The sequence below is a fragment of the Oryctolagus cuniculus genome, chromosome 13 (genome assembly GCF_051225735.1).
Source record: "Oryctolagus cuniculus isolate XC-2025 breed Fujian yellow rabbit chromosome 13, ASM5122573v1, whole genome shotgun sequence".
Lineage (NCBI taxonomy): Eukaryota > Metazoa > Chordata > Mammalia > Lagomorpha > Leporidae > Oryctolagus > Oryctolagus cuniculus.
In genome coordinates, this window is record NC_142879.1 from 76078481 (window position 1) to 76200831 (window position 122351).

At 43.6% G+C, this 122351-nt stretch overlaps 1 protein-coding gene and 1 non-coding gene across 2 annotated transcripts; both read left to right on the forward strand.

Moving 5' to 3' along the window:
• Window positions 1-1350: 1350 nt before the first annotated feature.
• On the forward strand, window positions 1351-113377 carry ITIH5 (inter-alpha-trypsin inhibitor heavy chain 5). Its single transcript, XM_002717611.6, has 14 exons — window positions 1351-1567; window positions 12821-12865; window positions 25869-26032; window positions 27572-27673; window positions 32597-32847; window positions 58882-59051; window positions 59745-59861; window positions 88795-88963; window positions 92207-92516; window positions 95754-96313; window positions 98248-98301; window positions 101087-101203; window positions 103049-103426; window positions 104756-113377. The coding sequence occupies exons 1-14, from the start codon at window positions 1478-1480 to the stop codon at window positions 105049-105051; spliced, it is 2823 nt and encodes a 940-aa protein (XP_002717657.1). The 5' UTR covers window positions 1351-1477; the 3' UTR covers window positions 105052-113377.
• On the forward strand, window positions 55506-55668 carry LOC127483637 (U1 spliceosomal RNA). Its single transcript, XR_007910075.1, has one exon. It is a non-coding gene; the product is annotated as a U1 spliceosomal RNA (small nuclear RNA).
• Window positions 113378-122351: the final 8974 nt, after the last annotated feature.

The following is a 122351-nucleotide window of genomic DNA, read 5'->3' on the forward strand; positions in this document are numbered from 1 at the left end:
CTCCCACGCGGGTGCAGGGGCCCAAGGACTTAGGCCATCTTGTACTGCTTTCCCAGGCCACAGCAGAGGCCTGGATCAGAAGTGGAGCAGCTGGAACTTGAACCGGTATCCATATGGGATGTCAGCACTGCAGGCGGCGGCTTTACCTGCTACACCACAGCGCCGGCCCCTGTGTTTTTATCTAAATACAATTGTACTGTGTGGCTGTGGCTTTGAGATCCATTTTTCTCCTTTGGAGTACACAGTCAACATTTCCGTATTGCTATAATTCATCATATCTCAGAGGCTAGCTCAGCCATTATCTGGGTTCCTCATTTCCCTGTTCTTGGCCTTTGAGGTCTATTACTCACCTCATCTATTTAGGTGGAATTGTCATGGAGACATCAAATCGTCCCCGTGGCAACTGCGTTCTGGAAGATGAAATGAGCAAGCAGCTCCAGGTATCTTATGTATCCACCAGACAAAAAGATGTCACTGGGACTGGTTGGTAGATGCTTGTACCTACGGCAGGATGAAAATGTCACCAACAGTTTGTAACTAATAAATAGCATTTGGGGCTGGCGCTGTGGCGCAGTGGGTTAACGCCCTGGCCTGAAGCGCCAACATCCCATATGGGTGCCGGTTCAAGACGCGGCTGCTCCACTTCCGATCCAGCTCCCTGCTATGACCTGGGAAGGCAGTAGAGATGGCCCAAGTGGGAGACCCGAAAGAAGCTCCTGGCTCCTGGCTTCAGATAGGCGCAGCTTCGGCCGTTGCGGTCAATTGGGGAGTGAACCAACAGATGGAAGACCTCTCTCTCTCTCTCTCTCTCTCTCTGTGCCTCTTCTCTGTGGAACTCTGACTTTCAAATAAATAATCTTTAAAAAAAAAATAGCATAAAAATTAAGGGTACTACCACACCTTGTGCTTATGCCAGCACAGGATCAAGGGGACAATATTGCTGGTACTCTTTGCACCAGAGGTGGTTGTCCTCTGGCCAGAAGGAACAGGGTCTCCTGTTGGCTTCAGGTTATTAGGGGAGGGAGGGCAGACTGTACACGGAAGGCCAGCCTGGCCTTTCCCGCTTTCTCCGGCGACAGAAATCAACCAAGTCCACCTTGCCGGAAAGGTAGAAAGGATTGAGGGAAAGAGGGTGGCAGGTGGAAACGGAGCAGGAGGCTCCACAGAGGAGGAGTCTGGTTCCTTATCAGGATGGGAGGGCAGGGAAGAGGTCCCGCGGGGCCAGCCGAGGTGGCCCCAGCTGTGCGCGCGCTACACGGGCGGCCTGGCTCGGACTCTCGTTCGCGGAGGCGAGGGCGGGGCCTCAGGGGTTGGGGCTCAGGGAGGCCGGGTCCAGGGTGAGCGGGCGATGCCTGAGGAGGCGGGGCCTCGGGGAGGCGGGGCTGCAGCAAGTCCTGCAGCTGCCAGAGCGCTCTGAGCGTTGTGCCCTGCGCCTCCCGTCCGGCTCCCAGTGCGGTCGCCGCGCTCTCGCCCAGCCATGCTCCTGCTGCTGGGGCTGTGCCTGGGGATGCCCCTCTGCGCGGGGTTGCAGGAAGAGGCGCGGAGATGGGGTGACACTTCGGAGCAAGTAAGTGGGAGAGCCCGAGGGAGCCAGGGAGCCCGGGCGCAGCTGGGATCCCTTCCCTCCTCATCCCCAGGCCCCGTGGCTTGTGGACAGCGTCCCCCTGACGGGTCCTGGATGTGAAGGAAGGAGGCATCACCTTCCCTCTCCTTCCCCCTAGTCGCTGGCCCCTGCTTCTGCCCGGGAGTGTCTCCACCGATTGAGTCACTTGCGGATCCCTTCTGCACCCTCTGCTCGGGTCTTCTGCAGAATTGTGCCTGGGACCTCCAAGTTCTGCAGACTAAGTGTTCTTCGTGGCTCTTGTTATCTGTGCGCATTGCTGCCGGTCGTTTTGTGAACTCCCCGAGTTCCTTACAAGTTTTCTTCTCCACCACGTGTGTGTGTGTGTGTGTGTGTGTGTGTGTGCGGGGGAGGGGGGTAGTCTGTTGTGACTGTTGCTCCTAGCTCATGCGGGAGAAAGGCCAATCTGGGAAAAGTTCCAAACTCCCGGAAGGCTCCGCTTTTCCCATCTGAAAACTAGAGAAAACGAATTTTTCCATTCGGTTCTTATCAACGATTCGTCAGTTAAACGTGGCTACCGGGTCGCGCCAGCACCTAGAATCAAAGCGGATGGCAGTTCTGCTGGTTGAAATTGGGTACATCTGCCAGGACTTGCGTTTTAAAGGGCTTTGTCCACAGGTGAACAGATCCTGTGCACGTGCAATCTCTAGGAAAGCTCTTTGAAAACCGCAGATCAAACTCATACAAAAATGATTGCAAAGATCTTGCGTGAGAAATGGCTATCGCCATTACACAGTGCGGTCCACACACACCGTCATGTAAATGATATTTAAATTGTTTAGCCTAAAGCATGTTTTCGCCTGATGGGGCAGAGAGGTTAGTAGGCATGCCACTTTGCTGCTTTTCAGCCCCATGTTTCCAAGGGCAGATCTGGAAGATGGAACCTGCCTGCTTGTCAAATGGTTATTTTCATGCTACCTCTTTTAACTTGCTTATCTGTAAAATGGAAGTCAGTGCAGTTCTCCTTCAGAGTTATCAGAAGGAAAATCTGCTAAAAGTTCCAGGAGGCTTCATGGCAGTGTAGGGAAAGTGCAGCCTTGGGATTCAGAGAGACAGGCTGGATTCCTCTGTCTCTTCCAGTTCTAGCCACAGCACGGAGGACAGCTCCTGTTGGCAACACTTGTAAGGATTCAGCGAGTTTGTGTGAAGGCACAGGTATACAGTGGGCACTCAGTAAATGGTAGATGTTTTAGTAAGTGGAGAAGGGCATTGGCGTTGGCTTTGATGCCAGGTTCCTTGGAGATGAGTCCTGATTCGGTCACTCACCAGCTCCTTGGGTACCTCAATGTCCTCTTCTGCAGATTATGGAAAAGCAATGGGGCTGTGAGGATGGAAGGAGTTAATATACCTAGTGTGCCTAGCGCAGGCTCAGCCCCTCTGTTAGCTGTGGCTGGTAGGCTTCTGCAGCAGGAGCACTGAGGAAAGGAATGTGGGGTAAAGATATGGAGACTTTGTTGAGGGGTGGAGGGAGGAGAGTGTGGGAAGAACTGGAAACAAAGATTCTGTTTATGAACTAGGAGGACAGATGAAAGCTCTAAGGTCCCCAAGTCCAAGGAGGTTTAACCCTCTCAGCTTCTCTCCTTGGAAAAACACAAATTTGGTCCATGCTGTCATCAATCCACAGCAGTATTTATTTATCTGGGGTGGCAGTGGGGAGAGTAAGGTTCAATGAAAATTTGCATTCATACCTTTTAGCCCTAGGTTTTTAATTTTTTATTTTAAAATTTTCTTTTTAAAGCTTATTTTAAAAGTTTTCTTTTTGGCATAGATCTTAAGAGCACAGGCTCCAGAACCAGACTTTGTGGGTTCAAATCCTGGCTCAGCACTTACTGGGAGTTACTTAATGTCTGTAAGCCTCTATCTCTGAACAAGGGTGATGAGATTAAAGGATTTAATTAAAGCCTTTTAACTAAAAGAATTTTGGAGAGTGAAAGAACTAACATACTTAAATCTTGGAACAGAACTTGGGAATGTAGTTAATGTTCTATTCTCCATAATTATGGTCTTCAAAGTTCTATGTAAACTTAATTTTAAAATTGAGCACAAGTTTCTTAAGTAATTAAGTAAGGAAGGGGAGGAGGCATTTAGCATAGTTGTTAAGACACCACTTGGGATGCTTGTATCCCATATTAGAACCCTGGGATTGAGTCCTAGCTCTGCTTCAGACTTTAGCTTCCAGCTAATGTGTACCCTGGGAGGCAGCAGGGTGATGGCAGCAGGTACTTGGGTTCCTGCCACTCAAGTGGGCAACCTCAAATGAGTTCCTGGCACTTGGCTTCAGTGTGACACAGCCCTGGTGTTTGCAGGCATTTGAGGAGTAAACCAGTGGATAGAAGATCACTTTCATTTTTTTTTTAACAGGTAGAGTTAGACAGTGAGAGAGAGAGAGAGAGAGACAGAGAGAAAGGTCTTCCTTCCGTTGGTTCACCCCCCAAATGGCTGCTACAGCTGGCGTGCTGTGCTCATCCGCAGCCAGGAGCCAGGTGCTTCCTCCTGGTCTCCCATGCGGGTGCAGGGGCCCAAGCACTTGGGCCATCCTCTACTGCCCTCCAGGGCCACAGCAGAGAGCTGGACTGGAAGAGGAGCAACCAGGACTAGAACCCGGCACCCATATTGGATGCTGGTGCCGCAGGCAGAGGATTAACCAAGTGAGTCACGGTGCTGGCCCCGAAGATCACTCCCTATCCTTGTCTCTCCTTGCCTCTCTGCCTTCCAAATACATAAATGTAAACAAACCGATAAATTTAAATATAACAAGATATTATATTTGAAGGTAGCTGAATATGTCTATTATGTTGCAGTATAATTTACTTTTGTCATTTACCTTTCATTGGAAATATACCAATAATACCTTAGATTCAGTTCCTCCCTCCAACCCTTACTGTCAGCCTGCCAGTAAATATTATTATTCACAGTGGAGTGATTATGAAGAGTAGTGGTTTTGCAATCTTCAGTGTGCAAAAGTCATTCAGAGAGTTCACAGATTCCCAGGGTCCACTCCAGTCTACGTAGATCCATTGGGCTTGGGGTGGGCATCTTGATGATTCTAATGTAGGTGATGCACAAACTACACTTTGGATAGCATCATTTTCAGGATTTCAGTCTTTCAGGAGACTAGTGTTGTAGAGGAAATCTCCTTGGATAAAGTCAGTCTGCTGCTTTGTGTGCTTTGTAAGTTTCCAGTTTATGATTCCTTCAAATAAGCTTAGCTGTATTCATGTTATTCCAAAAGCAATTTGAAGTTTACAAAATAGTAATAGCCACTGGTTACTGAGTGTCCCTTATGTCCCACAGAGCTTGCTAAGGGCTTTATGTAAAGGTAATAAGAAGAAGTAAAGTGTTATGGCTCATAGCACTCAAGTCGACCCAGACTGCCTGGGTTCAAATGCGGGCTCCAGCACTTACTGGCTGCATGTACTTGGGCATGTACTACTTACCCAGGTCTCAGTCTTCACATCTGTGAGATAGAGTGGTTTGTAACTCCTACCTCAGGCAGGGATGCCTCTGGGTTTCAGGAAGGGAGTAAAGTTTCTACAATGTGCAGGGCCCTACTCAAGAACACGAATATCAAATTGTGACTACCATATTAGATACTAAAGTGAGCATCTATTTAGAATGAGAAACAATGCATTAAAAATTATATCTTTGGATAATCTGACAAATCCTACAAATATCGTCCATTTTTCGGGGCCTGTGACAAGTCATAGATTCTGAAACTTATATTTTCTTAGCTTTTAAGTGATAATAATAGGACATTCAATAAAAATAGTTAACCCTGTTATATGCTATTATGGTTGCATGAAGATTAAATGAGTAAACTGAGGCACAGCATTCGCAGGTATTAAGCACTAAGGTTGTATTAGCTCTTTTCAATATTTCTGTGCATCGTAGCTAAAGCTGTGACCACACTCAGTCTCAGTGTGCTTTATAAAAGATAGGGAGGCCCACCCAGGGGAAGTGACACACCAAAGTTACTCTGTACACAGCCTGGATTGGTGCCCAGCTCTACTGACTGCCAAAGCTGGAGCTCTCCATGAATTCTCCAGATAACAGACCACATACAGATTTATAATTTAGTTTAATTTGTCTAAATACAATTTTTATTTGCAGCTCCAGCCACATAGATAGCGTAGCTCCTGGTCCGTAGACCAATACCTACTTGTCATCATTCAAATACCTCTTGTGACAAAACTAATTTCCTGAAAGAGAAATTCGGGATTTTTAATTTCTTGTAAATTCCCTCTCAGAAATCTTTGCATTTGGATGAAAAAAAATGGAGACTTAAGACAACTATTTTTTTTAGCTCTTTTAAAAAGAAAACCAGATCCCTCAGTAATGTCTCCCTTATGTGCACAGATATGATTGTTCAAATGGAATTGGAGAGTTGAATGGGGAAGGAGGATGTTGTGGGAGAAATTCCAGGGATTTTCTCACTCCTCAAACAGCCATAGCTTGTTTCCTGGGGGCGGAGAAGGGTGGGGGAGTCCTGGCAACTGGGTGATGAGTTGTATGCAGCTTCGTGTTCCTAACTAGCTCCCTCCCTGAAGTTTTGCGTGCTAAGATTTAAGAAAGTTTTGTTTAATGTGTTGTCAGAATGTGGTCAGTCCTGCCCGCAATGCTTCAGTATCTGAGGAAGAGCAAGGCTGATTCAGGAGGATGTGCACACTGGATGACGACCTGGATTTTTTTGGGGGGGGCAAAGGGAAGTGGCGTCCTGAACCACTACATTATTTTCTCCAAGCAAAGTCTATTTCTCTTATTTTTCGATAAAAGCAACAGGGCAGCCTAAGGCCAATTTATTTTTAACTTTAATCTCCTGATTGGTGTTTGTTTGGAATTTTAGTTCAAATTTGAAATTTCTTCTTCCATCCCTGAGGTGATAGGCACCCCGTATTGCAAATGGTTAACAGCTGAATAACTTGCAGAAACATTATTCCAAAGGAAGAAAAGTTTTGTGTGGGTGGTATAGAATTACCTAATTGGGACTATTCCCACACTACTTTCCACGCAGATGATGAATGGCATCTCAAGTGACTTTCCAGCATCTAGCCTTGGTTTTGTTCCAGGTCATTAAGGTGGCTTTCTAAGGTAACAGACTCTTTTGGTGCTGGGTCTTGGGTTCAGAATGTTAGAATGTCCTCAGAAGAATGGGGACCAATTGGCAGATTGAGTTCCCACGGGGAACTCAACAGGAGCTCAGAACTTTAGTCCATTGGAGAAGTTCTGTTGAGGCTGGCCTAACTGTAGCATCTCTTGGCCTGTAATGGGACCTAGAGCCATGGACCCAGTAATAGAGCTCAAAAAAATAGAGATACACTCTGCCTTTACCTGTCTTTCTATCAACCTGAGTCACTAAAGCATCCAACCCAGAGGGACTAAGTGTCCCTCCAGGCACATTCTTTCTCCTTGATGGACTCTGGGAATATTTTAAGGGCATTCATTTTTCTCCCTTTGACACTGTGATAGATCCTAGAGGAAAAGAGAACCTCTATTGCTCAAATGCAAACATTGAAGCAGCACTTGCAAAACTTTGAAATCTATAGTTGTACTGATCGACAGTGGGATGGACAGGGGGATTTGAAACTCCACAGGCCTGGTGTCACAGATGTGCAAAGGAAACCTTATTTTCTGGTTCCAAATGCTGCTTGGTCCGTGGGAGGTAAAGAGGCAGTGGCAGATGCATGAGCTGAGTATTTCTGAGCATAGTTCCTGTCCGCAGCTGATTCTCTTTAACCCTCTTTATCCCTTTCATCCCACCCCAGCAAACATCCACACAGTCAGTTCTAGACGTATCTCCATCATAAAGACTTTTTGGTCACTCAAGAATACAGTGAAGTCCCTTTTTTCCCATTTTCTTTCTAATGTAAAATTTACCTGGGCCAGCGTTGTAGCCTAGTGGGTAAAATCACTGCCTGCAGTACTGACATCCCATATGGGCACCGGTTCAAGTCCCGGCTGCTCCACTTCCAATCCAGCTCTCTGCTATGGTCTGGGAAAGCAGTATAAGATGGCCCAAGTGCTTGGGTCCCTGCACCCATGTGGGAGACTGGGAAGAAGCTCCTGGATCCTGGCTTTGGATCAGCACAGCTCTAGCCATTGCAGTCAGTTGGGGAATGAATCAGCAGATGGAAGACTGACCTCTCTCCACCTCTCCTCGCTCTGTGTAACTCTGACTTTTAAATAAATAAATAAATAAATCTTTAAAAAAAAGAAAAAAATTACCTTGTCTATTATGTTATCTTGAATATATACAAACACATATACATACAAATGCTTATGTATGTTGAAGTTAAGTGATATGGTCCTTGATATTGAATATTGTGGCTTATTTATTTATTTTAAAGGCAGAGTTATAGAGATAGAGGGAGAGACAGAGAGAGATCTTTCATCCTCTGGTTCACTCCTCAAATGGCGCCAAGAGCTGTGGTTGGGCCAAGCTGAAGCTGGGAGCCTGGAATTCCATCTAGATCTCCCACAGGGTGGTGGGATCCAAGCACTTGGGCCATCTTCCACTCCTTTCCCAGGCACACTAGCAGGAAGCTGGATAAGAAGTGGAGCAGCTGGGACTCAAACCAGCACTCTAATGGGAGGCCAGCTTAACCTGCTGCAACATTGTGGCATGTATTTCTTAACAAATATTGTGGTTTGATGCTGGATAAAGAAGTTCAGCTTGCTGGAACCAAAGAATCCTATTTGAGCCATCTCTTAAGTCTAGGATTTTAGGCCCAAGCGAGTGGGTAGAAGCTCTACGATGAATATACCAGGAGGGCTGGAAGTCTGCTATTTCTCTGTCCCCAAGCCCTGCCCCCAGTTTCTTATAAAGCAACGGGGAAGCACCCAAACAATTAAAAAAGGAACAGGAATTCCTAACTAAAAAAAGGATGATGGCATTGGTGCCATTTCTACTTCCAGTTCTAACTGGCACCAGGAAATCTGTGTGCACCAGGATGTTTTGCACGTGGGTCAGCCTGAGTTTAAACTTGGACTGAAGTGTAGCCATCAGAATCCCCAGAGATGTCAGATAGTCATCTCAAAAATGAAAAACCAACTTCTCTCTTTCTGCTCAAAGCTTGCTCACTTTCTTGGAAAATCTACTTTACAAGGGAGGAAGCTTCAAAGAAAATCCTTTAGCTCAACCCCAGAACTTAATACCACAGAGGGGCTGGGCTTGCCCTCTGATGGTGGTTGTTACAGGTGGTCCCCAACCTACTCCACAAGTTTAAGGAGGGGAAAGGCGCCAAATGAACCTGCAGAGCTGGTGAGGAATTTTCCCAGCATCTTTCCCCTGGCTCTCCTATGTGGGCTTCCCATACAGCTCACCTCATTTTAGAAATCAGAAAACAGCCTCCTCCTGAGTATTGTTTGACTCTCCTTTGGAGACAGGGTTGGTTGTCAAGCTAAACCCTGTACTATTTCACTCTCTTTTCATTCTATCAAGTAGAAAACCCTAGGATGGCTCAGGATTATAATATCTGCAGGTCAATAGTGTGCATTTTTCTTTTCCCCAGGGGAGAGAAGCGAAAGAATGGGGTTAAAAGATTTTCTATTATAGTGTCAATTTTCAGAATGGAAGTATCTTTATCATTGTTTTCTGCTACGGAAGTAATATATGCTAACTTATCAAAAGCAGAGGTAATACACATTCTGCAACTAAAAACATGTATACTCGGGGCTGGTGCTGTGGCGCAGTGGGTTAATGCCCCGGCCTGAAGTGCTGGCATCCCAAATGGGTGCCGGTTCGAGTCCTGGCTGCTCCACTTCCCATCCAGCTCTCTGCTATGGCCTGGGAAAGCAGTAGAAGATGGTCCAAGTGCTTGTGCCCCTTCATCCACGTGGGAGATCCAGCTCCTGGCTTCAGATTGGCACAGCTCTGGCCATTGCGGCGAATTGGGGAGTGAACCATCGGATGGAAGACCTCTCTTTCTCTGCCTCTCTTTCTCTCTGTGTAATGCTGACTTTCAAATAAATAAATCTAAAAAAACAAAAACAAAAAAAATGTATACCCACAAAAATGGGATCATGTTGAATATAGCGTCTTGTTATCTGCTTCCGTACTTTTCAATGTGTTGTGAATATATCTGTCAGGGTAGGCTAGGATGTGCTGGTGTGACAAACCAATCTCAATTTCTTAAATAGCAAGCTTCTATTTCTTGCCCATACAGCTTGTCTGTTTTGGGTTGGCACGGGAGCAAATATGCACACTGCAGTCACTCGTGAATTTGGGCTTGTTGGAGCAGCTCCCACTTAAATATTGCTAATTACTGTGCCAGAGGGAGAAGAGTTGAGGAGAATCCAACATCTGCAATTTGATACTTGGCCCAGAAGTGATGGATGCTACTTAACATTCATCACTTACTGACCAGACCGAGTTACACGGCCCCACCTACCCACAAGAGGGTAAATGCTCCTGACAGAGAGCTAGAAAAATATTTGGTGCGTAACATTGAAGCCCAGGAAAATGAACATCTGTTGATATCATAAATATAGATATACGTCAGTATTTTTCTTTTTTTAAAAGATTTATTTTTGTTTATTTGAAAGGCAGAGTTACAAAGAGGAGGAGGAGGTGGAGGAGAGAGATATCTTCCATCTGTTGGTTTACTCCCCAAATGGCCTCAATGGCTGGGGCTGGGCCAGGTTGAAGCCAGGAGCCCAGAGCTTTCTTCAGGTCTCCCCTGTGGGTGCAAGGGCCAAAGCACTTGGGCCATCTCTCGATGCTTTCCCAGGTGCATTAGCAGGGAGCTGGATCGGGAGTGGAGCAACCAGGTCTTGAACCGGTGTACATGTGGAATGCCAGTGTCCCAGGCAGAGGCTTAACCTGCTATACCACAATGCCGGCCCCTGCACCATGATTTTCAACAGCTGTGTTGAAATTAATCAATGTATCATGATGTATTTAACTGAACTTTTTTCTTTAAAGATTTATGTATTCATTTGAAAGTAAGAGTTACAGAGAGAGAGGGAGAGACAGACAGATGTGCTGGTGTGACAAACTAACCTCAATTTCTTAAGTAGCAAGTTGCAGAGAGAGAGAGAGAGAGAGAGAGAGAGAGAGAGAGAATCTTCTATCCACTGGTTCACTTCCCAGATGGCTGCAGTGGCCAGTGCTGGGCCAAGCTGAAGCCAGGAGCCTGGAGCTTCATCTGGGTCTCCCACGTGAATGACAGGGTCCCAGACTCTTGGGTCATCCTCTGCTACTTTCCCAGGCCAGTAGCAAGGAGCTAGATAGGAAGTGGAGCAACTGGCACATGATCTCATGCCCACAGGCAGCAGTTTTACCCACTATGCCACAACACCAGCCTTTAACAAAACTACTTTTAAAGGATGTTCTAGGCTGTTTCCAATTATGAGCAATTGTTTGAAAACTTACAAAGAATGTTCTTGTTCATTAAATTTTTTCTACTGGTTTCCCCCACATATTTTTTTTTTGTAAGCAGAATTTATAAATTAAAAAAATATGCTTACTAGTGAGAATATAAAATGTTAATTTATTTGAAAAATAGTTTGGCAGTTTCTTAAAAAGTTCCATTTACCATATGTCATAGGAATCTCACTTCTAGGAAAACAGAAAACATATTTCCAACACAAAGGATTGCTTGTGAGAATTCATTCAGTGTTCGTTCAGGTTCTATATTATTCATTATAAACAAAAGGTGGAAGTAGCCCAAATGTCCATCAACTGTGAGTAGATAAAATATAGTACTGTATGTCCAGACAATGAAATATTATTCAGACATAGAAAGGAATGAATCACTTATACATGCTGCAACATGGACGAATCCTGAAAACATTACACTAAATGAAAAAGGCCACATGATATGAAATACTCAGAAATGGGCAAAGCCATGAGACAGAGCAGATTAGCGGTTGCCCAAGACTGCGGTCATGGGGAGACTGGGAGACGGTAGCTAAACAGTTTCAGGATTACTTCTTGGGGTAATGAAAATATTCTAAATTGATGCGGTAATGATTACACAACTCTGGATATATAGTAAACAACATTTGTGTATTTTCAATGAATGAATTTTATTGTGTGTAAATTATAGCTCATAAAACAGTTTTGAAAATATGCATAGTGTCTAAGCATAGTTTTCAAGTTTTGATCTACATTGTCAAATTGCCCTCCAAAATATAAAATGTAGTACTTGTAGCATTAACATTTTACATTTCTGTTATTTAAACAGAGATTTGTCAAGAGTAATGTTCAACAACCATTAAGACATTTGCTTTTTAATTAAAACATGTTCCTTGCCCTTTAAAGATTTTTACTAATTTGAAAGAGGGAGGGGGGGTAGAGGGGAGAGGGAAGGAAGGAGGGAGGGAGGGAGAGAAAGACAGAAAGAGAGAGAGATCTTCCATGCACCCATGCACTGGTTTACTCTCTCCAAATGCCCACAACAACCAGGGCTGGGCCAGGCTGAAGCCAGGAGCCTAGACCTCAGCCTGAGTCTCTCATATGAGTGCCATGAACTCTAGAACTAACTTGAACCCAACGTCATTACCTCCCAGGGTGCGCATTAGCAGGAAGCTGCAATTGTAAGTGGAGCTGGAACTTAAACTCAGGGACTGCAACATAGGATGCAGGCATCCCAAGAGATATCTTAGCCACTGTACCAAACACTAACCCCACTGAGAGTTTTCAAGTAATCTGGAGGGGACTGATTAATTATTAACGTGATTTTTTAAGATAAAAAGATGATTTGAGTACCTTCCCATATCCCTTTTCTGCAATAAAATAAAACAAACAATCCAGAAAAAGACACAATAAGAAAAATCAAGGTAAGTCCAATTTTGCTTGCAGAATTTTTCCTGGCATTTTTGAGTTGAATAGTGAGCCTATCAGATTAAAGCTGGATGGTTTTCCTCTTTGCAAAAGACACAATAGCAAAGGGCTTAATTTCAAGATGAAAAAGAAACTGAAATCAAATGCACATATTCCAATTATCTTTTTGTTCTTGTCATTTCATGCATTCCCCTCTAACAGACTTAAGAATTATTAGCCAAGGAGGTGATGTGGGTTCATGCATTAAGAGTCAACCAGGTCTCACTGAGATGAATTCTAACTGTGGCTGGGAACAAACTGATAGAAAGTCAGAATGACTTTTTAGGATGGGTGAATTTGAATTTATTCGTACCTCCTTATATAGCCATTTAAGGATGACTTCCCAATCATATTTCATGTCTCTTCTCTTCTCATAGGTTGGACTCAGGATCCCCAGGCAAGTGAGGCTGTTGCAAAGGCTGGTACGTATCCTCAGGGTGCAACGCAAAATTCAATTTGCTCATTCTTCTTTATTTTGAACCCAGTACCAACATTGCTTAAGGTCCTCTGAAGCTTTTCACGTTGCTTATAGAAGAATCCTATTCTGAAACTGCATGGATGATTTTTTTTAAAATAAGGATTTGTTAAGTAGTTTTTTTTATTTCTGGAAAGAGACCTGATTATTTTAGCAGGACTATAAGGACAAAACATGGAGTTTTGCAGATTAAAAAAAAAAACTTTCTAAATATAGCCTTTAAAAATGACACCATTACTCAGGAAATCAAGGTTTCACTGTGAGCTATAAACTAAAGCAAAGCACTCAGAATCCACATTTATAGATTAAAGCTTCAGATGATGGAAGTTGCAGAGGTGCTCAGTGCATGTGGAGGCTAATAGATTGGAACTTGGACAAATGTGCAGAGACTCTAAGGCTTATCTGAAACCATTTATGACAGTGTATGCTGTGAAGGAGCCGAACGTGGTGACAAGCCTTTAGGTTCTGGCGAGGCAGTTACCCAAGCCTTCCCTACCTCTGGCTGGTGTTTGAATCAATTCCAATTTCTCACCACTACTGATGTCACCATCATTACCATGTTGTTTGGACTGGGGCCCTATATTCTTTTTGTATTTTGCTTGGTTTCCTCTTCCTTCCCGTACCTCAAATCTGTTAGCCAAGCATTCATTCTTTCATGTTTTTCTCCATGTTCACACAATAGTAAACATATATGTACATACACATGTCGAGAATTGTGATGCATCTGAGATTTTTACCTTGATTTCCAGCTAGTAAGACAGTTTGTTCCCATTTCATGGATGCTGGCAGAAAGTGGGAGATTCCTGGATCAAAGACAAAGGATGACTTTTATTCACAGTAATAGCAGCAGTCAGAGTCTTGGTAGACAGAGCCATTGGTGCCATTCCCATATGGTGATGAAGAGAGGGCCAGGTGACACCTCCACATGCAATTGGTTACATTATATTAGAACAACCTGCCTGATCTTTGCCCTGGAGGGAGATATTTTCTTTATTATTTGGGATAACTTGCCCTCTGCTCCAGAGAGAGACATAACTTGACTGCAAAGGCTGTTCACAATACCAACATTCTGAAAGAGTTCAGAACAAAAGCAGCTAGAGTCTCTCCTCATAAAATGTGTAGAAATATCCGACTTATAGAGAACAGCCTCCCAAGAATGCATCTACACCTAGCAATGCTTAGGTTAATAACTGACTGCATATATGACTGTGGTCTCCAAGTTCCATCACCTAGTGACACGGTAACTATCTTAGTCATCTGCGCACATTCTGTGATGTCACACAATGATGGAATTGCCAAGAGATTGTTTTCTCTGAACGTTATTCCTACAGTTCAATAATGAAAGATTGTAAATAGGAGGATTTACAAAGTTCACGGAAGCATCGAGTGAAAGATAACAGGCATTTTCCCATGAGCTTTCTGAAGCTCTTTCATACATATCTACTCATTCATTTAGTCATTCATTCAACAATATTTTTTGACTGCCTGCTGCCTGTTCAGTCTTGTTTTAGGTATTGGAGATACAGCAATGACAAAACATATAAAAGACTTTTATCTTCCATGGAGGTTGAATTCTAAAAGGGGCAGAGACAGACATCAGAGACAGATTCTTTTTCTTTTTTTCCCCAAAGAAACCTTTTATTTAAGGAATGCAGACTTCATGCATCTCATAAGTACAACTTTAGGAATATAGTGATTCTTTCCACTATGCCCACCCTCCCACCCCTCCTCCCGCCTCCCCTCCTCCTCCCTCTTCCCTTGCTAGTCCCATCAGAGACAAACTCTTAATTGAGGAGATGACCAGTGCCACAGAGAAAAATAGAACAGCAGTGAAACATAGGGAGGGGCATCTCAGACACATTTGTGTATCTGTGATTTCTGATCATTGCTTTAAAACAGGGTGGGTATAGAAGGACAGCAAAGATTTACTGAGTGTGTGCTATGTGCCGGCCATTGTTACAAGTACTTTGTGTGTCATAACTCAGTTACTCTTATGGCAATTTTTGAGGCATTTTACAGATGATAAAACCAAGGTTAGAGAGCTTGAGTAACTCTCCCAAGATTACACAGTTGGTGACAGGTGGCAGAGTCGGGACTGAGTCCCAACAGTGCAGCTTTGCAGGCCATCCTCATCACTAATACCCCAAACAGCCACTTCTGTTATACAAATGTTTCTATTCCTTACTATTTTCTTTTTTAAAAAATATTTATTTTATTTGGAAGGCAGAGGACAGAGAGAGAGAGAGAGCGAGAAAGAGAGATTTTCCATCTGCTGGTTCACTCTCCAGATGGCCACAATGGCCAGGGCTGGACAAGGCCAAAGCCAGGAGCTTCATCCAGATATCCCACGTGGGTTCAAGGGCCTAAGCACTTGGGCCATCTTCTGCTGCTTTTCCCAGGCCGTTAGCAGGAAGCTGGATCAAAAGTGGAGCAGCCGGGACACGAACCGGCACCTGTATGTGAAGCCGACATCACAGGCTGGGACTTTACCTGCTGTGCCACAATACCGGCCCCCTTATTCCTTATTATTTTCTCCAACAATACCTTACCTGGCTCTATGCATTTAAAAAATGGTCAATAATATTTCATGTTGTGACATACCATAGTTTATTGAGTTTTCTACTATAAATGTGCTCTCATTTTGTTTCCAGTCTTATCCCTCTTTTGCAATGCTGCCAAAAACTTCAAAAAATTCTAACCTGTGGATGCTTTTCGCTCTATGACTTAGTATATAGGTGCATTTTAAATTTTGATAGATGCTGTCAGATTATTTTTTAACTACTCCTAATGCTATCTATATTACTTCAATTTCTATCAGTAATGATGAAAATGCATTTTGCTGTGATGCTATGTGCCATTAGTGTAATTACTCTTTTTGATTTGTTGTTAAATACAAAGTGATATCTCATTTCTTTAATTTGCAATTCCCTGATGACTTACAGATTTGGACATTTTAAAATATATTTGTTAGATGTGCAGAGTAGTTCTTCTATGTTCTTTTCTTAGATCCTTTGACCATCTTTCTGTTGTGCTATTTATCCCCCAATTGTCGATTTGTCAGAGATTTTTCTATGTTATAGCTACCCTCTGTCTTCTGGATTATAAAATTTTCCCACTAAAATATTTGTCTATTAACTTTATTTGCCATGTAAAAACTTCTTTTCTTTAGTTTTCATTTTTTTTAATTTGAAATGTGGAGGGAACAAAAGAGATTGAAATACATAGACAAAGATCTTTTATCTGCTTGTTCACTCACCAAATTCTCACAATAATTGGAGCTGGGCCAGGTGGGAGCCAGGAACCAGGGCCTCAATCTAGGTGTTCATGTAGTTGGTACGGACCAAAGGACTTGAGCCATCACCTGCTGCCTTCCAGGGTGCATACTGGCAGGAAGGTAGAATCAGGAGCAGAGACAGGGATCAATCAAACCTAGGCGCTGTGATATGGGATGTGGGCTTCCCAAGCCCCTGATAATCCACGGCATCAAACGCCCACTCCTGCCATATTTTAAGTTCCTAAGTCACAAAGATTTTCTTGATTCCCTGGCTTAGACTTCCTCAGAAATCTCTTTTAATTTAAAATCTCACATTTACATTTTAGCATGAACTTTATTGACAGAATGATCTTTCCAGCAGTGTACCTGGCACACCACCACTCTCTTGTGTGAATGTCTTAAGTGAGGCCCCGTCGCCTGTAGGGTAAACCCCAAGAACATGTAAGGTCCTGAGTCGTCTGGCTTCTGCTTTCCCTGGGCCTCCATTTACTCTATGAAGTCTCCTTCTGATCTGTGCTCTCGCCATTCCCCACTACTTGGAGTTCTCCAAATGTTCCATACTTCCGTGAATGAATAAAATGTGTGTGGCAACAGCTGGTCCTCTCTCTCCTTTGCCAGGATCATAGGGATTTGCTTGATTTTATTCTTAATTGATTACATACCCCTTTCATGAAGTTCCCTGGCTCACACACACACACACACAGTATTTATAGATTGAAAAGCAGGGTTATCTTTGTGTCTGAGTTTCCATGGTGCTTAACAGATACTGGCCTGGTTTTCCTGAAAGGATTCTTGGCCACTGTTTAACCTCCTGATAGCAGGCTTTTTTGGTGATAGCTTCTTCAGAGCGGATTTTTAAAATTTGTGTCCCGGATTTGTTTTAATCAGGTATGGTAAGAATCACAGGCACAGTGGTTGTCATGAAGGAAATTTATACTCACATATCTCTAGAAACAGGAGCTGCGCCATACGATGCAGGGCCACCAGGGGAAGCAGCAGGGGACAGTCAGGAGGCAGAAGGGGGCAGATGGCAAGTGTGGCTTTTCACACTTTCATTAGGGTTTTCATGGGCAGGATTGGGCAAGGAAGCGTAGGAATACTGAGTAAGCTTAAGTTTGGATAGTTTGAGTCATATTGGCAGGCTCTGGACTGTAGGAGTTGTCCTCATTGTCCAGTTTCTGGCCCTGGGATGATTTAGAGGGAGAGAGAGTTTGATAAGAGGAGGTGGCTGGCGGTGTAGTTTGTAAGATGAGATGGCTGGGGTATGGGCTTTTGAGTGTTTAGTTTGTACTTAAAGGCATGCTCACTGGGGAGTTGTCTGCCACTTCTAGGAGTGAACTAGCTCTACAACAGGCAGTCCTTCCTGGGTCAAAGCACCAAATACCAGAGCATCAAGAACATGAGAAACATGGTCAGTACAGTGGACAGCATGACCCTGGGCTTTGTCACCTGTCAGAGTGCTAGTTGCATATGTATCTAACTCCCTAGACCCAATTCTAACCACCATGGTGTGTCCTTTTCAGATGTGTAGAGTGGATTTGTTTCTACATAAAGATGATAATCGCATTTTATATTTCTTTTCCTCAAAATATCATGAAATATTCCTAAGGAGAAGGTATTGTCATAAAAAGTTGATTGAGAGTTTTTTCCATCTTCTGTCTATAGAGCAGTGAAATGATTTTCCTGAAGTGGTAAGTACAGTTCTCAGGGAAGTGTCCTTGTCTTTTGCTTTATGTAATAACGTTGATTCTGCATGTTGGTTTTCTCAAGAAGTGGCATTAAGGTTACTAAAGATCTTTAGACCCTGAGTCAGCAAAATGCCACACTCTGGTCTTTTCTTGTATAAATGAGGGAGAATAGAGTTAGATGACGTCTAAGGTTCTCTTCTGCCTCCAGCATGCTTTCTTCTAGTGATCACGAAAGAATTGTTAGACCAAAACAAAACTGCAAAAGGTTAACTTTCGAGGAAGAGACCCTGAGGGCCACTCATTCCCCAGCTACATTTCCAGAAGGCATCTTGGGTGATTCAGGACATCCTCTGGGTGGCTTGATTTTAAATGACTCAACATGAGTCATACAAAAAACCTTTGGTCCAGTAAGCAGCTAATTAAGTCTCTCCCTGCCTCAAACTACTTTCCCATCTGTTTTGCCTTTGTAGGAAAAATTAATGAAGAAATCCTATTATGTCATAGGAAGATATTTTTTGCTCCCTATTTTCCAGTTGACATCCCAAACAACATTTTTTACTTAGATATAAATACAGGAAGCATGTTGCATTTTTAATAACTATGCATTGGGAAAATTGAGGCAACTGTTTCATATCCTTCCTCTGATGACAAATTTTGATGAACCTCTGCCATCCAAAGTTCTGTGCTTGTGTTCCTGACTGCTTTACCTACGTGTCCAATGTACTCCTCACAATGTGCTCTCCTTTCTAACTAAACTGGTCTATCCACTGTCTCATCTCAGGCACGTGCTCTGGTTCATTCCCACTTCCCTCGTTTTCGTGTTCTTAGAACATTCTTTTTGTTCTCTTTCATCAAATAGAAATTCGACATCTAGTTTAAAGTCTTTTATTGCTTTTACAGGCTCCACTGATTTATCTTGCTTCAAGATTTTAGAAGGTCTTGCAGTCAAAGTCTTATTGTCTCTCTGTATGTGTGTGTAAGAGTGAAAGCTTTATATATATATATATTATATATACACAGATATATATATATATATATCTGTGCATTTTCCTACCTATCTCTTCCTATGTTGTTTTGTATATTTTGCATTTTTCTCCCTAATGTGATTATAAGTGCCTTGAGATAAGGAGCTATCTGTAATATTTCTCCCCAAACCTCCATAAACTTTAGTCTATAGTGGTGCTTAAAAAGTGCTAGTTTATTACTTTTCTGTGTGTGTTGGGGGATAAATGTTTTTCTTTAATTGTCTAAGAGAAAGTTCAGGTTTGTAAATGTTTTTAAAAGTTGTTCTTTATGCTAAGAGCTGTGGGTAAGATGAAAAAAAGTCACGGCTTCCTGTTCTCTGGTTGTTTCCGATATAGACAGAGTAGGGGTAGAGAATCTGTAGCCAGGGCTCTTAAAGATTTTTACATAACTGATTCTGGCACTCTGGATTAAGAGCACTGCACCAGAAGGGCAAGGCTATGGTAATAGCAAGGACTCCTGGGAAAACAGTAACTGGGCAGAAGCAGTAAAACTAAAATAGTTTCTTGAAACATTCCTCGGTCTGTCTCTTGGGCCCATAAATTATACTTCACATTCTCCCTGATGGAACATTGTAGAAAATTTTACTTGTTCCATAAGCTTAAGGTAAGACATAAGGTTACTATAATAAACTGAATATTTTTGTAGGTATCTTTTAATTGTCGCATTGTAAATTCGAGGAATTATTGCATATCTTATGAATAAGAACAAAGCAACATGACATCAACAATAGTTCCTGTGTGCCAAAGGAATAAGATTTTCAATTATTTTTAAAATAGACCTGGACAAAGACTACACTGAAGGAACTAAATTTTACTTGGAATGCTCTATAGCTAGAACCATCAACTTCTGTTCAACTAACATGAAACTTCGCAAGGGTTCCCCTCAGAAGTACTCTACTTTTGTGTCAAAGAGTTAAATAGCACGTCAGAGTATGACAACCATTTAGAATACATTCAGTTTAGTGACCTATGGCTTCAATGTTTAGAATTTAATGGAAGATAAAGGAGGCTCATAAGAAACTTCTGACTCAAAAAAAAGACTATATTTGGTTTACTTTTGGAGCTTTACATCTTACTGGTTATCTAGGACTTATCACCTTTATAACATTCAGAGGTTTTGCCTGGGGTTTTAGATTCACTGCCTCTGATCTTATGACCTGGGGAAATCACACAGTAAGTAGCTTTGGCTATATTGGTGAAGTGAAGGGATTGGACTTGAATGTCTCTTTTTCTTTTTATTTTATGTTTCTTCTTTATATTGTAACTTCTTCCAAAAGGATTTCAATGACATTTTTGATGTGCAGAAGTCTAGTTTACAAAGCGTAAAAATGATCAGAAACAATGTAGAACTTGAAATAATTAATAAAATGCCTCAATTCCACGCAAGGGCAAGCCACACTAAGGTAGGGTTGTAAATGCAAATGTTTACAAAGATGACGTTCATGTTCCAAGCTTCTTTTGATGTATAAAAATCACCTGCAAAACTGAACAGGTGAAAGAAGCAGCTTTTTACCGTATCATTTTTGTGGAGCAGGAATTTGGGCATAGCTCAGCTGGGTGGTTCTTCTGGTTGATAATGTTGATGGAGGTTACTCAGTGGTATTCAGTAGGCAGATGGCTGATCTAGAGGGGTCGGTGCAGCTTCACTCACAGCTGGGATGACTGAAGGTGGGCTCAGCAGTTGCTGTAACTACATGGCCCCACCAGTGTGGCAATCTCAGAGTGGCTGGATGTCTTACATGGTAATACAAGATTTTCATTGTTCGGAAAGACACAGACAGAAGCTGTGCGGCTTCTTGGACCAGGATTTAGAATCCTGGGAGATCACTTCTAGTACGTTCTATAAGTGAAGCAAATCACTAAGGTTCAAAATCAAGAAGAAATTAATTAAACTCCACATTTCAATGGGAACAGAAGTAAACAATTTGTGACTTTAAACAAGTATTGTTTTTCTTTTAATGTTTTAATATGGTAAAATACATATAACTACCATCTTAGCCATTTTTGAGAGTGAAGTTCAGTGGCAATAATACATTAATATCATTGGGCAACCATTGCCACCATCCATTTCCAGAACTCTTTCATCTTGCAATATTGAAATTGTATACCTATTACAATCCTACTTTCTCTCCCCACCTCAAGTTCCTGGAAACCAGCATTCTACTTTTTTCTCCATAATTTTGACTACTTGAGGTACCTCATGTAAGTGGAATTATCCAGTATTTATCTTTTTGTTTCTGGCTAATTTTTTTTAAAAAGATTTACTTTTATTTATTTTTTTAAAAAGACTTATTTTATTTATTTGAAAGGCAAAGTTACAGAGAGGCAGAGGCAGAGAGAGAGAGGTCAGTCTTCCATCTGCTGGTTCACTCCCCAGATGGCTGCAATGGTCAGAGCTGCACTGGTCCGAAGTCAGAAGCCAGGAGCTTCTTCCAGGTCTTCCACATGTGCAGGGGTCCAAGGACTTGAGCCATCTTCTGTTGCTTTCCCAGGCCTAGCAGAGAGCTGGATTGGAAGTGGAGCAGCCAGGACTCGAACCAGCGACCATGTGAGATGCAAATCAGGACAGTTTCTCTTTATGGAAGGATATAGCAAACACCATGAAATAGTACCTCTGGGGAACGGGATTGTGAATCCAGCGTGCTAGGGAGACTGACTTTTCATTTTATATTCAGTGTAATTTGGAGTTTTTATTGTGCATATATTGTTTAGTAATTTTATAAAAGCTAGTTAAATGACATTCCCTTCCTCCCTCCCTCCCCTCTCCCTCTCATTGCATTTTAGAATTGCATCTATGAACTATATTAAATCTATTCTTTTGTGTTAATATCACATTAGCATGAAAATAATTAAGAGAATGGAAACAACAACAGCAACAAGAAACTGACAAACAAAAATAAAAATATAAAGAAATAAAATAGGGGAGTGAACCAATGGTAGAAAATCTCTGTCTTTATCTCTCTGTCATTGTGAATTTTAGGAAAATAAATCTTAAAAAAAGAAATGAGATATACTTTTCTTTAAAAAATAAATAACTAGTTTAATTTTAAAAAAAATAAATTATTTATTTATTTGAAAGGTAGAGTTAAAGAGAGAGGGAGTGACAGAGCTAGATCTTCCACCCACTGACTGATTCACTCCCCAAATGGCTAAAATGGGGGGTCGAGAGGCTGGGCCAGACCAAAACCAGGAGCCTGGAGCTTATTGTGGGTCTCCACGTAGGTGGTAGGGGCTCAAGCACATGGGCCATCTTCTGCTGCTTTTCCAGGCCATTAGCAGGAGTTGGATCAAAAGTGGAGCAACCAGGACACAAACTGTAACCCATACAGGATGCCAGCATTATAGGCAGCTGCTTAACCCACTATGCCACAACACTGGCCCACATAGTTTAAATTTCAAACAAAGTGGAAAGTGATAAAACTAGAATTTTCTGAGTACATTGGATTTCTCTTTTAGCCATTACTCTTATTCACTTTTCAATGTATCTATTGAAATCAAAGTGAATGCAGATTTGGAGCTAAAAGTCATATTTAGGGGCACTGTGGTGCAGTGGGTTAAGCCAGCTCCTGGGACACTACATCCCATATGAGCATCAGTGCATCCTAGCTGCTCTACTTCTGATCTAGCTACCTACTAATGTGCCTGAGAAACCATCAGAAGATCCATGTTACCCACAGGGGGGACCTGGATGAAATACCTGGCTCCTGGCTTTGGCCTTCCTAGTCCTAGTCATTGTGGCCATTTGGGGAGTGAACTCATGGATGAAAGATCTCTGTCTGTCTCTCTCTGAGTCTCTTCCTCTCTCTCTGTAACTCTGCCTTTCAAATAAATAAATAAACCTTTAAGATATATTTAGCCAGCACCACGGCTCACTAGGCTAATCCTCCGCCTTGAGGCGCCAGCACACCGGGTTCTAGTCCCGGTCGGGATGCCAGATTCTGTCCTGGTTGCCCCTCTTCCAGGCCAGCTCTCTGCTGTGGCCCGGGAGTGCAGTGGAGGATGGCCCAAGTGCTTGGGCCCTGCACCCCATGGGAGACCAGGAGAAGCACCTGGCCTTTGGATCAGCGCGGTGCGCCGGCCGCAGCGCGCCGGCCGCAGCGCACCGGCTGCGATGGCCATTGGAGGGTGAACCAACGGCAAAGGAAGACCTTTCTCTCTCTCTCTCTCACTGTCCACTCTGCCTGTCAAAAAAAAAAAAAAAGATATATTTAATCATGCATGAATTTGAAACAGGATGAATTCTGTTTCAAGGAAGGGCACAGATAAAGTAAACATTTCATCTCAATTCATGGTTTTAATCACCTTAGGATTCTTTTTGTGAAAGAAAGTTTAATCTTTATTGTCTTTACTGAAATGCATTAAGTGTTTTTAATGAGATCATTTAACAGAAACATTTGGTTAAACTCCATCTGGAACTTCTTTTTAATCCAAATCATTTCCAGGGAGACAGATTTTCTCCTAAGGAGACTAGATTTTCATAAAAGAATATTGTACAATCCAATTATTTCTGAATTCAGGAATAATTTCTTAAGCCCTAAGATTTTAATTCTTACTTTTGGCTCTGCCTTGGGTCTATGGATCTCATAAGTGGATGTCATTGTGGTGATTTATTTAAGCCCTCAGTTGGCAGATGAAAAATGTATGAAGAGGTCCATCTTATTAACTGATTTGAGAATCAGTTCTGAAACTTGTGCACACATCACAGCCACTTGCTGTTCAAGCACTGATGGTTGGGCCCCTCCTCTAGGTTTTTGATTCTCTGGATTTTGGACAGAGTCCAAGAATCTGCATCTTTTACAAGTTTCTGGGTGATATGGTTGCTGCTGGTCTGGGGACCCCACCTTTGAGAACCACTGCTTTGAAAAATGTCCTTCTCAGACCAAACTGCAGAGTATCGATTCCTCTTTTGGGCAAAAATTTTTCAAATATTAATATGCTCAGATTTATTTAAAAAATTGGATCATTATTTAACTGAACTGCATGCTTTTATCTCTTCCAGCTCTGTGGTAGAGACATATATCCTTATTTTGTCTGGCTTTTTTTTTGAATTACTAGTAGTCCTGACACTTTGTATTGATCAACTCTGATATTCTCACAGGTTTGGCCCTGATTCTTGCAGCTCATGCTCTTGTGAATATTTGAATATATTCTCAGATCTGCTTGATATTTAGATTCACTTCTCTAATATCCCCTGCAAAATATCTCCTAAGCTTTTTGTGGTTTTCTGGGCAGAGTGTGATTTGAGTCCAATGTTTTGAGTAAATATTTTTTGGTGGAATAAGCTTCTTTGGTCATTCTTTTGAAGCAGGGTTTTTGATCACCTTTTACTTCAGGAAGCAATGTGCCTTGCTATCAGCAGGTCATAGTCTTGCATCTATTTTGAAAATGAGCCTAAGGCCAAAAGGAAATTAATAAAGTAGAGGAGTATTGAAATAAACATTGCCCCTGGTAGACCACAGACCAAACAGGAGAGTGTAGAATCCTGTCAGAGTAAATCAGCTCTATTTATTGTTTGTTGAGGGTCTACTGTATGCCAAAGACCAGGCTGGGATTTGAGCCTGCAAAGATGAGTAGAGTCTGTCCCCAAGGGGCAGCCAGGTGGTCTTGCATAATGTGATGAGAGTGAATTTTGGAGCAAGAGGGATTGAATTCAGCTCTCATTTCCATTACTTGCTGGCCAAAACCAATAGATACCCTCACTGAGCTTGAATTCCTTCCATCTATAAAGTCAGAATAAAATGTCTACTTCATGTATCTATCCCAAGACTGTAATGGGCTAGTGCTTTGTCTTAGTCTGCTTCAGCTTCCATAACAAATTACCATAGACCTGAATGCCTAAACAATAGAAATTTAATTTTCTTACCATTCTGGAGGCTGCAAAGTCCAAGATCAAGGTTTGGCAGGGTTTGGTTTCTGGTGGAAACGTGTTTCCTGGCTTGTGGATGGTCATTTTCTTGCTGTGTACTCCCATGACCTTTGCTTGGTGTGAGTACATAGAGAGACTCAGCTGTCTATCTAGTACCTCCCTATTATGATGGCGCTGCTCTCATGATCTTTTGTAACTCTAATTACCTCTATAGGTTCCCACTTCTAAATATTATCACATTAGGAATTGGGACTTCAACATATGAAGTAGGGGGCGGGGCATAGTCAACCCATAACATGCCTGTCAATTGCTTAGCCAGTTCCTGGAATCAGAGCATTGCTTGGTTAGTAGTGGCTTTCTTCACGAATGTTTCTTTCTTTCTTGAGGTTTATGCTGTCGTCAGATGTAGCACTATTGTATAGGCTGGGAAAATAATACTGAATAATTTTATTGGATTCTCAAATTTTGTACCATCAAGTACTATTCATATAAAAGATTTTGGGATGAATTTAATTAGCGCACTCTTGGGTTTTCTTTTTCCTAGAATCTATCTCTTCAAATACACTCTTGAGTTCAGTATTGATTCCTGTTTCAGATGAATCTGTAGTTCAGATGGGGAAGCCCTAGTGTATAGTCTATCTAAGTGGGTACTGAAGTGAAGTTGAGCATAAGAGAATTTGTTTAGCATATTCTGATATTTCAATTAGTTCAGTGATCCTGTAAATGTGATCTAAAAGTTGATAACAACACGTATTGTGCATGCCACATACTTTGCTTCTAAATTCATATAACTTATTGAATATTTAAGCAATGTGTATTTTCTATTAAATTGAAAATCTTCATTGTGTTCATTCATTAAAGTTAGGTTAAATATTTGCTCCTATGTCATGAATTGGTTGTTCACTCAAAGTTGATTTTACAAGTCAAAGGAATGAAAAATTGGGAAATCAGGACAAGGCAAAGAAGAGACAGGAATCAGGTGCCAAAGGCTTTCTTCGTGAACAAAAGACCTGCACTTACCCACCTCCCCAACCCAAAATTGTCTGAACCATGCTTTCATGCCTCACAGAGAATATTGTGTGCTTTAATTCCAACAGAAAACCAAGCCCTTGATGACAGAATTCTCGGTGAAGTCTACCATTATTTCTCGGTATGCCTTCACTACGGTTTCCTGCAAAATGCTGAACAGAGCTTCTGAGGATCACGAAACGGAGTTTCAGATGCAGATTCCAGCTGCGGCTTTCATCACTAACTTCACCATGTAGGTGACATGCTGGGAGATGCTTTCTGTGTGGGGTAGTCAGGGTAAAACTGAGGGGATGTGAGGTCCACAGTCTTTTGAGTGTTTGTTTCTCCATGGATGGTGTATGCATCAGAAGGTTGACTCACTCCTTCCTTCCTTGCTCCCTCCTCTCTTTCCCCTTTTCCTTCTTTTGTTTCTGCTTTCAATGATCTCTTCTTTCCTTCCTATGTCTTTTCCTCCTCCTTTAAAAAATCTATTTGTATTTATCTATTTACGAGAGGGAGAGAGAGAGAGAAAGGAATGTTCCCATCTGTTGATTCACTCCCCAAATGCCTGGCGCAGCCGAAGTTGGGAGCCAGGAACACAGTCTGGTCCTCCCATATGGGTGACAAGGATCCAGGTACTTGAGCCATCACCTGCTGCCTCCCAGGGTTCTGCATCAGCAGGAAGGTGGAATCAGAAGCCAGAGCCAGGCGTTGGATTCAAGCACTTGAAATGCAATGTGGATGTCTTAGCCAGTGCCTTCACTGCTAGGCAAAATGCCTGCCCTCTTTCCTCCCTCTTTTCCTTCCTTCTCTCCAACAAATGAGTGTCCACAATGGGCCCTTTACAAGAGGATTGAGGTACTTCTATGGAAAGGGCAATATTACTCTGCTCCAGAAATTCCAGTGGGGAGACATGGTCAATAAGTAAGTAAACTAATAAATGAGATCATCTCAGACAGTGAATGTAATGGAGATAGCAAGTAGGATGGAGAGGCTTCTTTGGGTCGAGAAATCATGGAGGCAGCTCAGAGGAGGCCATGGCTGAGACTGAAGAATGAGGCAGCATGAAAGCTTTGATGCTTTTTCTCTTCCCTCCTCACCTTTCTCCTCTTCCTCTTCTTTATTTGAGAGAGAGCGAGAGCGAGAGCGAGAGAGAGAGAGAGAGAGAGAGAGCTTCCATTTGCTGGTTTGTTCCCTAAATGACCACAATGGTCAGCTTGAAGAATGGAGATAAGAACTCAATTCAGGTCTACTATGTGGGTAGCAGAGACCCAACTATGTGAGCCATCATTACCTGCTGCCTCCTGTTATTGATATCAGCAGGAAGCTGAAATAAGGAGTGGAGTCAGGACTGGAATTCAGGTACTCCAATATGAAATGCAGGGGTCTTAACCAGTATCCTAACCACTAGACCAGATACCCTCCCCTATTTCCTCTTTTTCTAAGAGGTAAAGATGCAGAACAGGATAAATATTTGGGTTTAATTTTTGGTCTGGGCAAGAACTAAGCTGTGAAACTATGGTGTTTTAGTAGATTTGCAATTTTCTCATGGAAAATCACAGGCACTGTGGGTTGGGGTGTCCCCTTTGGACCTGTTGAATATTGCCCTAGATTGAAGCGAGTGATTCAAGGGTAGTGCCCTGGTGTGGAATGTGTTCTTTTTGCACATCCAAGATGCATAGAAAAATATTTTCTAGGGTTGTCATGGCTATGAGAGCCATGTTTGAATTTGTCTTGGAACTGCAAATAGGTAACACAGCTGTCTCTTGTGTTTTTTTTTTTTTTTTTTCAGGCTTATTGGAGACAAGGTATATCAGGGTGAAATTGCTGAGAGAGAAAAGAAGAATGGTGACAGGGTAAAAGAGAAAAGGAATAAAACCACGGAAGATAGTGGGTAAGTACTGTTTAGTTAAGGAATTAAAGCTCCATTCCGGCTAAGAGCTGAACTCTCTACCCCTTTGCCTACTCATCTGGCTCTTTTCCCCTCCCCCAAGCATTTTCTTCTTTGTATTTTTTCTAAGTGATATAACCATTGACAGTATTAATAGATCAACATTCACAGTGAAAAGAAGAACTTTACCCTGTGTATCCCTCAGTTCTGACTCCCTAGACTCATCCACTTTTAATGGTTCTCAATTTCTTTTTCTTCATGGTTATCTCCCTAACTCTAAATACTATGATAGGCCTTCATTCCTTCTCTTGAATTTTTGATAAAAATAAAGCATCTGTGGACTCTGTTGTGTAGAGGATTTAGCAAATTTACAGAATTACAATATTCTTATTTTTCCTCTGCATTCCAAATTTTTATATTGCTTTTTATTTCTTCTTCCAACAATTAAACAGTGTTTAGAGTATCCTTAGTATCTTATTCCTTGCTTGTACTCATCCTTGGTTACCTGAACATTTATTTTTGAATTGTCAGAGTTATTAATATCTAAATTCTGATCTGTAACAATACTTACATTTTAAAAATTTTCTCTATAAACTGAATCTCAACACTTAAAGTCAATAAATGGTACTGTTTTTTAGTGACTGCTTGATCAATATTATCTACAGAGCCACCTAGTACACTAATACCATGTTTTATGCATGAAGAACTCTGTTGTCTGCAGAAAAGTGATCTTACTACCTGGATAAAATGCTGTGAACCTGTAACACTGTTTTTATTCACGAATAAAAGTAAACAGATTGAGAAAGCTGGTTCCCTAAAATCATAGACCGTCAGCAACTCTGCTGTGGGAAATCCTGCTAGTGAGACCAGAACTTCTCATTCTTGCCCGGTAGACCTGAGCCGTGGTTCACTTTGACAGAAAAAAAGTAATGAGAATCAGAGCTTCCCGTAAGTGATTTTCACACACAGAATCCCACGTTTATTTTAATGCTGTCATTCCCAAGGACACAGAACCCTGATTCTAGTTCTCAGCTCAGCCTGACAAGAATGGTTTTACACATGGCCCTGCTTTGCTCTGAGCCTGGCCAAACATGTACACTCAGCTCCTGCCCCGATCCCATAATAACCCTCTCTGTGTTGTGTGAGATGCCCCATGGTCCCTCTGGTATGTGGTCTCCCTTGCTGCACCATGTTATTAAAGTCTGTCTTTGTTGAACTATAAGTGTGTCCCAAGTAGTCTATCCCAGTTGTTCAGAATCATGTGGTAATTTAGTTTCGTTGGGTTGTAGCATGTAAGTTTCTATTTTTCCTGGAGTTTCTCTCTCTCTCTCTCTTTAACATTTTATTTCAGAATAGTTTTGAATTTATAAAACAAAAACTGTGAGGTAGCAATATAATCAGCATTTTGTGTTAAGATTGAGTTTTTTTTTTTTTTTTTTTTTTTACAGGCAGAGTGGAGAGTGAGAGAGAGAGACAGAGAGAAAGGTCTTCCTTTGCTGTTGGTTCACCCTCCAATGGCCGCCGCAGTTGGCGCGCTGTGGCCGGCGCACTGCGCTAAGATTGAGTTTTTTTTTTTAATATAAAGGAAAAACAGATGGTTTATCTTTTTGTGTATTTCACCCAACACAATGTCCTCTAGTTCCATCAAGTTTGCTGCAACTGATAGGGTTTCATCCCTTCTCTGGGGCTGAATAGCATACCATTGTGTACATATACCACATTTTCTTTTTTTTTTTTTTAACTTGCCTATATTCTGTTTGAATAGACATATAACGTGCTTGGATAATGCACCAAAAGTCAAAGTTTTTTTTTTTTAAGATTGATTTATTTATTTGAAAGAGTTACACAGAGAAAGAGAGGCAGGGAGGGGGAAGGGAAGGGGAGAGAGAGAGAGAGAGAGAGAGAGAGAGAGTCTTCCATCTGATGGTTCACTCCCCAATTGGCCACAATGGCCAGAGCTGCAATGATCTGAAGCCAGAAGCCAGGAGCTTCTTCCAGATCTCCCACACTGGTGCAGGGGCCCAAGCATGTGGGCCATCTTCCACTGCTTTCCCAGGCCATAGCTGAGAGCTGGATGGGAAGTGGTGCAGCTGGGGCTCGAACTGGCGTCATATGGGATGTTGGCACTGCAGATGGCGGCTTTACCCGCTAAGCCACAGTGCCAGCCCCCACATTTTCTTTTTACGTTCCTCTGATGATGCATATCTTGGTTTAATCCATATTTTGGCTATTGTGAACAGTACTGCAGTAAATATGGTAGAAAAGTTATCTCTTTGATACAATGGGTTTATGTCTTCTCAGTATATGCATAGTAGTGGGATTGCTGGATCATATAACAGTCCTGTTCCAGTTTTTGAAGAAATCACAGTGTTTTCCATAATGACTGCACTGATTTGCATTTCCACCAGCTGTTTATAAGAGTTCTCCTTTCTCAATTTCCTTGCCAGAATTTGTTATTCCTTGTCTTTTTGATAATATCCATCCTGATAGGGGTGTTTCCTAGTTACTAATAGCTTTTCCTTTTTTTTTGTGAGATAAAATTAAATTTTGTCACAATTAGCATCTAGTAAGACATACACATCATTTGGAATGATGACAAAACAAACACCTATGATCAAATTTTGATAAATGATGCCATCCATGTCACCCCAATACCTGGCCAATAGCAACTGAAAGACATGACAAATTGGGAGACATTCTGATTTCAGAGATGTAAAAACCTGCATGTCTCCAGATCCACGAAGTAGCTGTCATTGTTTTGCAGACTTGTTACAGAACTTTAAGCCTGGGATTTCTTTTCATTTTTTTCTGGGTTCATTTTATTATTTCCTATATTCTGTATTTTCTTCTTTCTTTGTCTTCACCTTTACTTTGCTGAAGTATATTATGAAGTAACTTTTGCAGAATAAATGTGTGAGAGGTAATTTTTAGATCTTTATTAGTAGTTTTCTGGATTTGGAATTTAAGGTCAAAATTTTCCTTTTGAATTTTGAGACATTGTTTCAGTGTCTTATAACATCTAGCATTATTAATGATGTATTTAATGTGATCTAATAGCATTCCTTTGACATGTTTCCTCTATCTTATATTCTCAAGTTTTATAATGATGGGGTTTGGTGTCAATCTTTTTTCATTCATTCTGATCAGCGCTCAGTGAAACTTTTCCATCTCAATACTCATGTCTCTTTTTAGTTCTGAGAAAGAGGATTATAGGAAGCCTTAATCATCTTAATCAGCTTAGTCATTCATGCATCTTTGACCTTGGAATAATCCCCCTATGCTTGCTCTTGGTTCTCCTGCTTGCTCCCATCTTGTGGTGCCCACTGATTTCAGAGCCTGTGGCATCTGCCAGATAGTTTGATGCTCTCCTTTGCTGCAACCCCTTCCTGCATGTTCTGAATGCAGAGTTCTTGCTCTACTGGTCCCCCAAAGTCTTCTAGAAACTTTGTGAAAATGTGTTGCCCACATAGAGTTGCCCCTCCTACATGTCTCCCTTGCATTTAATCCTTTGGTGATCAGTTTAGCCTCTTAAATTAGAGCACTCTCAGTCCAAGTATGGACAGTATTCAGAATGGCTTGTGTTTCTATAAGTTTCACAACCCTTCATTTTATTTCTCCCTAAATACATCTACCAATCCTTACCAAGGTGTAAAAGCCCAATATATTAACTATTTTAGAACTATGTAAACTATAGCATTCATTTGGCCATACCTGTAGAGAAAAATAGTTCACAGCTTACAACTTGACTCCAAAGCTCTCTCTTCCAGCAGATTACCCACTTAAATGTCCCTTTTCCCTGTTGCATGGAACAAATATGGTTATGGTCTTTGGGGCTGTCACAAGCAGAGGTGGATGAAATCAGTAGTCTGCATCCTCTCCTATTTATTATCCTTTGATTCTTGGTAACTGTGGGGAGCAACTCGGACTAGACTAAGTTACTGGAATTAAGACTTATTCTATGCATCTGCTCTCCCACAATATGGCGCTGAGAAGGGAGAAACAGCTTCTACACAGCTGCCTCCAGTTCAACCAATAAACTGTAGGACCTGCTCCTGATTGGAGGAGAGCAGCATACTCGGCGTGTGGGTAGCAGAGTTGGGATTGGTGGAAGAGGACTATAAAGGAGGAGAGAGACAACATGCACCAGGAACATCTAAAGGGAACATCTATCTGAAGGAACACCTGTGCAGCCCCCAAGAGAGCCAGCCGGCGGTGTGCCGCTCCCCCGCGGAAGTGGGGAAAGTGGCAGGGGGAACCGCCCTTCCACGGAGGTGGAAGGGTCGGTAGCCAACCCGGGAAGAACCAGCAGCAAACCCGGGAAGGGCCGAGCAGACAAAAGAACAGCACAGGGTCCTGTGTCGTTCCTCCACGAAGACGGGGAGCGACAGTAACCATCTAGTAGATACCTTTACTTCTCCTTCCAATACTAATTTTTATTTTTATTTTATTTTTTTAAAAAGATTTATTTATGAAGGGCAGATTTACAGAGAGGCAGAGGCAGAGAGAGAGAGATCTTCCATTTACTGGTTCACTCCCCAGATGGCTACAATGGCCGGAACTGTGCCGATTTGAAGCCAGGAGCCAGGAGCTTCTTTCGGGTCTCCCACATGGGTGCAGGGGCCCAAGGACCTGGGCCTTTTTCTACTGCTTTCCCAGGCCATAGCAGAGAGCTGGATGGGAAGTAGAGCAGCCGGGACTTGAACTGGAACTCATATGGGATGCCGGCACTGCATGCCAGGGCGTTAACCCACTGCGCCACAGCGCTTTTCCCTAATTTTTATTTTTGCTTCCTAAGGACTCACACTGCTGCCCAGTTGACTCATTGCTAAGCTGGTAAGGAGTGTGGCCACTGGCCCAGGGGACTGAGGGAGCCTGACTTCATCCTGCTCCAAACCCTACTCGTGGTCCCTTTTCAATTTCCCACAGGGAGGAGGGGACAGAAACATTCCGAGCTGCTCTAGTGATTCCCAGCAAGGACAAAGCCGCCTTCTTCCTGAGTTATGAGGAACTGCTGCAGAGACGGCTGGGGAAGTACGAACACGTCATCAGCGTGCGCCCCCAGCAGCTGGTGGGGAGGCTGACCGTGGACGTGACTCTGCTGGAGCGGTCGGGCATCGCGTCGCTGGAGGTGCTGCCACTTCGCAACAGCCGGCAGAAGGGCAGTGGGCGTGCGGAAGGTGAGTGCACCTGCTGGGCGGGCTCACATCTGCTGCCGTGACTCGGGTGATTCTGGGTTTCAGCACCCCTTCCACTAAGTCTCGCTCTCTCCTTCTGTCTCTGTCTCTCTGTCTCTGTCTCTCTCTGTCGCTCTGGCTCTCTCTCTGTGTCTCTGTTTCTGTCCCTCTCTCTCTCTCTGTATCTCTCTCTCTGTCGCTCTGTCTCTGTCTCTCTCTGTCTCTATCTCTGTCCCTCTCTCTCTGTCTCTCTCTCTGTCTCTGTCTCTCTCTGTCTGTCTCTCTCTGTCTTGCTCTCTCTCTCCCTCTCTCCGTCTCCCCCTCCCTCCTTTTCTAACACAAAGAGTCATATTCCATCAGAAGATTTTCAAATGTTTAACTTGGTTGACGCAGTATTATGAGTGTTATATGCACAAAGCTTTTTACTGATATTTGTAGTAGCAAAAACATTGTATGAACTTAAATTTTCAATGACATAGAAGTGATTAGTAAAATATAAAAACAGTTCTGCATGTCACAGGGAAATAAAGGGCAGAATGCACTGTACATATATATGTATACACACATTATACACATACTATACATATACTATAATGCTGTGTTAAATTTAAAGCTGATGGAAGACTAGAAAGTTAGTCATTTTATATTGGGAATATAGGTTTATAGGATCATTTTAAAAATCTGATTTTAAGCACTCAACAATACATCATATACATACTATAATTAAATAATGAAAAACATATATTGTAGATTTAAGATTGAACGTTTTTGCTTATCACCAAAGCCATTCAGTTTAGATTTTTCAAATTGTTATTTTTTGACAAATGTGCACTTTTATCTGTTTTTTAAAAAATTTTTAAATTTTGCTTTTTATTAGTTTTTTTTAACAGATTCAGTGTACTTTTTGTAGATATAATCCTTTTTTTTTGGACAGGTGGAGTTATAGACAGAGAGAGAGAGACAGAGAGAGGTCTTCCTTCCATTGGTTCACTCCCCAAATGGCTGCTATGGCCGACCCTGTGCCGATCCGAAGCCGGGAGCCAGGTGCTTCTTCCTGGTCTCCCATGCGGGTGCAAGGACCCAAGCACTTGGGCCATCCTCCACTGCCTTCCCGAGCCACAGCAGGGAGCTGGACTGGAAGAGGAGCAACCAGGACTAGAACCTGGTGCCCATATGGGATGCTGGTGCCGCAGGCGGAGGATTAACCAAGTGTGCCACCGCGCCGGCCCCCTAAGAACATAATAATATTCCCTTCCTCCCTCACTCCCTCCCTCCTAGCCTCCTTTTTTTCAGTTTTGAGATAATGTATTTTAAATTTACATTACAATAAAAAGGCAAGACCATTCAGTTTAGAATTTTCTCAAATTTCTCAAATTTTTAAAATGTCCTTTCTTTTTTTTTTTATTTTTTTTGACAGGCAGAGTGGACAGTGAGAGAGAGAGACAGAGAGAAAGGTCTTCCTTTGCCGTTGGTTCACCCTCCAATGGCCGCCGCGGCCGGCGCGCTGCGGCCGGCGCACCGCGCTGATCCGATGGCAGGAGCCAGGAGCCAGGTGCTTTTCCTGGTCTCCCATGGGGTGCAGGGCCCAAGCACCTGGGCCATCCTCCACTGCACTCCCTGGCCACAGCAGAGGGCTGGCCTGGAAGAGGGGCAACCGGGACAGAATCCGGCGCCCCGACCGGGACTAGAACCCGGTGTGCCGGCGCCGCAAGGCGGAGGATTAGCCTAGTGAGCTGCGGCGCCGGCCCAAAATGTCCTTTCATTTGTTGAAATGATTCTGAAAAATTTAATAGTCTAATTTTAATTACTATATTAATTTTAACTAATAGTTTATATTAATTATTCATTTGTGTTGGGCTCTGTACTTAATATATCAGTAAGGCATAATGTCATGTTGGATGAGACAGATATTTTCAAAAAATTGTAACAGGATTGGAATGACAAAATTTCATATAATTGTGACATGTTGAGTGGGGAAATGCTAAGTAAGTGAATGGTCCAATTCAAAGTTCAGTGCCGGTGGCTACAAGGAGAGTCTAGAGTGGCCAAGAAGTTTTCGTGGACACAGGAATTTAGGAATGAGCTTGGAAGAGAGGAGAGAAATAACTCGATAGTGGAATAAGACAATGTTGGTATTTGGCACAATGCAAAAATTGGCAAGTTCCTGGAGCTGGTCTCTGGAAGAGCAAACAGTGTGGGAAATTTGCCGATGACTTTAATTAGATAATGACTTTGCACATGGGAAACCATTCAACCAAGACTGGAGTGTGCCCTGGCTTTGTGGTAGACTCGGGTCTTTTGTTACATGTGGACTTTAACCCTGAGCTGTACATCCTCAATACACAGCAAATGGAAAAGGCAAAAATAGCTTCAATGTACCTGATGTTCAGATATGGATGGAGATAAAATAGACCATTCTTACATCATGTAAGTGGCAATCATAGGGCTAATGGATTTGAGGACAATTCCTGACTATAACCTTAGAAGACTCAGCTTGGGCCGGGCCGCGGCTCACTAGGCTAATCCTCCGCCTTGCGGCGCCGGCACACCGGGTTCTAGTCCCGGTCGGGGCGCCGGATTCTGTCCCGGTTGCCCCTCTTCCAGGCCAGCTCTCTGCTGTGGCCAGGGAGTGCAGTGGAGGATGGCCCAAGTCCTTGGGCCCTGCACCCCATGGGAGACCAGGAGAAGCACCTGGCTCCTGCCTTCGGATCAGCGCGGTGCGCTGGCTGCAGCGCAGTGGCCGTTGTAGGGTGAACCAACGGCAAAGGAAAACCTTTCTCTCTGTCTCTCTCTCTCTCACTGTCCACTCTGCCTGTCAAAAAAAAAAAAAAAAAAAAAAAAAAAGACTCAGCTTGTACATCTGCCAAAGAGGCATAATAGCTAAATGATTGGGTCATGTGAAATATTAGGATGTAAAGGCACTGTTCCAGAGTAAGAGATTCATAATGGTTAAGTATAATGTTTATTGTCTTATACTGACTTTTCTACATGCAAATCTATCTTCCCAGTAAGATCCTAAATGCCTTTGAAGACATGAGTTTGTCTGATTAAACTTTGCCTCCCTGCATTGCCTTTTCAACAGTAGATAGCTAATAGAGAATTTTAACATAAATTAGACAATACAAACACAGACACAGTGAATATTTTAGAATTTCACTTCTAAATCTAGAGAGAAATTTTCCTATATCCAGTGGCATGAAAGAAGCATTTTTTTTTTTCAGAGCTGGTAGGATTGCATAGAGAGGGCAGAACATCTGTGAAATGTGCCAGGGATGGATACACACTGTGACTCCTATGAGAAATATGTGTCTTGTACAGTGTGTGTGTGTGTGTGTGTGTGTGGTATTTGTAGGGGTATGGATTTCAACTGTTAGCTGAAAAATTGCTCGCTGTTTATATTCAGGGCTTGTTAGTCTCACAGAGGAATTTTTCCAGACCATTGATCTCCTGGGATCTGTTTATTTGCAAGAAAATTGTTTTCCTGGTTCTTTGCACCAGAGCAGATACTTTGCCTTCCAGAACACACAGAGTTCACAAGTGTTTTCCAAAGCCAGGTGCAGTGGACTGAGTCCCTTTTTTGCTGTTTCCCATTCCTGTCTTTTAGAGTTCAGCTGTTGTTATTATTTAAGCAAAATGGTAGCCTCAGCAGTGTGAAGCACAGGATGTTGTGATTCTTGTCTGGACACTGTTGTGTGTTGCCAAGATATTCAGGGTAGAGATCAAACTAGAATTGGGCTTGTACCAGAACATGAGCTGTTAACTATATGAATGTCGCCCAAGCCAGTACATTCTTCTGATAGAGCTGGCTGTCATTAAGAAATCAGACTTCTGGAATTTGTCTAAGCAAATCTCTGACCACTGGACCCATTTCATGGTTAGAGATACAACCCTGGAAAAGGATTACTATGGGCTAGGTACTAGACTGAGTATTTTGCACGTGGTATTATTCATTCTTTTTATAAGAATGCTCTTAGGTTTTTAACATCTAATTTTCTTTATGAAGAAGCCAAGTGGTTCAGCAATATGGACAAGGTCTTACATTTAATTACTTATAGAAACAATTTCAACATCCATCTAAGTCTTAGGTCATGTTCTAACCATTGTACTGTACTGTCTTCTTGTTAAACAGAAGATTTCAAACTACTGGAGAGTGTGAGTTCAAATTATAGGTTTGTCTCTAGTTAGGTATAAAAACAAAAAGAAAAGCTAAAAGGAATATAATATATCTTTGCTTTGGTTGACTTGTTGAGGGGATCCAAACTGGACCCAAACCTATTGTACACTAATGGACTTTCTTCCCATTGTGCCAGTTCTATGAGATGTAATTTGGAAGACATGGTATTATAATTTCAGGATTATCGAAGCAGTTAACACGTGAACATCGTTCACATCTGAGGGAATACAAATTGGTATACAATTAAAGACAAAACTTCTCTTTCTGCTGTCTTCTCCCCCAGTTGCTCTACCTTAAAGTACTCTGATGCTTCATGAGCTCCATAGAACAGAGTTTTAAAAACATTTATTTAATTGGGCTGGCACTGTGGCACAGTGGGTTAAGGCGCCAGCATCTCATACAGGCCCTAGTTCGTTTCCTGGCTGCTCCACTTCCAATCCAGCTCCCTGTTAATGCACCTGGGCAAGCAACAGCCAGGTATTTGGGTCCCTGCCTCAACATGGGAGACCTGGATGAAGCTCCTGGCTTCGGCCTGGCACAGCCCTGGGCGTTATAGCCATTTGGGGAGTGAACCAGAAGATGATTCTCTCTCTCTCTCTCTGCCTTTGCTTCTCCCTCTCTGTAACTCTGCTTTTCAAATAAGTAAATAAATCTTGAAAAAAGTATTTATATAATCTATTTGAAAGACAGAGAGATAGAAAAAATAAAACAGACACAGTTCCCATCTAGTGTAACAGCCAGGGCAGGGTCAAGTTGAAACCAGGAGTCAGGAACTCAATCCAGCTCTACCACACAGGAGACAAGGATCCAAATACTTGAACCATCACCTGCTGCCTCCCACAGTGCATATCAGCAGAAAGCTGGAGTGGAATCACAGCTGGGACTTGAACCTCAGCATTCCAGATGGGTTGCAGGGGTCCCAAACAGCATCTTAACTGCTGTACCAAGTGCCTCCCTGGAACAGAGTATTTGAAATGAAGCCTTTCCTAGGATGTCACTGGGATGTGTGATCTTCTGAAGGGTACTGTGCCCTAATTTAGGGTTGGCTATTGCGCCCTACATTAAAATCTCAATTTCCTTTTGTCCTACCCAATGCACCTAAATTACAAATTTCCTATTTATTCTTTGGCAACAATTTTTTTTTGGGGGGGGACAGGCAGAGTTAGACAGTGAGAGAGAGAGAGAGAGAGAAAGAGAGAGAAAGGTCTTCCTTTTTCCATTGGTTCACCCCCCAAATGGCTGCTACGGCCGGCGTGCTGCGCCGATCCGAAGCCAGGAGCCAGGTGCTTCCTCCTGGTCTCCCATGAGGGTGCAGGGCCCAAGCACTTGGGCCATCCCCACTGCCTTCTTGGGCCACAGCAGAGAGCTGGACTGGAAGAGGAGCAACCGGGACAGAATCCGGCGCCCAGACCGGGACTAGAACCCGGGGTGCCAGCGCCACAGGTGGAGGACTAGCCAAGTGAGCCATGGCGCCGACCAACAAAAATTTATTTATAAGAAAATCCTTTCTATGAATTTACATGAAAAACTTTAAAACGTATTAGTATTTTAAAATTTTTTTGGTGTTGTCAAGTTAAAGAATAATGTTCAATATTTTTTCTGCCACTAAATAGGTATGGTTCTATGGCTTTCATAGCTTGTCTTTTATATTCCTTGCTTTTTTCAAAGACAGTTTTAAGGAGACTTGGTTTATAAACCATAAAATCTGCCTGTTGTAAGTGTACAGTTCAATGATTTTATTACATTCTCAAAGTGGTTCAACCATTATAATTCAAATATAAAAATATTTGTTATCATCCCCCATGATCCTTGCACTCATTTGTAGTCATTCGTGGTTCCCACCCTGGCCCAAGGCAAGCACTTATTCATGGGCTGTGGCTACAGATTTCAGACAGCTGTGTTTGTAAAAGCACCCCCCCCCCCCCAGGTGATTCTAATGCTCGGTAAAGATTGGGAACCATTAGGGCATTAACTGTGCCGGGAATGTGACTTAGAGAAGCAGCTTTCAAATTGAACAAGATTGTTCCCTTAATTTCATGAGGTCCTCAGAATACTCTCTAGGTATTTATTTATTTTAAAGATTTTATTTATGTATTTGAGAGACAGAGCTACAAAGAGAGGGAGAAACAGAGAGAAAGGTCTTCCATCTGCTGGTTCACTCCCCACATGGCTGCAATGGCTGGAGCCGGGCTGTCCAAAGCCAGGAGCCAGGATTTTCTTCCAGGTCTCCCATGTGGGTACAGGGGCTGAAGCACTTAGGTCATCTTCCATTGCTTTCCCAGGCCATAGGTAGAGAGCTGGATTGGAAGAGGACCAGCTGGGACCCAAACCAGAGCCCATATAGGGTGCCGGCGCCACAGATGGAGGCTTAGTCTACTATGCCATAGTGCCGGCCCCTGGGTCTTTATTAATATGTGCATCTTTCTTGTTTTGCACCAACACCTGTTTGCTGTTGGACACAGGCCACCATGGTTACTCACACAGTTGGTGGAAATAACCTCTTCCCATGTCCAGCTTGTGCTCATCAACACTGAAACTTGAGATGGGCAAGTACCAACTGGCAATCCCAGTGTGGCTGGTGCAGACTTTGTAGTGTAATCTGAAGTTCATAACATGGGCTATTCTGTCCTCTCTTGGAAAGGATGAACATGGTCATTCAGGACAGTTTCGGTGTCAAAGAAGAGCTTCTCTGAGTCATTGGATTCCCACCATGGCTTCCTGGGCTTGTGGGGGTTGTTCTTCCTTCAGTCCTCCCTACTCTAATCCCACCTCCTTTCAGTCTGCCTCAGTGTCACACCCTCCATCCTTGCTGTTTGGCATAGCACCATTGCTAATCTCAGTCCTCCCCCAACCTTGCTGCACATTAGAATTATCCAGGGAGCTATTATAAATCCTTTGCTCAGGACTCACCATGCCAATTAAATCAGAATAGCTGTGTATAGAAACCAGGTATAGGGGCCGACGCTGTGGTGTAGCAGGTGAAGCTGCTGCCTACCATGCTGGCATCCCATATGGGTGCTCATTCGAGTCCCAGCTGCTCCACTTCTGATTCTGATTCCTGCTAATGTGCCTGGGAAAGCAGTGGAAGATGGCCCAGGTGCTTGGGCCCCTGCACACATGTGGGAGACCCAGAAGAAGCTCCTGGCTCCTGGCTTCAGATTGGCCCAGCTCCAGCTGTTGTGGCCATTTGGGGAGTTAACCAGTGGATGGAGGACCTCTCTCTCTGTCTCTCCTTCTCTCTGTCTGTAACTCTGCCTCTCAAATAAATAAACAAATCCCTCCCAAAAAGAAGCCATATATATATTTTTTAACATTGATTTTATTTATTTGAAAGACAGAGTTAATAGAGAGTAAGGCAGAGATCTTCCATCTGCTGATTCATTCCTCAGATGACTGCAATGGCTGGAGCTGGGCCGGTCTGAAGTCAAGAGATAGGAGCTTCAGCTGGGTCTCCCCTGTGCGTTCAGGGGCTCAGGGACTTAGGCCATCTTCTACTGCTTTCCCAGGTGCATGAACAGGGAATTGGATTGGAAGGAGAACAGCTGGGACTCAAACCTGCAACCGTATGGGATGCCAGAATTGCAGGTGGCGGCTTAACCTGTTGTGCCACAAGCCTACCAGCCCCACAAAGAATTCTTTATTACAACTCAACCCTAAAAAGACAAGAAATCCAGTCAAAATATGGATAGATGACTGGAATAGACCTCCTTTTGAGTAAGATACACAAAGAAGAAATTGGCTCTATCATAATGAGAATGTCACAAAGTGTAGCTGCTGTTAAAAAACTTTGGGAATGCCGGCGCCGCGGCTCAATAGGCTAATCCTCCGCCTTGCGGCGCCGGCACACCGGGTTCTAGTCCCGGTCGGGGCGCCAGATTCTGTCCCGGTTGCCCCTCTTCCAGGCCAGCTCTCTGCTGTGGCCAGGGAGTGCAGTGGAGGATGGCCCAGGTGCTTGGGCCCTGCACCCCATGGGAGACCAGGAAAAGCACCTGGCTCCTGGCTCCTGCCATCGGATCAGCGCGGTGCGCCGGCCGCAGCGCGCCGGCCGCGGCGGCCATTGGAGGGTGAACCAACGGCAAAAGGAAGACCTTTCTCTCTGTCTCTCTCTCTCACTGTCCACTCTGCCTGTCAAAAAAAAAAAAAAAAAAACAAAAACAAAAAAAAAACTTTGGGATTTCCTCAAAAAGTTAAACTGTATGATGCAGCAATTCCTCTAGATATTTATCAAAATAATTGTTATTCAGTCCTTGTACAGAAATGGCCACTGTAGCAGTATTTGCAGTAGTCATAAGGTGGACCCAACTCAGATGCTCATTCACAGATGATTAGGTGAACAGAATATGCTATATGCCTACAATGGAACCTTTACTTAAGTACCAAATCAAAGAAAGCATTGGTGCACTATAACATGGATGGACCTTAAAAATCACTTGCTAAATGATGGACTCCAGACTCAGCAGGTCACATACTGCATCATTCCATTAAATTGAGAAATTTTTTTTAAAAAGATTTATTTATTTGTTCGAGAGGCAGAGTTATGGAGACAGAGAGAGAGGGAGAGACACAGAGAGGGGTATTCTATCCTCTGGTTCATTCCCCAAATGGCTGCAATGGCTGGAGCTGGGCCGATCTGAAGCCAGAAGCCAGGAGCTTCTTCCAGGTCTCACTTGGGTTCAGGGGCCCAAGTGCTTGGGCCATTCTTCTACTGCTTTCCCAGGCCATTAGCAGGGAGCTGGACCGGAAGTGCACTAGCAGGGACTCAAACTGGTGCCTATATGGGATGCCGGAACTGTAGGTAGAGGCTTAACCTACTGCACCACAGTGCTGGCCCTGGTCTCATTTATTTGAAATTCCCAGAGGTGGCAAATCTATCACAGAGACAGAAAACAGACTAGTGATTGCCAGGGGCTGGGACTAGGAAGGAAGGGGGAATGACTGCTTCATGCCTGTAAGAATTTCTTTGGGTGTGAAGAAAATGTTTTGGAACCTAGTAGAGACTGTGGTCACAAAACTCTGTGAATGCACTCAATGCCATTGAATTGTACACTTGAAAAGAACTGATCTTGGTTTTTGTAAGTTTCACCTTACTTTTAAGAAAGTGAGACTGTGGTCGCAAAACTCTGTGAATGCACTCAATACCATTGAATTGTACACTTGAAAAGAACTGATCTTGGTTTTTGTGAGTTTCACCTTACTTTAAAAAAATAATATATATATGGCTTCTTTTTGGGAGGGATTTGTTTATTTACTTGAGAGGCAGAGTTACAGACAGAGAGAGAGGTCCTCCATCCACTGGTTCACTCCCCAAATGGCCACAACAGCTGGAGCTGGGCCAATCTGGCACTGTGGCGTAGTGGGTACAGCTGCTGCCTGTGGTGCTGGCATCCCATATGGGCACCGGTTCGAGTCCTGGCTGCTCCACTTCTGATCCAGCTCTCTGCTATGGCCTGGGAAAGCGGTAGAAGATGGCCCAAGTCCTTGGGCTTCTGCACTCATGTAGGAGACCTGGAAGAAGCTCCTGGCTTCTGCCTTCTGGCTTCAGATCGGCTCAACTCCAGCCATTGTGGCCATTTAGGGAATGAACCAGTGGATGGAAGATCTGTCTCTCTCTGCCTCTGCCTCTCTGTAACTCTGCATTTCAAATAAATAAATAAATAAATATTTAAATAAAAGAAAATAAAAACATTACATTCTGGGTTGTTAGAAACCTACTCCCTCCATACGCCCTCAGTGTAAATGTGCTATGTCTCCAGCAGTTGGCTATGAGTCCTTTACATGCCTGGGGAAGCAAGTGATAAGACAATAGGTAGAACCCAGGTTCTGGCTTGCTTTTAGGTGTATCACCCCTGTGTACATTTCCTATAAAATTTCAACTTCCAAATAATTCCAAGAACCAAGGAAGCCTAATTGGAAAGAAGGGAACTACTCAAAATACAGCTCTTTAACCTTTCGTATCAGAAGATGAGGGTAACATTGCAGTTTTTTTTTTTTAGATTTATTTATTTATTTGAAAGGTAGAGTTACAGAGAGGCAGAGAGAGAGAGAGAGAGAGAGAGAGAGAGAGAGGTCTTCTATTTGCTGATTCACTCCCCAGATGGTTGCAATGGCCGGAGCTGCAGCCATCTGAAGCCAGGAGCCAGGAGCTTCTTCCAGGTCTTCCACACGTGCAGGGGCCCAAGCACTTGAGCCATCTTCTATTGCTTTCCCAGACCACAGCAGAGAGCTGGATCAGAAATGGAGCAGCCAGGATTCGAAATGGCACCCACATGGGATGCTGGCACTGCAGGTAGCCACTTTACCTGCTACGCCACAGTGCCAGCCCTTGTAGTTGTCTTTGAAAATGTGACCAGCCACACATCCTGCATCATCAAGTCACCTTGGAAATGAGACTAGCACAGTGCCTTGTATTTCAGTAGATACCCGATAAAGAGCTGTATTGAATCTGTTTTAATATCTTACTTAGGCTGGTGCCGCAGCTCACTAGGCTAATCCTCCACCTGCAGCGCCGGCACACTGGGTTCTAGTCCCAGTCCGGGCACCGGATTCTGTCCTGGTTGCCCCTCTTCCAGGCCAGCTCTCTGCTGTGGCCCGGGAGTGCAGTGGAGGATGGTCCAAGTGCTTGGGCCCTGCACCCACATGGGAGACCAGGAAGAAGCACCTGGCTCCTGGCTTCGGATCAGCATGGTGTGCTGGCCACAGCGCACTGGCCACAGCGACCATTGGGGGGTGAACCAACGGCAAAGGAAGATCTTTCTCTCTGTCTCTCTCACTGTCCACTCTGCCTGTCAAAAAAAAATCTTATTTATGTTTTTCTTTGATCTGTTGACATTATGACTCTGCCTTTGGCTGTGAAAGCCCTCCTAGGGTTGTATTCTTAGGCCCCTTGTTGGGTGCTTGGCATAGAATGGGCGTTCAATAATCATTTGTTCAGGGACCAGCATTGTGGCACAAAGGGTTAAGCCACTGCGTATGAAGGCAACATCCCATATCAGAGCTCTGGTTCAAGTCCTGGCTGCTCTGCTTCTGATCCAGCTCCCTGAAAATGTGCCAGGGAAGGAAGCAGAAGATGGCTCAAGTGCTTGGGCCCCTGCCACACACGTAGGAGACTCTGATGGAGTTCCTGCCTTCAACTTGGTCCAGCTCCAGCTATTGTAGCCATTTGGAGAGTGAACCAGGTATCTCTCTCTGAACTGCCTTGCAAATAAACAAATAAATCTTTTGAAATATAATGATTTGTTCACTGAACTAAGAAGTAAATAAAGTGCTATTAGAGTTTCAATACTTTCCTGGCTTACTTCGGTTAATTTTGCCAGATCTCAGATCTAGCTCTTATTTTATTATATAGGTGGGGTTAGGGGGCAGAGTAAAAAATTCGCCTTTGGTGCCAGGAAATTTTGGTTACAAAAATCTAGTTAAATTCCACTTTGCTAATGGGGCAGGATCAAATACAGGACGCCTAGTTACATTTGAATTTCAGATTAAAAAAATAATTTCTGTGCAGTATTTGGTACATACTGAAAAACTGTTCATTATTTATCAGAAATTCATGTGTAACTCCGCATTCTGTACTTTGATTTGCTACACTTGGCAACTCTATCCTATTAAAGGGCTACATTGTGACACTTTTAAGTCCCCAGATCCATGTTTCCCCCTAGTCCGGTCTCCACTCAGCAGCTGGAAGGGACCGTGTTTGGCCTTGGTGAGATCTTTGTACATTTGCCAGGAAACAATCTGGTTGTTATGTGAGGATTTCCAGCATTGTTCAGGGCAGAAATTATTCAAGTATGAATCATTTTGGCCCTGCAGTTGGTTTTGTTTTGTTTTTAATGACAGTAGGAAAATCCATATTATCTTGTTTGTCCTGACAGGGGCTGAAGTTTTGGGTTAAGGCCATCTCTGAGCAGGACAGTCAGAGGGACCTGGAAGAGTGGCACAGACGTTTCACCCTTCTGTCTGTCGCCTGCTGTTGAGGAGCAGCCTACTCTTCCCTGTGGGGCCTCTCTCTGTTTCCTTTTCCCCTCGTGTCTTGGTTTGGTACATGCAGTACACGTTGCAGTGTATATAACATAGTCCACACAGCTGTGTCTGAAACCAGAGGGTGTGACACAGGTTACTGAGAGTACTTGCCACACCCACCCAGACACTTGTTACATGGAACATTTCAGTTCCCTTGATTAGCTTCTCCATCCATTGGCCCAACTATGTGATGATAGGATTAGTTCTCTTTATATTGAATATTCAACATCAACAAGCTTGTCCTAGCTCTTGTCATGTGCCTGGCTCTGTGTTTCATGCCTGCAAACTAACAGTGTTTATGACATTGTTACTGTTATTAAATCACACCAGCAATTAAAACAGTTTTAGGGTCATTGTGGTACAGCAGTGACAGTTTGAATGCTGACTCCTCCGTTTCTGATGCAGCTTCCTGTTAATGCACATGGGAAAGCAGTGGAATCCGGCTGAAGTACTTGGTTGCTGCTACTAATGTGGGAGACTCAAATGGAGTTCCAGACTCCTGGCTTCAGCCTGGTCCAGTTGTGGCTGCTGTGGACACTTGGGGTGTGAACCAGGAGATGGAAGATTGCTCTCTCTCTCTTGGTGGTCCTACCTCTGTCTGGCACTCTGCCTTTCTTTTTTTTTTTTTAAACTTTTATTTAATGCATATGAATTTCCAAAGTACGACTTATGGATTACAATGTCTTCCCCCCCATACCGTCCCTCCCACCCACAACCCTCCCCTTTCCCACTCCCTCTCCCCTTCCATTCACATCAAGATTCATTTTCGATTATCTTAATATACAGAAGATCAGCTTAGTATACATTAAGTATGGATTTCAACAGTTTCAAATAATAATTAAATTATTTTTTTTTAAAAATCATCTAGGTTATATCCTAATATATGTGTGTAAAGAAAAAAATGTAGGCTAAAATAACAATTTTTAAAATCTTAAGTGGGGAAGAAGGCAAAATTTATTATTTTAACCATTTCTAGCTGTACAATTTAATAGTGTTAAGTGTATTCACATTGTTGTGCAATGAATCTCCTGAACTTTTTCATCTTCCCAAACTGAAACTCTGTACCCATTGAACACCTTTCTGTTTCTCTCCTTCTGGCAACCACCATTCTATTTTGTCTCCATGAAATTGATTAGAGCCCTCTTTGGCTCATAATCAGAAACATACAGTTTTTGTCTCAGCATGTCCTCAAGGTTCACCCATGTTGGAGGATATGTCAAAATGTCCTTTTCAAGGTTGAATTGTATTCCGCTGTTGGTTTACACCACATTTTGTTTATCTATTTATCCATCGAGGGACACTGGGCTGCTCCCACATCTTTGATCTTTTGAATAATGCTGCTATGAATGTTTAAGTGTGCAGATATGTTTTTGAGATCCTGTTTTCAGTTCTTTTGGGTAAATAATGAGAAGTAGAATTACGAGATCACTTGGGAGTTTTATTTTTAATTTCTTGAGAAGCCACCATTCTGTTTTCCGTAGTGGCTATACCATTTTACATTCCCTCTAACAGTGCACAAGAGTTCTAATTTCTCTACATCCTTGCCAGCACTTGTTATTTTCTGTTTTTGTTTTGTAGTAATATTCCTAATCCATATGTAGAGTTGGCAGGTTTGAATAGTAAAATTCCCTATAAGGTTCAATTCATAAAATGTCACCCACTATTTCTCAATTATTAGACTGTGTTCTGCCTGCATGCCAGAGGCCAATGTAAAGGAATTTAACAGAAGTCCCTCCTCCTCATATTCTCTTGCTGCTCTAGCACTGTTTTTAGTGAATTCCACTTGGTTTCATTTCAGATACTTAGAGCAGCAAGTATTTGAGATCTTCAATGGACACAAAATGTATCAGGAAAGGATAATGTGTATTTTTAGGGGTTAGCTGCTTTCAGAACATGTACCTGTTGGTGAGGTAGTTGTACTGTTCCCATGTACTCTTGGTAAGTCATTCAAATATGGAAACTTGGGACTTCATAATGTATTATTCTATGGAAATAGTTCTTTAAGTAGTGAAGACAGCTAGTTAGCTAGGGGCAAACATCTAACTCTGAAATGGTAGAGTTGATTTTGAATCCCTTCAGTTGTAAATTTGCCTTAACATTCTCTGCTGTATGTTGTAATCCTACCTACAGGATGCTGTCTTCTAAAAGGACTTAAATAGTGAACATCAATAGCAGCATATCATAGGAAAACTATTTATAATGAACGAGTTATGAAAATATTTGAACAAAACCCTTCTCATCTTCATTGCTTTGGCTTTACCTGTTTTTCTTTCAACCTTTCTCATGCTGATTGGCTTGAATTTTGTCATTACTGCTTTCACCAAAGGTCAGTTGCCCAATTCTTCACAGTATTTTTGATTGCCCTAAATTTGAGAGATTATCTCATAGGCTCCCAGGTGAGCAGGTTACATAAACAAACATAGACAATTTAGCATCTTTCCAAGAGGAAGTGAGCAGGCAGTGTTTGTCTGGAAATCCTTTTGTAAGGTGCCAGGTGTTGGCTGTTTCTCTCTTCCAACAGTAGCCAGCCCCCAGGCCCAAAGGAAACACAGGCCAGGAAATCCCTCTGTCCATTGTAGCTTCCAGCTGAGGTTTTTTTTTTTTGACAGGCAGAGTGGACAGTGAGAGAGAGAGACAGAGAGAAAGGTCTTCCTTTTGCCGTTGGTTCACCCTCCAATGGCGGCTGAGGCCAGTGCGCTGTGGCCGGCACACCGCGCTGATCCGAAGCCAGGAGCCAGGTCTTCTCCTGGTCTCCCATGTGGGTGCGGGGCCCAAGCACTTGGGCCATCCTCCACTGCACTCCCTGGCCACAGCAGAGAGCTGGCCTGGAAGAGGGGCAACTGGGACAGAATCTGGCGCCGCGACCAGAACTAGAACCCAGTGTGCCGGCGCCACAAGGCGGAGGATTAGCCTACTGAGCCGCGGCGCCGGCCCAGCTGAGGTTCTTGAACATGGTTCTTTGTTCCTAAGTCTTTCCACCTTTAGATGTTTTACAGAGCAACTGGCTTCCTCTTTTCCCTCTGTGGTTGGCTAGGAGGAAGGCATCTGCTCCAGGGGCAATGGAGGACGTATGTTTTCTTTCTTCCAATCTTCATGTACGATATTTAAAATGCTTTGTCATGTCAGGTAGAGGGATCCTTACATGTGTGGTTCTTTTTTTTTTAAGATTTATTTATTTATTTGAAAGTCAGAGGTACAAACAGAGAGAAGGAGAGGCAGAGAGAGAGAGAGGTCTTCCATCCACTATTTCACTCCCCAGATGGCCGCAACGGCTGGAGCTGCACCGATCTGAAGCCATGAACCAGGAGCTTCTTCCAGGTCTCCTACATGGGTGCAGGGTCCAAGGACTTGGGCCATCCTCTACTGCTTTCCCAGGCCATAGCAAAGAGCTGGATGGGAAGTGGAGCAGCAGGGTCTCGAACCAATGCCCATATGGGATGCTGGCACTGCAGAGGGGAGCTTTACCCACTATGCCACAATGCTGGTCTCAGTGTGTGGTTCTTAATTTTCTTTAGACTCCTTGGAAAATGTTGCAAAATCTATGGACCCCATCTTCATAAAAAATGTATATATGATCTTACATGCAAAATTCTGCTTGTAATTTTAGGGGACTCTAGGATAGCTACTGATTCCACTGTACTTTATAAAAATTGTTATTTATATTAATAGATTTATATGAAATATATAGTGAATTACCTATGCTAAATGCTCATTTTGCTATATCTGGCTTTTGCAAATAATAGCTGATTTTATTTGCACTCAGTGCTGTAAACTATATATCACAGGGGATTTTTCCCCTCATAACTTATGTTTTGCAATAGATAAAGAGTAAAGAAGCTACTGCCTTATTTTACTCAGCATGATGTTTTCCAGTATGTTCTCCCTGATCGGTGACAACAAACTGAGCACCTAAAAAGAAATCTGTTGAAGTGAAATGGACACTCTGCGAAACAATATCTTGATCAGCCTTTGTCCTGACTGTCGAGGAACAACTTACTATTTTATTCTTCTGAGTATTTTTTTTTTGTTCTACTTAATACCATTGGTTGAACTCTTTAATTAACACACAATTATTCTTAGGCATTTAAAATTAATTGAAAAGGGATCCCTGTTAAATATAAGAATGGGAATAAGAAAGAGAAGAGATGTACAGTTTGGCACATGCTAACTCGGACTTACTCCTAATGGTAGAATTAGAAACGTGCCAGGGAATTCCAATTCAATCCCATCAAGATTTCATGTACCAATGCCATCTTACTTGCTAAAGTGATCAGTTTAAGTTCATAATTGATCAAAAATATGGGATTAAGTGTCAAAGGGATTACATAAATAAGACCAGTGTCTTGCAAATAAAAATTGATAGAATTAAAAAGGAGAAAATGGTCCTACATGGGAAGCAGAATACACAGCAGACTCATAGAATGGCACATGCCCTAAACAGCACTCTGGCCTCAGAATCAGCCCTTCAGGCATTTGGATCTGGCTAAAAAAGCCCATGAGAGTTTTGCAGGCATGGAAAGCCAAGACACTGTGGCAAAAAATGACCTAAATGAAAGATCTCTGTGAGTGAGATCCCAGCGGAAAGAATGGGCCATCAAAGAAGGAGGTACCTTTCTCTGAAGGGAGGAGAGAACTTCCACTTTGAATATGGCCTTGTCTAAATAAGATCAGAGTTGGTGAACTCAAGACGCTTCCATAGCCTTGGCAGCTCATGACAAGAGCCTCGGGTGATTATTGGCACCATAAACAAGAGTGTCAATTGTTAAATCAACAACAGGAGTCACTGTGCACCTGCTCCCCATGTAGGACCTCTGTCCTTAATGTATTGTACTATGCGAATTAACGGTAAAACTACTACTCAAACAGTACTCTATGCTTTGTGTGTCTGTGTGGGTGCAGTCTGTTGAAATCTTTACTTAGTACATACTAAGTTGATCTTCTGTATATAAAGATAATTAAAAATGAATCTTGATGAAGATTGGGATGGGAGAGGGAGTGGGAGATGGGATGGTTGTGAGTGGGAGGGAGGTTATGGGGGAAAATCTCTATAATTCAAAAGTTATACTTTGGAAATTTATATTTATTAAATAAAAGTTGAAAAACAAACAGACAAACAAACAAAAAAAGCTACTGCCGAGGGAGAAGAGGATGAGAACTAATAAGTATTGTGTGTACCTACTATGTGCCAGGCACATTATGTATGTGATCTCAGCTAATCCTAATACTGGTTTTATGACTGTGGACTTGAGTCTCAGAAATACCAAGCTAGTTGTTTTGAGTCTGTCAGAATCCACAGTCCACTTTCATTGGTTGTCTTTGGCTTCAAGAGATACCACATCACTTCTTGCTCAAAAAGCCTGTGCTTTAGACAGGAAGAGAGCCTTGTGGGGACCCCGGTGGCCTGAGAAGCAGGGAGGAATCAGTAGTGGAGAAGCAGTGGTTGGTCATTTTTTCCCCGTGGGCAGCCAGAGGCCCCTGTGTTTACTTAGAATATGTTGCTTGAGAGGAGCCCACTGATGTCTCAATGAAAACAGGAGCTGGCAGTAGAAGACTCAGCCTCTCCCAGATCAGAGCAGGTACCACAGTTCACTCCTATCCTCTGACTAAGTGGGCAAGAAGGAAAGAAAACAAAGAGGAGAAAAAGATGCGTGGGTCCTCATTAGAAAAATAGGTCAGATTCTGCCTCTCTCTGGTCAGCTCCCAAACTCTTCATTATCTTGGGAACACGTGCCATGACTCTGGGGACTCTGCTGATACAATCCACTGTGCTTCTGAAATATTGTGTGGCGCTTAGCAGAACGAGCCCCAGTAACAGTAAGGAAAAACCAAACACCCCTCTTCTGCTTGGGGATTTTAATCAACAACTGTGGAACAGCCTATACTAACCTATTGAAGCTACTTTATTCTAATAAAGAGAAGATTTTATTTTCAAGACATGTTACTCTGGAATTGTTCTGCAGCAAACTTTTTTTTTGTAAAGAATAGGTAGTGGAAAATTCATGGGATCATATTTAGTTTCAGTATTTGGAGGGTAGAAGTCAGCATCATACTCTAGGTTCCTTGGTGAGTAACAAAATTGAGAATCCACCCAGTCTTCGGGTCTGTGAAATAAGGCCATTTAGAGGAATCTCATGAATTTTCATCATGAACCAGCAAACACCAGAGGTCAATAGGAAACCAAAATAATAATGCACTATCCTTTCTCATGGTCTATATCAAAGAGGCTAGTCAAATGCATTATGAAAAAGGAAATTATACTTTTTAATCACCCCGGCTTTCACTCAGCCATGAATGGTATTAATTCAGGGTACTTGTAAAAAGCATTTTCATGAGAGAGATATAAAGCAAGACAAAGTAGGTACACGCTGGTAGTATAAAGAGAGGCAAATCTAATTATTGTGTTATCTTAGAATCTCAAGGTTGCCTTGAGATTTTATTACCAATTTTCTATATGTAAGGCACATAGACTATATGTAAGACACACACCGACTTCCTGTGAGCAGAGACCAGACTCACCAGGGGGGCTTGTTAAAATACACACCACTGTGTCCCGTCCCTGGGGTGCCTGATTCAGGGTTTCTGTGTTGAGCTTGAGAATTGGCATTTCTAGCTGGTTTCCAGGCAATGCCTATGTTGCTGGCCCAAGACCATACTGTGAGAGCTGTTCTACATCTTCCTTCTCTGTAAGTTGTTATTGAAGGTTTGATCTGATCTGAACACTTCCAGTAAGATGATTTGTGAAAGTTGCCCACACCAATAGAACATCCTTAATCTTAGAGTTTACCAATACTGCCCTGACAAGTGCTTCCTGGTAACTCTATCCCTGGTCCTAATTCTGCCAGTTGGAATTGCTTGGGATACACCTAATCCCCATATAAATGCCTACAGAAACATATTCAACCCAAGAAAAGAACAGATAGGGGTCTGTGATGCCAATATTATTGTGGCAAACAATTGGGAGCACATAGAATAAAGTACTCGGCGGGCACCGCGGCTCACTAGGCTAATCCTCCACCTAGCAGCGCCGGCACACCGGGTTCTAGTCCCGGTCGGGGCGCCAGATTCTGTCCCGGTTGCCCCTCTTCCAGGCCAGCTCTCTGCTGTGGCCAGGGAGTGCAGTGGAGGATGGCCCAAGTGCTTGGGCCCTACACCCCATGGGAGACCAGGAGAAGCACCTGGCTCCTGCCTTCAGATCAGCGCGGTGTGCCGGCCGCAGTGCGCCAGCCGTGGTGGCCATTGGAGGGTGAACCAACGGCAAAAAGAAGACCTTTCTCTCTGTCTCTCTCTCTCACTATCCACTCTGCCTGTCAAAAAAAAAAAAAAAAAAGAATACTCTATTCAATGTATATAGCATGATGAAATTTTATATACAGTACAACAATGAAACTATCTTACATGTCAAGCATAGAATATTTTCACCACTGCAAAAGATTCCCTGGTGCTTTTTCCCAGTCAGCATTCACCCCCCTAGAGGTAACCACTGTCCTACCCTGATCACCATGGTTATGTTGTGCTTGCTCTTCAACTTTACGTAAATGGAATCCTAGAGAACACACTCTTGTATCTGATGTTTTCACCTAATGTGACTATGAGACTCAACCATGTTGAAAGTAGCAATAGTAGTTCTTTCACTTTGATTGCTATATACTATCCCAAGTCTTACATGCTTTATTGGCTTATATTTAATTCCTTCTATTTTGTATACATTTAAGGTTGATAATAGTGGCTAGCACGACTGCTTACCATGAATTAGAATGGGGCTAAGGACATTAACATCATTTAATCTTTTCAGTAGTATGAAATAGTTGCTATAGGTTGAGCCATCCTTGAACAAAAACCAATAATGCTCCAAAATTCAAAACTTTATGAGTGCAGACATGACACCACAAGTATAAAATTCTATGGTTGACCTCATGTGATAGGTCACAGTCAAAATGCAGGTGCAGGGGCTGGTGCTGTGGTGTAACGGGTAAAGCCACCGCCTGTGGTGCCGGCATCACATATGGGTGCCGGTTGGAGTCTGGCTGCTCCACTTCCTATCCAGCTCCCTGCTTTAGCCTGGGAAAGCAGTAGAAGATGGCCCAAGTCCTTGGGTCTCTGCACCTACATGGGAGACCCGGAAGAAACTCCTGGCTCCTGCCTTAGGATCGGCGCAGCTCCGGCTGTTGCGGCCATCTGGGAAGTGAATTTCAGCGCATGGAAGACCTCTCTCTCTCTCTCTTTCTCTCTCTGCTCTCCTTCTCTCTCAATGTAATGCTGACTTTCAAATAATTAAATAAATCTTTTAAAAAAATGCAGATGCATTAAAAAATCGGTACAAAATTAACTTTAGTCTATGTGTGTAAAGTATATATGAAACATAAGCAAATTCTGTGTTTTAGACTTGGGTCCCATCCCCAAGATATGTAATTATGTATATGCACCTATTCTAAAATCTGAAAAAATCTAAACTCTGAAACACTTCTGGTTCCAGTCATTTCAGATAAGCACCCTGTACTACCATCAGTCTGTTTTATTTTTTTTATTTTATTTTTTTTATTTTTTTTATTTTTGATAGGCAGAGTGGACAGTGAGAGAGAGAGACAGAGAGAGAAAGGTCTTCCTTTGCCGTTGGTTCACCCTCCAATGGCCGCCGCTGCAGCCGGCGCACCGCGCTGATCCGATGGCAGGAGCCAGGATCCAGGTGCTTTTCCTGGTCTCCCATGGGGTGCAGGGCCCAAGCACCTGGGCCATCCTCCACTGCACTCCCGGGCCACAGCAGAGAGCTGGCCTGGAAGAGGGGCAACCAGGACAGAATCCGGCGCCCCGACCGGGACTAGAACCCGGTGTGCCGGCGCCGCAAGGTGGAGGATTAGCCTATTGAGCCACGGCGCCGGCTCCATCAGTCTGTTTTAGAGATGCGATAACCTAGATTTGGAAACTTGTCCATGGTCTCATAGCTAAGAAGTGGGACCAACATTTGAATGCAGAGCCTTCTGACTCATGATCCCAAGTCTTAGCTGCTGTGTTACCCCTCTCATTCTTGATGCTTGGCCAATGTCTACCAAGGAGAGACAGACCCTAGAGAGCACTTAGTTTCCTTTGCTTTCAAGGACTTTTCCATTTTCAGCCCCCTTTTCTTCCTCCCTGTAATGGTAAACCTAAGGCATCTTCAGCCATGCTAGTGAACCTGACAGCGACCCTTGTCAACCTGAGTGCCACCTTGATTGTCCTGACTCCTTCAAATGAGCAGAACTATTGGAAGCCTGCTGTCTTTTACATAACTCTAAAAAAGTAGGGGCTGGTACTCTGGCATAGTGGGTAAAGCCACCGCCTGCAGTGCTGGCATCCCATATGGGTGCCAGTTTGAGTCCTGGCTGCTGCACTTCCTATCCAGCTCTCTGCTATGGCCTGGGAAAGCAGTAGAAGATGGCCCAAGCCCTTGGGCCCCTGCACCCACCTGGGAGACCTGGAAGAAGCTCCTGTCTCCTGCCTTCAGATCGGTACAGCTCTGGCCATCCCGGCCAATTGGGGAGTGAACCAGCGGATGGAAGACCTCTCTCTCTCTGACTCTCCTTCTCTCTCTGTGTAACTCTGACTTTCAAGTAAAATAAATAAATCTTAAAAAAATTAAAAAGTAATCTTAAATTTTCTAGCTCTCTGATCACGTCCAAAATTCCTGCCCTTGATATGTGCAAATAATAGAAGAATTAGTTCTGCCTTGTGGTTCCTGTTAATGTTACAACTAAATTGTCTCTGAAAAGTAATTGTTCTGTTGAAGAAAATATTCAAACTTCCTTTGACTTTGGTGTCTAGTAAACTGTTAGCAGAAGAAAAGTTTATTCTTTTTTTTTTTTTTCTGACAGGCAGAGTGGACAGTGAGAGAGAGAGAGACAGAGAGAAAGGTCTTCCTTTTGCCATTGGTTCACCCTCCAATGGCCGCCGTGGCCGGCACGCTGCGGCTGGTGCATCGCATCGCGCTGATCCGATGGCAGGAGCCGGGTGCTTCTCCTGGTTTCCCATGGGGTGCAGGGCCCAAGCACTTGGGCCATCCTCCACTGCACTCCCGGGCCACAGCAGAGAGCTGGCCTGGAAGAGGGGCAACTGGCAAAGAATCCGGCACCCCAACTGGGACTAGAACCCAGTGTGCCGGCGCCGCAAGGTGGAGGATTAGCCTAGTGAGCCGCGGCGCCAGCAGAGAAAGTTTATTCTTAAATACAAATTGCTGTGGCCATTTATGTCTCATTTCCTTTTAAATTCTGCTAATTAGAGATCAGAAATTGCTGGTCAGCCTATTCCATGGTTTCAACTTGAGTAGCTATAAAAGGATAATCAGCTACTTCACAGCAGCTTTAAGTCTGGCTTTGATTGTGTGCCTGTGTGGAAAAAAAACTCAACCTATGTTTAAGAATTCTGATTTTATTGTCACATTTTAAAGTAGTTTTATTTGAGAAAGGAGGAGAGGGATAGATGGAGACTGAAATAGAGAGCTTTACTTACCTGCAGGGGAGATACCATGATCGTGAAGGTGGTTTTCCCAGGGTGAGGCTCATCCATTGCACTCTGGATGTGCTGACCCCTGCGATTTCCCCAAATGTGGGAAACTCGACTGCATACTTTGTGGTAGTGGGGGACTGTGTTCCCACTCTCACCTGAGGTGTGTGGGGGGGAAGCGAGAGCTGCCATCTGCTGGCTCACTCCCCAAGTACCCTCAAAGATCTGAGGGTGAAGACAACACCAGGGTAGCAGAGACCCAATAAGCTGAATTATCACTGTTGCCTCCCAGGGTCTGCAACATCAGGAAACTGGAGACAGCAGCCTTAGTCTGGACTCAGACCCAGGCACTCTAATATGGGATGTAGGCATCCTAACCAGTGTCTTAACCACTAGCCCGAATGCCTGCCCTATTTTCATATTCTTCATGGTGTATGCAGATGTTAAACTTCAGATTTTTAGTGCCAAGTGAATAGATAGGGTGGATTTATAAAGATGAGTATTCTGCTACGTAATTCTCTATGTTCTAACCAGAGAAGACGTTCAGGAGTGAGAAATGAGATGCTCTTGTTTAATCTTCATCACATTAGATTTTCATAAATCACATAAAATTCATTTTTCTGTTTATCTTTCTATTATTATATATATATGTGTGTGTATATACATATATATATCCTAAGATTCATGCTTGGAAAAGCTTGGTAAATGGTGTTTTCTTTAAAAGTCATAAAGTTTCTATTTTTTAAAAAGACATTTATTTATTTGAGAGGTAGAGTTACAGAGAGAGAGAAGGAAAGACAAAGAGAAAGGTCTTCCATCCACTGGTTCACTCCTCAAATGGCCACAAGGGCTGGAGCTAGGCTGATCTGAAGCAAGGAGCCAGAGGCTTTTTCTGGGTCTCTTACATGGGTGCAGGGGCCTAGGCACTCAGGCCATCTTCCACTGCTTTTCCAGGACATATGCAGAGAGCTAGATGAGAAGAGGGGCAGTGGGGGCATATGGGATGCTGGCGCCACAGGCTGAGGCTTAGCCCACTATGCCACAGCGCCGACCCAAAAGTCATAAAGTTTTTAAACAAATAGTATGTTAAGACAACCAAATGATTTATGGAGTAATTCCATATGGAAGGAATAATAGAATTAAAAATAAACATTTTGCAACTCTCATGAAGTAATGCATATAATGTCATCTGTGAGTGATAAAACTTTAAGCAAAATATTGTGGGAAATATATTATGGGCGGGGGAGGGGGTGTCAGACTGACAACACCTACAGCCACTGTCAGTCTTACTACCACTAGAGGTAGATCTTGAGGTATTCTGTACCTTCTTTTTTAAAAAATGTTCATTTCTTTATCTGTGTAAAGAGGAGAGAGAGAGAGAGAGAGAGGGAATGAACTTCCATCTGGTGGTTAACTCACTAAATGGCTGCATGGCTGGGGTTGGGCCAGGCTGAAGTCAGGAGCCTGGAGTTCCATCCGGTGTCCCATGTGAGTGACAGGCGCCCAGTAGTTGAACCATTATCTGCTGCTTTATCAGGTGCATTAACAGGGAGCTGGATGGGAAGCAGAGCAGCCAGGCTTTGATTGGGCATTCCCAGGTAGGATGCCTGGAATGGTAAACAGTGGCTTCACTCGTTGCACCACAACGCTAGCCTCTCTGTATATTGTAATATGACAAAGTAGATAAGTACTCAGCCTCGCCTGTGAGATATTCTACAGATGCTTCTCCTTTGACATGTTCATCACCTATGACGTAGCTGAACAGCATTAAACCTGCATCTAACCATGCTTTTAGCTCCATCTACCAGAATGCCAGAAAACACAGAGGGTTGAGCCGTTGGGGCTCAACCTTGACTGCATATTATTAGCATCATATGGGCAAATTTTATAACATTGATGCTCAGGTTGTGTCCCATTGAAATGAGCATCTCTGGGTCTGAACGTCAATAATTTTTTTAAAGCTCCCCCAGATGTTATGAAATAAACCAAGTTTGGAAACCAGGGAAAGAGAGGAGCAAGTTAAAGGATTTGGCATGAAATGCAGATTGTGAGAAATTACATAGGACAAGCAGCCGCTGGTTTACAACACGTATGTAGTGTTAGAAAGCAAATGCATGTGTGGGTTGTGTGTGGGAGCAGCAATAGGCAGTCAATATCAGAGAAACTGGGTTCACTTCCCCACTCTGTCTCCTAACTCCAGCTTCCTGCTAATTCAGACCCTGGGAGGCAGCAGGGATGGCAAGTAATTGGGTTCCTGCCAGGGAGACCCAGATGGAGTTCCTGGCTTCTCCTGGCTTTGACCCTAGCCCAGCCACAGCCATTGTGGACATCTGGGGTGTGAACCAGCAGAGGAGAGCTCTCTCTGCCTGTCAAATGAATAGATTAATTGATGATTTTAAAAAAAAGAGAAGAGCCAGGGGTGGGGGAGGCCATTTGTAGATTAAAAGAGACTTCAGAAACTTTGTTTTGATCTTGATTCAAAGACAACAGCCATACTATAACACGTTTTCAAGAATCAGAGAAATTTAAACACAGGCTGGATATTACAACAATAATAAGGCATCTAGCATTAATTTTGTTACTTGTGTTAATGATTTTGTGGTTGTCTTAGAAAAAAGTTCTTAGAGACACATACTGATGTTGTTAAGGATAAAATATGATGTCTGGGGTTTGCTTTAAAATATGTTTTAAAATGGTGAGACAAGAGGCTGGCGCTATGGCACAGTGGGCTAAAGCCATGGCCTGTAGTGCCGGCATCCCATATGGATGCTGGTTTGAGTTCTGGCTCTCCATTTCTGATCCAGCTCCCTGCTAATGCACCTGGGAAAGCAGCAGGAAGATGGTTCTAGTTCTTGGGCCCCTGCGCCCAAGTGGGAGACTCAGAAGAACCTCCTGATCCTGGCTTCAGACCTGTCCAATCTGGTCATTGTGGCCATTTGGGGAGTGAACCAGCAAATGGAAGATCTCTCTCTGACTTACCTCCTCTCTCTCTCTGTCTCTAACTCTGCCTTTCAAGTGAATAAATAAATCTTTTAAAAAATGATAAGATAAAAACATATAGAAAAGGTTGGTAAAAAGTTGAATACTGTTGAAGTTGGGTGATGTTTGCATGGGAGTTCATTTTAGTATCCTCTCTACTTTTGTGTGTTTTAAAAATTTTCGTAAGAGTAGGCTAAATAGGAGGCATACATGTAAAATATATGACATATCTTTTGCACTGTGACATGTTATCAACAAAAGTCTCAGAATTTCACATGAAATACAAACATGGAATAAAGGGATGCCTAGCCCACTGTGTCCATGCAAAACAGTTCTTTTTTTTTAGGAAAATATTATAAACTCAGTTATTCATTATGTTTATATCTTGTTTGCAGAGGATTCTGGGCCTCCTCCTTCCACTATTATCAACCAAAATGAAACGTTTGCTAAAGTTGTTTTTAAGCCTAGTGTGGTGCAGCAAGCCAGGATTGCCCAGAATGGAATTTTGGGAGATTTCATCATTCGATACGATGTCAACAGGGAACAGAGCATTGGGGAAATCCAGGTAAGGGCTTTGCTGCTGCTATTTCCTACTGGTTACTGGACTCTTGTAGTCAGATTAGAACTCTACTTACTTTAAGGAGAAAGAACTTTTTGGTTCTTAATAAAAACTTTCTTGAATCGAAACTATGTTTCCAAGAGACTGTTGGTGTTCCCTAGCTGGAAGCTGAGGGCACCTATTTCCTGCTCCAGTAATCCAGAGAGCAAATGAAATCTGTCCTGTAATTTTCCCTATGGTGTGTTAGATGAGGTTAGAATTTTGGTTCATCTTCAATTTTAATTAAAAGAGATGACTCTGCGGCTCATTTCCCTCTAGGTTTATTACTCTGGAGACAGGGTGGGAATGTTAAAATGTATTAATATGCACCTGGAATGTAGACAGCCTTGATGTCTCAACTTGTGACGGGCTTGCTAAAAAAACAGATAGCGAAGATCAGAATGGGGTAGATAATCAAAATTAAATTTATAGTCCTGGTTACATTTCAAAGTGTGAATCTTTCCTTGTACAGATTAAATTGGCATTTAATTCTCTTGGAGGGATTAAGATCATAGATAATTTTACTTTGGGTGTGGAATGTGACCCCAGACTCCATTTCATTCTGTCTTTGACCTTAGAAGTTCCATACACTACCCATTTTCGGTATTTATCCTCCCTAATTTGGATATTGCCATTTTTGCTTTCTTTTGCCTCTACTAGGTTCTAAATGGATATTTTGTGCATTACTTTGCTCCTAAAGACCTTCCTCCGTTGCCCAAGAATGTGGTGTTTGTGCTCGACAGCAGTGCCTCTATGGTCGGAGCCAAACTCCGGCAGGTGAGTGAGGGCCAGCTGCCCGTTTTTTCTTGTCTCACTTTTGCCTGGGACAATGATCTGCCTTGTGAGTGAAACTGAGTTCACGACAAATATCCACTTTATCATCCAGCTAGTCCTGCCTACAGAGAACATTCCTGAAGCCATTCAGTTAAGCCATTGATATAAACTTTTATTTTAGAGTTATGGTTTTAAGAGAACGGAGAGACAGACTATAGAAACACCTGGGAGTAACAGGGCAGTGACAGGTGGGTAGAGTGAGGTCAGAATGCACTGAGTGGGTGACTCAGCACTGATGTGGGCAGAATGATTCTGCTCAGTGATGATGTCCTCTGAGAACAATGGAGGAGAATCCTTGGCAGCCTTCTTGGTCTATCCTTAGAACAGGAACCTGGGGCTCACTAATTCAGAACAGTTATCCTCAGAGAATTTAGGATGAATTTTCTAAAAACAATTTTATTTATTTATTTGAGAGGTAGAGTTACAGGCAAAAAGAGGGAGAGACAGAGAGAAAGATCTTCCATCCACTGATTCATTCCCCAAATGCCTGCAATGGCCAGAGCTGGGCTGATCTGAAGCCAGGAGCCAGGGGATTCCTCTGGATCTCCTATGTGGGTACAGGAGCCCACTCACTTGGGCCATCCTCTACTGCTTTCCCAGGCCATAAGCAGAGAGCTGGAACAAAAGAGGAGCAGCCAAGACATAAACTGGTACTCTTGTGGGATGCTGGTGCTGCAGGCAGAGGCTTAGCCTCCTACACTACAATGCCAGCCCCTAGGATGAATTTTGAAATTCTAGGGCTGAAAGGAACACCAAAAGGACATGTAGTCTATGCTAAAAAATTAAATTATTCCCAAAATATTATTTACATTTTCCCTTACAAACCACTAGAAAAGATTATTATGTATCTTATTCTGGAATCCGAAATACATGTTGGAAAGTGAGAGTTTTGGCTGCCAGATTAATAATATTTCTGCATTCATCAAAAACTGAGATCTTTGAGCTTACCTTTTAAAATCCATTATCTATTTTTATCAATAATACATATGTGTTTTAGTGGGTAAAATAGTATCTCAAAGCTCTTAAGGGCCCTTTATCCCACCTGTTTCCACCTGTAGATCCCACCACACATGTGGCTGAACCTGGTTCTAACGGATAAACTGTTGCAAATATTCTTTATCAGTCTACCACTTTATAAATGGTTTCTTGGCCCATTTACATTATAAGAATAATATAGTAAAACTCATATATATCTTTTATTTATGATATCTTGTTTTCCTCTACCCCAAAATAGAAAGAAAATATATTCTAAAATGTGATGTGAGGATAGAGTTTAACTATATTCTTTCAGAATACAGCCAAACGTAATTTCTAATTCATATAGCAGGAAGATAACTTCAGCTTGTAAAGGTAGCTCTCCAAAATCATGTTCCTGTACAAGTTCAGCTTGCCAGCTCCTCCATTTGAATTGCTTCTTTCTTGCCTGAATTTCTTACTTCCTGTCTAGAGTTACTTTTCTTTAGCTTGAAGATCATCCTTATGAATGCCTTGTGATTATAAATGTATTTTAGAAATTCTCCTAGTTCTGGTTCTCTTGAAAAATTATTTACCTTACCTCATTCTCCAGGGATATTTTTACTATATATAGAATTCTAGCTTGCAGTTATTTTCTTCAGTATGGTGAAGATAGATTCCATTGCTTCTTAGCTTCCATTGTTGCTGTTAAAAAGTCAGTAAAATTTATAACTATTGTTTGGTTAAAGTGAATCTTTGATTGTTGGCTACTTTTAAGATCGTTTTTTCTCTTTGACTTTAAGTTTCTGCAGTTTTAAATTGATGGTTCTGAGTGTGTATTTATTCTTATTTCTTCTTGCTAAGGCTCCTATATCTTCATGAATGTGTGGATTCACAAGAAAATCCTCAGCTATTATCTCTGAAATTGCTTCAATCTTCTTTTTATATCTCTTGGTCTCTTCAATATATGCCAACTTCTGATTTTTCACACTTTATTCCAAATCTATCTTCCAGTTCACAAATAGTCTAAGATATTTCAAATCTACTGTGAAACTCATACATAAATTATTTCAGTTATTATCTTTTTAGCTCCAAAATTTTATTTTCTTCTTTTCCAAATTTGCCACTTTTTAGAATTTTCGGACATTTAAAAAGTGTTTAATAATTTTTTAATTTTCTCAAGCATAATAAGCAGTTATTTTAAAGTCCGTCTTGATAAACCAAATTTTAGAGCTCTGTAGGGGATGTTTTTATTGAATTCATTTCTTTTGTGATGTGTTATCTTCAATTGCAAGAGGACCACTATATTTTAAAATTTCTTTGTAGAAATAGTTTGAGGCCTGTTCCTCTAGAGAATATTTTGGTTAGTTTCTGTCAGGTGCCTGGGAGAATTAAAGTCTGGACTCATTTTAAGGGCTTGGGATTTTTCTAGATATCCCAGATGGTCGAAGTCCTTTCAAGAGCTGATATATTTCTGTTTTGCACAAAATGAAGAGTGTTCCACAGTCCTTAGAAGACTCTGGATGTTGACTTTTGGCCCCCTAAGCTACAAAGTGATGTTCAGACTCTCAGATATCTCTGTGGCCTTGGTAAACATTCCTTAGCAAACATTCCCAAATGCTGACCTCCTTAAATTTTCATCTTTTACTAGATCTCTTTTTGGTTAATTCTCTGTACTTCCAAGATTTTTCTAAAAATACATTTTGTTTTTCTTTTTTAATTGATCTCTGTAGGAAGATTGTGTCCAAATTATTTTCAGATTTCCAAGTTTTCCCTCAAAGTTTTATTTTTTATCTTAATTAAAAAAATTTTTTTTACAAAATCCACCAAAGTTTTAATCACACCAAAGTGAAGCATTCTTTCACAACAGCTGATTATTTATTTATATATTTTTATTTTTAAAAAGGAATTCTTTTATTTATTTATTTTTAAAGATTTATTTATTTCTTTGAAAGGTAGAATTACAGAGAGGCAGAGGCATAGAGACAGAGATTCCACTGGTTCATTCCCCAGATGGCCACAACAGCTGGAGTTAGGCTGATCTGAAGCCAGGAGCCAGGAGCTTCTTCTGAGTCTCCCACATGGGTGCAGGGGCCCAATGACTTGGGCCTTTTCTACTGCTTTCCGAGGCCAAAGCAGAGAGCTGAATCAGAAGTGGAGCAGCCGAGATTATAACTGGGACACAAACTGGTGCCTATATGAAAAGCCAGCACTGCAGGCTACGGCTTTACCCGCTATGCCACAGCACCAACCCCTGTTTTATTTATTTAAAAGACACAGTTACAGAGAGAGGCAGAGACAGAGAGAAAGGGATAGAGATCTTCCATCCACGGGTTCCCTCCCCAAATGGCTCCAATGGCTGGAGCCAGGAGCTTCTTCGTGTCTTCCACATGGGTGCAAGGGCCCAAGGACTTGAGCCATCTTCTGCTACTTTCCCAGGCACATTAGCAGGGAGCTGGATCAGAAGTGGAGCAGCCGGGACTCAAACTGATGCCCATATGGGATGCTGGTGCTGCAGGCTGGAGCTTTAACCTACTGTGCCACCGTGCCAGCTCTGGCTGATTCTTTATTGATGTTTGGGAAGTCTCATGGACTTTCCATTTTACTAAATACTCTGAATTTTTTTTTCACCTTATGCACTATAGATTCTTAAGTATTGTTTGTTGAGAAAATTGTTTTTGTGACTTCTGTGGCTGGATAATAGATGTTGATGGATAATTATAGCTTTTGTATTTTTTTATTTCAATTATCTTTATATACAAAAGATCAATTTAGTATATATTAAGTAATAGCTTTTGTATTTTTTAAATCACTGCTGACCCTGGAATATGTGCTAATTAGGTCTTTCATTTGATGTAGTGTGACAATTCCCATTTGAATTTTGAATGAACACTTACTAAGTAGGTACCATGCTGCTAGACTTTTTCAATGTATCTCATTAAATTCCTATGTGCCTATGAATCTTTACATATTCTTTCTTTATTCTCTGTCTCTATCTCTCTGTCTCTGTCTCTCTCACTTTAAATAACAAGCTTCAAGAGGACAGCGTTTGTGTTTCTTCTGAATAAACATAACTTGATGAAAATATTGATTAGCAGGGAGCTTAATTGGAGTGTAGCAGCTAGGACACAAACTATTGGCCATGTAGGATTCCAGTGTGACAGGAGGCGGCTTACTCATTATACCACAATGCTGGCCCCCTTAAATATTCTTTAAAAATTAGATTTTAATAGTCATAGAGCAATGCTTTCAATAGAAACTTAAATGAGAAGAGCCATGTTTTGTACCTATGCTAATCTAGAAGCCATTAGTCACATGCTGTAACTATTGATCACTGAAAATGTGGCTAATTCAACTGGGGAGCTGAGTTTTAGATTTGAGTTTATTTAAATAAATGTGCATGTATGTAGATAACTTCATGTGATTAACGATTTCCATATGGGACAGTGTAGCTGCAGGTCATTTACTCGTCACGCCTCCTGGAGAGACTGGATCATGACCATTTTCCTCTGTTTTTCTTCCTTTCTCTGTTAAAAACACCATTTGGGTGACCGTCTTTATGTAAAAATCATTGATTGCACACCCATTTTCTTGTCAGAGTCTTGGAAGTAGAAATACTGGGGCAAAGGATACTGACTCAGTTGTGGTTTTTGATACATGTCAAAGCAATATTTTTCTAAAAAGCCTATACCAATTTATGACATTTAAAATGGTTACCAGAGTAACAATTCCAAATGAATTAAAGGATTACAGGTAATAACCCTGGAACCACACCCCCAAATATGTAAGAAAATAGAGGTACATAATTAACTAGTTTTGAAGTGTGGGGAAACTTTCTAATCCTAAAAACAATATCCCAGCAACTTGGGCTACATAAAAATTTTAAACTTGTACTGAAAATAAAAAAATAACACACGTTAGCTCTAAGATGTGACAAGTGGAAATTTACAAAAAATCAATCTGAACTTAGATTATTAGAATCTGGGAAGGGTAGAAGTGGGAGCATATAGGGAGATTGGATCAAAGTTGAAAAGAAACAGTAGGTTCTAGTGTTGCACAGCATAGTGGGGGACTGGAGTTCATGATCACATACTACATGCTGTATAAAGAACCAGAGGAGTGGAGCTGGTAGGCTCCACACGTGGCCGGGGAGAGATGCTGATTACCTGACCTGTTTATTTTATGTTGGACCCAGGTGTTGAAATATCATACTGAGCCCTGTAAATATGTACAAATAGTCCAAGTTGGAGCCGTTGCTGTGGCATAGTGGGTAAAGCCGCCGCCTGCAGTGCTGGCATCTCATATAGGCGCCGGTTTGTGTCCCAGCTGCTCCACTTCCGATTCAGCTCTTTGCTATGGCCTGGGAAAGCAGTAGAAGATGGCCCAAGTGGTTGGGCCCCTGCACCCCTGTGGAAAGACCCAGAGGAAGCTCCTGTCTCCTGACTTCAGATCGGCTCAGCCCTGGCCGTTGCGGCCAATTAGGGAGTGAACCAGCGGATGGGAGACCTCTCTATTTCTGCCTCTCCTTCTCTCTCTGTGTAACTCTTTAAAATAAATAAATGAAATCTTAAAAAAAAAGTAATCCAGGTTAATAAAAACATGAAAGGTCAAAAAAGCCAATTAAACACTGGAAAATTGTATGCAAGAGAAAGGAGTTTATCAGTAATATATAAAGAACCATTCCAGATCAATTAAAATTAATCCTGTATAAGAAAATGAGCAAGAGAAAATGAGCAATCTACAAAACAAGGATTCTCTAAGATTATGAAAATAGGGTAAATGATTTAGTAATTAAAATGCAAATGAAAGGAAATAAAATATTTATTTTATGTTTTCAAGCTTTAAGTAGTGTAAATTGCTTATAGTGATAATTTAAATAGTGTATACTTGTAGAATATGACAAAATTATAATATTTAAATTACTTTTCAGTAATTTTTTTTACAAAGATCTATTTATTTGAAAGCCAGAGTTACAGAGATAGAGAGAGGGAGAGACACACAGAGAGAAGTCTTCCAACCACTGGTTTACTCCTTTGATGGTTACAATGGCCAGCACTGGGCCAGGCTGACGCCGGGAGCCAGGAGCTTCATCCGGGTCTCCGATGTGGGTGGCAGGACCCCAAACACTTGGGTCATCCTCTGCTGCTTTCCCTGTGCGATTAGCAAGAAGCTGGATCAGAAATGGAGCAGCCGGGACATGAACCAGCACCCATAGGGGTTGCTGGCATCACAGTTGGTGGCTTTACCAGTTATACTACAATGCCGGCCCCTATTTCCCAATAATTATTAAGCAACACCAAAATGGGAAAATGTCTGGTCAGTTACTGCATATTTATTGAAAGGTTCCTAGTAGCTCAAATGCTACCACAGCTTGAGGGCCTCACATGTTCAGGTGCCTGCATCATTTTAGGATTTAACCCAAACCTAGTCCATTCCAGTGCACAGGGGTCTTCTTCTACCTGGACAGGAGAATGATCCAGGAGATTCTTGCCAAGTAACTTTCAGAAAGCTAAACCCTGCCCCAGATTACAGAGAAAACCCATGAACTAAGTCATGGTCTTCTAAGTTTGCCTTTAATCTTAAAATAATTTGGGCACTTAAAAAGTATAACAGAGCATTTTCAACATGGTAGGTGGTATGGTAAGGGCAGTACATGAATTATTGAGCATGAGGATGTTTTGTCTTTGTAACAATTTGGTTGTGATTCCCACTTTCCTGATAGAAAAACTGAGGCTTCCCAAAGGCAGATAACTTGGCTAGTAAATGCCAGGGCCAGGCTTGCATCTCAGGTCTGATTCTAAAGCTCAAAAACTAGCTTGGCTGCTATGGTTTCTCTGCTCAAGGCGGTGTGTGAGAAGGCAGCACTGTCCTGTGCTGCAGAGAGCAGTGTGGATGGATGGATTCAGGGTCCGTGCGGTTTTGCATTTCAAGACCCATTTGCCAGTGCCGTGTTGCAGAGGACAAGGATCCCCTTGCATTATGCAAGAGCAATACAATGACAGATGTCAGGCCATTTGTTACTCTCCCGCCTTCCTTCATTCCTGGATATTAAAATCCCGTTCCTTGGTAGTCACTGATAGTCTGGCATCCACTCTGCTGGCTTCTGAGCTACAGCGTGGCCTCTTTCCAGGAGAACCAACCTAGACCAGCCAAACACATGTCTGAGCAATGTCTAAAGCCCCTTACTGCCTTGGGTGGTTTTGAAAACTGCTGGCTCTTAAAGCAATTCTCAGCTTCTTGCAGGCTGAGGCACTCAGAAATGCTTGATTGGCCCCTCATAGCCCTTGTTTACGATGCTTAAGTCTGCTGGTGAAAAGGACAATCACCCCAAGCACAAGACTTTCCTAGGGTGTCCACAGGCTTGGCAACAGGAGACACTTGCCCCAGGCCCGCTTGGATTGTGTTATGAATCATCCACTGTTTTTCTGGGTGTCCTTGGCTCGCCTTGTCTGTGACAGGCGTCTCGGAGGTGTTTAGTAATTACTTGAGCAATTGATTTATAAAGAGCTGTAAAGATCATTTATCCTTAAACATTACCCCCACCCCGGTCCCCAGTAGACTCAGCAGGGGGTATGCCAGCACCTGGGAGCCCCTGAAGCTGTGTGCATCTGGCATTTTCTGGTTCTCATCCTAATCCCAGTTAGAATGTGAGCCTGGAAGCCAGGACTTCCCCAGCTTGGGAACAGCGACACAGCTTCCTGCGGTTGCTGGCACATGGCCTGGGTGTTTCTCTCCCATGTGCTTCTTCAGCCGAGTATGTTGAGAGTTACTTCTGGGGCTGGGTCAGGCGAGACTTCTGCATCCCAACTTGAGCTTGCAAAAATGACTCAGAACAGGAGCCGAGAAGAACATCAAAAAGGAACCTTGAGGATTCTATCTTGTCTATTAAATACATTTTTCTTTGTCTGAAGCATACTTTCTTCTCTCTCTCTCTCTCTTTTTTGTTTGACAGGTAGAGTTATAGACAGTGAGAGAGAGAGAGAGAGAGAGAGAGAGAGAGAGAAAGGTCTTCCTTTCATTGGTTCACTCCCCAAATGGCCGCTACAGCCGGCTCTGCGCTGATATGAAGCCAGGAGCCAGGTGCTTCCTCCTGGTCTCCCATGCAGGTGCAGGGCCCAAGCACTTGGGCCATCCTTCACTGCCTTCCCGGGCCACAGCAGAGAGCTGGACTGGAAGAGGAGCAACCGGGACAAGATCCCAATGCCCATATGGGATGCTAGTGCTGCAGGCAGAGGATTAACCAAGTGAGCCACGGCGCCGGCCCCCCTTTCTTCTCTTATCCCTAATCCGTGTAATTAGATCTACTGCTTTCATTTTCACAAGAAGGAGCTTGGCTAGGACCTTCTTTGGCAACTGGGCAGTGATGAATGGATCATTCACCAGGTGTTTTTCATGCTGTAACTTTCTCCAAAATTGTTCCCACACTGTGCGCCACTTTGTGCAATACTAGGTTCTCCTGTAGCTTTAGGAAGGCTATCTTCCTTTCTCTGCTTAATTTGGTCAACAGTGTTGTAGGATAAAAACCAAGGAAAATGTTTCATTAAATGAGGGGAAATGTGGGATAACTGAAGGATTGGTTGAAGGATCACTCTTGGACTCGCTTTATGCTCTAGGACATTACTTTCTTCCTACTGTTTTGTTTTTTAAAGATTGATTTATTTGAAGGGGAGAGGGAGAGAAATAGAGTTATATAGATAGATAGAGATCGATCTTCCATCTACTGGTTTACTCCCCAAAATGGCCACAACAGTCAGAGCTGGTCCCTGCCAAAGCCAATAGCCCAGAGCTCTGTCTTGGTCTCCCACCTGGGTGGTAGAAACCCAAATACTTGGACAATACTCCACTGCTTTCTCAAGCACATTAGCAGGTGGTTGGGTGGGAAGCAGAGCAGCCAGTGCTCTGATTAGGGATGCTGGCATCTCAGGCAGCTGCTTAGCTTGCTATGCCACAATGGTGGCCCCCTCTTCACTGTTTAAAATTGGGCTACCAGTAGCTGTACATGTTTCAGTGAAGAATCTGTAAGCTCCATGAATTTGGGGAGCATCTTGGTTTTGATAATTTTAGCATGTATTCTGAGCTTTTAGCATTGTACCTGACACATAGTATAGAGTTTTGCTAAAAAACAAACAAAAAAACCCAGCACATAAACCACCTGTACCTTGCATATTTTAAGGCACAGTAGAAACCACTGAGTTATGAGTACTTACCAAGAACTCTGAGGGTTTTATGTCCATTTTAAAAGTTTAATATTTCAGCAATCTGGGGAAGTTGACATTGGTATCTTCATTTTTATAAATGAGAAGGTGATGGGTAGGATCGTGATGTAATTCTGCTAGATAACACAAGGTTGTAAGTAGAAAAGTTAGGAAACAAGCTCAAGATGACCCCACCCTGAAGCTTCTCACCACATCGTTGCATGTGGACCGTGATATAATTTAGACCAGCTCTCAAGCTTTGAGGCTCTGCTCGCTCTTGTTGCCAAGTAATGTGGTATAGAATGCCGTGCATCTCAGGTGAGCGCATGCAGAAGGCACCTTTCCTGAGGCTTCAGACAGCAGCTAAGTGTGGTAGAAAACTCACTGAACTATTCTGCTCTGACCTATAGAATCAATGCATAGACTGTTATTTGCTAGTGCTGGGCACAACTTGTGTGTGCACAGGGGTACGGGCTTCTCCACTGTATGATTTGGACTGGACAGGGTGAATCCAAACCTGGAAATGGCAGAGATGCAGAGTGAGAAAAGACCAGTGACTGTGAAGTCCAGTGGTGTCCCATGGTGTAGGATACTCCACCGCCCTCTTCAAAAATGTGTGGGCTTGCACACTTTTAGAGGGAGGGTTCTGGAGAGACATCAGAGTATGCAGGAAGTAATTTTTAGTAGACAGGGAGCAAAGGAGGCAGTCTGAAATTTGTTGAGCAGCCTGGAGGAATGCTGGGCACAGGCTGCAGAACCAGGAGGACTTGCAACTGGGCTAGGAGGAGAGAACTCTGTGGACAAATGAAGGTGCTCAGAAAGGAGGAAAACTGCAAACATAGCAAGGAGATCATGTCAAAAAAAAAAAAAAAGTTGGAAGGTTTCGACTGTAAGCACTATCTGGCTATCATATAAATAAAAATGGACAGTATACTGGTTTGGGCGCACCGGCATCATCTGTTCAGTGGGCCTGTGGAAAATAGAAAGCAGGATCCCAGGAAATACAGAAGAATCTGACTTTCTCCTTTCTGATTTCCTGAAGCAACGGTCAGCAAAGGGACAGTGGGAGTTATCTTAAGCATTGCAGGCCAGGTGGTTGCTGTTGTAACTATTCAGCTCAATTCTGCTGAGCAGCCATAGACAGTGAGCAAAGGAATGGGTGTGGCTGTGTTCCAATAAAACTTTATTTATTACAAAACCAGGCAGCAGTTGGGACTTGGCTCTCAGGTCCTAGCTTGCCGATCCCTTGTGCAGTCGTTGGGGTATGACTTGGAGGTCGCCCAGTTGCCAGTACTTCTTCTTACCTACCGAGCTGCCCTTGTGAGAATGTCACCACTAGCTGATGCATGAGTACATTGCAAAACAGAGCTCTGGGACTAGGAGCAGGCAACAGAGGACAGTGGGGAAAACTGGTCTCTGACTCAGAATATGAGGTAATAAATTATGGTCAGAGGCAAAATATTTTTTCTCTTAGGCCATCCGAGAGAACTTGAATTTTTTAGTTTCAGGAAAAGATTGCTCTCCAACCATGATAAAACTGATAATGCTAAATAAATTTGAGGCACCCATTAAAATTTGTTTGTTAAGATTTATCTAAATGAGGTTATATTTTTACACTCTTGTTTAAAATACAGTTACATAAAAAATGCATTCTAATAGTTTACAGCCAAGTAGGGTAGTTACAGTTCATAATAATTTATTGTATGTTTCATCAAGAACTGGAAGAGAGGAGTTAAGAGTTTCGCAACACAAAGAAATGCTAAATGTTTAGAGAGATAGAAATGCTAATCACCCTGATTTGATCCTTACCCATTGTATGCACGTATTGAATTATCACACTGTACCCCCAAAAATATGCACAATTATTACATATCAACCAAAAACCTTTAAAAGGTTGAATATCTCTGATTGTTGGCACAGTGTGCCTTGGTCACACAAAGGAAAGCTTAACCATATGGAGTACGGATTGCTCCTGCATTGTCTGCTCAGGTTGCATTCTTGTTGGAAGCACGTGAAGGCATGGCACCAGTAAATAACAGAAAAGCCCCACTTCATCTTTTCTGGTTTCCTAACTTTTGATTCGAGTCTCAAATTGGAACTGGCCAAGTTTTGCTGTGAAAGGCTAGATAGGGGCTGAAAGGAAGCATTGCTTCAAGTAACAATGAGATAAACATTGTAAGTCTAAGAGAATTAAACATGATAACCAACATGGAAGTGCTTATCAGAGTGTAGAAAGCTTTGTCATTCTGGAGATTGCATAGCCTGGGCTCACTGATACTGCAGCTTGGTGAAATTCCTAAGAGCTGCACATGCCAGAAAGTGCATCAAAGTGCAGAAAGTGTGGTGTGCAGGACACTCGGTTCTCTTTCTGGTTCCCATCTTGGCTTTGACTTTAGATTTCAGATTCCCCAGGAAGAAAACAGATATTGATTGTATACTGAGGGAGAGATGCTAGGCTTGGGGGATACAAAGATAAAGAAAACAGGGACTTTTCTCTGAAATAGGCCAGAGAGGAAGAAGATAAAAGCAAACACTGTACACAAAGTACACCATGTGGCAGAGCTATGGGAAAGGGGCAGCCACTGCACAGTGGGGTGGTGACCAGCTATTAGAAGTTAGTTGAGTAAGTGGGATGAGGAGAGGTGGAGAGGATCCAAACACACACACACACACATACACACACACACACACAGATGGATAGCATGTGCAAAACACACGGAGGCAAGAGGAAAAAATACATACAAGGAGTGCACTTTCATGCACTTTCTTGGAAAAGAAACACAGAACGACCTCACTTTATTCAAACCCAACATGACACATAGATGGTAGAAAGAACTTAGGGAATAGAACAAGCTATTGTAGCACAAGATCAGTGACAGAGCTACAATGGGAAAGAACTCATCCTTGAAGATAGTGCACATGTTCTTGGTGGAAAAGAAATGATTGAGTCTTAATTGGAGACAAACATCAAAAAGCCATGAAACAAAAGTGCATAATGTGATATTCTGAAGCTTCAGGTAATATTTTGGTCTGGATAACTTGGAACCTTTCCTGATGTGAACATTGAGAAGGGCAGGTAAATTGGAATAAGTCTTGTCAGTACTGAGCTGGTGAGTAAGTGAAGAACCTAAGCGTGAAAGAGGAGCTGAAAAGAAGTGGGTGCACCTGAATTAAGTGATGTTCCTGCAGGAGAGCTGCCAGTCTCCATGTCCCAGGACCTGTCATTTTCTTCACTACAAAAGGAGAGAGTATTCTCTGGGGGGAAGCTGAGCCTGAGATGCTTGCCTGAAGGTGAAATAGTAGGCAGAAGAAAACTCCACTCCCTGATGTGCAAAGACAACATGGACGTTTACCCAACTCTCTGTGGGCTTGGGTGATGAAGAAAGACTTTTCTTTTAACTAAGGAACTGAAATAAAACAGACTGGAAGACATGTGAGATTGTATGAAATTTGGGAACTTTCTGCAAATCTACCTGTAAGAGATTGGGGCACTGATAAACCAGAGGTGCCTGGGAGAAGCTTCTGGAGGGACATGGCTTCAGTCCAAGCTTCACAGGATTCTCCTGGACGAAGCTTCTCCAAGGAGGTTCAGAAACCAACAATGCAAACACACTGGATATAGGGGAGCAAGAGAGTCAGAAGAGAGATTCTTAAAGCATTGGATCCATGGATGGAAGTAGGGGAATTCTAGAGGAGAAGCTGATTGGAAATAAACGATACTATACTTTGTGTTTTCAGCAAGTTAAGATGGCAGTGACAGTAGAATGGTAAAGGTGCCAAGCCTTGAATTGTGGATTTGGGAAAGACCTAAGCAGAAGTAGTAGCTCCTTCCCTTAAGGGAACGAGGCAAGTCGAGGGTGAGGAGAGGGAGTGAGAGGATGAGAGTGTCAAGGTTCAGGCCTTGGGATATGTCAGATTTGTGTACTAAGAGAAAGAAGTGACACGCACATGATACACAATTTTAGGATGAAAGGAATCAATGAAGAAAGATGGCATTGAGGGGAGTCAGCACAATAATGTAAATCCCTCTCACTGTTCAGTGATGGAGTCTGCCTGTGGACGGCATTCCCATCATGGGACTGGGAATCATGCACACTGCTGTGACCGCCTGCCAGGGCCGCTGGAGGCAGCTTCTACCACGTGCAGAGGGGTTGCAGCATGCGCCGTGTCTGGTGTTGTCTACTGTATCTGATGACTGGGTGCAGTGGAGCTGGGGGTATGTTAGAGGTTGCTGATAAGAATGTTCAGCCTCAAATCAGCAGATTCATGTCTTCGAGAGAGAGAAAACTATCAAAGACGAGGTCTCAGTTCTTAGAGCATTTGCATTTATGACATAACAGTTGCTTGGCAAACTCGTATGGAGTCTGGCTTGGGGAAATCTGCTTCTGCGAAGACAATGCTGTCATCTCCCTGGGTGAACCCTTGGCATCTGGCATTCTTGACTTCCAGCAGTCCCCTCTGGGTTAAGGGACAAGGAAAGGAAGTTCTTATAATCACTGTTTTGGACACAGTATTTCTTTGATTCTCTGAAATAGCCCATTTTTTTCCCTGGATGTGGTCATAATGAAAATTTCAACAGTCTGGCAAATTACATCGATTTTTAATGCCTCAAGAGTGGTGATAAAGATGGATTAGCGGAATTTATGAAGAAAGGAGGTAAACTTTAAATAAAAAGAAGATACTTAAGAGCTCTCCCCCCACTAGTAACAGAGAATATATTTAGTTGTACTATAGTGTGTATCTTAGTTTGTTGGAGCTGCTACAACAAAAATACCGTAAACTGGGCAATTTAAAAACACAGAAATTTATTTCTCACAGTTATGGAGGCTGGAGAGTCCAAGCTCAAGATCTAGCAGATTCTGTGTCTAGTGAGGGCCTGCTGTCTGTCTTATAGACAGGTGTCTTTTCACTGTAACTTCACATGGTAGAAGGGGTTAGCTACCTCTTTGGGGCTTCTGATAAACAGACTTAGCCCAAACATTACGGTTCTGAACTCATAACCTAATCACTTCTCAAAGGTGCCAACTTTTAGCACTCTGCGGGTCAGGATTTGAATTTGAATCTATGAATTTTGAGGGGACATATTTCAGCCTAATCCCATATGCCCAGGCCATGTCAAATTCTTAACTCACAGAATAATGATCTGAAGAATTAAATGCAAGACAGGTAATTAGTGATGTACCAATCACTTCTCCCAGCACATTTATGATTCAAAATGAAAGGCAGCAAACCCAAGTGAGCAAGATAGAAAAGACTACCTGGGCCAGCGCTGTGGCACAGTGGGTTAAAGCCCTGGCCTGAAGCATCGGCATCCCATGCCGATTCTAGTCCTGGCTGCTCCTCTTCCAATCTAGCTCTCTGCTATGGCCTGGGATAGCAGTGGAAGATGGCCCGAGTCCTTGGGCCCCTGCACCCATGTGGGAGACCCAGAAGAAGCTCCTGGCTCCTGGTTTCAGATTGGTGCAGCTCTGGTCATTGCAGCCATCTGGGGAGTGAACCAGCGGATAGGAGGAGACCTTTCTTTCTGTCTCTACCTCTCTCTGTAACTCTGTCTTTCAAGTAAATAAATAAATATTAAAAAAAGAAAGATTAGGTTTACATATTGCTGGTGTGCTATGCCTGTGCAAAACTGAAGGAAGTGGGGAGCTATTGGGACCAAGTACTCAGAGATGTGTTGAAGAGAGTTGTGGTCACTTGGGGAAAGAGCTGAACTGGAAGAAAACACTTAGAAGAAAACAGAACTAGATTTGTGGGTTCATAGAGGTGGAAAATGGGATTTCAGAGATCAGATTAAGTCAGGGATTTCGAATTATTCATCCCTGTGCATCCTGTCTGGTTGTTCAGCTCTCTGGGGCACACACCATATCTGAAACTTCAGCCCATGTTCAACCTTTATTGCTGATCAGAGCTTTGTTCAAATGCCCCTCTTGGTTTTGTTCTCCAGGTAAACTGGGCCAGACACCATAGGAAGAGATGCAAGGTTTCACGTATGCCCCCTTTTCCAGATATCCAAGACAATCCGTGTTTTCTCTCTTATGGATCCTCTAACTGGATGGAGCCAATTTCCTAGTGCAAATAAGGAAGACAATAGATAGCAGCCAACTGATCCTCCCCAACTCCCAACAATTAACTTCATCTGGTTTTATATTCCCTTCCCTCCTACAACAAAAATCTCTTTCCAATCTCATGGTGACTTTAAGAGTATGGGAAGATGGAAAGAGATATGGGGATATCATTACTCTTCTTGTCTGGTGGAGGATGACTCTACTTCTTCTAAATATTTTCTTGAATCAGTATATACAATCTATATTTGTTGATAAACTGTGCTTATTTCTTCCATACTTGTTCCACAATTTTACTTTTAGCATGACTTTTTCACAGCCTCTTCATGTTTTTTTGTTTTATGTTCTTGGTATTTGTCAAGACATGTCCTGTGGATTTATAGTGAGAGGCATAGGGTGGACATGGGCCAAAGAAGCAGGAATCATGAGAACAGACTTATGGGAAAGTTGAATGGGTCAAAAGCAATCAGAGAGTCAGACACTCAAAAATCTGTAGAATGAAGAAAAGAGGGTGCCAGAAAGTCCAAGTGTGTAGTTGGGCAATATCAACTTTGGAATGTAGACCAGGCACTGGGGACCAAGAATGCCAATACTTTAGTCACCATTTTAAAACAGTGGGTAGAGAACATGAGTTACAGAGGAGGTCTGTAAACTCATAGTGAACTTTGCTTGGTCAACATCCTCTTATTTGCTTCTTGTTAGAGCAAGAGTCGTACTGGTGGATGACCAGCTGGAGCCTGCAGATAGAGGTCGGCTATATTAATGGTAAAACAACCAAGTCTATATGGTAAGGTTAAATTTTTAGCTAGAATGGAAAATAAAGGATTGACAATAAGTATAAATCCTAGGAAGTATTACCCTTCAACAAGAAGAGAAATGAAGTAATTAGTTAAATTTACTTAAAATGGAGAGAGAGAGACAGACAGACAGACAGACAGGGAGAGATAGGGAAAGAGAGATATCTCCATCTGTTGGTTTGTTCTCCAAGTGCCTATAACAGCTGGAGCTGGACCAGGTTGAATCCAGAGCCAGGAACCCGATCTGGCTCTCCCATGTGGGTGACAGGGGACACAGCTACTTGAGCCATCATCTACTGCCTCCCAGCATGTTCAGTTGGAGGAAGCTGGAATAGGGAACAGAGCCCGGCCTTCAACCCAGTGCTTGGATATAGAATGTAGGCATTCCAAGTACCATCTGATGATTTTTACTTCCAACATCCACTGTAGCTTTCAGTTTTTTGCATATCAAGTACAAAAAGTATTTTCCATAATACATGATAAAGATTCAAAGAAATAGTATTGGCAAAGAGTATTTTAGAAATACAATGACATTATTAGGTAAATGTTTGCTATATTTGTCAAAGCAAAGTCAAAACATGAGATCGCTAATCTTAACATGAGCCAGAAGGTTAAGATGAGACCTAGTTTGCTTCTCAAGTTGGAATAATGTTATCCAAACACGAAGACCAGTGGGATTTAGTTATGTTTACATTTGCAAACATGTTTGATCGCTAAACCTATTCAAACTTCTTTTAACATTTATAAAGTTAAGGCTAAAGTTAGCCAGAACGTGCTCTTTAACAGTTGTAGTTTAGAAACAATCCTGAAGTGAGACTGCTATTTAGGTCTGAACCTTTACTAGAAAAGTGCTTTCCATGTTGCTCAGAAGAAATAGCTGTTTTATGTTTTTCTGCAAATTGGGCAAATGTAAATGGAAAATTTGGCTTAGAGTTGCAATATTAGCTAGTATAGTACTGGCCAGAAAGAGCATTTTGGATTTGGACTCAAACAATAAGTAAATTAAAATATAGTAGCTTAAAATAATATGTTTTCAAATACAAGAACCTCATGATTTTGCTTAGTTTAAGAAATATGTTTTTCATAAGGGTGTGAATATTAAAATGTTGAGACCAAAGAAAAATGTTTTCTACCTTTACTTTTAGGTAAAATTTCAAGTTAATACTTGGCAGTTATTAAACTATTTTAAAATGCCAAAAAACATGATGACTTCTATCCATAAATATTTCATTTATATGAAGAAAGCTCATTCATTTCTGCTATCTCTACAAAAAGAACAGTTTAGCGGGCCAAAAAATACTTTGTTTCTTCCAATTAGATTCTTTCTTTATAGAGAAAACAATTTTTTCCATTACTTTCTATTTCCAATCATTTGAAATTTGCATTGTTAATAGAATGCACTTCGTTATAGAAGATACTTAGAGGAGGGAACTAGGGATGGTGTTGTCGGATTTCCCTCATGAGTTCACACAACCCTTGCAGTGCTACTTTGGAACAGTAGTTTTTGAATGTTTGTTTTTTTTTTTCTCTGAATCAAATATGTGTAGTATTTAAAAAAAAACTTTAAAAATCTTTAAATATTTCCTTAATTTGAGAGGCAGAGGAACTGAGAGGGATGGGGACAGAGAGAGATGGGGAGAGAAAATGCTCCTATTCACTTGTTTACGCTACAAACATCTGCAACAGCAGGGGCTGGGCTAGGGCCAGAGTGGGGAGCTAGGAATTTAAGTCTGGCATGTGAGTGACAGTAATCCAATTGCTTGAACCATCAGTGCCACCCCCCACAGTCTCATATTGGCCAGAGCCAGGAATCAAACCCAGGTACTCCGATGTGCAACATGGGTGTCCTAACCAATATCTTAGCAAATGCCTGGCCCCCCAGATTAAAAAAGAAAGTTTGTTATTTATTTGAAAATCAGAGAGAGAGAGAGAGATAGAGAACAATCTTCCATCCACTGGTTCTCTCCCCAGATGGCTGCAATAGCCAGAGCTGAGCCAGACTGAAGCCAGGAGCCAGGAGCTTCATCCAGGTCTCCTACACGGGTGCAGAGGTCCAAGCACTTGGGCCATCATCTGCTGCAGGTGGCTTTTTTTTTTTTTAATTAAAGATTTATTTTATTTATTTGAAAGATAGAATTACACACACACACATACATACACACACACACACACACAGAGAGAGAGAGAAAGAGAGATAGGTCTTCCATCCTCTAGTCACTCCCCACATGGCCTCAATGGCTGGAGCTGGGCCAATCTGAAGCCAGGAGCTAGGGGCTTCTTCTAGGTCTCCCACATGGGTGCAAAGCCCCAAGGAATTGAGCCATCCTCTGCTGCTTTCCCAGGTGCATTTGTTGGGAGCTGGATCAGAAGTGGAACAGTCAAGACTTGAACCGGTGCCCATATGGGATGCTAGAGCTGCAGGCCATGGCTTTAACCCACTGTGCCACAGCGCCAGCCCCTGAAGGTGGTTTCTTAACCCACTACACCACAATGCAGGCCCCTGTGCAACCTTTTACAGAGTAAGATTTTGTGATCTTGAAATACCACAGTCTTGAAATAGTCCTGCTGAAGATACTCTGGTATGCTACAGAGACATCTGGTGGAAAGTCTCAGCTGTGATCGGGACTCCAGGGTGACTTGGGAGAATGCTGTGTGTGAGTGACAGTGGGCTGTACGGAGAAGTGATGCAGCTGATTCTGGGGAGGCAGACATTTGCATTCTACTGATTGCAAGTAGTTTAAAGCTGTACTGAGAATCTCTTGTTGCAAACTTTGATGGGGTCACAGTCTGTCCCTTCAGTGGCATGACCATTTTCTCCCCTCTGAGGCCATCAAGAGGACAACACAGATTCATTTTTGTCTCTTCCCTCTGTTGTCCATTGTTTCTGCTCACCTTTGAAAGGGTGAAGGCTGACATGTAGCCTCAGGTTTCCTGGGAATATTCCATTTTCCAATATTGTCTCTCCAAAACTTGGGGTTGTTTTCATGATGTGTATTTGTTCTTCGTGATTCGCTTCAATCTACCAAATCAGACTTTTAGAAGGCCTTTGATTCCTTTGTTGTATTATTTCAAACTGTTCATCCTAGAAGATCTTTCTTTTGGGTTCATTCAAAAGGATTGTGTGGACCCATGAAAGAGAAAATGTCAACTCTTCAGTAAACATTTTAGAATGAAGCAAGCGATGGGACTCCCTAGAACAGCTCCATCATTGTGTTAGAAACATGGGATGACTAATAACTAATTCCCTTGAACTTGGGTTCATCTATGACATCATGGGCTTCCCTTGCCTGTGCCCAGCAACATAGGGTTTGTGGTACAAAAGTCTTTTGTGTCAGAGTGAGTTCCTGTTGAGTGTGGTTTGACACAGACACAGAGGTATTTGAGAAAAGCTGCATCCATGAGTAGCCTGAAGAAGTGGAAGGAAAGACTCGGGACAGCTGGGTTTTTCAGGGGCTCCACTGACTTCTCTCTCTGAGGGTCTTGCTAGTAATGCTTTTCTACTCAGGAAATATTTACTCATCACTCATGACATGGTGATTGACAGTGAACACTGACTCCTTTGACAGCTGTGCCATGAGCCTGCATGCCATGAGCCTTCACCTAGTTGCTTTGGCACAGTGTCATAGGGAAGACAGAGAGGAAGGGAAGGAACGATTCTATCCCTTATTCCTGATACTGCTTAATGCAGGACACTCCCTTCCCTGGGAGTGAAGAATGGGATGGTGACTGCGTATCTGGAGCTCAGCTCTTCTGTCTAAAGGCACCATTAGACAAGACTCTATAATTTCCCTTCCTGATGACCCACTAGAACAAGAAAGACTACTGCTAACAATGTGGCATGGATGAAGAATCTGCAGGAGAGAATTTAATTTATTTGTGTCCCGCTTTGTGCCTGGAAGAATTTAAATGAAGAGAGATTAAAAGACTGACTTAATAGTAAACCTAAGGCAGAGCTGGAATGAACTTCCAAGACACTGTTTTTAAAAGAAATACTTCTTTTCTCCACTTAATCCAAGGAAAGTACATATAAGAAGAGGAATTCATCACCATAAGCTAGTTTTAAGCAGAGAACAATCCCTATCTTTTGAGATTCTAAATAGCTGGGATTAGAAGGAACCTTGTCCAAGATCTGCTCCGGGGCCAAGGTACTTCTTCAGTACCCAAATAATAAGAAATACACCCTTCTCATGTATCCTTGTGTTGGTGTACCTTTTCTCTCTCCTTCCAAACACAATCTGGAATTTTTTAAAGCTGTCTTATGACTACATATAAGGAGCACTGTTTGCAGATTGTATCAGTAGAGAGTAGATAGATTCCCATCGGCCATGGGTGAGTGCCCCCAGGACTGGGCACACAGTCCAGAGGGGAAACACACTGTGCTTCTTCTGGCTTGTAGATCTCTTTAAGAATCCTGTTTTCCTTCTCAGCAAGGCCCCTCATGCCAGACTAATTTTTGTTTCCATAGGCACGTGGTTTGATCTTCCTGCCTCTTCACAATTGCCTACTGTGCCGGAGACTTATTAACTCCTCTGTCTAGGAACAAAAAGACAAGAGAGGATGATGATTTGTTGGAACTGTTCCTATGGTCCTCAAGAACAAATGTAATTTTCTGATATCAAAATTTAGTCCCTCTCACTGATCAGACCTATGCCCACAAGTGTGTCCATCTCCACTGAAACTCAGTGCAATACTTAATTTTGCATACAAAATAACACATCATTAATTTTATGTGTCTATGGCCAATGAAAACATTTTTAGTCTTCTATGATCACCTATGCAAAAACAAACAAACAAAAAACAAAAAAACAATTTGGGGGCATCATTGCTTTGTCTAAGTAGTGTGTGTGGGATTCCTTGTTTCTAGTATGTAAGGCCACTAGAGGGAGCCTTGGGGATAGGGGAAAAAGTCCCAGGTGTATGGCTTCCTGGGGTATGCTCAAGCTTAATTGGGAAAGGGCATTGAGGGTAAGTGGCCCACCTGCCTGTACTGGAAATGTCTAAGGCTCTTGTTGGTTGTGATTCTGTGATCTCAGGTTTGGGGGCAACGCGTTAAAGGGGGTCTAATGCAACCTCTCCCATGATGCCCCTCTGCTTCAGGGCAGTTCAGGTCTTCAGAGTAGTTGGGTTACACATCCACTGCCTCTCTGCACTTCCTCTGATCTTTCTGGAATGTGCTTACTCCATCCTCTGGACTGTACTCTAGGACAACGTCTGAGTAGTTTCTGTTAATCTTGGCACATAAACACAGTGTGCAGGAAGATCAGCAGGAGCTCCCTCTCCTCCACTCTGGTGCGTGGACACTCGCCTTCCACATTCCTCTGAAGCCCTGGACAGAAGGCAGAGCTCTGGGGCTGAGCAGTCCGTGGAGGGGCAGGGAAGAGCAAGTCAAGAGTTAACAAGGAGAAGGAGGGAGGGAGGGAGGGAAGGAGGGAAAGTGGGGGAAGCGGGGAGGGAGGGAATATCATTATGTTCTTAGAATTGTATCTACAGATAACATTGAATCTGATAAAAACGAACTAAAATTAAAAATTTAAAAAAGGAGTTAATAGAGGGTGGAGACAGCGACAGCAGCAGCAACTTCTGCCTGGGTCCCTCTGGGATCAGGGGTAGGAGGCCATCCAAATGGCTCTAATGCAATGGGAAATGGAGCAAGTGAGAGCCTGCCTTCCCTCAGTGCACACGAGGATAAGTCACAGTGGAGGCCTTACAAGGTCATAAGGAACCTGGAGTCGCTGAGCCGAGGGGAGGAGGGGTAGAGGCTTGAACAACCATTCCCAAAGCTGAATGTCCATCACGACGGGGGAAACACCAGCAGAGGAGCCTGGCTGGTTCTTCTCCAGGTCTGTTGCACGCTATTTAAGGCTCCCTAAAGAGGCCAGCTGCTGACTACAAAGCAGTCTCTGACAAAGGCCCCCTTCCTCAGCCCCACCCCGGGCAGCCCAGCCAGCTCTGGGTCCCAGCAGAGCCTCAGAGCAGGGTTCCAGGAAGTGCTGCCTCACAGCCAGCTTCTGCTGCGTGCCCCTGTCCACCGCGTCCTGAGACCTCCTGGAATCTGCACATTTTGCCAAGGGGTGAGACTGAGTGCACCTGATGCTCTCGCAGGACAATGCTCTCGCAGGAGCTTGTTGGCTCTAAGTGGAAGGAAGAGCCAGGAGCCCAGTGCTGCTGGATCCCTGGCTGAGGCTGCCTGGGGCCACACTGGAGCTCCCAACCGGCATCTGCTGAGTGCACTGAGCTGAGTTATTGGTGGATCACTGCTGTCACTATGAACTTCCTGCATGCTCTCCGTCTGGGGGAAGTATCTCAGGGTCTAAGGACCCAGCTGTGTTGTCCTCATGTTCCTTGCCTGCACCAACAGACCCCTACCCCCTTTCTCTGTCTCTCTTGGAGTCTTTGTACTCTCTCTCTCTGTTTCTCTTCTCTATCTTTATTTCTGTTTCAGGAAATTGCGAGAAGCCAGAGGACAGCTGGTTTTTTTGTTTGTTTGTTTTGACAGGCAGAGTGGACAGTGAGAGAGAGAGAGACAGGGAGAAAGGTCTTCCTTTTGCCGTTGGTTCACCCCCCAAATGGCTGCTGCGGCCGGAGTTATGCCAATCCAAAGCCAGGAGCCAGGTGCTTCCTCCTGGTCTCCCATGCGGGCGCAGGGCCCAAGGACTTGGGCCATCCAGAGGACAGCTGTTTTGAGGAGCATCCTAGCTGGTGGGACAGATGGGCAATTTATTTTCCACTCACTTATTCAGGAGACATTTATCCAGCATTTCTTCCAGGCCATGCACTGCTGGGTATTATATATGGAATGACTGACAAAACAGAAAAAAAAAATCCCTGAGCTCAGAAGCATAGACGTGAGATGGACAGATGAGTGAATGCACAGAGAAGTGTATTTTTAATCAATATTTTGATTCAAAGAACAGGGGACCCATGACATAGAGAAAGAACCCAGAGGGGTGGGGAGACAAGGATGGGCTCCCTTGGAATATAAAGGTGGACTCGGATCTCAAGGGTGAGAGGGAAGCAGCTTCCGTGTAGGTTGTGAAGGAGTATTTCAGGGACATGAAACAGCAGAAGCAGAACTCCTGAGATGGGAAAACACGTGAAGTGGCAAGGCGAAGACAACACGGAAGTGCCACAGTGGATGTGTGCATCCGGTGCGGAGGGCAGAGGATGGAGCTGGTACCTGTCTTCATGGCCGAGTTAGGGATGGCTTCACCAAGGAGGGCATATGTCAGACAGGTCCTGAAGGACAAAACCATCGTTGAGTAGCTGGAGAAGAGGGGAAAGAGGGCAGAGCAGTTTGTGCAAAGGCAGGGGATCAGGAAAAAGCATGATGTGTCAAGGCACAGTGGGGAAACCAGACTTCAGAGTCTGTAGTGGGAGTGGAAATAGCAGAGAATAAAAGCTGGAACAATAGATGGGGACTATTAATGTTACGGGGGAGTTTGTGTCTAAAAAGAGAGCTTAAACTTTATGCTGAGGGCAGTGGAAGGAGGTTGAAAATCTAACTCTGGCAGCAACAGAACACATTGTCCTTCCAAAAGTACAAGCCCTTTGTCACTCCAATCCCATGTAAGGGAATTCACCTTAAGGAGATGGTGAACACAAATATGTGAATGATGAGCTTCATGGCAGCGCTGCTGAAGCATTCAGAAATATTAAAGTTAGGCATGTGTATGCAGCAAAATATCGTGCTACCACTAAAATGGTGTGGACATGAAGGTACTCTAAATGACTGGTGGGCAATAGGATTAGAAGATAAGTATATTTTGGTGTAAAAAATTATGATATCCATGCAATTTTTTCATAAGTATATTTTCTATTAACTTTTGAATATCCTTGCACATTTATCTATTGACATGAGAACTGTACACGATAAACAAAAACTTTATAGCATGATATATTTATGATCCCCTTTCCTTTAAAATCACACACAGGCACACACAGGTACCCATGTATACACACACAATACACATGCACATGTATCTATCCACATTTGCAAAGAAAGTTTCTGAAGGGGTATGTGGTATATCAGCATTTTAATAGTAGTTGTCTCTGGCTGGGTGGGATTTTGTGAGTTTATCTTCTGACCTTATAAAAATAATATTTTTATACTAACAAATATAGCAAAGATTATGACCACAGGGATATTTTGAAGAGGAATTAGAATTCTATGGTTGGGTGCTAAAGGATCAGAGGGTTAGAAATGGGGCAGAAAGAAGACTGGACATGGTGTGCAGGTTTCTGACTTGAACTCCTGCAGCAAGGAGAGTCAGGTTTTGGTCAGAGAATAAAGTTTCCAGTTTTCAGTGTGTTGAATCTGTAGGACATGGAGGTAAAAATGGGTGGCAGTGACTCTAATGCGAGAAAAGACTTAAAATTGGCCTGGAAGAAGCAGCAAGACCATGATGGCAAGAGGTGTTGTGGGGATGGATAAACTCCCCTGGAGGAAGAGGGTAGTGTGAGTGCCAGGTGAGCACTCTGCTGAGAAAAGTGTCCCGAGACTGTCTTGTTGAAGGGCAGGTCAAGGAGGACCAGCTGTGTCATCAGGAACACTGGGAAGAGGGAGGAGACCCAGGATGTGTCCAGGAAGCAGAACAGGAAGAGTGTCAAAGAGAGGGGAACAGGTGTCTTGGTTGAGCATCGATAGATATCTTAAATGTCTTCCATGGGCAACTGGCCTAGAGAGACTAAGACCTACTTGGGATGCCCACATCCCGTATCAGAGCACTTGGTTGAGACCCAACAACACCACTTGCAATCCAGCTTCCTGCTAATGTGCAGATGATGGCTTAAGTAGTTGGGTCCCTACTCCCCCCACGGGAGACCTGGATGGAGTTCTGAGCTCTTGACATTGGCCTGGCTCAATACTGTTGTCACAGGCATTTCGGGAGTGAACCAGCAGATGGAAGATCTCACGATCTTTGTCTCTCCCTCTGTCCCTTTACCTTTCATAAATAAATAAACAGATAAATAAATAAATAAATAAATAGAATGTCCTTGAGAGAGTGCTGGTATATTTTGGGTATGGATCACAGGATGCTTTGACACATTTCCTGGGGGTGGACATCAGGTTGTGGGAGGACAGGAAGCTCTACTGCCCGGCGAGTTCCCTCTGAGGAGAGGCGGCGCCGGAAAGAGAAGGGAGAGAACTGGGGGTGGGGGTGGAGGGCTGGCCCGACAAAGGGAAATAAACACTCCCATTGCCATTCTTTTCTCCTGGGAGAACTGGGGGTGGGAGGTAACCCCCTCTGTAGGATGTGAAAATGGATTAAATAAAACAGATGCATTGTTCTCATCCCTGGGTGGACGTGGGATACACACAGTGCTCTCTGCAAGGATGTTATGGGAGATAAATCTATTAATTTTTGCTGGAAACAAAGTAGATGAAACGAAGAAAGAAACAGAATCTGTTATTAACATGCATGGGCCCAGAAGGGATTCCCCAAGTGAACTGCACATTGTAATGATGCAAACTCCGGGTATTCTCAGCTCCAGCAGCCTAGGACTGCAGATTCCACTGCTGTTGGTAAAAATTTGGCCCTGGAGTTGATAAAAATTTCAGACTTCCTGTGTTTTAATCCAGGCTGTCATGTGGCATGCTACTTAACCACCTCTATGCCTCAGTTGTCCACTCTATAAAATGGGAATACTGAAATTCACTTTACCTCTGTGAGTTATACTGGATTAAGTAAGTCAGTCACCCTCGTCTTTGAACTCAACATAATATGTGGGGGTTAGAAGCGCCGAAGAAGTGACTTCAGGCCGGCACCACAGCTCAATAGGCTAATCCTCCGCCTGCAGCGCCGGCACACCGGGTTCTAGTCGGGGTGCCGGATTCTGTCCTGGTAGCCCCTCTTCCAGGCCAGCTCTCTGATATGGCCTAGCCTGGGAGTGCAGTGGAAGATGGCCCAGGTCCTGCACCCGCATGGGAGACCAGGAGAAGCACCTGGCTCCTGGCTTCGGATCAGTGTGCCGGCTGCAGCAGCCATTGGAGGGTGAACCCACGGCAAAAAGAAGACCTTTCTCTCTGTCTCTCTCTCTCTCACTGTCCACTCTGCCTGTCAAAAAAAAAAAAAAAAAGTGACTTCATCATTGTCAGCAGCAGCATACATCTAATGATATTAAACTCCACTGCTTTCTCAATCTGGAGATGAAGAAATGGTGGGAAGTTGTAGTGCATTAATTCAACAAGGATCAATGCAGTGGATGTTAGGTGAATGTGTGCTCAGGTTGGAAACTTCCTTTATTAAGCCCTCCTAGGAAGAATGTCATGTACATGTCTAAAAGTAGACATGTCTGGGATCATCTTCCAAGATGGATTTTGAGGCTCCTGTGCAATTCATGAATAGGATGATGAGATATGAAAATGAGCAGTTAGATACAGGATTGGAAGGCAAGTCTGAGGAGTGAAGAAGAGGGACAATTCAGAAAAGAAAAATGTGAAAATGAGGTGGTTATTTCCAAGCAAGAGAGGTAGCAGGTGCAAGACTATACGAATCTATAAAAGGAAGTCAAGGCCGAGAGTCATAAGATCTGAGCAAAGACCTACTAATTTCAGAGTAATACTTCCTTACTACAACTACCCCAGACTTGAGTTTCTTCTAAATTCTCCTGATTCCCACCAGACATGTGTGTGTGTGTGTGTGCGTGTGTGTGTATTTTACTGCATGCCTGACCCAGTTTGGAGTGTGTTTCATCTGGTACCTGATTTAATCCCCATGACAACCTGCCAAGATAGGTTCTGTTTGCATTCTAGATTTGCAGATGGGGCAACCTGGGCACAGTGAAATACGAAAGGTGAGACTAAGTGACAGGGCACACTATACAGGGCTACACAATTAGAATGAGTTGTGTTAATTTACACTAATGACCATATGCGATTCATCCTCATCCCTTCTGGACTCCATCATAGGAGACTTACATATTAAAAACAAGGAATCCCACACACACTACTTGGACAAAGCAATGATGCCCCAATTTTTTTTTTTTTTTTTGCATAGGTGATCATAGAAGACTAAAAATGTTTTCAGTGGCCATAGACACATAAAATTAATGATGTGTTATTTTGTATGCAAAATTAAGTATTGCACTGAGTTTCAGTGGAGATGGACACACTTGTGGGCATAGGTCTGATCAGTGAGAGGGGCTAAATTTTGATGTCAGAAAATTACATTTGTTCTTGAGGACCATAGGAACAGTTCCAACAAATCATCATGCTCTCTTGTCTTTTTGTTCCCAGACAGAGGAGTTAATAAGTCTCCTCAGGGCTAAGATGAAAATTAAAATTAGTACTAGAGTGAGTATCAGTACTAGGTTATTTGTCTGGGATGCTCAGGCTTGGGGAAGCAAGAGGGCCACTTCTGTCCCACAAGAGACAACACAGAGAGTAAATGGTGGACCAGGGTCAAGTCCAAACAGTCTGGCTATGAAGCCTCTGCTTCTAACCACTGAAACTGGGTGCTAGATGTCACTGTCATAGCAATTAGGTAATGGAAGTCTCTGACCTCATATGCCAAATCACTTTAAATGTCTAACAGCAACGTTGTTGTAGGAAGACAGGGTTTTCTCATGATATCTGGTGGATTGACACAGAAACTCTTGTCCAGGCTCCTGGAATGTTTCAGATTCTTCCCATGACTCGTGTCTCACCTAAACAAACACATTTTAAGCAATCAGTCCCACCTGAACTTACCTGTATCACCTCTTTGCCTTGCGGAAGTTGTCTTACTTTTTCACTTTTTCTTTCTTTCTTTTTTTTTTTTTTATACAGGCAGAGTGGACAGTGAGAGAGAGAGACAGAGAGAAAGGTCTTCCTTTGCCATTGGTTCACCCTCCAATGGCCCCCGCGGCCGGCGTGCTGCAGCCGGCGCACCGCGCTGATCCGATGGCAGGAGCCAGGTGCTTCTCCTGGTCTCCCATGGGGTGCAGGGCCCAAGCACCTGGGCCATCCTCCACTGCACTCCCTGGCCACAGCAGAGAGCTGGCCTGGAAGAGGGGCAACCGGGACAGAATCCGGTGTGCCGGCGCCGCAAGGTGGAGGATTAGCCTAGTGAGCCGTGGTGCCGGCCTTACTTTTTCACTTGTTTTCAGAATGCCCTGCTTGGTCTTTTCAGCTGTCCAACTCCTTTAAGCCTTCAGATTCTTCTTTTTATGTAAAATCATCTCGAGTCTCCTCCAGTCTACAATGATTTCATAATCATTTAGATTCCTATACTAGCTTTCATCTGTACCTTCAATTGTAGTTCATGAAACACCCCTCCATTCATTTGTTCACTTGTTACACCTTTGTCTAGCATCTGTTGTATGACACTGGGGGATTTGAAGATAAAAGAGACCCACCTACCAAGGGCTTACAATCTAGTAAGGAAACGGATCACAAACAAATCATCGTTACTGTATGATTGGCACTTTTTAGGAGAAAGGACAGTGTGCACTTTAAGGAGGCAATGGTTGGCTCTCTTTGGAGAAGTTAGAAAAAGTTTCAGCTAGAGAACTGGGCACACTTAGTTGGGTTTTAAAGAATGACTAGGAGTTTGTCAGGGAAAGATGGGAATAAGGCAGCAGGAGAGGACATTCCAGCTCAAGAGAGGAGCAGTTGTAAAGACACAGAGGCCTGATACAGAGTGGTTGGAAGCAGCAAGCCAAATTTCATATGCTAAGTTCTTATTCATATTTTCTATAAAATTATTATATACTGGTGTCATTTTTCTCCTGGCCAGGTAACAAGTTCCTTGACAATTACCCAAGTGTCCTTTTATAGTAGTCCCTGAACTTGAACCCTGAGGTTGTTCCTAGTGGGCAGTTTACAAGCCAATGGGCAAGTGGACTAATGTGATTGGATATGACCCGTTTTGGTTTTCTGTTTGCCTAGACCAAGGATGCCCTCTTCACTATTCTCCATGACCTCCGACCCCAAGACCGTTTCAATATCATTGGATTTTCCAACCGAATCAAAGTGTGGAAGGACAACTTGATTTCAGTCACTCCTAACAGCATCAGGGACGGCAAAATCTACATTCACCATATGTCGCCCACTGGAGGTAAAAAGAATTTCTTCTTCTCACATTAGCATTGACGTGATAGTAGCTAATTTTCCACCAAGAGACCGGGATTCGAAAGCTGAGGATTGCAGGAAAGAAGATATCAGGTGAGAGCTTTCCCAGGAACTTATGTTCCTCTGAACTCCAACTTCATAAATTCACTGTTGCTCCAGTTATAGGGAAAATTCCTGGTGGGTGTTTGGAAGCCTGATTTGTCTGATGGATCCTGGATCATGAAGCTGCTTTTGCAAACTGTGCTTGGGTGGAGAATTAAAGGCAAATGGATGACTGACCCAGTGTTTTGTGTGCCTGGGCCCCATCACTGCAGGCAGCAGTGAGTGGAACTGCCCTGCAAAATAGGTAGACCCTTGGCAAGGCTGCAGCGGAGTGAGGAAAACGTGAATCCCTGGTGGCCTGGGAGGCGCAGTGGATGCAAAGTGTGATGGGCAGGACATTGGGCTCAGTGATCTCATGCTTGCCTTGGGTATGCTGCCCAGGTCAGGGTGCAGAGAGTTACTAAAGGAGAGAACAGATAGTAAAGAATTCTGAGAATATCAGAGAATCAGAATAGTGTGTCACCCCACTGAGCCAGCTGTAAGTTCCTCCAGCTCACAGCGTGGGTCTTATTCCTCCTGTTACTGCATCATGAGCAGAGTGAACACACCAGTGGTGCTTAGTACTGGAGTGTTTACTGGGACGGGACCTGGCCCCCTGGCTTCTTCTATTAAGGCCCTTTACACAGACACCATCTCCCAGAGTTGTCATCTTGGTTAATTATCTGGAAACATATAAAACTCCCAGTTCAGTCTTCTTCCCTCTGGGATTTTTCCATCCTCCTTATATTTATTATTTCTTATCCACAACAAAGCCCTGATTTCCCAAATGAACTTCATCTGTAGCTTGATTTTGCTCAGCCAGTGCTTTGACTTACAATAGGGTTTTCAACCAGTCTCCAAAACAGTAGGTAGTTCGGGGACTGTCTTATTCGTTGATGGGAGAAATAAAAGATTAGGTTTAATATTACGATAACGACCTCCCACAGGAAGTTGAGACTGTAAAGCCTTTGAGGGAAGAAGCTCCTCTTTATTTTTTTTGGAAGCCCATTGTGTACCTACCATGATTCCCGACATGTAGTGCATGCTTAACCAACATTGATTAAGTCAAATTATTTTAATGATGCTGCTGACTATTAGAATGATGTGAGCGTGGTGGGAAGGGATGATAAACACATTTAGAAACACGCTGATATGTAGTTTGTTTTTTTGGAATCCAAACCTTAGAAATCCACTGATTGCCTTTCTTTTTTTCTCTGCACTTCACTGCCCCAGCCTGTTCAGGTGAACAGCCATGAAATCTGCTTTTCTCTAAGGAGAGTGGCATCAGTATTGACAGCATCGATTCTGAAGCCAGCTTGCCTGGATTTGAATTCAGCTCCATTAACTGCTAGCCATTTAGCCTCTACACCTTAGTTTACTCACCTGCAAAATGGGGAGAGCCAATAGAGTTGTTGTTAGTGTGAAATGAGTTGAAATGTTGAATGCTCTTAGAGTGGTGCTGGCATTTAGGATGCCCTCTTTAAGCATCAGAGGTTGACCATTATTTTTACCCACTTGAGTAATCCCCTTTGCTCACATTTTGGTTCTTTGATGCCTCTAAATGAGCTCTTGATGGAATAAGTAGTTGGGGAAACTCTGTAGGACTGTCTCTGTGGAGAGCTCTTCATGGCTGTTGAGTGGGCAGGAGATACCCCCGCTTACCATGGGTTTGATTCCAAGCCCTGCAGTGCCTTGCTGTCCAGGTGGTATCAGGAAGCCAAATCCATTGCTTTGCCTGCATTCTCCTTGGCTTTACAATGGAGTGAGAGATTTGGCACTGTTGCTAAGTGCAGACTAAAGAGAAGACAAGCACCTGCTGGCTAATCTATGCCTGCACATCGAGAGGCAACATGAAATTAAGCTGGACATGAAGAAAGGCAAATTAATGATCCCAAAGAAATGTTAAATCCTGCTTCAGCTGTAATTCCCCCTTCCCTTTGGATGCTGTGTGCATCTTAGCAACAATTATGAACATGTTTGTCACAGATGTTGTCTTCTCTGTTTTTTTTTGTTGTTGTTGTTGTTTTTGTTTTTTTTTAGCCAGAAATTCTGGGCAATGTAAAGCAGTGAAGAAAATGATCTGGTTCCCTCAAACGTGGTACATTTTGCAGATAGATAAAAATCACTGTCAGCATGATGGATGGTGATGATAGTTATAGAACTCTATAAACTTGTCAAAAATAGTGAATTGACTTAAAATGGGTAGTTTTTCTGGTATGAAAGCTTTGTCTCAAGCGATGAAATGAAGACCATCAGTATGGACACTGTGATAGAGTGGGAGAAACCACCACTTGAAATGCCCATGCCCCATACTGGAGCACCCGTTTGAGTTCCAGTTCCTTCATTTCTGATCCATTTCTTCCTGCTGATGTGCAGGTGATGACCCAAGCACTTAGGTCCCTGCCACCCTTGGGAGACCCAGATGGAGTTGTGGGCTCCTGGCTTCTGCCTGGCCCAGCCCCAGCTGTTGCAGGCATTTGGGTAGTGAACTCTATCTCTCCTGTTCTCTGTGTCACTTTTCTTCTCAAATAAATAAGTAAAATCCATTGGAGTTAAAGTAGATGACTTTTTGGTATGTCAGTCTTAGTTTAAGACATTAAACAACACAGACAACAATGAAGGAAACAGGAGCTCATGCTACAGTAAGAATTCTCAGTTTTGCTTAGTGATGGTAGCTTAGTTGATTGACATTCTTAGCTAATCCAGAAACCTCATTTTAGCTGGTAGTTTCAGCCTCAACCAACCAGTCAAATTTTTGTTCAGCACTTGCTACAGATACAACAGACACATTAATCAGAGCTGCTAACAAGCATCATAAAGGAGGAATGGTAGGGTCAAAGGTGTAAAATTTAATACCTCCTCCATTGTGAGGTTCCAATAAGCATAGATAATCCTGAAGGTTTTTTTTTTTAATATAGTGGGATAATACTGTGCCATTTATATTCATTTAGTGTACACTTGTCAACTTTTAGACAGGCCATCTACTCTGGAATCGTCCCATAGGTGCATTTGACTTCTTTTCCCCCACAGCTCAATCCTGTCCATCATGAAAGTTGAGCATTAACTGCAGCTCTGAGTGTGCATTCGGGTGCTTGCTGTAGGAGACGTGTGGAGGAGGCCTGAACTGACCTATGTTGCTGTCCTCCAGGCACAGACATCAACGGGGCCCTCCAGACAGCCATCAGGCTGCTCAACAACTACGTGGCCCACAACGACATTGAAGACCGGAGCGTGTCCCTCATCGTCTTCCTAACAGATGGGAAACCCACTGTCGGGGAGACCCACACCCTCAAGATTCTCAATAACACTAAGGAGGCTGCCCAAGGTCGGGTCTGCATCTTCACCATCGGCATTGGGAATGACGTGGACTTCAAACTGCTGGAGAAACTGTCGCTGGAGAACTGTGGCCTCACACGGCGCGTTCACGAGGAGGAGAATGCAGGCGCACAGCTCATCGGGTCTGTGTGTGTCTGCTCAGGAACAGTGAGAGGATCTCTGAGGGGGTTGAGGGTTTGCTTCCATGAGAAACCCAGAGACGAGCCTGTTGCACTGCTCATTAACCTCATGTCTGCCAGGAATGATCAAAATAGCTCATTGCACTGTTTTGATGCCAGGCAGATGAGGCCTCAAATTCTGGTCCTGCTTTGGGCTGTTAGGCAAGATTTTAAGACTGGCTATGCCTTAGTTTCCTTATCTGTAAAATGAAGATTATGGTAAAAGTCAATGACAAATCTTTCTGTGTAAAGTATGGCACAGTAGCTTTCACAAACAAAGGGTCTTAAAAAGTTCATGGAAAATCAATATTATGAAAAGCTATGCATGGATTTCAAGATTTTTTTAAGAAGAAAATAAGCTTATATTTTAGCTCTATTTTCCACAACCTTTTTGAAGTCCCTTTGTATCAGGTATTGAGTGAGCTCTTGAGGTGAAGATTACCTTCTTGATAATTCACAGCTCTTTCTAGTTTTATTTATTCTACCCTGTGAGAGAGGTAAGAGAGGTAGTGTTATTTTCATTTTGAATACTAGCTAAATGACCATGCTTTTACCTAGCAGAAATTATAACTTAGGTTCTGGAGTATTTTCCCAGTTAGAACTCAATGATGTTGTTCAATAGTCTATTTCTTTGTTGTTGAATCAGTGAACTGCCAATTCCCAGTTCCGCATTTCATGCTTCAGTCTGCACTGTGGCATGTATGATACAGATCTAAAAGGAAAAGTGAGGTTTTGGTATATTTATGGATACTTCATAGCTATAATCAATGCAAATGTGTTCTTTTTTTAAATTTTTTTTGACAGGCAGAGTGGACAGTGAGAGAGAGAGACAAAGAGAAAGGTCTTCCTTTGCCGTTGGTTCACCCTCCAATGGTGGGTGCACCACGCTGATCTGATGGCAGGAGCGAGGTGCTTCTCCTGGTCTCCCATGGGGTGCAGGGCCCAGGCACCTGGGCCATCCTCCACTGCACTCCCGGGCCACAGCAGAGAGCTGGCCTGGAAGAGGGGCAACCGGGACAGAATCCGGCGCCCCGACAGGGACTAGAACCTGGTGTGCCGGCGCCGCAAGGCGGAGGATTAGCCTAGTGAGCCGTGGCACTGGCCCGCAAATGTGTTCTTGATAAATCTAATTGGAGGTCTCTAAGGCGTGCAATAAAGATGTGCCATCTAAAAATGACAGAATAGTTCTCTTCAGGACAGGCTGGCTTCTGCCCCACAAAAGCATTCAGAGAGTCAGGTTCATTCCATCTTATTGTTCTGCTTCCCTTAGTGTTGTCTTAATTAGGTCAGTATCACTTCTGTTTCTCAGCCTTCAAAAGGGGCACATGAAAGAAAAGCCATGCAAGACATTTTCTCTTGAGCAAGTGTTGTGGAAGTGGGCACATTCACTTCTATTCATATTCCATCAGTGAAGGCATAGTCACCTGGCCTTATATGGCCAAGCTGGAGGCTTGGAAATTAGTTAGGAGCTGGATGGGCATGTGCTCAGTTAGAATTCAGTTGTCATGAAAGAAGGAGAGGAGATCTAAGAGACTACCAAAGCAATACTCTGTACATCCTGATTTTATGGATGAAAAACTGAAGTTCAGAGAGGTTAGGTCACGTGTCCCAAGACACATGGCAAGCAAGGGGCTGGGGTGGAAGTGCAATGCCACAGCCCATGCTCTGCAGATCTTTGGAAAGGGGCTTAGTGGTCTACTTACTTGACAAGAAGCAGCCACAGAGCACAACGATGAAAAAACTGATGCAAGCAAATGCTGCATCATCCAAAAGCTTCAGGTCCAGCAAAGTCAGATTTCTCAAGTATAACGTGCTGCTTAAGACACAAGCGACTTCAAAGAGTTCGTGGACAATGGGCTGAAAAAATAACTTTATTTTGGTGTGAAAAATTATTTAAATCCTTGAAATTTTTCATAATACACATTTTCCATGAAGTACCATTGTATGTATTTGATTTTAAGAAAATTATTATTATTTTAAAGGCTTATTTATTTATTTGAAAGAATTACAGTGAGGGAGGGAGAGACAGAGAGAGGAGAGGAGAGGTATCTTCCTTCTGCTGATTCACTCCCAAAATGGCCATAATAACCAGGGCTGAGCCAGGATCCAGGAGCTTCATTCAGGTTTCCCATGTGGGCGCAGGGGCCCAAGCATCTGGACCATCCTCTGCTGTTGTCCCAGACACATTAACAGGGAGCTGGATCAGAAGTGGAGCAGCTGGGATTCGAACTAGTGCCCATATGGGATGCTGGTGCTGCAAAGGGTGGCTTCACCTGCTGTGTCACAGTGCTGTCCCCAGAAAAATATCGTTATTAAAGTCTGTTTGGGAAACTTAGGTGAGTACAAAGGAAATTTGCCAACTAGTTGATGAATCTTGAAATTGTATCATGTGAAAAATAGGCAGTTGTGCAATTGTGGTTTGATTTGGCTGTATAAAGACTTCAAGGAACCTACAGCACTGCTTTTTAAGCATGTACATGGCTGTCATGTTGAAGGTGGATCAGACTAACCTTGTGTTGCTCCAGCAGCTATCCAGACCAATGGGTAGAAACTTCTGGGAGAAAGATTTTAGTCTACTGTACGGTGGTTCTTTCTCATCAGCAGAGGAGTTGAAAAGGAGGCTCCGATGGGGCCAGTGTTGTGGTGTCATGGCTAACACCACCACTTGGGATGCTGGCATCCCATATGGGTGCCAGTCCATATCCCTACTGCTCCACTTCCTATCCAGCTCTCTATTAATGGCCTGGGAAAAACAATGGAAGATGGCCCAAATGTTTGGGCCCCTGACACCCATGTGAGAGACCCAGATGAAGCTCTTGGCTTCTGGATTTGGTGCAACCTAGTGCTGGCCATTGTGGACATCTGGGGAATGAACCAGTGGATGGAAGCGCTCTCTCTCTCTCTCTCTCTCTTGCTCTCTCTGTCCCCACCCCCCATAGCTCTGACTTTCAAAAAAAAAAAAAAACTTAAAAAAAAGAAAAAAGAAAGAAAAAAAAAATAGGTTCAGAATCCTTGAGAGAGAGAGGGTGCATTTTCACCTGTGTTATTGAGGCTACTGCCGAATTATCTCCTCCGAGAACTACACTGTTGGACTTGATCACTTCTAAAATCAGCTTCACCCCTCTGAGAGTCAGTAATTTCTACTCTGCCTGCAGCCAGAGAAAGGCCTTGATTCTCTCTCTTGCTATTCTTCTACTGCAGGTTCTACGACGAGATCAGGACCCCTCTCCTTTCTGACATCCGCATGGATTATCCCCCTGGCCTGGTGGAGCAGGCCACCAAAACTCTGTTTCCCAACTACTTCAATGGCTCAGAGATCATCATTGCTGGGAAGCTGACAAACAAGAAGTTGGATCAATTGCATGTGGAGGTCACGGCCAGCAACAGTAAGAAATTCGTCATCCTGAAGAAGGATGTGCCTGTGGGGCCCCGGAAGGTGGGGAGTGACGTCCCAGGAAGCCCCAGGCCTCCAGGGGATGGTGAAGGGGGTTCCAATCACATTGAGCGTCTCTGGAGCTATCTCACCGTGAAGGAGCTGCAGAGTTCCTGGCTGCAGAGCGATGATGAGCAGGAGAAAGAGCGACTGAGGCAGAGGGCCCAGGCCCTGGCAGTGAGCTATCACTTCCTCACCCCTTTCACCTCCATGAAGCTGAGGAAGTCAGCAGCTCATGTGGATGGGCTAGAGGACACTCATGGCATGTCGGCGGCCATGGGACCTGAAACAGTGATGCAGAGCTTGCGAGGAGCTGGTGCACAGTCAGGTAAGACAGCCCCAGTGGTGGCCAAATGGGACGAATGTGGGGCCCAGATGCCAACCTGAGCTCCTTGTAAGGCCATGGTAGCCCCAGCAGGAGTCTTTTATCTTATCATACTGTAACACCCTACATGCAGCTTATAGTTCTTCAGAGTATCTTTGATTGTTGCATTTGATTTGTTAGAAAGCGTGTTTCTCTGGAGAACTGAGACAAGATGGCATCTGGCTCAGAAATGTTGCCCAATAAAGTCAGCCCATCAGTAAATCATCAATACGTTGAGGGCCTATCACATGCCAGAGATTATTGGAGGCACCAAGATGACCAAACAAATAAAAATGCTGATTTTTAGTGTCTTTTTCTATTTTCAAGTACATTGGAGTTATGCCATTTTATGTGTATGCTCGATTTTATTTTCTTGAGAATGTCTGTGAGGAGACCCAAGCAAGGACTCTAGAGATAATCTACGCTTTGCAATCAATCACTCAGAATCCAACAGAAGCAGCCACAGTCTGTGTCAGTGCGATCTGGACTGGGGGTGATGGGTGAGGAATTGGCAGAGACAAGGGCAGGAGAAGAGAATGGCATTTAGACTAAAGCAGAGGATGGTATTCTGTGTAGTAGTCATTTGTGGAAACTAGCATCTTTCTGCTGTGTCAGGTTGCATTCTCTAGGGGAGAGAACTGAAGGGCTCACAAGGCACCCATTAGTACCTTTGCATTTATTCCTCACACTCTAAACTCTGAGAAGCATCTAGATGTGGTAGAGAGAGCATGACGTAAACATCTGCCCATCATCCTGACCAGATGTTGGGCTTTGGGCAGGTTTCCAAACCTCTCTGAGCTTCCAATCCTTCACCTGTGAAATGGGCATGATAACTTTGTTAATTAAAATTTTCATTTTATTTACTTGAAATTCAGAACTGGAAAGAGAGAGAGAGAAAGAGAGAGAGAGAGAGAATTATCTTCCATCTGCTGGTTCATTTTCCAAAGAGCCACAAAGGCTGGAGCTGGGCAGATCCGAAGCCAAGTCAAGAGCTTCCTCTGGGTTTCCCTTGCAGGTGCAGGGGCCCAAGCACTTGGGCCATATTCCACTGCTTTCTCAGGCCATATCAGAGAGCTATATCAGAAAAGGAGCAGCCAGGACAGCAGCTGGTGCCCATGTAGGATGCCGGCACCACAGGCAGAGGCTTAGCCTACTATGCCACAGCACTGGCCCCTGGAAGTTTTTCATCTTGTAAATCTGAAACTATACCCATTAGACCACAACTCTCCATTTCCCTCTCATCTCAGAACCATATCTTCAGTGGGATGGATTATTTCTCACTATTACATATATAGAAATCACAGAAAAGAGACATATTACCCAATTTATCAAAGAATAAAGTAACCCATCCTCCATGTTTTCCACAATATTTGTGTTTTGAGATAATGCTTCCTCTAGAAGAGGAACAAATGATGTTTTTATTTATTTATTTATTTTTTTATTTTTGACAGGCAGAGTGGACAGTGAGAGAGAGAGACAGAGAGAAAGGTCTTCCTTTGCCGTTGGTTCACCCTCCAATGGCCGCCGCGGCCGGCGCGCTGCAGCCGGCGCACCGCGCTGATCCGATGGCAGGAGCCAGGAGCCAGGTGCTTTTCCTGGTCTCCCATGGGGTGCAGGGCCCAAGCACCTGGGCCATCCTCCACTGCACTCCCTGGCCACAGCAGAGGGCTGGCCTGGAAGAGGGGCAACCGGGACAGAATCCGGCGCCCCGACCGGGACTAGAACCCGGTGTGCCGGTGCCGCTAGCAAATGATGTTTTAAAACAGTTTTTTTTTTTTTTTTTTTTTTGCTCTCTTAAGTTACAACAAAATCTGTGTTTGATTAACTTCTCCCCATACTCCTCACTGAATCCTCTTTACATAAGTAATAGTGGTATTCTCTTCCATCTCCTTTTTCAGGAGCTACACTCAAGAAACCGTTTGACCCAAGAATTAAAATATCGAAAACATCAGGTAAAGGAAAGGATGCGGTTGTGTGTGGATGGACCGCAGGGGATGCTTAGACAAAGAGCACCCAGGAATTCTCTTAAGCCGATTAAAACGCCAGCTCACAGGACAAAGCTTCCTGACCCATACTTGTATTTAATTAGCCCACGCCAGCATCAAGCAGATGCTAAGAACCAGGCCATCATTTAGCCACTACATAAACACCAAGGAGATAACATGATCCCAACGGAACCTGGCAAGAGCCCGAGAGGAGAATAGGTGGATAAGAGAGGCGCGTTTTGATCCTTATTGAGTTTAAAAGACATTTGTTTTAGAGATCTGAAGTGTGCATGTGTCCAGCCTCTGGTGTTACGTCTGAAAAGATGGTTACAAAAATCAAAATGCCTGGTGTGAGAAGCAGGATATGTTTTTGTTTTTAAGTCCTTGGCTTTAGAACGCAAGAGGGATTCAAAATGTCAAAACATTTCCTCTTGCCAGCTTCCTGGGGTTATAACAAAAGTCCAGATGGAACAGTAATGTATGGGACTGGGTTTTATTCTTGCAGGGTCCAAATCTTCCCTTGTTAAGTCCGATCATCCCCTTTCTGTGGATGGGCTGCACGTGCGTGTTCTTAAAGTCGGGGACATCCCTGGGATTAGCTACGGGGGTAGAGACTGCAGTCTCCAGTGGACAGCGCATCATGCTTTTGGAAACACATGTGCTTTATGGAATGCAAGAAAGCTTTCCTCTTGGACGCTGCCTGGAGTCATGACTTTCAGACCCCTCCCCCGCTTTTTGGAACAGGCAACATTTTTCCCGTTACAGTGAGTTGGATGATTTGAGTAAAAATGATGTGGCAGGCACACATAGACACTCTCAGCATGGTCAGCTAAGCTGCAATCACACCTAAAGAGAGCCTGTGGACACGGGATGTTTGCCTCCTCCAGCCAGATGCCATTTGTTTTTCCATCAAGAGAAATAAATATGTTGTGTTTCTTGATGTGTTGCCATTCATGGGGTGATTGAGGCACTTAGCAGCCAGATTAGATTCTCTCAATGGCCCTCCCGAGTGATGCTGGAGAGAAAGAATTTTCCAGCAGTTATGAGCTTGAAAAGATGAGACTACTCATGGCCCCTACCTCCGGCATGCACAGGGTCATGTACACACATGCGCACATACACATGAAGTAGACAGACACTGAGGAACATGGTGCAGTTGGTGTACAAATGAGAAGGAAATGAAATCTCCAACCCAGTAAGAAAAGACAACTGATATAGACCCTTGGGAAATGTTCTGTCTGTATGGGAGAAGCAAGGCTGTTCCTCTTTAACAGAGAGAAACATGAGGAGAATGAACAAGAACTATGGGACAGCTGAACTTTGTGTTCTCATCTGGGCAAAAAAAAGAACATTGAGAGTAGTAAAGTCAGTGTGACCCCAAGGAAGAATTTCTATCACCATCACCAACTCTACTGACTGACCTCCTGCTGACTCCTTATGGTTCATTTGTCACTGCTTCCAAACTGGGCTTGGCTATTAGAGCTTGCTTGTGAGGACTGTGTGCCACTGATGCTGTGAATATTCCCGAGATAGCCTACAGCTTCCTGGGAGGAGTGCCCTTGAGCTCCTGTAGTCCGAAAGGAAGAGTCCCCATTCAGATACCTTCACAGGGGCAGTTATAGGTCAAAAAGAGTGATATGGCAAATCCACATAAGCCACTGAAGAACGTGGACTCAGTAGTAGTTGAGGGTAGATGGTAGCATCTCTTCCTTTTCATACCCTTCTGTATTAGCCTGTTTTTTGTTGTTGTAACAAAATACTGGGTATTTATAAATCTAGGTACTTACAAAGAAAAAAGATTTATTTGGCTCGCTGTTTTGGAGGCAGAAAGTTCAGTATTAGGCGGTCTCATCTGTCCAGCCCCTGGTCAGGGCCCCCTTGACTCTGTCACAACATGATGGGTGGCATCATGGTGGGAGTGCGTGAGAGAGGGAAAGGTCTCAAGGTGAGATGTACCTTGAGAGTAGGGAGGGGCAAGTCTTGCTCTTTTTAAAAGTTTTATTTATTTGTTTATTTGTATTTATTGGAAAGGCAAATCATCAGAGAAAGAGAGAGAGATTCTCCATCTGGTTCACTCCCCAGAACTCCCCACAACTGCAGCTGGCCTGGGCCAAAGCCAAGAGCCCAGAATTCCATCCAGGTCTCCCCAAGTCTCCCATGTGGAAGACCCGAATACTTGAGCCATCACCTGCTGCCTTCCAGGTAGCACATTATCAGGGAGTTGAAAGGGAAGTGGAGCAAGGATTCAAACCCCAGCACTCCAGTATGAGATGCAGGCATCTTAGGGAGCATGTTAGCTACTGTGCCCTAACACCTACCCCTTCTTGCTCTTTTTATAACCACCCTCTTTCACAAGAGCTAGTGTCCCACCTTCTACTAAGTCTCACCTCTTAAAGATGTCACTGCGTCCTAATACTACCACCTTAGTGACCAAGCATCCAACACACGAATCCTTGAGGGGCACATACAAACCATATCCCAAACATAGTACCCTCTTACCTCTCTCAGAGCTTAATTTTCTGTTTAATTAAAGTATGGTGAAGAAGCATTAGAAGACCTGGAATCAAATATTTTCCTTTACTACATGCTAACTGGGACATTCTCCTCATTTAGGAATTAAGGATGCCACCCTTCTAGGACTATTAGGATTAAATATGTTATTTCAGAGAAAATATCAAGTGGTGCTTATGCTATTAGATATGTGTGCAGTAAATGTCATTCTTTTCTTCCCCTTTTTTTCCCGGCCCTGCAGTGGACGGGGATCCTCACTTTGTGGTGGATTTCCCCTTGAGCAAGCTCACAGTGTGCTTTAACATTGATGGAGAGCCCGGGGACATCCTCCGGCTGGTCTCTGACCACATGGATTCCGGTGAGTTCTGCCCTTCCTGTGGCATCCTTGACAAGGACCAGGTAGATATTATATCCCTCTCTGTTCTGCAGATGAATGTTCAAGTCATATAAGGGCACCTCATGGATGCTCCTTGGCTACTGTAGATGACTAAGTAAGGAATTGGACTTGAAGTCAGAATGACATGTTTAAATGGATATTTTATGACTTAAGTGTTGTTTGGCCTTGAGCATATGTCGTAAGAGGTACAGTTGTAGATAGTGATACTCTGCTAGCCTCATAGGGCTGTTATAAAGTAGATCAAATTAAACAGTGGATATGAAGTTGCCTTATAGGTGCTCAATGCTATACAAATTCATGACATCATTCTCCTTATGTTTTTCCTTTTGAAAGCTGTGCAAGGGGGGAAGCAAGGGTTCAAGTTGATTCATTTCAGCTCCTTGATGATTTAGATGGAAGGCCCAGATGTTAGTCACACAGCTGTGGGCCGTGATCACACCCAAATATAAGGGGCCCTGGTTCCCTTCTATCTGTAGAGTTTTTTGAATTCAATACAGATAGTAACGCCTGGGACTGGCCGTGTAGACAGCCACCTGGCCTGGCTCTGTGCAAATGTACTGGCATTTCTCAGTGCTGAGAAAATGGGTGTCTTGGAAAGGTCATGTGCCGAGGGTACCCAGCTGGGTGACATGTATGATGTAACTGTTTAAATTTTGATCTGGGGACTCCTTTGCCATTTATCTTCTTGCAGAGTTCTCTAGCCTCAGGGCCAACTGTCTAATGTTTCTAATTTTGCAGGACTTAGGAAGAAGGTCAGGGCCTAACTGTACCCCTCTGTGGAAGTACACCTCTCCTAGGGGCAGTGCCCATGGCTTCTGCATTGTTCAAGAAGTCCTTGATGGGAACTGAGCCCAGTGATGCCTGGAGCCTTGTGGCTGAAGATCAGGGGCTCTGCTCATGGGGGAATTCTCTTCTTGTCTTGACCTCTTACTCAAGAGAAGGCCCTTTTCTCATTGGGTGTCTAAGAAGTTATAAGTCAAGATTTATTAGGAAGATTAGCCCCAAAGCAGGGAAATAAGAATAGCTGATCTTTTGTTATTGCAAATTGCCTCTTTGTCTGACAGGAAAACACATTTTATATGCATCATCGAATTCATTCCGGCACATCTCCTGTGCAATTGCCATCTGTTTGCTGTTCAGCTGGACAGCGTGGACCCCTAGGGGCTGGCTTACAGGCCTTGCTGAAGTCCAGAAAAGTGCAGTTATGTTCATTATGATGAAGGAAAAAATAAAGCAGTTGCATTTAATGGCCAGTTTTAGCTTACACATAGACTTCTGGGAGCCTCAGAAAGATTTTATTAGGTTTTACATTCTTAACATTTTATAGATGAGGAAACCAAGGCTCAATTGTTTTTCAAGGACTTGTCTGAGAATCAATACCTAGTAAGAGGAAAAACTGAGTTTTCAGAATACAAAGGTCTAACCTTTGCATTTTACCACTCTGCTCAATGATATCACCAGATCTCAAAACTGGTAGCTACAAAATACACCTCAGGTTAGCATAAGACTTTGCTCCTGAAACAGACTAGACTGAGAGCTAACACACATGGAAGCCACTTTGTTTGACATCTTCTTTTCCCTACCCCAATGGACTGGTCCGTCATCGGGTGCTGAGAGGGGGGAATTCACTCATGGCTTCACTCATTCACTCATTGCATAACTGCCAAGAATCCTCTGTGTGTGAGTTAGACATCATTCATCGTTTTAGAGGAGCAAGAATGAGTAAGGAAATTCTGACTAGCTGCCATCAGCAGGAAAATGGAGATAGTTTTTGTAACCATTGTTCTCTTCCCCTCAACTTTTGAGGTGTGACAGTGAATGGAGAATTAATCGGGGCCCCTGCTCCTCCCAACGGTCACAAGAAACAGCGCACTTACTTCCGCACCATCACTATCCTCATCAATAAGCCGGAGAGGTCTTATCTCGAGATCACACCAAGCAGAGTCATCCTGGATGGTGGGGACAGGCTGGTCCTCCCCTGCAACCAGAGCGTGGTGGTGGGGAGTCGGGGGTTGGAGGTGTCGGTGTCTGCCAATGCCAATGTCACCGTCACCATCCAGGGCACCATTGCCTTCGTCATCCTCATCCACCTCTACAAAAAGCCTGCACCCTTCCAGCGAAACCACCTGGGCTTCTACATCTCCAACAGCAAAGGCCTTTCCAACAACTGCCATGGACTGTTAGGTAGGCAGCTGCTCTCTTCTTTACGTTGGGTTGAGAGGACAGAAGTAAACCCCCCACGGTGAAGCTAATATTGCCAATATATTTAGCTTGATTGAGAAATTCAGTAAGAATGGGGTCCATATATATGTAAAGTTGTTCATATATGTAGGATATTGGTTCTGGGACACCTGCCCCCCCTTGACTACCCAAAGGATACTCAAGTCTCTTATGTAAAATAATGTGATAAATGCATGTCACCTATGGGTATCCTCCCAAATACTTTAAATCAACTCCAGACTAATGTCAAGAAAAATAGTCTGTATGTGTTCAGTACAGGCACAACCATTGCAGACCTAAATATGTAGTACATGTCAGCAACAACATAATATTTAATTGAATAATATTTATTGAATAATATTTATTGAATCCATAGATGGGGAGCTCACAGGTACAGAGGGCCAACTGTATTCATAGTAATTAATAATGAATTAGATTTGTTGCCTCCCATGACTTTCTGGAACTAAAGTGGGGTTTAGTTCTCCCTAGTCTCCTGGGAAAGCAAAGAAAGGAATGGAGAGCAATCATCTTAAGGTCTGGCTCCTTACCCCTCAGCTAAAAGGCACCCCACAGCCCAGCACCAGCATGAAAGGTATCTGCTGATCCCTTCCACATGGCCGTCAGCAGCAGACAGGCCATTTTGGCTGACTTTCTTCAATGTGCAATTTCATGTGGGCCCCTTTCCCAAAAATAGAGAGTGAGCCATTGCCAGGGCTCAGTTTAGAAAGCAGGATTTCCTGGCACTTGGGCTGGATGCGTTTTGCAGAGCCTGGTTGCCAAGCATTAGCTCCCACTCAGAGATGCAGATCTGTGTTCTTTTAGCCTGAGCTATGCCCTTATTTGACCTGGAGAATCCTGAGGATGAGAGTTAGCAATGAATTTTACTGACGGTGTCCTGGTGCAGGCCCACCAAATGGATTCTAGGGAGAGGGATTTCTAACCAGGGAGGAAAGAGGGAACCCCTGACCCCACTTCCCTGTTTAACTGTCCTCCAGACTCTGTGGGAGACGGATTATCTCCATTGGTTGGTTAGGTAACCAGCCAGCATTAGCCATTGGGCAGCTTCCAGAAGAGGCAGCCACAGTGAATGAAAGGTCGGCCCTCTCTGCTGTATATGCTCCAGGGTACGTGGATCTGTCACTGGCACTGGATCATGTGTGACTGCCTTCTAGGGAGTCTAACCTAGAATTGTGGTCAGTTACAATCCCTCCTGCCACTGATATCATTGAAATTAGACTTCAACCTGACATCGTCTGCGTTGTCCTTACATAGGATGCTTCTCTGTCCTCCCAGGTCAGTTCCTGAACCAAGATGCCAAACTCATAGAGGATCCTGCAGGGCTCAGCAAGAATCTTACACATCCTCCACTCCCTCAGGCAGAAGGGAGGTCTGAGACCATTCTAAAGGTGAAAGGGCATCGAGTCCCAGTGGTCTGGAAACAAAGGAAGATCTACAATGGGGAAGAGCAGATAGACTGCTGGTTTGCCAGGAACAATGCAGCCAAACTGATTGATGGCGAGTATAAGGATTACCTGGCATCTCATCCATTCGACACAGAGACAGCACTGGGAACATCTAGGGGACTCTGAAACTGGCAGCCTTAACGATGTGTGCACAACAGCGAGGTGATTTTAGGAGACCCCATGGTAGAGTGCTTCTTGTCTCTCGCGCATGTCTGGTCTCTTGGAAATGTGCTTACCCTGATGGAGTATAGGTATGACGTCTGCTTGAATGACATACAGGGGCAAGAAGCTTGAGTGAAAATATTATTTCTTTCTGCTTTCCCTTCCTGCTTCTCCACCCCTCATTCCCCCATCTACAGTAGAGAAACGTGTTAGCACAAAAGAGAAAAGGGTCACGGTTAAAAGCAAAAAAGTCTGTATGTTGTATCCGTTGGCTTATCCAGCTTGTAGCCTGCCATAAAATAAGCTTTCCTGATGAAGGAAGGTTGCTGCATAACTTGTTTTCTCCGTGGAAATGGCCAAATTTGGCTGATCTGCTTTTTGCCTCATGTTCAGGCTTAGGAATCTCCTTTTGGTGTTATGGTGTTCTCCAGATGTGCAGCCAACCTCTGTCTCAAAGGAATCTCCCATGGAGCCCACACCACTGGTCATGAAAACATCAAATAAATGTGATCCCTGTAAATCATTAAGCTTTTTCTTAGGACATGATTTTCTTCGGCTATGCTATCTTGCTCTCAAAAGTTGGTTTTCCTCTTGTAAAAAAAAATGGATTGAAATTAAAAAGTCTCCATCCCAGATACCGATCTCTGTAAACCACTTCACTTGCCAGCGGCTTTTCTTCAGTTTATTCCAATAAGTGAAGTGGTTTTAATAAACAGGACAATTCCATGTGGTTGTTTTATAACTGGCTTGTCTGGTGCTAGAGAGTTGGCCAGCGGAATGACAAAACCTTTTACTTAGAGTTCTTCAGCCTTTGTCATAATTCCTGGAGGCTTTTTTTGCTTGTAGCCTTCTAGGTGATGATAAATTATGTGTGTGTGTGGTGCTGGGGTGGTGGCGAGAGAACACAGAGGGAGCCCATCAGCCTGCTTGCTGCTTCTCAGCAGGAAGAGGGTATATGCTTAGAAATCTACAAAGACTCCACCTGTTTCCCACAGACAAAAACCTGGCGATCAGCATGAACAAGGGGCTTTGGTTCTAGAACATGGACAAATAGCATCCCCTAAAGACAGGATTGCAGTCAGGGCTACCACTGTGACGCAGTGGGTTAAAGCCCTGGACTGCAGCGCCGGCATCCCATATGGTCACTGGTTCGAGTCCCGGCTGCTCCACTTCTGAACCAACTCTCTACTATGGCCTGGGAAAGCAGTAGAAGATGACCCAAGTCTTTGGGCCACTGCACCTGCTTGGGAGACCCGAAAGAAGCTCCTGGCTTCGAATCATCTCAGCTCCGGCCGTTGCTGTCATTTGGGGAATGAAGCAGCAGATGGAAGACCTCTCTCTCTCTCTCTCTGTCTCTACCTCTCTCTGTACCTGTCTTTCAAATAAATGAAATAAATCTTTTAAAAAAAAATTGCAATTGAAAGGGCTTCAAAAGCCAATGAATGTCACCCTCCCCTTTCTGAACACCCCCTGGAGAGCCTTCTCAATGAGAAGTGAGGCTAGGGAGGACCCTAAAGCCCCACTCCTTACTCACAAAGTTCTCACTCTTTGATCTTCTTGGTCTTCTCAGGGACACTTGGCGTGAAGAGTATAGTCAGGAAGCAGATGGATGTGGGGATGGGAACCCTTGAGCCAAACAGCAGGGAAAGAACAGTTGTGGTCAGGGAAATAGAATAGTTTGATGTGAGCCAGAATGGAAGAGTCTGATGCTGGCCTCACGGGAGGTGATGATGCCGGAGGAGCCTGTGCATGAAATGCGAAGGCATGCTTAGCACTGGGAGAGAAGTCTGAGTGAAGACATTGTTGAGTGTACTTCCCTCCCTGAGGGAAACATTTGAGTAGCAAATGACATCCACGTCTCAGACTCAGTGGCTTCAGGAGTGAGTGAGTGCTGGTGACCCTACAATCCCATTTTAGAGTCTTGGTGTCTCCCCACTCCCTGAAGCCACCAGACCATGGTCTGTTAGCTGTACTATTTGACTCTCATCTTCCTAAATTGCCTGTTTTCATGCCAGAGATGCAAAGATGACCAACCCAAACTGCTAACGTGTGCTTCCATATGTTAGGGCCCAGAGAAAGAGGAGGAATGTGAGAGAGGGCCAGCCAGGGCCTGGTCAGGCTACAGAGGACCTTCCTATTATATAAATCCCAGCTGGCATGCAGCCCATGAGCCAAGAGGCCCGGGACACTGTGTTGCACTTGGAGCAAGGATCTGTTGTTGCAGGTGCAGCCCCCAACACTGCAGCCAGGGGGCTGTTACTAGGCAAGACCTACTGCTTCTGCTGTTGCCTTATTTAGAAGCAGAAAAAATACCCCAGTGAGATACCCATCAGTACTCTTACCCAGAAAAAAAATAAAGTGTCAAAGTTGAGCTTGTATTTTTAAAAATTATTTTTACTTTGAACAAATGCCACTTTTCTTTCTCTTCCTCTTTAGTTGTAGTTTCTCTCTCTCTCTCTCTCTCTCTGCAAAAGGTATTAACTATTGACTTTTTTGTTTTAGCTGAATATTGGGATTTGTGAGCCTGAAATCCCACACCAATGTTATATTTAGGAACTTTTCATCTAATGGAAAAATGTTGCATTATCTATTGACCATGTGTATTGTGAACAGCAAGGACTTTAAATGCAGAAGGAAGGAGAACTTCTCTTCCCAGATGGGGAAACTGAGGCAGAGTGCACTTGAGTGATTTCCCCTCATGTCATCTAAGAGACAGAGCAGGACTAAGGCTACATCTCCAGAATCCATTTTGTGAGTTGTGACCCTATGTCACCATCTGCCCCACCATTTCTTATCCTTGAGCATTGATAAGTAGGGAAGGTTACTAAGTGAGTAACTGAGTGACATTGAGAAAAATGTTGCAGTTGGAGGAGACAAATGATAAACCTCATTGTTATCATAATAGCTAATGTTAGTGAGTCCTAACAATTGACCCACAGGTTCCTAGAGGGAGTCCACATCCCTGGGGTCCAGTCCTCTTGTTCATTGGAGAAGGAAAGGCATCAGAATGGGTTATCTTCATGGTCTTTTCTAAAGTTCTGTATTCCCCACCATGAAGCAGACAGAACATTCTCTACTCATCCATGCTAGAAGCTTTGCTTCCTTCATTTGACCTCCTGATGATTTTGATTTGGCACATTTGGGAGAATGAACAACCTCTCTCCATGACAGCTGGGCAGCCTTCCCGAGGATGCAGGCACTGGGAACTGGAAAGACAGTCTCTTGGCTCCTAACAGGGGTACCATTTTTTTTTTTTTTGAGAAAGATGTATTTATTTTTTTTATTTTTATTTATTTATTTTTTTTTATCTTTTATTTAATGAATATAAATTTCCAAAGTACGACTCATGGGTTACAATGGCTTTCCCCCCCATACCGTCCCTCCCACCCACAACCCTCCCCTTTCCCACTCCCTCTCCCCTTCCATTCACATCAAGATTCATTTTCGATTATCTTAGTATACAGAAGATCAGCTTATTATACCTTAAGTAAGGATTTCAACAGTTTGTTCCCACACAGAAACATAAAGTGAAAAATAATAGATGATTTTTTTTTAAATGATGATGAAATCAGATCAGACCTATTGTCATGTTTAATCCCAGTGAGAGTCAAGTTGGGAATTGATAGTTTCTTTTTTTTTTTTTTTTTTAACAGAAGATCAGTTTAGTGTACATTAAGTAAAGATTTCAACAGTTTGCACCCCCATAGAAACACAAAGTGAAATATACTGTTTGAGTACTCGTTATAGCATTAAGCCTCAGTGTACAGCACATTAAGGACAGAGATCCTACATGAGGAGTAAGTGCACAGTGACTCCTGTTGTTGACTTTACAAATTGACACTCCTGTTTATGGCATCAGTAATCTCCCTATGCACCAGTCATGAGTTTCCAAGGCTATGGAAGCCCCTTGAGTTCTCCGACTCTTATCTTGTTTAGACAAGGTCATAGTCAAAGTGGAGGTTCTCTCCTCCCTTCAGAGAAAGGCACCTCCCTCTTTGAAGACCTGTTCTTTCCACTGGGATCTCACTCACAGAGATCTTTTTGCCAGAGTGACTTGGCTTTCCATGCCTGAAATACTCTCATGGGCTTTTCAGCCAGATCCGAGTGCCTTTAGGGCTGATTCTGAGGCCAGAGTGCTATTTAGGACATCCGCCATTCTATGAGTCTGCTGAGTATCTCACTTCCCATGTTGGATCACTCTCCCCTTTATTTATTCTATCGGTTAGTGTTAGCAGATACTAGACTTGTTTATGTGCTCCCTTTGACTCTTAGTCCTTTCATTATGATCAATTGTGAACTGAAATTGATCACTTGGAATAGTGTGATGGCATTGGCACATGCCACCTTGATGGGATTGAATTGGAATCCACAGGGGTACCATTTAATATTGAATTGAATCAGGTATCTTTCTAGGTGGATTAGGAACAGGAGTTAGTCTTTTAAATACACCTTTTGGCTTAAACTGAATAATGTAGATTGAATGTTTGTGCTCTGCCCTAATTCATTGCTACTTAAAGGGAGAACTCTGAGTGCTTAGGTCAGGAGGGCTCTGCCCTCATAAATGGGGTTAGTGTCTCTCTAAGAGGTGACGTGAGAGAGATCTCTCTCCTCTTGGCATTGGGAGGACAATGAGATGACCATTTGCAAACCAGGAGGAGAGTCCTCACTGGACACCAAATCTGCTGGTGCCTTGACCTTGAGCTTCTCAGCTGCCAGAACTGTGATCAATAAATTTCTGTTGTTTAAGTCACAGCCGCCTGAGCTAAGGACACCGAATCCTTTAAAGTATGATTTTCCCCTTGCTTCAAGCTACCCAGAAAGTAAACAAACAATGTTGTTATTACAGTTTGAAGAACTCTTGGAACTGCAAGAACATGATCCAGCTAAAATTAAACAACAAAAATAGCACAGTGAGGCAAATACTTAGACATGTAACTTTAAATGCCTATTTAGTCATTTTAAAGTAATAGATATAAGACAGTTCATATTCAAGATAATTTTCCATAAAACTTTGTGAGAGAATGGTTGCCTAAAAACAAACATGTTGGTGTTTTATGGGGGAATCAGGGCTTTTGAGAACAAGATGTGGTAATTCTAACTGTGCTGTTCATTTGTAGGAATTTCTGAATTACATAAATGGTCTGTAAATGGATTAGTAGTATTGGATGAATAATGTTAAAATACACAGATATTGTAGAAAACAACCAAACACAGCACCCATTCCTGTGCTCTCACAGAAGTAGCAAGGACATGGGAATATTTTAAACCTCTGGTCCATTACTGTGTGTGCACTCTGGCATCCCAGACTTTTATTACCTGTTTATTGGGTCACTCACTTGTACACCTCTTGCCCATGGTGTGGCTTGGTGCTTCCTCCATTGCTCTGAGGGTCAGTTTCCCTCCATGAGTATTATTGCCAGCTTGTGGTTCAGGCATTCCTACCTCCAGTTCTATGTGGTCCTGCCAGATCTTGTCTAGATTCCAATGGAGTTTTATGAAATTGAAACCAAAACAGACACGGAACACACAGGAGACAGCACTGGTCAGCTGTGTTGCAGAGAGCAAGCAAGTAAGTGATGTCAAGGACTTCAAATCAACCTGTGTCATACAATGAAAAGGCTAGAGCAGAGAACTTCTGTAATCCTATGATCTTTGTCTTCTGCCTTCAGCTGAAGGTACTGCCTGAACACCCCAGTAATAAATGTTAAATAAATATTATTTTTTTGATAGGCAGAGTGGACAGTGAGAGAGAGAGAGACAGAAAGGTCTTCCTTTTCCATTGGTTCACTCCCAAGTGGCCACTGCGGCCGGCACACCGCGCTGATCAGAAGCCAGGAGCCAGGTGCTTCTCCTGGTCTCCCATGCGGGTACAGGGCCCAAGGACCTGGGCCATCCTCCACTGCACTCCCGGGCCACAGCAGAGAGCTGGCCTGGAAGAGGGGCAACCAGGACAGAATCCGGCACCCCGACCGGGACTAGAACCCAGGGCGCCAGCACCTCAGGCGGAGGATTAGCCTATTGAGCCGCGGCGCCGGCCAATAAATATTATTCAGTCAGTGACTGCCATGCAATTTGAGTGCCAGGCTCAGGGATTCAGGGAACAGTTCATGTTGCCACAGAGTTCAGTTTAGAACAGGCCCTAGAAAGAATGCACGGATTGAATGAGAGTGCAATAGATACTATAGGAGAACTTGGCCGAGGGTTGCTATCTGAGCACAGAGGTGGGGCAACTATGAAGGTAGGAAGGAGGTCAGGAGGCCATTCCAAAGTTGGGGAGTTGAGTTAAGCTGCAAGGAAGAAGAGAATATGCAGAAGCATCCACATAAGACATGTTTTCTATCGCGTTAGGCAACTAGGAACAGCTTCCACACTAGAAGCTTCCTTACTCCATTCTGTTTCTTTCTTTTCTAAAGGATTTATTTATTTATTTGAAAGGCAGAGTTACACACAGAGAGAGGAGAGACAGAAGGAGAGAGAGAGAGAGAGAGAGAGAGAGAGAGAGAGAGAGAGAAATATCTTCCATCTGCTAGTTCACTTCCCAAATGGCCACAATGATCAGGGTCTCCCATTTGGGTGCAGGGGCCCAAGCACTTGGGCCATCCTCTGCTGCTTCTCCAAGAGCATTAGCAGGAAACTGGATTGGAAGCAGAGCAGCCAGACTCAAAATGGTGCCCATATAGGATGCTGTCACCACAGGCAGCAGCTTAACCCAGTGATCCGCAGTGTGGGCAGGAGATGGTGGTGGGGAGGAGGTCCATTTAGTTTCAAACACAGCACTGTAGAGCCCATGGTTTCTGACATCTCACAACAGAGAATGCTTGGTGCTGTCCCAGCTTCCTCCCTCCCTTGACCTGCTCAGGTTGGTATCTAGCATGCATCCCCATCATTTCTTGCCTTCATTTGTACTTATGGATCACAGAGAATGCCTAGAGAAAAGTCACAGGACTTGACCATTGAGTAAACAGTGCTCCTGATGGCACTTGGCAAAGCTCCAATCATCTATTTGTCCTCAAGTGCTTTGGCCTCCATGGCTACTCCCTTCTGCTTTGGCTGGCTAGGACACCAAGCCCCACAGTTTTCCAGTAACCCTGCTTCTATTTTGCTGAGAAAACTGAGGAATGAGCTTCCTCACTTACTCTTTCTCATTCCAAAGGGATTATATCTTCACGTGGCTCCATCATCTTGGTAACCTCTTCTTCCCAAGTATGACTGTTGACCCCAGTTATGGATCCCACAGCCGCTCACTTCCTCTGTGTGGTGGCCTCCATTACTTCCTCTAGACTTTTGTGCCCTACTAGATACTTCTGAATTTCAAATCCTAGTCCAACAGTTTTCTCTAGTCTGACACCAGTTCCCCTTGATTGGGCTCCCTTGCAGTTTTAATCTTCTCTTATTTTGGTGTCGGTTTGGCTGCAGTGGTTGATATTTGAGTCATCATTTTTCCACCTTCCAGTCAGTAGCTGAAGCCATCAGATTTAGCTTCTGTCTTCACTGGGACCGTTTCTTGGAGAGATCACCTTTCCCCATGCCCATTTCTAGTTACCAGTGTTTCTCCAGCCTCTACTCCATGTTTGTGGTGGCCATTTCCTAGTTTTTGAAATGCTGGATCCCTTTGCATTTTTTTAAATGTGATTCTTTTTACATCTTTTCTAGTCATTTAGATGAACTTCTTTCAACCTAAGCAATCTGTGGCCATACCCTAAGATTGCTTCTTTGTCTTCTCCACACTCTCCTTTGGTGCTGTCTTTTACTTCGTGGTTTCTGCACCTGCCTCTTCATACACAGATGGTTCTAGAATACAGTCTACAGTGTGGACTCCTCTACAGAAGTTGCTTCCTCTTAGTTATTCTGGCATCATCTCAAAACTCAGGAATTAAAGCCAATTCCCCATCTTCAAAGTGTGTATATTTATAGGTTTGTAAGGTTGTGGATGTGGGCAGAAAGGAGAGTTCCAGCATCATCTTTTCTATTTGGATATTGCCGATAAAGGTGGGACTATATAATTGTGTGCTTGGTAAATTTCATAGGAAGCCAATACTTTGATTAATTTTTATTGACAGTATTCTTCCTGAAAATTATCTGTTAATTATATTATTTTCTCCAAACAACAGCTGTGTTTGTGCAAGATGAGACCCAATGTTCTTATGGCTCCCTGGGAATTTTTGGTTATATAAGTTGAAAATCACATGTACTAAGTTTATTGATATGCCCATTAACTACAAGTCTAAAATTCATTGTAAATACATTTTAGTATGCTTTTTAAATAAATTTTATTTGAAATGTGTACATACATATTGAAAATACAATACTCTAGATATCTGAGTGTGAGTGAAGTCATGAATGGTACCCATGCACCTGTTTATCCTGTTAAATTTCCAACTAGACGTCTGCCTCACATGTCTAGGGTCTTCTAGCCATGAACATGAACATTAACATAAGCTGTATGCATGTTAAAAAAATAAAAGATTACCCAGTGTTGCAGTCTAGTTTCTGTTCTGAAGGACCATATGGAAAGCTATAGAAGAAATAAATTAGACAAAAACAGTTTAAGCCAGAAGGCTGGAGCCAGGGAATGTTCTTGGAACTAAGAGTTCTAGAACTTGTAGGCAACTACTTATTCCTCTCAGTCTCTTCATCTGCGTGCTCAGAAGTAAAACACTTTGAGAACTTACAATATAAAGTAGGATAAAACTTTGTACTTTATTATTTTTTAAAGTTTATTCATTTATTTGAGAGTTAGAGAGACAGAGACACAGAGAAAGCTCTCATCTGCTGGTTCACTCCCCAAATACCCACATAGGCTGGGGCTCAGCCAAGGAGCTAGGAAAATAGTCCAGTCTAGGTCTCCCACGTGGATGGCAGGAACCTAATTATTTGAGCCATTACCACTGCCTCCCTTTGCCTGCATTGGCAGGAAGGTGGAGCCAGAAGTCAGAACTGGCAATCTAATCCAGGTACTCCAATATAGGTTGCAGGTACCTTAACAAAAAGTTATATGCCCTCTTCCAAAGTCCATACACTGTTGAATGACAATAATTATCTAAATTGTTCAAGCAATTTTCCAGCTGAGGAAATGCTTCAAAAGCAAACACGTTTATCCATTCAGGTAATATTTAGTGACTACTAACTGTATGGAGGAAATGGGCCATCCTTCTTATCCAGTCCTGGAGATAATGTTTTATGGAATCCTGTTTTAAGATATGAGATGGAGGCCAGCGCCGCAGCTCACTAAGCTAATCCTCTGCCTGCAGCACCGGCACACTGGGTTCTAGTCCCGGTCCAGGTGCTGGATTATGTCCCGGTTGCCCCTCTTCCAGGCCAGCTCTCTGCTGTGGCCAGGGAGTGCAGTGGAGGATGGCCCAAGTGCTTGGGCCCTGCACCCACATGGGAGACCAGGAGAAGCACCTGGCTCCTGCCTTTGGATCAGCGCAGTACGCCGGCGGCGGCCATTGGAGGGTGAACCAACGGCAAAGGAAGACCTTTCTCTCTATCTCTCCTTCTCACTGTCCACTCTGCCTGTCAAAAAAAAAAAAAAAGAAAAAGAAAAGATATGAGATGGACGGCATTATGTCTTGTAGAGGGTCACATAAAATGGATAAAGGTTTAAAAAGGAAGAGCCTGCTGTCTGTTTGGGGCTGTAGGGGAGCTGGCAATTGATCTAGCTCCTGTAGAAACAGGTTGGATGAGGAAACATGGGAGCATTTTGTATAATAACTTATTTATTCTTCATAAAGACACTACATATAAAAAGAGAAATAAATTGTGTAAAATTGATGTAAAAATTTCAAGGCAATTACATCATTGCCTTATCACAAAGTTCATGTGTAGGATTAGACTGACCAGGTTGCAATGCCCTTCCTCTTTCCGTGATTCTGGGGTACTTTGGACACAGCAAGAGCAGCTTCTACTGTGACTGTCATGCATTGCTGGTCCCCAAGAACAGGATACCATGTCATCCATCAGCTGTTCACCACAGGCTCCAGAGGTGGGAAAGCAAAACAGTGGGCCAGCGCCGTGGCTCACTAGGCTAATCCTCCGCCTTGCGGCACCGGCACACCGGATTCTAGTCCCGGTCGAAGTGCCGGATTCTGTCCCGGTTGCCCCTCTTCCAGGCCAGCTCTCTGCTGTGGCCAGGGAGTGCAGTGGAGGATGGCCCAAGTGCTTGGGCCCTGCACCCCATGGGAGACCAGGAGAAGCACCTGGCTCCTGCCATCGGATCAGTGCGGTGTGCTTGCCGCAGCGCGCTGGCCGCGGCGGCCATTGGAGGGTGAACCAACGGCAAAGGAAGACCTTTCTCTCTGTCTCTCTCTCACTGTCCACTCTGCCTGTCAAAAAAAAAGAAAAAAAAAAAGAAAACAGTGGGTACGACTTCAATATTGCCTTTTTCCACCTAAAATCATGTCCAGTGTATTGGAAGTTGTGTTGCTTTGGCCAATCATAAGATTGCAAAGGAGGCAGGGAATTCTGATGAGTGGACACCATGGGCCTCATTAGCATGTAGGGCCACCATCTTCCAAGCGTTCATTGTTGGATGAGGCTTTCCTTGGAAAGAGACAAATCTAGGAAGGGAAAGAGAATGGGGTGTGCAATGGGAGAGTCTTGTGCAGTGGTCGGGACTCTACTGGAGCAACTGCTGGGCTGAATTTGTCCATGTTGACTCTTCAGACCTCAGGAGGTCTGGAAACCACAGAGCTTTCTCCCTTTTCCTTTGAAACACAAACTTAGGAACCTAATCACAGCCAACAGCTTCCCAATGCAAACCATTATTAGGTGGAAGGCTGTGAAACACATCTGGGAAGTGGGGGGATGGGAATACATATACAGCTGCAGAATTGGGGAGGGGTGTTCCCTTGTCTGGTCTGATGACACCCCTGAACCTGGGTTAGACACATAGAAACAGGAAGAACTCACATGCATAGTGAGTGGCTTTTAAATGTCACTTGTCTTCCTGGGAGACGCCCAGACAATGCAGCTATTGACATGATTAATGAGGCAGCTGGGCTGCACCTGGAAGAGAGAATGGGGCCAAAGAGGTAGAAGCACAGGAACTTCCCTTTTCCTCTGTCTGACACCCTGCTGCTGTGCTGGAGGGACATGGCCTAGTTTCTGTGGAGGAGACAGGCAAGTCCCAGGGAAAACACAGGAGCTTGGCAGGGAGTGAGAAGGAAGGAATGAACACAGACTGGAGCTGGGGCAAATGAGAGGGAGTTTCTAATGGAGGGAGAAGAAGGAGCTAGGGAGGGCGCTGCCAGAATACCATGGTCCTAAAGTGAAATGCTTGCAAAGCAAGTCCCAGGGGTCGTTGTCCAATCTGCTGGGGACATTCTCCAACACCAGAGGCCACTCAGATGAAGGAAGCAAGATTGAATTGGAATCTGCCCATATTTAGAAAAGAGAGCCAGGTTCTGGAGATCTACTGGAAGGCCTGACTTTGATTTCCCATGCAAGATGGATGTTCTCTCTGTCTGATCATGTCTTTCTTTCTTTCTTTCTTTCTTTCTTTCTTTCTTTCTTTCTTTCTTTCTTTCTTTCTTTCTTTCTTTCTTTCTTTCTTTCTTTCTTTCTTAATTTTTGACAGGCAGAGTGGACAGTGAGAGAGAGAGACAAAGAGAAAGGTCTTCCTTTACCATTGGTTCACCCCCCAATGGCCTCTGCGGCCGGCGCACCATGCTGATCCGAACCCGGGAGCCAGGTGCTTCTCCTGGTCTCCCATGGGGTGCAGGGCCCAAGCACTTGGGCCATCCTCCACTGCCCTCCCGGGCCACAGCAGAGAGCTGGCCTGGAAGAGGAGCAACCCAGGACAGAATCCGGTGCCCCGACCAGGACTAGAACCTGGTGTGCTGGTGCCGCAAGGCGGAGGATTAGCCTATTGAGCTGCGGCGCCGGCCCCCATCATGTCTTTCTTAGCCCTTATCTGGGAGGGGGTTCAGGTCCTAGCCCTCTGTCTGGTTTCCTGGCTCATGGGCAACAGCTCTGGCTGTTGCCACTCCTGGCACCTCAGTCCTGGAGTCTGGCGTGAAGGGAGAGGATGTTGGAAGGAGTAAGAGACAACTCACAGATCATCAGGGAGCAGGGGCTGAAAGGCCCGGAGGAGACTTCACAGCTCGTCCTCCCGATGCACCACGTCTGCAGTCCTGGACGCTGGGGGCAGCTGATAGAGATGAAACCTAGTGTCTCCCTTTAACAAAACAAGGCAAAACGAAATCAAACACAAAGCAGCTCAGGCCCAGGGAAGGTCCTAATCATACAATCTCCTGCTAAAGCTATCCAAGCAGAAGAGCCTTTGCTGTCATATCCTGGTGTCAGCCACACACCATAAGGCCAAACCTTGGTCCCCTGAGTTGTGTTTTAAGCCTACATCACCCAGCACAGGTCCTGGACTGACCCTCAGTGCCCAGTTTACTACCAATTTTCCTCCCCTTTTAGCAAACAGAGCCCAAACCCTGCATAATAGCTAGGATTGCTCTTTTAGTTTTTGTCTTTCTCCTTGAGCTCTTCAATTGCTTTTCTCCACTGTACTGTAACGTTTAGGCCAAAGTAGTTCCCAAGACCTCCCTGTGAGGTCAGGTAGACGGGAGTCTATTCTTTCTTGCTTATAGACTCACCGTGGAAGCTCACACCCGGTGACCCCCAATGACCACACAGACCCTGCAAAGCAAAGCCCAAGTTATCAGTGCCTTGTTCCCCACTCGTTCCTCCTGGAAGAAAGCACCTTGCTGCCCCAATTTGGCCGAGACCTGCTAGGATTACAGCTGAGGGTACAGGTAAGAAAGGGAGAAAACAAATCCAGCAGGTTAAGCTCAGCCAGTTTCTGTCCCCACATGGTAGGTCCCTGGCTGCTGTCGCTGCAGAGCTGGCTGGGAAAGAATGGAGCTTATTATGTGGGGGCCGAGTGGGGGGTGGGCAGGGAGGTGTTAGGCAGAGAAAACGGGTTGAAATTCAAGTCAGACGATGCTGGCAGCCTGGCGCCTGCTGTTAGACAGTCTGATGAACTCTGATAAACCCAGAGCCACTCTCTACAAACCCCTGATCCAGCCCGGAAACCTCGCACCCTGTGGAGAAGGGAGGCACGTTGGGGGGTGGGGGAATGGGGCTTGGGAAGAAGCATTGCAAAGCGGCAGGAGAGAGGCCAGCTTCACTCGGGACCCCCAGGGCTGGCCCATTCAGCTTCTGGCTCTGCTGAGACATAGACAGGGCATGCATGGGAAAGTGCACAGGCCGAGGGGTCCTGTTGCTGGGGTGAGAGGAAGAGGGAACCAGGTGGTGAGCAGAGTAGTAAGGAGGACCCAAGTCCAACATGCTGCAGATTGAACAGCTTCTGGTCATGACCAGAGCCTGCAGAGGGACACTCTCCTGGGACATTGCTGGTTGCTCCACTCTCCCAGAGAAGCTAGGGAGAAGCCTTCCCGCTGGGAGTTCCCAGGCAGCCTGAAAAAGGCCCCTGATCAGGACCACAGCCCTGCGTGGTGGAATTCAGACTTACGTGGCTGATCTCCAAGTCTTTGGTGTCCATCCACAACAATGTGAATTTGTGTCGTGTTCCAGTTATGAATGCTTAAACCAGAGTCTTGGACCTTTGGACACCCATGTTCATGGCAGCGTTAGTCCGACAACCAGGAAGAGGAAGCAACCCAAAGTCTTTGCACAGATGAATGGATAAATAAAATGTGGTCTATTCATCCCATGGATATTCTTAGAAAGGAGAGTCATTGTGGCACAGAGATGAACCTTGAGGACATGATGCTAAGTGAAGCAAGCCAGCCACAGAAAGACAAATGCCAGATGATTCCACTCAAATTCACAGAGACAAAAAGTAGAATGGGACTTCCAGAGGCTGTAGGAGTAGGAAAGAGAAACTACTGCTGAATGGGTACAGGGTCTCAATTTTGCAAGGTGAAAAAGGCACCTGTTTTACAGTAATGTGTACCTACTTAACATCCTGGGCTGGGCTTATGGCATAGTGAGTTAAGCTGGCACTTGGGATACCAGCATCCTATATAGCGTCTGATCCAGCTCCCTGCTAATGTGCCTGGGAAAACAGTGGAGATGGCTCATGTATGTGGGCCTCTGCCACTCACATGGGAGACCTGGATGGAGTTCCTGGCTCCTGGTTCCAGCCTGGCTCACAACCTGGTATGTTGTGGCCATTTGGAAAGAGAACCAGCAAATGGAAGATTTCTCTTTCTCTGTCTCTTTCTTTCTCTTTGTCATTCTGCCTTTCAAATAAATAAACAAATCAATATAAGAAACTGATTAAGATGGTCTTGAGTTTTTTAACCACACTAAAAACTGGGGGAAAGGAATACCATATTGATACAGAAAACCTGACAAATTGCACAATGAGAAAAACTGGTAGGCAAAAATTACTTATGAACTTTGATGCAAAAATTACAGCTCAGAGACTCTAACTACATTCAGAAAATAACACACAAGAATGCTTAAAATGGTACATTTTATGTGACATGTATTTTGTCACAATTTTTTTATTTAGTTTTTATTATAGAAAACTTTAATAAATATAAATTTCAAAAGTACAACTTTTGGATTATACTGGTCCTTCCCCCCATACCCACCCTCCCTCCTGCAAACCATCCCATCTCCTACTCCCTCTCCCATCTCATTCTTCAGTAAGATTCATTTTTAATTATCTTTATATACAGAAGATCAACTCTGTACTAAGTAAAGATTTCAACAGTCTGAACCCACACAGACACACAAAGTATAAAGTACTGTTTGAAGACTAATTTTACCATTAATCCTCATAGTACAACACATTAAGGACAGAGGTCCTACATGGGGAGCAAGTACACAGTTGTCACAATTTTTTAAAATCCAGAGTTCCTGACTCTGTGGCTGAAATCCTCATTTCCTAAACAGGATAGAGATTGAGGAGGCAAAACTAGCTGAGAAGTGAGGGTTAGGCCATAACCATGGAATGTTTCTCAGTCTGGGAAATCCCAGTGCACTGGCTGGGGTGGGGTGGAGCCCCAGAACCTCACACGCTATCAGGATGTTGGTGACTCATGGTTTAGTTTGACATAGACGCGGTAACCTTCTGTCCACACTGCCTGAGAGTCACCAGCATGGGAGCCTTGAATTGTTTGAAAGACAGTTTCTTGGGGTCTGCGCTGTGGCATAATGGGTAAAGCTGCCACCTGCAGTGCTGGCATCCCATATGGGTTCCGGTTCCAGTCCTGGTGGCTCCACTTCTGATCCAGCTCTCTGCTATGGCCTGGGAAAGCAGTAGAAGCTGGTCCAAGTCCTTGGGCCTCTGCACCCGTGTAGGAGATCTGGAAGAAGCTCCTGGCTCCTGGCTTCAGATTGGCCCAGCTCTGGCCATTGTGGCCAATTGGGGAGTGAACCAGCGGATGGAAGACCTCTCTCTCTCTCTCTCTCTCTCTCTCTCTGCCTCTCCTTCTCTCTCTGTGTAACTAACTTTCAAATAATTGAACAAATCTTAAAAAAAGAAAGATAATTTCTTGAGAGGCAGGAGGCAAAAGGAATACCCAAAACTAATTTTTAAATTATAAAAGGAAACCACTAGCTGCCCTGTAGGCTAGGACAGGTATCCATTCTCCCTTCCCCCTCCTAATGGTTTTCTCCTATAATTTCTCCAGTTTCCACTTTTCTGATGTGGCCTGCAGGCCGCAACTGGCTTAACACACTGCTGTGAGGGCAAAGTTTCCATGTACCTGTGTGGATGTGAATGAGACTCCATTCATAAACCCAAAACACTACGACTAAACCTTGGCAAACAGCTTATTTATTTATTTATTTATTGACAGGCAGAGTGGACAGTGAGAGAGAGAGAGAGAGAGAAAGGTCTTCCTTTTTGCCGTTGGTTCACCCTCCAATGGCCACCAGGTGCTTCTTCCTGGTCTCCCATGTGGGTGCAGGGCCCAAGGACTTGGGCCATCCTCCACTGCACTCCCGGGCCACAGCAGAGAGCTGGCCTGGAAGAGGGGCAACCGGGACAGAATCCAGCACCCTGACCGGGACTAGAACCCAGTGCGCTGGCACCGCGTGCGGAGGATTAGCCTAGTGAGCCACAGCGCCGGCCCCCATATTCATTGTTAAAAAGCAAAATCTTGACATAGCAACTAAGACATGGGTGACTCTTAACTGGAGTACCGAGGTTCAATACCTGGTTCCAGCCCCCAGTGTCAGCTCCCTGCCAATGCAAACCCCGGGAAACAGTGGTGATGGCACAAGTAGCTGGATTCCTGCTGTCCATGTGGGAGATCTGGCTTGAGTTCCTGCTCATGGCTTCAGTTTGGCTCAGTCTTGGCCAGTGTGGGTATTTGGAGATGAACCAGTGGATGATAGATCTCTGACTGTCTGTCTCTCTTTGTCTCTTGAATAAATAATTTAAAAAATTTTAAGAACATTGGAAGATATAGAAGACCACAAAAACCAATTTCTTTAGAATTTTAGTTTTTTATTTTTTTGGGTCCTCTTTGAAACAAACAAAAAAAGATTCAAGAGTCTATTTCTAGAAGATTATGTCTACAGAATAAAATACTTCTTCTGAAAGTTTGAGGAAGCAAGAAACACATTCTCTGAAGTTAGAATCAGAACATTTGGCCAAAACAGAAAATCTTGGGTCTTGGTATTCTTTTCTTCTTATCACAAAGGGAGATGGGTCCTGTACTTTACTAGTGGATGTCTGATCCTCAAGAGAAAGAATAAGGCATCATATTGACAAGCGCCCTCAACAAGATTGAAGGACCAGTATCCTAGTCCTGGCTGGGCAATAACTGACCATGTGACCTGGGAAAGTCATTTAATGCCATGAAAACATCTGATTCCTTATTTGTACAATAGAGCTCTTGAGCGTGGCTCTCAGTTGTAGAGAGGAATCAGTGAGCCAATACAAGCAGAGGGTCGGGGGCCACACTGGGTATATTAATATTTAAAAGAGATAACTACCTCTACAACACGTGTTCCATCAGTTGAACCTCTCTACCAAACAAACATGTATAATATACCCCTTAAATCATCACTAAAGACTTTGGGTAAATAGGATACTGATTCCTAACACCTTTCTGAATACAACAACAAAGACCTGAGTATATCCAAAGAGTGATCAGCTCATTCCTAGATGGTCTATTTAAAAAAAAAAAAATACATGACCCCGCCTCATGTTATCGGATGCTTGGGAAATGGGGAAAGGTGTGAATTGTAGGGGAGGAGAAAGCCTTATCATGTTTCTGCTCTGTTGGATGTGAAAAGTATGACTCTGGACTGTATGCCAGAGAGAGTTA

What these genes read in the sequence shown, in the direction of transcription:
- ITIH5 (XM_002717611.6), top strand. Translation starts at nt 1,478, where the DNA reads ATGCTCCTGCTGCTGGGGCTGTGCCTGGGGATGCCCCTCTGCGCGGGG. An exon ending in TGAGGCTGTTGCAAAGGCTG is followed by an intron (nt 12,866 to 25,868) that starts GTACGTATCCTC and finishes TAATTCCAACAG; the next exon opens with AAAACCAAGCCCTTGATGAC. An exon ending in AGGAGCTGGTGCACAGTCAG is followed by an intron (nt 96,314 to 98,247) that starts GTAAGACAGCCC and finishes CTCCTTTTTCAG; the next exon opens with GAGCTACACTCAAGAAACCG.